The sequence below is a fragment of the Coregonus lavaretus genome (genome assembly GCF_964263955.1).
Source record: "Coregonus lavaretus genome assembly, chromosome: 8".
NCBI lineage: Eukaryota > Metazoa > Chordata > Actinopteri > Salmoniformes > Salmonidae > Coregonus > Coregonus lavaretus.
In genome coordinates, this window is record NC_139995.1 from 44,798,367 (window position 1) to 44,938,000 (window position 139,634).

The 139,634-nt window shown below is 44.3% G+C and overlaps 3 protein-coding genes across 6 annotated transcripts; 2 read left to right on the forward strand and 1 right to left on the reverse strand.

Moving 5' to 3' along the window:
• The first annotated feature begins 50,266 nt into the window (after positions 1 to 50,266).
• On the forward strand, positions 50,267 to 90,016 carry LOC311134244 (protein bicaudal D homolog 2-like). 2 transcript variants are annotated; one of them, XM_084167865.1, is made up of 8 exons: positions 50,267 to 50,736; positions 81,060 to 81,272; positions 82,210 to 82,362; positions 82,852 to 83,310; positions 83,988 to 85,010; positions 85,349 to 85,500; positions 87,062 to 87,311; positions 88,727 to 90,016. In XM_084167865.1, exons 1-8 carry the CDS (start codon positions 50,497 to 50,499, stop codon positions 88,727 to 88,729), a joined length of 2,493 nt encoding a protein of 830 aa, XP_084023991.1. In that variant the 5' UTR covers positions 50,267 to 50,496; the 3' UTR covers positions 88,730 to 90,016. The 2 variants fall into 2 exon arrangements, with proteins under 2 accessions (XP_084023991.1, XP_084023990.1); XM_084167864.1 differs by having other exon boundaries at positions 87,062 to 90,016.
• A 4,728-nt stretch (positions 90,017 to 94,744) lies between these two features.
• On the forward strand, positions 94,745 to 97,392 carry LOC311134255 (caspase recruitment domain-containing protein 19-like). Its single transcript, XM_084167879.1, has 6 exons — positions 94,745 to 94,774; positions 95,648 to 95,787; positions 96,024 to 96,180; positions 96,304 to 96,369; positions 96,500 to 96,565; positions 97,065 to 97,392. Exons 1-6 carry the CDS (start codon positions 94,768 to 94,770, stop codon positions 97,172 to 97,174), a joined length of 546 nt encoding a protein of 181 aa, XP_084024005.1. The 5' UTR covers positions 94,745 to 94,767; the 3' UTR covers positions 97,175 to 97,392.
• On the reverse strand, positions 96,590 to 119,758 carry LOC311134256 (ninjurin-1-like). 3 transcript variants are annotated; one of them, XM_084167882.1, is made up of 4 exons: positions 119,600 to 119,758; positions 110,042 to 110,285; positions 105,601 to 105,784; positions 96,590 to 96,670 (listed from the first exon to the last, which is right to left on the reverse strand). In XM_084167882.1, exons 1-3 carry the CDS (start codon positions 119,654 to 119,656, stop codon positions 105,642 to 105,644), a joined length of 444 nt encoding a protein of 147 aa, XP_084024008.1. In that variant the 5' UTR covers positions 119,657 to 119,758; the 3' UTR covers positions 96,590 to 96,670; positions 105,601 to 105,641. The 3 variants fall into 3 exon arrangements, with proteins under 3 accessions (XP_084024008.1, XP_084024007.1, XP_084024006.1); XM_084167881.1 differs by lacking the exon at positions 96,590 to 96,670 and adding an exon at positions 99,023 to 99,679; XM_084167880.1 differs by lacking the exon at positions 96,590 to 96,670 and adding an exon at positions 99,703 to 102,710.
• Between the last annotated feature and the right edge of the window lie 19,876 nt (positions 119,759 to 139,634).

The following is a 139,634-nucleotide window of genomic DNA, read 5'->3' on the forward strand; positions in this document are numbered from 1 at the left end:
GCTGTAATATTTAATAATTTCTGTCCTCCGAATTCATATTAATTATATAAATAGGCCCTTTTAATTTTGTCTGGCTTGCCGTTCCAAATAAAATTCAATATTCTTTTCTCATATAATTGAAAAAACTGAGATGACCAGGTGTTGGGCAAAGCTGAAAATTGGACTCATCAGAGAAGATTACCTTACTCCAGTCCTCTACGGTCCAATCCTTATGGTCTTTTGCAAACCTCAGCCTGGCTCTTCTTTGCTTCTCATTGATGAAGGGCTTTTTTCTAGCTTTGCACGACTTCACCCCTGCCCCTAGGAGCCTGTTTCGAACCGTCCTCTCCGTGCACTTCACCCCAACTGTCATTTGCCATTCTTTTTGTAGGTCACTTGATGTCATCCTACGGTTGTTGAGTGACATTCGAATGAGTTGGCGGTCATCCCGGTCAGTAGAGAGTCGTTTTTGCCCTCTGCCGGTCTGTAGCTTTGTTGTCCCCAATGTCTGCTGCTTGACCTTGTTCTTATGAATTGCCGTCTTTGAAATTTTAAGGATGGAAGCAACCTGAAGCTCACTGTATCCCTCTGCCAGTAAAGCCAGAATTGAACCCTTCTTTTCCTCACTCAAAACGTTCCTTTTCAACTCTTTTGGCATGGTCAATAGTTATTTTTTGATTAATATTACTTTTGAGGTACTATTAGCACTGTTTTTGCCACCCAGCTTGTCCTATTACAAGAGGATAGTGATGACCACAGAAGTGGTTTTTATACTTTTCCTCCTTAAATAAGATTTGGTTCAGGTGACCTCCCGAGTGGCGCAGTGGTCTAAGGCACTGCATCGCAGTGCCACTAGAGGTCCTGGTTTGAATCCAGGCACTGTCGTAGCCGGCTGCGACTGGGAGACCCATGGGGCGGCGCACAATTGGTCCAGGGTAGGGGAGGGAATGGCCAGCAGGGATGTAGCTCAGTTGGTAGAGCATGGCGTTTGCAACGACAGGGTTGTGGGTTCGATTCCCACGGGGGGCCAGTATGTTTTTTAAATTTAAAAAATAATGTATGCACTCACTAACTGTAAGTCGCTCTGGATAAGAGCGTCTGCTAAATGACTTAAATGTAAATGTAGGTCAGTACCTAATTCAGTAGAATGAGGTGTGCCTGTGTTGGAATTCAACAGACACTGGAATGGAATGGCTCTCATACATGTTGAGATGCTGATTTAAGAACAATTTGCAGTGGTCGCTTAATTTTTTCCACAGCTGTATATATATTTATATATATATATATATATATCATTTAATTCATGGATTATGTTTTAAATGCTCATAAAAGTGCGGTAAATGTGTACATTTTCCTGTGTAAAAAATATATTACAAACAAGCTGTTCAGTTACTTACTACTCTGCCCCTCACCAGCAGCTCCGCCTCCATGGGCGCATAGGCCATGTGAACATTGCTTAGATTGTTTTGCCAGCTATTTGCTACGAGGGGAAATTGCAGCATAAATTATAACAGCACAAAGTAAATGGACTATCCTGGGGCGCTCAAATGTGCGTTCAGTCAGAACTTCTGGGTCTGTTCTGGTCTCCCTCCCCCAATGAGTGTCTCGCGCAAGACAGCTTACTTCCGCATGTGAGACTAGATCTGCTCTATCAGGTACAGATGGCGCAAAAGCAAATTGTAAATAAATAATCAAAACAGTATAGAAGCCTGGGACCTGATAAATCGGACAACTACATCCAACAAGAGTCTAAGGACAGAGGGAGACACTAGCTAGAACCTTCTCCTCGGGAATCTGGAAGGACAACATTTTTGTTTCCCCCCATGTTGTTAATCAGGTTCTACTGGCGACAGGGATTAAAGTGGACTAAAACAGCATAAAATCCTAAAATCGGGTGTATGGATGGACAGGGTGCTGGATGGCATCCCCCGACAAGAGTGTCTGGTATACCTCGACGACATCCTGGCCCATTACAGCTCGTTCCAGTCAGCCCTGGGGGCGCTTCGGCGTGTGCTGGAGAGGGTGGCTGCTGCAGGCCTGAAGCTCCACCCCGAGAAGTGCCACTTCACGAGGAGAGAGGTGTCCTTCTTGGGCCATCAAGTGGGGGAGGAGGGTATCAGCACCATGGAGGACAAAGTGGGGGCTGTCCGAGACTGGCCCATCTCCACCGACCAGCATCAGCTGAAGAGCTTCCTGGGCCTGGCCTCGTACTACAGGAGGTTTGTACGGGGCTTCTCAAGCGTCGCTGCTCCCCTGAACCTCCTGCTGCCGAAGGACAAGGCCTTCATTTGGACAGTGGAGTGCGAGGAGGCCTTCAACACCCTCAAACGTGCACTGATCTAGGCCCCTGTGGTCGCCCCCCCCCCCTGACCTCACCTTGCCCTTTATCCTGGACACAGACGCGAGCAATGTGGGCATGGGTGGGGTGCTGGCCCAGGTGGGGCCAGACGGGGAGAGAGCGGTGGCGTACTTCAGCAAAACATTCAACAAACATGAGCGCCGCTACTGTGTCACCCGGCAGGAGCTCCTCGCTGTTGTGGCTTCCATCAAACACTTCAAGTACTACCTGGGTGGCCTGCCCTTTACTGTAAGGACTGACCACTCTGCTATCCAGTGGCTCATTTCTTTCAAAGAGCCAGAGGTGCAGGTTGCATGCTGGTTGGAGGAGCTTCAGCTGTACGACTTCACAGTGGTGCACAAGGCAGGGGCATGCCACTCCAACGCCGACGCCATGTCCCGTCGGCCCTGTACTGCAGACGGGTGCCGCCACTGTGAGCGGAGAGAGGGCCGTGAGAGAGAGCTGCAGGTCTGTGCCACAGTGTGTTGGGCGAGCGGGCCTGTCTGGTGTGAGCTGCAGACTGTCGACGTGGCTGAATGGGGGCAGCAGCAGGGATGGTATACAGACCTACAGCCAGTGCTCCAGTGGGTAGAGGTGCAGCTGAGGCCACAGTGAGAAGAGGTGGCAGCGCTCTCACTCGCGACCAAAGGGCTGTGGTCAAAGTTTGAGAGAATGCGGCTGGAGCCAACTACGGGAGAGGAGAGGTGCCAGGTGGTGGTTCCAAAAGCACTGCGGGAGGCTGTGCTCCAGAGCACTCATGGGGGGGTGGGGACTGGACACTTTGGGGTCACAAAAACCCTCCACCGCCTCCGTCAGGGCTTTTACTGGGGGCAGCACAAGAGGGATGTGGAGGACTTTTGCCACCGCTGTGACAACTACACAGCGAGAAAGGGCCCTCCAGGCCGTTTTCATGCTCAGCTCCAACAGTACCCAGTTAGGGCTCCCATGGAGAGGGTGGGAGTGGATGTAGTTGGGCCGTTCCCCACCACAGACAGTGGAAACCGCTGGGTGCTCACGGCCATGGACTATTTCACAAAATTGCCCGAGGCCTTTGCGCTGCCTGACCAGGAGGCAGAGACCATCGTCGACGCTCTGACAGGGGGGATGTTCAGCGGGTTTGGAGCTGCAGAGTCCATCCACAGCGACCAAGGCAGAAACTTTGAGTCCCGTGTGTTCGCCACCATGTGTGAGAGGCTGGGTATGCACAAGACCCACACTACTCCTCTCCATCCTCAAAGCGATAGCCTTGTGGAGCGCTTCAACAAAACGCTTGGACAGCAGCTGTCCATCGTCTCTGCCAAACACCAGCATGACTGGGACAAGCACCTGCCCATGGTCCTCATGGCATGCCGCTCCGCTGTCCAAGACTCCACCTCCTGCACGCCTGCCCTCCTCATGCTGGGGAGAGAGATCCGCACCCCTGCAGAGATGGCGTTTGGTCGGCCGCTGGATAGCCCTCATGTTCCCCCGGGGCCGGAGTATGCCCGGAGACTCCAGGACCGCCTGGAGACAGCCCACAGCTTCGCCAGAGAGCAGCTGGTGAATGCAGGTGTGAGGCAGAAGAGGAACTTTGACGTGCCCACCCGGGGAAGGCACTTTGTGGCTGGGGAGCTGGTCTGGGTCTACAGCCCCCTGAGAAAGAAAGGCAGACGCCTCAAGTGGACAGCTACTGGGTGGGGCCCTGCAGCGTCCTGGAGAGGGTAGGGGAGGTTGTGTACCAGGTGCAGCTTTCTCCCAGGGGTAGAAAGGTGGCACTGCACCGGGACAGGTTAGCCCCATACAGAGGGTCTTCTTCTCCCCCTGGGATGTTGTTTGTTCCTTCGGGGACGAGGGACTTAGTGGTGGGGGGGCTGTGTAGCGACCCGCACAGGTTGGTGGGGGTGGGGGGGGGGGGGGGGGGGTTGGCAGGGGAGTGGAGCATCACAAGTTTAAGACTATGCTTAGCCATTGTTCTATCTCTTACGTCTGGTCTTAACAAGAGGTGGTCATGGTTGTTTTATACGGGTATCCTTGATTTATTTGGCGTGGGCTACGGCCAAACAGTAGAGTTTGGTTAATAAACCGGGAATTCGTAAACTCAATCCTCTGTCTGGACATTTGTTCATTTATGATCTAGCCAGGTCAATAAAATATATTCTCAAAGAAACTACCGGTAGTTTGAAAACTATGCTGTGGTGTAAAGTACACTACATTACCAAAAGTATGTGGACAATCTGTTTGTCGTACATCTCATTCCAAAATCATGGGCATTAATATGGAGTTGGTACCCATTTGCTGCTATAACAGCCTCCACTCTTCTGGGAAGGCTTTCGACTAGATGTTGGAACATTGCTGAGGGGACTTGCTTCCATTTGGCCACGAGCATTAGTGAGGTCGGGCACTGATGTTGGGCGATTAGGCTTGGCTTGCAGTCGGCATTCCAAATCATCCCAAAGGTGTTGGATTGGGGTTGAGATCAGGGCTCTGTGCAAACCCAGATTTGTCCGTTGGACTGCCAGATGGTGAAGCGTAATTCATCACTCCAGAGCACGCTTTTCCACTTCCGCATGGTGATCTTAGCCTTGTGTGTGGCTGCTCGGCCATGGAAATCCATTTCATGAAGCTCCCGACGAACAGTTATTGTGCTGACGTTGCTTCCAGAGGCAGTTTGGAACTCGGTAGTGAGTGTTGCAACCGAGGACAGATGATTTGTACGTGCTACACGCTTCAGCATTCCCGGTCACCATCTGTGAGCTTGTGTGGCATACCACTTCACGGTTGAGACGTTTTTGCTCCTAGACGTTTCCACTTCACAATAACAGCACTTACAGTTGACCGGGGCAGCTGTAGCAGGGCAGAGATTTGATGAACTGACTTATTGGAAAGGTAGCATCCTATGACGGTGCCACGTTGAAAGTCACTGAGCTCTTCAGTAAGGCCATTCTACTGCCAATGTTTGTCTATGGAGATTGCATGGCTGTTTGCTCGACTTTATACACCTGTCAGCAATGAGTGTGGCTGAAATAGCTGAATCCACTAATTTGAATGGGTATGTGTGTGTGTATATTTATATATACAGTGGGGAGAACAAGTATTTGATACACTGCCGATTTTGCAGGTTTTCCTACTTACAAAGTATGTAGAAGTCTGTAATTGTTATCATAGGTACACTTCAACTGTGAGAGACGGAATCTAAAACAAAAATCCAGAAAATCAAATTGTATGATTTTTAAGTAATTAATTTGCATTTTATTGCATGACATAAGTATTTGATCACCTACCAACCAGTAAGAATTCCGGCTCTCACAGACCTGTTAGTTTTTCTTTAAGAAGCCCTCCTGTTCTCCACTCATTACCTGTATTAACTGCACCTGTTTGAACTCGTTACCTGTATAAAAGACACCTGTCCACACACTCAATCAAACAGACTCCAACCTCTCCACAATGGCCGAGACCAGAGAGCTGTGTAAGGACATCAGGGATAAAATTGTAGACCTGCAAGGCTGGGATGGGCTACAAGACAATAGGCAAGCAGCTTGGTGAGAAGGCAACAACTGTTGGCGCAATTATTAGAAAATGGAAGAAGTTCAAGATGACGGTCAATCATCCTCGGTCTGGGGCTCCATGCAAGATCTCACCTCGTGGGGCATCAATGATCATGAGGAAGGTGAGGGATCAGCCCAGAACTACACGGCAGGACCTGGTCAATGACCTGAAGAGAGCTGGGACCACAGTCTCAAAGAAACCATTAGTAACACACTACGCCGCCATGGATTAAAATCCTGCAGCGCACGCAATGTCCCCCTGCTCAAGCCAGCGCATGTCCAGGCCCGTCTGAAGTTTGCCAATGACCATCTGGATGATCCAGAGGAGGAATGGGAGAAGGTCATGTGGTCTGATGAGACAAACATTTTAGCTTTTTGGTCTAAACTCCATTCGCCATGTTTGGAGGAAGAAGAAGGATGAGTACAACCCCAAGAACACCATCCCAACCGTGAAGCATGGAGGTGGAAACATCATTCTTTGGGGATGCTTTTCTGCAAAGGGGACAGGATGACTGCACCGTATTGAGGGGAGGATGGATGGGGCCATGTATTGCGAGATCTTGGCCAACCTCCTTCCCTCAGTAAGAGCATTGAAGATGGGTCATGGCTGACAACGACCCGAAACACACAGCCAGGGCAACTAAGGAGTGTCTCCGTAAGAAGCATCTCAAGGTCCTGGAGTGGCCTAGCCAGTCTCCAGACCTGAACCCAATAGAACATCTTTGGAGGGAGCTGAAAGTCCGTATTGCCCAGCGACAGCCCCGAAACCTGAAGGATCTGGAGAAGGTCTGTATGGAGGAGTGGGCCAAAATCCCTGCTGCAGTGTGTGCAAACCTGGTCAAGACCTAGAGCAGGGGTGTCAAACGTACGGCCCGCGGGCCGGATCAGGCCCGCAAACGGGTTTAATCCGGCCCGCGAGATGATTGAAAATAAAATAAATAATAATAATAATAATAATAATTTGTCAAGTATAAAAATGCGCTGCAATTTTTCAATAAAATAAACTGCTGTTCCAATTGCGTCCACTGGATGGCGCAATAGCAATTGTGTTAAGCAAGCAAACAGTTTATACCGGGGCAGAGCAAGTAGGTCAAGCACGCGCAGCCAATGAGCTACTTTGTTTTGCCCGCGATATTTATTACGGCTTCTACTTTTAACATTATGTGCTTTGGCACCCTCATTGCCCCAATATGTCTCTGTCAAAAAAGAGAAAAGTGGACGCAGAGTGCAGAGTGTTACAAGAAAAATTGTCATCCTATTTAATCACGGAATTGAATGGGAAAGCTGTATGTTTGGTGTGTTCAGAGCATGTTGCAGTGCTGAAAGAATATAACCTTCGTCGCCACTATGTGAGTCTTCATGCCGACAAATATGACAACTTTCAAGGACAGCGGAGATGAGAGAAGGTGAATGAACTGTTGGCGGGTCTGAAGAAACAGCAGTCTGTGGGCAGGTGTCTAGGCGCCTTACACTGAGCGCACACCGAGCAGGAGGAGACATAAACCCTCACGTCCCTAGCCAATGTTGGCCACCAGTACTTAACACTAAGGCAGTGCACTGTCCGGCCAATACCTGGATGTCCAGAGGAGGGTGACGTATGAGCCCAATAAATGAGATGATCACGGACCTCGAGCGGCACGTACGTCCGACCCACTGGACACTCTGGGGGAGTAGGGTCGGTGCGTAACGCCCGCTCAATTTCCGCATCGACCTCCCATACCACCGGTGCCACCAGACAAGACTCCGGCAGTATGGGAGTGGGCTCAATGGACCTCTCCTCTGTGTCATACCGCCGGGACAGGGCGTCTGCCTTACCGTTCTGGGACCCTGGGATGTAAGTGATCTTAAAAACGAACCGGGTCAGAAACATGTTCCACCTAGCCTGACGAGGGTTCAATCTCCTAGCTGCCCGGATGTACTCCAGGTTACGATGGTCAGTCAGAATGAGAAAAGGGTGTTGAGCCCCCTCAAGCCAATGCCTCCACACCTTTAGGGCTTGAACCACGGCTAACAGCTCCCTGTCCCCTATGTCATAATTACGTTCCGCCGGGCTGAGCTTTTTAGAATGATTAGGTCAATCAGGTACAACTGAATAATCTCCTCATGACTCCCCTGCGTCTTCATCTTTAGTGGCGCTGTGACCTCCCTAATCAACCCAGATCCCAACGGGCGGCTATCTAGGGCATGGACAGGAAAGGGTGCATCAACGGGCAGGAGGGGAATCCCTAACTTAGTACAACATTTCCGATCAATGAAATTCCCAGCTGCGCCTGAATCGACTAGCGCCTTATGCTGGGAATGAGATGCAACCTGAGGAAATACCACAGGTATACACAAGTGAACAACAGAGAGCTCTGGGTGAGTGGGGCGCCTACTCACCTGAAATGACTCCCCAGTGCGCGACCTGTTGCCCCGATTCCCTGGAGACCCTCCCCAGCACCTAGCCGCAGTGTGTCCTCCACGGCCACAGCTGGTGCAGGGGACAGCCCCCCTCGGGTTCTCTCTCCTTCTCTCTCTAGCGCCAGCAACCCCGAGCTCCATAGGGCTCGGCTCGGAGGTGCTAGGGGATGGAATGGACGGCCCCAACTCGGGACGTCCGCGGGTGGCCAGCAGGGTATCCAGACGGATGGACATGTCCACTAGCTGGTCAAAGGACAGATTGGTGTCCCTGCAGGCCAGCTCTCGACGAACGTCCTCACGCAGGCTACACCGATAGTGGTCGATGAGGGCCCTCTCATTCCACCCCGCATCCGCCGCTAGAGTCCGGAAATCCAGGGCGAACTCCTGTGCGCTCCTCTTCCCCTGTCGGAGGTGGAACAGACGCTCCCCCGCCGCTTTACCCTCAGGAGGGTGATCGAAAACAGCCCTGAAGTGGCGGGAGAACTCCGCGTAGCTGATGGTGGCGGCGTCTATTCCCCTCCATTCGGCGTTGGCCCACTCCAACGCCTTGCCGGAGAGACAGGAGATGAGGGCGGAAACGCTCTCGTATCCTGAGGGCGCCGGGTGTATGGTGGCCAGGTAGAGTTCCACCTGAAGGAGGAACCCCTGACACCCGGCTGCGGTGCCATCATACGCCCTCGGGAGCGAGAGCCGAATCCCACTGGATTCCGGAGCTGGTCTGGTGGGGCTGGCCGATGGTGATGGTAATGTAGGAGGAGGTGTGGGCATGCCTCCCCGTTCCCATCGGCGCAGGGTGTTCATCACCTCCTGCATGGCGGAGCCGAGTTGCTGGATCCTGGCATCCTGGCAGCTGACCCGATCCTCCAGCGACTCGGTCACCGCCGCTGCTCCTGCTGACTCCATGCTATAGGTGTGTGATTCTGTCACAATAGCTGATGTGGATGCGGTGTAAGAGTCAGGCGCAGGACACAGAGGCTCAGTCAAAATGACTTTACTCAGACTGAATAGAGAACAAAATCAAACGGCAAAACGATTACGCAACACAGTGCGTAAAATACTCGTCCCACAATAAGAACGTACAGAGACACCAACGGACAGGCGGACAATCACACACAACTGCAAACAAAACTAAAGGAAACTTATAGGTGACCTAATCAATACATAACATGAAACAGGTGCACTAACAAGACAAGACCAAACAAACATCGAGACATCAAGCGGTAGTAGCTAGTACTCCGGGGACGACGAACGCCGAAGCCTGCCCGAACAAGGAGAAGGAGCAGTCTCGGCGGAATTCGTGACATCAGTCTGCTTTCCACCAGTCGTTGGGAGATTAATTCACCTTTCAACAGGACAATAACCTAAAGTTAAGGCCAAATCTACACTGGAGATGCTTACGAACAAGACTGTGAATGTTCCTGAGTGGCTGAGTAAAACATTTTTTGACTTAAAACTACTTGAAAATCTATGGCAAGACCTGAAAATGGTTGTCTAGTAATGATCAACAATCAATTTGACAGAGCTTGGAGACTTTTGAAAATAATAAAAAAAGGGCAAAATTGCACAATCCAGCTGTGGAAAGCTCTTAGACACTTACCCAGAAAGACTCACAGCTGTAAACGGTGATTATACAAAGTATTGACTCAGGGCTGTGAATACTTATGTAAATAAGATATTTCTGTACTTAATTTGAAATACATTGGCATGTTTTCACTTTGTCATTGTGTGTAAAATAAATCGATATAATCAATTTTGAATTCAGGCTGTAACACAACAAAATGTGGAATAAGTCAAGGGGTTATGAATACTTTCTTAAGGCACTGTAAGTAAAAATACTTTGAAGTACTACTTAATTAGTTTTTGGGGGTTAAATGTACTTTACTTTTTATACATTTACTACTTTTACATTTACTCCACTACATTCCTAAAGATAATATGTACTTTTTACTCCAATACATTTTCCCTGACACTCAAAAGTACTAGTTCCATTTCGAATGGTCAGGCAGGATAGCAATATGGTCCAATTCACGCACCTATCAATATAACACATTGCCAGATCAGAAGCAGTAGGGATGACAGACTCACTAAACACAAATACTGCGTTTATAATTTTTTTTTATTTTTTTATAATATGTTTATTATTTTCCAATAAAAATAAAGTAAAAGAGACAGCAATACAAACAATGACATTCATTGTACTGTTGGATGGGATGGCCAGTTTAGAGGACAAAACAAAAGTTAACTCACACATACACAAAATAAAACAAAATCCTATTAGGTGGTACGTGTATAAGAAGACAGCATATAGTCATTACAAGCAGTGTAGTTCAGCCAAAAATAAATATTGAGTGGAGTACAGCACAGAGTAGCAGCAGATCGTCAGCCCAGTTATGAAGCGGGACTAGACCATTTATCCAGTATCGGCTGCCATATTTTGTAAAACAATGGACTTCTATTGGAGGTGTTGTATCGAATCTTTTCCATATGGATTACATTCCCTAAATCCCGTAACCACATTTCAAAGGTAGGTACAGTCTCCAATTTCCAAAATTGCAATATGAGCCTTTTGGCTAATAGAGTACAAAGAGAGACAGCTTTCCCCTCCTGGTTATTCCCATCAACTGTACCAAACAGAGCGATCAATGGGTCTGGGGCTAGAACTCTATCAAAGGCCTTAGATAAGTAATCAAAAATGAGAGCCCAGTAAGCCTGTAATTTAGGGCATGTCCAGAATAAGTGGGACAACGTCCCCTCCTCCTGCTTGCACCTCTCACACAGTGGTGAGGTGTCCGGGAATATTTTATGCAGTTTTACTTTTGAGTAGTGTAACCTGTGTATCACCTTAAACTGTACAAGGTTGTGTCTGGCATTCACTGAACTGTGGTTTATATTCCTGAGAGCTTCTATCCAGTCCTCATTTGAGATTTCTGAACCAAGTTCTTGTTCCCAAGCCCTTTTAATGGTGTCTGTGGAAACCTCTATGTGGGCCTGTAGCACATCATACAGTCTGGAGACCGACCCTTTTGAATGGGGTTTGACAAGGATCAAGCTATCTAATGTAGGACTATTTGGCTTCATGCCATACTGTGGGATGTGTGTCCTTAAGAAATTCCTGATTTGGAGGTATCTGAAAAAATGTGTTGTTGGCATGTTGAACTTTGCCTGTAGTTGTTGAAATGAAGCTAACTGACCATCTATGTATAGATTACCAATTGTTGTGAGCCCCTTCTCCCTCCACTGTGAAAACACCACATCATCCATTGCAGGGTGGAAAGCATGATTCCGGCTAATCGGGCTGTCTATGTACACAGTGGGTATGTTAAGAAAATCCCTAATCTGTTTCCAGATCCTAAGAGTATGACAAATGACTGGATTGGAGTCATAAGTGGCTTTTTTCACATATGATGGGCTATTAAGAAGTGCAGGGAGTGAGGAACGTTGACAGGAGGCCTGCTCAATCAAAAGCCATGAAGGCATATCCTTCCGTCTCATCTCAGGTAAACTTTCCCTCCAGAAAGACACAATGTTCAGATTAGCAGCCCAATAATACAGTTTGAAGTGAGGAAGGCCAAAGCCCCCCTCTATCTTGTACTTGCATAAATGCTTCTTTGCAATTCTGGCTGCCTTGTTATCCACATAAAAATGGAGTTACTATTGAATCCAGTTTCTTAAAATAGCTTTGTGGTATGAAATTGGGTAGACATTGGAAGAGGTAAAGAAACCTGGGTAGGACAACCATTTTAATAGCGTTTATACGACCAACCAAGGAAATAGGCAGAGTTTTCCAGAAATCTATATTTTGTTTAAGCTGATATATTTTCATGTCCCAATTCACTTTCAATAGCTGGTCAAGGTCTCTTGTCACTACAATGCCAAGGCTTGTGAACTTGTCCCTCACTGTTCTAAGCGGGGTAGATTGCAGAAATTGCATATCCACAGGCCGTGATATTGGCATCATCTCACTTTTTTGCCAGTTTATCTTGTAGCCAGAGAAGGAGCCGAATGTGTTTATCAAGTTAAGTAATGGTGGAATAGACGTTTTAGGCTTGGACAAAAACAAAAGAACATCGTCTGCATATAGGGAAATTTTGTGCTGTGTGTCTTTTATTTTAACAGAAGCTATATCGGCACATGCCCGAATGCGCGTAGCAAGGGGTTCCATGGCTATAGCGAAGAGAGCAGGCGAAATAGGGCACCCCTGTCGGCACCCCTTGAACAGGCGGAATGACTGCGACATTTCCTGATTGGTCACCACGGACGCCATTGGGTGTGCATAAATAATTCTTATCCAATTAATAAATTCCTTTCCAAATCCGAAATGCTCCAGAACCGACATCATATACTTCCACTCAATCTGATCAAACGCCTTCTCTGCATCAAGAGCTATTACCACTGCCTCAACTTTATGATCATGATACATTACGTTGAAAAGGCGTCTCAAATTGTAGTATATATGTCGGCCCGGGATAAAACCTGTCTGGTCAGGGTGTATGATGTCGGAAATATATTTTTTCAATCGGTTTGCCAATATCTTTGTCAACACCTTGTTTTCTATGGGGAGTAACGACACGGGGCGATACGACGACATCTCCATGGAATCTCTATCTTTTTTCAAGATCAGGGCTATTGTAGCCTCATACAGTGTTTGCGGGAGTTTGGTATTTTCTTTGGATTGTTGAAACATTCGCAGCATAAGTGGAGATAGACTAGCGCAGTACTTCTTATAGAATTCTATTACATATCCATCGGGCCCAGGGGCCTTGCTGTTTGGAAATTGTGCTATCGCTGTGTTAATTTCATCTAAGGTTATCCCTGCATCGAGTGCGGCAGCTGCCCCCCTGTCTAGTTTAGGAAGTTCACAATCAGCGAGAAAGCGTTCCATAGTTTGTGGATCAGTAGCATCGCATTTTGATTGGTATAGCTCTGAGTAAAACTGTGCAAAGCATTTATTAATGTCCTGCGGATCTGTTACTATTTTACCCTTCTTGTCTTTTATTTTGTGAATAGCTCTAGATGCTTGTACATGCCTTAGCTGTCTTGCTAATAATTTATGTGGTTTGTCCCCCAGTTCAAAATAACTTTGTTGCGTTCTAGCAAGTAAAGAGCCCACCCGTTTCGAAAGGATGGTATTGTATTCATACTTTAACTTTGTGATCTTCTCAAGGACTGTATACGAGGAATTTGTCCTAAAAACGTTCTCCTGTTCCCCTAACTCTCTTTCAATTTCTCTCAGCCTAGTATTGGCACGTTTCTTCCTCTCTGATGTATAAGAAATAATGTAACCTCTAATCACAGCCTTTAGAGATTCCCAAAGGGTGGAGTCGTCAACATCCCCCGTGTCGTTAGTACTGAGGAAAAAGGCAATCTGCTCCTCCAAATACTGACAGAAAGCCTCATCTTTCAACAGGTATGCGTCTAAGCGCCACGGTCGCCGACCTGTCGACATATTGTCGAGTTTCAGCACCATGGACAGAGGAGAGTGGTCCGTAATTAGAATGGGGTGATAGGTAACCGACTCAGCTGCTGAGATTAGTTTGGAGTCCAACAAAAAATAGTCAATTCTGGAATATGATTTATGAACTGATGAGAAGAAAGAATAATCCCTGTCTGTTGGGTGCGTCAGTCTCCAAATATCGACAATGTTAAGGTTTGTCATCAATGTATTTAGACAGACACTGGCATTTGATTGTTGAAGTGACCTTGATAGCTGTTTATCCAAAAGAGGGTCTAACGTACAGTTAAAGTCACCTCCAACAATAACACTTGTATCCGAGATATTTGGTATGGCCTTAAATACCCTTTGAAAAAATACTGGATCATCGAAGTTGGGTCCATATAAATTGACCAAGGTTATTGGTTTTGAATTCAGTGTACCAGCCACAATAATATACCGACCATTAGGATCTGAAATCGAGGTTGAGTAAACAAAAGGAATGTTTTTCCTTATCAGGATTGCTACCCCTCTCGCTTTTGCATCAAAGTTAGACTGGTATATCTGACCGATCCAGCCGACTCGTAGCTTGGCCTGCGCGGGGCGTTTAATATGAGTTTCTTGAAGAAGCACTATGTCAGCACCCAGTGATTTAAGATGAGAAAAAACCTTAGCTCGTTTCACGACATGCCCTAATCCATTACAGTTCCAGCTGACTATCTTTATTCCACCTGGTCTACTCTGTGCTCGGTCACTATGTGGCATTTCTTATTTTAAAGCAAATTGCTGCTGTCATACAAAACCCAGAAGAAAAACGTCCCGCCGTGCGGGAGCTTGTCATGCCACCTGTACTAATAAACGTGAACATAAAACACAGACCCCAACCCCCCTCCCGTCCCTTTACTGAGTGACTTCCCCAAACGAAGCACTCCTTGGCTAACACACAAACGTTAGGGTGTCTAGACATAAAGCTTGAACTAACTCGTCGTCTATAGATGCTCCGCATATAAACTAATATTAAATAACACTTAACTTAACTCTCATGTTAGGGGGTGAGTGGCGCTAAAACATGACATGCCAAACAATGCTATATTAGCCACAACATCTCACCTATCCTATAAGTCCCAATTTCTGATCTTCTGATCGAAAAGACATAGGCCGGAAATTCAATTCACACACATTCCTGGCCTGTATTTGGCCATTTAGCCTGCTGGCACAGCCGTTCTGTATCCTCAGCCGGGGAGCTTGCTTGTCAAGAACAGATCTGCCTCTTTTGCGTTGTCAAACGTACGTGTTGATCCCTCGACTGTCACCTTAAACCGGGCTGGGAAGAGGAATCCATATCGGATGTTGGCCGCCCTGCATTTGTTGCGTACCTCATCATACTCTTTCCGTTGGTTCCTCACCTCCAAGGTAAGATCTGGGTAGAAAGACACCCTGGCTCCGTTGTAGTTAAGGGGGAACTTTTGACTAGCCAGCTTGAGGATGAGATCCCTGGTGTGGGGATAGTGCAGCCTTACAATGAATGGCCTTGGTGGCCCGCCCTTGGCCGGCTTCGTTGCCTGTGCTCTGTGTGTGCGGTCGATCAGGATGGCCGTTTTGAAGTGTTCACTCCCCAGCAATGCCGGTATCAGCTCCGAGACAAATTCAGTGGGTTTCCCTTTCTCCGTGTCCTCCTGGATCCCACATATTCGGATGTTCTGGCGTCTTGAATGCGACTCGAGCATTTCCAGTCGGGCCTTCAGGGTTTTGTTGCCATTTTTGAGCGTTGCGCACTGTTTCTCTATGTCCTGTAGCCTGGCCTCGTGATCGATTGTCGTCTGCTCAACCTCGTGCACCCTCCCCTTAGTTGCCTTCACAGTTTCGGCCAAAGTCCCAATACTCTTTGAGATATCAGCCAACCTTGTGTCCACCTTCTTGCTTAGTGCGTTTATGGCAGCCAGTATGTCACTTTGAGTAGGATCTGTGGGGAACTCTTGGAAGCTAGCCTCTTCAGCTAGCTCCTCGTGGGTCGGCGACGTTGAAATTGGTTCGTTGTCTATCTCATTCCAATTATCTTGTTTAGCGCCCCCTTTTTTGTTGCCTTTTCCCTTTGTCATATTTGTTTGAAGTTATAGGTTGTGAGAGGTTAAGATAAATATTAATTTGTTTCAAAATTGAGCGGAGCTCTAGCAATGCACGTCTACTCCATAGCACGCTCTCTAGCGCCCCCCGTTTATAAATTATTAATGAGTATGGGAGTGTGCCCCTGTCTGTCCGTAAAAAATTGTGGCGTCTGGTTTGCCTAATATAAGGAATTTGATGTATAGCATTTACTTTTACTTTTTACTTTTACTCAAGTATGACAACTGAATACTTTTTTCCACCACTGTACTTAAGTACATTTAAAACCAGATACTTTTAGACTTTTACTCAAGTAGTATTTTACTGGGTGACTTTCACTTGAGTCCTTCTCTATTAAGGTGTCTTTACTTTTACTCAAGTATGACAATTTAGTACTTTTTCGACCACAGAAATTATGGCATCACACTTTTGTCATGAGCTTTGTTGACAACTCCAACCACCTCGCGCCCCAGGTATTCAGCCAATCAGCGGCCACCGCTGTTACCGACCTGTGTCTGTACCTGTTTGGCAACGATTCTCCCATTTCGGAGAGTATATCGGTGGTTGGTGGACTGTTCTGATAAAGAATGCATTGTTTGCATCGCCGAGCAGTGCCCAGGAAATAATTACATCAATTTGTTACATGCTACCACCCCCTCCAATTTAAAATCAAACATGGATGTCAATCACACTCCATTCTACTTCCAGTCTGCGGCAGCATGGTGTCCATATAGAGCTTGCCAGCTTGTAGTCCTAAGACCCGGAAATGATTACCTCTGATTCTTTCAGCCCTTACTATGGGGAAAATGAATGGGGAAAGAATAGGTTTTTGGAATAAACGCCAAAAAATAAAGTCTGTGGTAAACACAGGCTTAGGAGATCTTATACATGTTATTATATGCGAAAATATCAGTCAGTTAACATCATCTTTATGAATTATGAAGCCTTAATGTGCTTTGTGATTTTTTTAATTATGTAAATGCTTCAAAATTCACAAAAAGTGACATTAGCTGATGAAGATTATCTCATAGAACAAAACGTATAAGATCTCCTAAGCCTGCGTTTACCACAGACCTTATTTTCAGCGTTTATCAAAAATAAATAAAAAAAATACATTCATTTTCCCATAGGCTTTGCATGGCAGAGTTAGTGCCTAAAAAAAGACGCCATTACTATTGCTCTCAATTGCGAGGCTGATTGCAAGGACAAACAGGGGTGTATGTATTCATTAGTCGGATTGCGTTGCAAAGCGTTTGGTCTGTTGCAAAACAATTTGTAACGGAAACAGTTTACTCCAGAGGGATTTAATTACACTGAACAAAAATATAAACGCAACATGCAAAAACGTCAAAGCTTTTACTTAGTTTCAGTTCAAATCAGTCAATTGAAATAAATAAATTAGGCCCTAATCTATGTATTTCATATGACTGGGAATACAGATATGCATCTGTTGGTCACAGATACCTTTAAAAAAAAAGGTAGGAGCATGAAAACCAGTCAGTATCTGGTATGACCTTCATTTGCCTCATGCAGCGCGACACATCTCCTTCGCATAGAGTTGATCAGGCAGGTGACTGTGGCCTGTGGAATATTGTCCCACTTCTCTTCAATGGCGGTGCGAAGTTGCTGGATATTGGCAGGAACTGGAACACGCTGTCGTACACGTTGAGTATGCAGGCCATGGAAGAACTGGGACATTTTCAGCTTCCAGGAATTGTGTACAGATCCTTGCAACATGGGGCTGTGCATTATCATGCTGAACCATGAGGTGATGGGGGCGGATGAATGGCACGACAATGGGTCTCAGGATCTCGTCACGGTATCTCTGTATATTCAAATTGCCATCGATAAAATGTAATTATGCCTACCCATACCATAGCTCCACTGCCACCATGGGGCACACTGTTCACAATGTTGACGTCAGCAAAACGCTCGCCCATACACACTGTCTGCGATCTGCCTGGTACAGTTGAGACCGGGTTTCATCTGTGAAGAACACACTTCTCCAGTGTGCCAGTGGCCATCGAAGGTGAGCATTTACCCACTGAAGTCGGTTACGATGCCGAACTGCTGTCAGGTCAAGTCCCTGGTTGGCACCAAAAGTTTAAAATGTGTTGATAGGGGACAGAATGCGGTCGGACCATCATATAATTGGCATATACAGTGGGGCAAAAAAGTATTTAGTCAGCCACCAATTGTGCAAGTTCTCCCACTTAAAAAGATGAGAGAGGCCTGTAATTTTCATCATAGGTACACGTCAACTATGACAGACAAATTGAGAAAAAAATTCCAGAAAATCACATTGTAGGATTTTTTATGAATTTATTTGCAAATTATGGTGGAAAATAAGTATTTGGTCACCTACAAACAAGCAAGATTTCTGGCTCTCACAGACCTGTAACTTCTTCTTTAAGAGGCTCCTCTGTCCTCCACTCGTTACCTGTATTAATGGCACCTGTTTGAACTTGTTATCAGTATAAAAGACACCTGTCCACAACCTCAAACAGTCACACTCCAAACTCCACTATGGCCAAGACCAAAGAGCTGTCAAAGGACACCAGAAACAAAATTGTAGACCTGCACCAGGCTGGGAAGACTGAATCTGCAATAGGTAAGCAGCTTGGTTTGAAGAAATCCAACTGTGGGAGCAATTATTAGGAAATGGAAGACATACAAGACCACTGATAATCTCCCTCGATCTGGGGCTCCACGCAAGATCTCACCCCGTGGGGTCAAAATGATCACAAGAACGGTGAGCAGAAATCCCAGAACCACACAGGGGGACCTAGTGAATGACCTGCAGAGAGCTGGGACCAAAGTAACAAAGCCTACCATCAGTAACACACTACGCCGGCAGGGACTCAAATCCTGCAGTTCCAGACGTGTCCCCCTGCTTAAGCCAGTACATGTCCAGGCCCGTCTGAAGTTTGCTAGAGTGCATTTGGATGATCCAGAAGAGGATTGGGAGAATGTCATATGGTCAGATGAAACCAAAATATAAATTTTTGGTAAAAACTCAACTCGTCGTGTTTGGAGGACAAAGAATGCTGAGTTGCATCCAAAGAATACCATACCTACTGTGAAGCATGAGGGTGGAAACATCATGCTTTGGGGCTGTTTTTCTGCAAAGGGACCAGGACGACTGATCCGTGTAAAGGAAAGAATGAATGGGGCCATGTATCGTGAGATTTTGAGTGAAAACCTCCTTCCATCAGCAAGGGCATTGAAGATGAAACGTGGCTGGGTCTTTCAGCATGACAATGATCCCAAACACACCGCCCGGGCAACGAAGGAGTGGCTTCGTAAGAAGCATTTCAAGGTCCTGGAGTGGCCTAGCCAGTCTCCAGATCTCAACCCCATAGAAAATCTTTGGAGGGAGTTGAAAGTCTGTGTTGCCCAGCGACAGCCCCAAAACATCACTGCTCTAGAGGAGATCTGCATGGAGGAATGGGCCAAAATACCAGCAACAGTGTGTGAAAACCTTGTGAAGACTTACAGAAAACGTTTGACCTGTGTCATTGCCAACAAAGGGTATATAACAAAGTATTGAGAAACTTTTGTTATTGACCAAATACTTATTTTCCACCATAATTTGTTAATAAATTCATAAAAAATCCTACAATGTGATTTTCTGGATTTTTTTCCCTAAATCTGTCTGTCATAGTTGACGTGTACCTATGATGAAAATTACAGGCCTCTCTCATCTTTTTAAGTGGGAGAACTTGCACAATTGGTGGCTGACTAAATACTTTTTTTCCCCACTGTACATTACTCTTACTGAATTTCCATGTGGGCGAGGATATTGGAAATGTAATCAAAGCCTATTGGATGATAACTTATTTTTAACTCAGACAGAGGAATTTATAACTGATTTTTTCTGACACAACATAGGTACAGCAAATCCCCTTAATGTATGGGACACTTTTAAATGTGCCTTTAGAGGCCATGCAATTCAGTACTCATCTCGAAATCAAAAGCAATTTAGGTCAAAAGAGTCCATACTAACAAAGGAAATAGAAGGTCTAACAGAACAGATAGATAGCAATAAAAACTGTAACAGAGGCTCAGAATAAATTAGAGGAAAAACTAAAAGAAATGGAGAAACTTATTCAAGAAAGATCAAGTGTAATATATTATAAAAAATAAAGCAAACTGGATGGAATATTGGGAAAAATGCACCAAATTATTTTTTCATCTTCAACATACAAATGCTACCAAAAATAATTTACTGAAACTGGTTACAAATGACGGAGTCACCCATGATTCACCAAATGCTATTTTGAAGGAGGAAGCAAAGTACTTTAAGCATATGTTTTCATTTCAGTCGCCTCCATCTACTCTAAGTGAAGCTAATTGTAGAGATGTCTTTTTCTATTGATAATGTAAAATTAACAGCCATACAGAAAGACTCATGTGAAGATGAAATTACAGAGGAGGAACTTCTGGATGCAATTAAAGACTTGAAGTCCGGGAAAACTCCAGGGTTGGATGCATACCAGTCGAGGTATACCAAACCTTTTTTATATATACTCAGAGGACTGTTATTAGCATGTTTTAACCACTCCTATGTAATTGGTAGATTATCAGACACTCAAGAAGAAGGTCTGATTTCATTATTACTGAAACAGGATACAAGTGGAAAATATAAAGATCCAGTCCATTTAAAAAAAATTGGAGGACCCTTACACTTCAGTGTTGTGATGCAAAAATTCTAGCAAAATGTATAGCGCATAGAATTAAAAAGGTATTGTCGGACAGTATTCATTCTAATCAGACAGGTTTTTTACATGGACGATACATTGGAGATAATATAAGGCAAGTACTGGAAACAATAGAACACTATGAAAAATCTGGGAAACCAGGCCTGCTATTCATAGCAGACTTTGAAAAGGCATTTGATAAAGTACGACTGGGGTTTATATATAAATGCCTGGAGCATTTCAATTTTGGAGAATCTCTTATAAAATGAGTTAAAATTATTTATAGTAACCCTAGGTGTAAAATAGTAAATAATGGCTATTTCTCCGAAAGTTTTAAACTGTCAAGAGGAGTGAAACAAGGTTGTCCACTATCGGCATATCTATTTATTATGGCCATCGAAATGTTAGCTATTAAAATCAGATCCAACAATAATATCAAGGGATTAGAGATCCAGGGCTTAAAAACAAAGGTGTCATTGTACACTGATGATTCATGTTTTCTTTTAAATCCACAACTTGAATCCCTCCACAGCCTCATTGTCACGATCGTTGAGAGACGGATCAGACCAAGGTGCAGCGTGGTATGCGAACATGTTTATTAAACTGGATAAACACTGACAAAACAACAAAAGGCAATGAAACGTGACGTCGGAAGGCTATACACAAACAAGCCAAACACACCGAAACACAAACAAGATCCCACAACCCAGGCAGGAAAACTGGCTGCCTAAGTATGATCCCCAATCAGAGACAACGAGCGACAGCTGCCTCTGATTGGGAATCATACCCGGCCGAACATAGACTAGAATCTAAACATAGATATACAACATAGAACTAAACATGCACACCCTGACCAAACTAACTAGAGTTCTATAGGTCAGGGCGTGACAGTACCCCCCCCCCCCCCAAAGGTGCGGACTCCGGCCGCACAAACCTGACTTACAGGGGAGGTTCCGGGTGGGCTTCCAGCCTCGGTGGCGGCTCCGGCTCCGGGCGTGACGTCTTCTTCCTTACTGCCTCCGCGTTGCACCCCTGGACCAGTCTGGACCTCAACGCGGAGCTTCCCCTCTCAGTCCTCCCACGATGCACCGATCCCTGTCTGGACCCTGGTGTGGGAGACCCCGAACCTGGAGAGGGGCTGACGTCTGGACCCGGAGTGGAGCCGCTGACTGGAGCTGAACTGGATCCCGGTGGAGCGGATTGCTCTGGCTCCGTAGTGGAACCGCTGACCGGAGCTGGTCTAGGCACCGGTGGAGCGGACTGCTTTGGCTCTGGAGTGGAACCGCTGACCGGAGCTGGACTGGGCACCGGTGGAGCGGACTGCTCTGGCTCCGGAGTGGAGCCGCTGACCGGAGCTGAACCGGATCCCGGTGGAGCGGACTGCTCTGGCTCCGGAGTGGAGCCGCTGACCGGAGCTGGACTAAGCACCGGTGGAGCAGACTGCTTTGGCTCCGGAGTGGAACCACTGACCAGAGCTGGAATGGGCACCGGTGGAGCGGACTGCTCTGGCTCCGGAGTGGAGCCGCTGACCGGAGCTGAACCGGATCCCGGTGGAGCGGACTGCTCTGGCCCCGGAGTGGAGCCGCTGACCGGAGCTGGACTAGGCACCGGTGGAGCGGACTGCTTTGTCTCCGGAGTGAAACCGCTGACCGGAGCTAGACTGGGCACCGGTGGAGCGGACTGCTCTGGCTCAGGAGTGGAGCCGCTGACCGGAGCTGAACTGGACCCCGGAGTGGAACCGCTGACCGGAGCTGGACTAGGCACCGGTGGAGCGGACTGCTCTGGCTCTGGAGTGGAACCGCTGACCGGAGCTGGACTGTGCACCGGTGGAGCGGACTGCTCTGGCTCCGGAGTGGAGCAACCGACCGGAGCTGGATCAGGCACCGGTTGAGCAGGCCGGGCCAGACTGGGGACAAGCACCACAGGTCTGGTGCGAGGAGCAGGAACGGGCCGGGCCAGACTGGGGACACGCACCACAGGTCTGGTGCGAGGAGCAGGAACGGGCCGGGCCAGACTGGGGACACGCACCACTGGTTTGGAGCGGGGAGCAGGCACAGGCCGTACCGAACTAGGAGCACGCACCACTGGCTTGGTGCGAGGAGCAGGCACGGACCTTACCGAACTAGGAGCACGCACCCCTGGCTTGGTGTGAGAAGCAGGCACGAGGCTAACCGGACTGGGAACCGGCGCTGGAGGTCTACGACTGTACCAGTCCTTTACTCTCCGCGCCCAATCCTCCTCCCATGAGGACTCCTCCGGGAGCCCCCACGAGTTAGGGAACAGAAACTCATCGTCATCCTCCGACTCCTCGATGTAAAACTGTTCCCATTCCTGTTCCCATGGTCGTAGGGACTCAAACTGGAACCCCACCGGGTGCAGTGGTTGGGGCTCTTCTCTCTCGATCCCCGACCACCCCTTTAGCCCCCCCCAAAAAACATTATTGGGGCTGCCTCTCGGGCCTCCTCCTCGGCCGGCGCCGTCGGTGTCGCTGTTGCTCCTCTCTAACCCGGGCTTCCTCTGTCTGTTCCCAAGGACGGCGATCCATCCCAGCCTGGATCTCCTCCCATGTCCAAGATCCCTTACCATCCAGGATCTCCTCCCATGTCCAGGATGTCTGCTCCTGGCCACGCTGCTTGGTCCTCATTTGGTGGGATCTTCTGTCACGATCGTTGAGAGATGGGTCAGACCAAGGTGCAGCGTGGTACGCGAACATGTTTATTAAACTGGATAAACCGTGACGTCGGAAGGCTATACACAAACAAGCCAAACACACCGAAACATAAACAAGATCCCACAACCCAGGCAGGAAAACTGTCTGCTTAAGTATGATCCCCAATCAGAGACAACGAGCGACAGCTGCCTCTGATTGGGAATCATACCCGGCCGAACATAGAAATATAACAACTAGAATCTAAACATAGATATACAACAACATAGAACTAAACATGCACACCCTGACCAAACTAACTATAGTTCTATAGGTCAGGGCGTGACACTCATAGAGGATCTAGATACATTTTCTAACCTCTCTGGATTACAACTAAATTATGATAAATGTACTATATTACGTATTGGATCACTAAAAAATACAATTTTTACATTACCATGTAGCTTACCAATAATATGGTCTGATGGTGATGTGGATATACTCGGAATACATATCCCAAATGAAATAAATGATCTCACTCCAATAAATGTTAATAGAAAGTTAGCAAAAATAGATAAGATCTTGCTACCATGGAAAGGTAAATACCTGTCAATTTGTGGAAAAATCACCCTGATTAACTCTTTAGTACTATCCCAGTTTACCTATTTGCTTATGGTCTTGCCTACGCCTAGCGAACAGTTTTTTTAAATTATATGAGAAAAAAAGATTTAATTTTATTTGGAACGGCAAGCCAGACAAAATTAAACGGGCCTATTTATATAATGGACAGAAATGATTAAATATTAAAACATTAGACCTATCACTAAAAGCTTCAGTCATACAAAAGTTATACTTAAATCCGAACTGGTTCTCAAGCAAATTAGTAAGATTGTCTCACACAATGTTCAAGAATGGCCTTTTTCCCTTTATTCAGATTACAACCTCTCACTTTCAGTTATTTGAAAAGGAAATCATCTCCCAAATATCACTACTTCTAAAACAAGCCATAGAAATTTGGTTGCAATTTCAATTTAATCCTCCAGAAACTACAGAACAAATAATGCAACAAATATTGTGGTTAAACTCAAATATACTAATTGATAAAAAACATTATTTTTTTATTAAAAAAAAAAGGTATAATCTTCGTAAATGATATCATAGGTAGGACTGGTGGAGTTATGTCGCACATGCTAACAAAAACATATGGAAATGTCTGCTCTACCCAAAATTACAATCAAATAATTGCAGCATTACCTCAAAAATGGAAGAGGAAAGTGGAAGGGGAAAAGTAAGGAACTTGTCTGTCGGCCCTGCATTAAAGAACATAATTGGTTAAAGAAAATTGTGATCAATAAAAAAGTATACCAGTTTAATTTAAGGACTAAAGGATTGACAGCCGTCCCATATAGATTGCAAAATAGTTGGGAAGAGACTTTTGACATACTGATTCCATGGGATAGTGTTTATGAACTGATACGCAAAACGACGCTGGATTCAAAACTTAGAATTTTTCTATTTAAATTATTATACAAAGTTCTTGCTACCAATAGAATGTTATTTATATGGGGGATACAATCTTCCCAGCTCTGAAGATTTTGCTGCGAAGAGACAATCATTAGATCATTTGTTTTGGTACTGTCCATTTGTAGCTTGTTTTTGGACACAGGTCCGAAAGGAAGTTCAGGAGTAAAAACAAACAAAATAGAATTATTGTAAAATTGACTGTGTCCATAAAATGTATATAGAATGTATAAGCTGGAAGTAGAGGCCTAAGCATTGTTGTTCACTAGTTTACTCCAATTAGGGAAGGGGTGGTGGGGTTGGAAAGTAATAAAGGGAAATATATATTTTTTAAGGATATGTATATACAGTTGAAGTCGGAAGTTTACATACACTTAGGTTGGAGTCATTAAAACTCATTTTTTCAACCACACATTTCTTATTAACAAACTATAGTTTTGGCAAGTCGGTTAGGACATCTACTTTGTGCATGACACAAGTAATTTTTCCAACAATTGTTTACAGACAGATTATTTCACTTATAATTCACTGTATCACAATTCCAGTGGGTTAGAAGTTTACATACACTAAGTTGACTGTGCCTTTAAACAGCTTGGAAAATTCCAGAAAATGATGTCATGGCTTTAGAAGCTTCTTATAGGCTAATTAACATAATTTGAGTCAATTGGAGGTGTACCTGTGGATGTATTTCAAGGCCTACCTTCAAACTCAGTGCCTCTTTGCTTGACATCATGGGAAAATCAAAAGAAATCAGCCAAGACCTCACCTCAGAAAAATAATTGTAGACCTCCACAAGTCTGGCTCATCCTTGGGAGCAATTTCCAAACGCCTGAAGGTACCACGTTCATCTGTACAAACAATAGTATGCAAGTATAAACACCATGGGACCACGCAGCAGTCATACCGCTCAGGAAGGAAACGCGTTCTGTCTCCTAGAGATGAACGTACTTTGGTGCGAAAAGTGCAAATCAATCCCAGAACAACAGCAAAGGACCTTGTGAAGATGCTGGAGGAAACAGGTACAAAAGTATCTATATCTACATACGAGTCCTATATCGACATAACGTGAAAGGCCACTCAGCAAGGAAGAAGCCACTGCTCCAAAACCGCCATAAAAAAGCCAGACTACGGTTTGCAACTGCACATGGGGACAAAGATTGCACTTTTTGGTCTGATGAAACAAAAATTGAACTGTTTGGCCATAATGACCATCGTTATGTTTGGAGGAAAAATGGGGCAGCTTGCAAGCCGAAGAACACCATCCCAACCGTGAAGCACGGGGGTGGCAGCATCATTCCATTTTCGTCATTTAGCAGACACTCTTATCCAGAGCGACTTACAGTTAGTGAGTGCATTCATGTTTTTTTAAATATTTTTTTTATACTGGCCCCCCGTGGGAATCGAACCCACAACCCTGGCGTTGCAAGCGCCATGCTCTACCAACTAAGCTACACGGGGCTCATTTGCTGTGGGGGTGCTTTGCTGCAGGAGGGACTGGTGCACTTCACAAAATAGATGGCATCATGAGGAAGGAATGACGTAAATGTAAATGTAAATGTAAATGTAAGGAAAATTATGTGTATATATTGAAGCAACATCTCAAGACATCAGTCAGGAAGTTAATGCTTGGTCGCAAATGGGTCTTCCAAATGGACAATGACCCCAAGCATACTTCCAAAGTTGTGGCAAAATGGCTTAAGGACAACAAAGCCACGGTATTGGAGGGGCCATCACAAAGCCTTGACCTCAATCCTATAGAACATTTGTGGGCAGAACTGAAAAAGCGTGTGCGAGCAAGGAGGCCTACAAACCTGACTCAGTTACACCAGCTCTGTCAGGAGGAATGGGCCAAAATTCCCCCAACTTATTGTGGGAAGCTTGTGGAAGGCTACCCAAAACGTTTGACCCAAGTTAAACAATTTAAAGGCAACGCTACCAAATACTAATTGAGTGTATGTAAACTTCTGACCCACTGGGAATGTGATGAAAGAAATAAAAGGTGAAATAAATCATTCTCTCTACAATTATTCTGACATTTCACATTCTTAAAATAAAGTGGTGATCCTAACTGACCTAAGACAGGGAATTTTTACTAGGATTAAATGTCAGGAATTGTGAAAAACTGAGTTTAAATGTATTTGGCTAAGGTGTATGTAAACTTCCGACTTCAACTGTATATGTACAGTGGGGAAAAAAAGTATTTAGTCAGCCAGCAATTGTGCAAGTTCTCCCACTTAAAAAGATGAGAGAGGCCTGTAATTTTCATCATAGGTACACGTCAACTATGACAGACAAAATGAGAAAAAAAAATCCAGAAAATCACATTGTAGGATTTTTAATGAATTTATTTGCAAATTATGGTGGAAAATAAGTATTTGGTCACCTACAAACAAGCAAGATTTCTGGCTCTCACAGACCTGTAACTTCTTCTTTAAGAGGCTCCTCTGTCCTCCACTCGTTACCTGTATTAATGGCACCTGTTTGAACTTGTTATCAGTATAAAAGACACCTGTCCACAACCTCAAACAGTCACACTCCAAACTCCACTATGGCCAAGACCAAAGAGCTGTCAAAGGTCACCAGAAACAAAATTGTAGACCTGCACCGGGCTGGGAAGACTGAATCTGCAATAGGTAAGCAGCTTGGTTTGAAGAAATCAACTGTGGGAGCAATTATTAGGAAATGGAAGACAAACAAGACCACTGATAATCTCCCTCGATCTGGGCCTCCACACAAGATCAAACCCTGTGGGGTCAAAATGATCACAAGAACGGTGAGCAAAAATCCCAGAACCACACAGGGGGACCTAGTGAATGACCTGCAGAGAGCTGGGACCAAAGTAACAAAGCCTACCATCAGTAACACACTACGCCGCCATGGACTCAAATCCTGCAGTGCCAGACGTGTCCCCCTGCTTAAGCCAGTACATGTCCAGGCCCGTCTGAAGTTTGCTAGAGTGCATCCAGAAGAGGATTGGGAGAATGTCATATGGTCAGATGAAACCAAAATATAACTTTTTGGTAAAAACTCAACTCGTCGTGTTTGGAGGACAAAGAATGCTGAGTTGCATCCAAAGAACACCATACCTACTGTGAAGCATGGGGGTGGAAACATCATGCTTTGGGGCTGTTTTTCAGCAAAGGTACCAGGACAACTGATCCGTGTAAAGGAAAGAATGAATGGGGCCATGTATCATGAGATTTTGAGTGAAAACCTCCTTCCATCAGCAAGGGCATTGAAGATGAAACGTGGCTGGGTCTTTCAGCATGACAATGATCCCAAACACACCGCCCTGGCAACGAAGGAGTGGCTTCGTAAGAATCATTTCAAGGTCCTAGAGTGGCCTAGCCAGTCTCCAGATCTCAACCCCATAGAAAATCTTTGGAGGGAGTTGAAAGTCTGTGTTGCCCAGCGACAGCCCCAAAACATCACTGCTCTAGAGGAGATCTGCATGGAGGAATGGGCCAAAATACCAGCAACAGTGTGTGAAAACCTTGTGAAGACTTACAGAAAACGTTTGACCTGTGTCATTGCCAACAAAGGGTATATAACAAAGTATTGAGAAACTTTTGTTATTGACCAAATACTTATTTTCCACCATAATTTGCAAATAAATTCATTAAAAATCCTACAATGTGATTTTCTGGATTTTTTTTCCTCATTTTGTCTGTCATAGTTGACGTGTACCTATGATGAAAATTACAGGACTCTCTCATCTTTTTAAGTGGGAGAACTTGCACAATTGGTGGCTGACTAAATACTTTTTTTCCCCACTGTATGTATATGCATTTATGTGTATGTATGTATATGTGTGTGTGTGTATATATATATATATAATATATATATATATATATATATATATATATATATATATTTATTTATTTATTTGCGAGGGAAAAAAACATATGGGGGATTGGAAGTGATGCAGACAATTACATTGATGGAAGTTACAATCTGTCTGCAATATTAAAGCTGATCTACCCCCTAAAAATAAAAATAAAAGTCCCTGGTGAGGACGACGAGCACACAGATGATCTTCCCTTAGATGGTTTCTGACAGTTTGTGCAGAAATCCAGTTGTGCAAACCCACAGTTTTAGCAGCTGTCCGGATGGCTGGTCTCAGATGATCCCGCAGGTGAAGAAGCTGGATTTGGAGGTCCTGGGCTGGTGTGGTTGCACGTGGTCTGCGGTTTTGAGGCGGGTTGGACGTACTGCCAAATTCTCTAAAACGACGTTTCCGCTTATGATAGAGAAATTAACATTCAATTCTCTGGCAACAGCTCTGGTGGAGATTCCTGCAGTCACCATGCCAATTGCATGCTCCCTCAAAACTTGAGACATCTGTGGCATTGTGTTGTGTGACAAAACTGCACATTTTAGAGTGGCCTTTTATTGTCCCCAGCACAAGGTGCACCTGTGTAATGATCATGCTATTTAATCAGCTTTTTGATATGCCACACCTGTCAGGTGGATGGATTTACTTGGCAAATGAGAAATGCTCCCTAACAGGGATGTAAACAAATTTGTGCACAAAATTTGAGAGAAATACATTTTGTGCATATGGAACATTTCTGGCATCTTTTATTTCAGCCCATGAAATCAACACTTTACATGTTGCGTTTATATTTTTGTTCAGTGTATATATACAATGAGTATACCAAACATTAGGAACACCTTCCTAATATTGAGTTGCACCACCCCTTTGTCCTCAGAACAGCCTCAAGTCGTCGGATGTCCTTTGGTGGTGGTCCATTCTTGATACACACAGGAAATTGTTAAGCGTGAAAAGCCCAGCAGCGTTGCAGTTCTTGACACAAACCGGTGCACCTGGCACCTACTAATATACCCCGTTCAAAGGCACTTAAATCTTCTGTGTTGCCTATTCACCCTCTGAATGGCTCTGAATGGCTCCAAGTCTCAATAGTCTCAAGACTTAAAAATCCTTCTTTAACCTGTCTCCTCCCCTTCATATACACTGATTGATGTGGATTTAATAAGTGACATCAATAAGGGATCATAGCTTTCACCTGGATTCACCTGATTAGTCTATGTCGTGGAAAGAGCAGGTGTTCTTAATGTTTTGTATACTCAGTGTATATATATTTATACTCCGGACTCCGACATTGCTCGTCGTAATATTTCTATATTTCTTAATTCCATTCTTTTACTTTTTAGATGTATTGTTAGATATTGCTGCACTGTTGGAGCTATGAACACAAACATTTCGCTACACCCGCAATAACATCTCGATTTTATACACCTGTCAGCAACGGGTGTGGCTGAAATCGCCAAATCCACTCATTTGAAGGGGTGTCCACATAAAGAGAAAACATGACCTATGGGTGTGGTGCCTGGTCTTGTATACTATTTAGGCTAACTGAAATGATGTAATCCTGAGGTACTATGCCTTCATTTGAAAAACATTCCAAAAAATACATGTTATGATAGATTTTGATCAAAAAATCTTTAAGATTTGAATGTTTATTTCAGATTCTGTAACATCCATAATGGTTGTTTTTCCTCTAAAGTAGTAATGGAAATTACAATATTTTCAAAATTATATTTTTTTGGGTTCGAAATGGCAATCCATGTTTTGACCAAACTCAGACATTTGCTTATATGTTCAGTCTCTCCAAAAAGCTTGTCCATTTCATGTAACATCCATAACGCTTCTTATTTGCTTTATTTCTCCAACATGTCAATATTTACAAGTCCGCTTTTTAGGCTATACACTCCCCCCAAGGGGTACCATAGACATACACATCAAACGTTTCATTTATATTTTGTTTGGCCATTCTGTGAAACATTTAAATTGTGATTTTGCGTGGAAATAATGCTGGAATCGCCCAATAACTACTAAGTTCTAAAAAACATATTATATACAGTTGTGCCATGCTCAGAAGGGTTATTATGAAACATCGCATTTTACACTGGAAAGGTCCTCCTACAAGTGAGAGTACGATTTTGCCCCAAGCAGCACTGTCATGTTTCTCCCTCTGGGTTCATTCTCATCCTCAGTTCTGACAAGTGAAGCATTTACCACAAAAAAGTCAGCAATATGGTTTCTCTCCTGTGTGATGTCTTCGCTGGTGCCATTTTAGATGACTTGCTGATCTGAAGCATTCTACACACATGGGGCACTTATATGGTCTCTCATCTGTGTGAGTCCTCATATGGACTGTCAGGTTTCTCATCCGGCTGAAGCATTTGCCACATTCTTTGCACTGATATGGTTTCTCCCCAGTGTGAGTTCTCATATGCTCAGTCAGGTGTCCCATCCGGCTGAAGCATTTGCCACATACATTGCAGCAATATGGTTTCTCCCCAGTGTGAATTCTCTGATGCGTTTTTAAAATGCTACTTTTCAGAAAGCATTTCCTGCAGACAGGACACCTGTGTGGTCTCTCCCCTGAGTGAGCTGCCCTCAATGGAACTTTCAACTCACTGGCTTCCCTGGTTTTAGAGCTTTGTCCTTTCTTTGTCCATGTTCTCTTTGATTTGTGTGGCTGTAACCCTGACATTAGTCCTCCACTGTCCACCCCATTGTCACTTTCACTGTTCCCAATATGAGCTGCAGAACAGTCTGAATTTACTGGAGAAAGGGGATTTAATTCACTGTTTGGTTCGGATTCTCCATAACCCTCTTCATCCGGTTCCGTTTTGATCTCTTCAGTTGTTTTGGTGGGTAGAGAGTCCCTCTCTCTGTTCTCCCCAGTTTGGGTTTGGGGAAGATGTGAGGGCTGGGGAGGAGAGGGAGGAGAGAATATGACCTCTTTGATATCGAACTCCAGCCCCTGAGGCTGATCTTCCTCATGACTGGTCCCAAACTCTTCCTGTTCCTCTTTAATCTGTGTGGGCTCTGGCTCCTCCTGCCCCAGACTGGGGCTCCACTCCTGCTGACAGTGCTGCTTCTCAGGAGGTACCTCCTCTCCAGGGACAGGGAGAGTGAGCTGCTGGGGGTCTGAGGGGATTGGATAAAAAATTAGTAATCAATAGTTCTCTGTGCCAAGTTCAAATGAATATTAATTTTCATAAAAATCAACAAAAGTTGCTTAATCGGTTGTTTGGCAGGCCTGGATGGTTCAATCACATTGATTGATCTAGCTAGCAGCGGCCATCATTCACTACTAACTATCCATTCATAGACGCTGACTGCTTTAGCGCCTATTGACGATAGTATCTTCTGACCTGACCAGGGGAGTTTTGCTGAGAGCCCCGACGCTTGCTCTAAACATTAACACGCATCGCTTGCGGTACGATTTTGGAAACATTAGGAACGCATCTTTCATATCAGCAAGAAAAAAAAATCGACAAACAAGAAGGTTAAATTACACACCTTTTATCGGGTTAGGGTTCCCACAAGGCCATATGTCCATGTTACAACACTTGTTTATGGAAAACAGACGGAAGACAGAGTTGACTACCTGTGCTATTAGCTGTCTGCGTCTCCGAACACCTGTGTGTAATGGAAGACTGACGCCACAAACATGTTGTCAATGAAAAATACTGTCTGCTGCAACTGTGTTAAAACCGGGTAAAACAGTGTACAGTAAGTGTGTATTTTGATGTGATATTAAAATAGGGGGATTTATGTTTCTAGAACCGTGCCGCAATTGAGAATCGATTCATGTTTAGATGGAGTATTTGGCTGTTTTGGCATCCAGAGCCTTACGGAGTAACGTTGGTCTCCTTTAGTCCATTATCGGGCTAAATACTAACCTGCTCTCTGTAGCTTTATGTCGGGTTGGAAAACCAAATCCAGCAGCCTCCGTAGACGTTCGATCTCCTCCTTTGAACGGGAGATTTCTTCCTGGTACTCTCCAATGGTATTTTCCACGGCCCCAAATATCTCAACAGCCACCGCTGTTAATCGCTCATTTAGATAAACCTGCAATAGCTGCATTTTAGACATTTTAAAGGAAAGGAAAGCTGAGACGTTTAGGCTATTTTGCTGCTAACGCGGTGTTTGTGAAAGCTAGTAAGCAACAACAATTTCCCCTAGGTTCAATAATATACTTTCCCCTTTAATCTTTAGCCTTTTATCAATTAGATTTGTTCACCTCCTGCATCACTACTATTCTGCTAGCAGCACTAACGATGACGTCACTTTACTATGGTAATGAGGAAACCTTCAAAACAAAACATTGCAAGGTGGATAACCAAAAATATATCACATTTGAATAAGTCGATTTTTTTTATTGTGCTTGAAAGCAAATGCAAGAAGAAATGTATAACAAAATAATGAAACATGTTTTTAAACATTATTTTAAGACCACTATTGACAATACAATGTTCAGACTTGTATGTTGACAATATTGGTTTACAGTGAAAAAAATATTATTTGTGCCGATCTAAAAGTGGGGTTGGGAGTACTCAGTAGGGTCTGTAGAATATGTACTGAACAATAATATAAACACAGCATGCAACAATTTCTAAGATTCTACTGAGGTACAGTTCATATAAGGAAATCAGTCTATGGATTTCACATGACTGGGAATACAGATACAGTGGGGAGAACAAGTATTTGATACACTGCCGATTTTGCAGGTTTTCCTACTTACAAAGCATGTAGAGGTCTGTAATTTTTATCATAGGTACATTTCAACTGTGAGAGACGGAATCTAAAACAAAAATCCAGAAAATCACATTGTATAATTTTTAAGTAATTAATTTGCATTTTATTGCATGACATAAGTATTTGATCACCTACCAACCAGTAAGAATTCCGTCTCTCACAGACCTGTTAGTTTTTCTTTAAGAAGCCCTCCTGTTCTCCACTCATTACCTGTATTAACTGCACCTGTTTGAACTCGTTACCTGTATAAAAGACACCTGTCCACACACTCAATCAAACAGACTCCAACTTCTCCACAATGGCCAAGACCAGAGAGCTGTGTAAGGACATCAGGGATAAAATTGTAGACCTGCACAAGGCTGGGATGGGCTACAGGACAATAGGCAAGCAGCTTGGTGAGAAGGCAACAACTGTTGGCCCAATTATTAGAAAATGGAAGAAGTGAAGATGACGGTCAATCACCCTCGGTCTGGGGCTCCATGCAAGATCTCACCTCGTGGGGCATCAATGATCATGAGGAAGGTGAGGGATCAGCCCAGAACTACACGGCAGGACCTGGTCAATGACCTGAAGAGAGCTGGGACCACAGTCTCAAAGAAAACCATTAGTAACACACTACGCCGTCATGGATTAAAATCCTGCAGCGCACGCAAGGTGCCCCTGCTCAAGCCAGCGCATGTCCAGGCCCGTCTGAAGTTTGCCAATGACCATCTGGATGATCCAGAGGAGGAATGGGAGAAGGTCATGTGGTCTGACGAGACAAAAATAGAGCTTTTTGGTCTAAACTCCACTCGCCGTGTTTGGAGGAAGAAGAAGGAGTACAACCCCAAGAACACCATCTGAACCGTGAAGCATGGAGGTGGAAACATCATTATTTGGGGATGCTTTTCTGCAAAGGGGACAGGATGACTGCACCGTATTGAGGGGAGGATGGATGGGGCCATGTATCGCGAGATCTTGGCCAACAACAACCTTCCCTCAGTAAGAGCATTGAAGATGGGTCGTGGCTGGGTCTTCCAGCATGACAACGACCCGAAACACACAGCCAGGGCAACTAAGGAGTGTCTCCGTAAGAAGCATCTCAAGGTCCTGGAGTGGCCTGGCCAGTCTCCAGACCTGAACCCAATAGAAAATCTTTGGAGGGAGCTGAAAGTCCGTATTGCCCAGCGACAGCCCCGAAACCTGAAGGATCTGGAGAAGATCTGTATGGAGGAGTGGGCCAAAATCCCTGCTGCAGTGTGTGCAAACCTGGTCAAGACCTACAGGAAACGTATGATCTCTGTAATTGCAAACAAAGGTTTCTGTACCAAATATTAAGTTCTGCTTTTCTGATGTATCAAATACTTATGTCATGCAATAAAATGCAAATTAATTACTTAAAAATTATACAATGTGATTTTCTGGATTTTTGTTTTAGATTCAGTCTCTCACAGTTGAAGTGTACCTATGATAAAAATTACAGACCTCTACATGCTTTGTAAGTAGGAAAACCTGCAAAATCGGCAGTGTATCAAATACTTGTTCTCCCCACTGTATGTATCTGTTGGTCACAGATACATTAAAAAAAGTTAGGGGTGTGGATCAGAAAACCAGTCAGTATCTGGTGTGACCACTATTTGCCTCATGCAGCGCGACACATCTACTTAGAATAGAGTTGATCAGGCAATTGATTGTGGCCTGTGGAATGTTGTTGGATATTGGCGGGAACTGGAACATGCTGGGTGACATCTGGTGAAAATGCAGGCCATGGAAGAACTGGGACATTTTCAGCTTAGAGGAATTGTGTACAGATCCTTGCGACATGGGGCTGTGCATTATCATGCTTAAACATGATGTGATGGCTGCGGATGAATGGCATGACAATGTCCCGTGTGGCTCAGTTGGTAGAGCATGGCACTTGCACGTGTGGGTTCGATTCCCACGGGGGACCAGCACGAATGAAAATGTATGTACTCACTAAGTCGCTCTAGATAAGAGCATTGCTAAATGACTAAAATGTCAATGTAATGGGCCTCAGGACCTCGTCATGGTATCTCTGTAAAAAAAACGTATCACAAAATGTATTAAAAATAAAAAACATATCACATTTACTCAGTATTATTATTTTTTAAATTGATAGTTACAGTCTTGTCCCATCGCTGCAACTCCCGTACAGACTCGGGAGAGGTGAAGGTCAAGAGCCATGTCTCCTCCGAAACACAACCCTTCCAAGCCGCACTGCTTCTTGATACACTGCTTGCTTAACCTGGAAGCCAGCCGCACCAATGTGTCAGAGGAAACACTGTACAACTAGAGACTGAAGTCAGCATGCAGGCGCCCAGCCCGCCACAAGGAGTCGCTAGAGCTTGATGGGACAAGGAAATCCTGGCCGGCCAAACCCGGACGACGCTGGGCCAATTGTGCGCCGCCTCATGGGTCTCCCGGTCACGGCCGGCTGTGACACAGCCTGGGATTGAACCCGGGGCTGTAGTGACACCTCAAGCACTGCGATGCAGAGCCTTAGACCGCTGCGCCACTCAGGAGGCCCTTACTCAGTACTTTGTACTCAGTCTTCTTGGGTATTACATTTTACATTTTAGTCTTTTAGCAGACGCTCTTATCCAAAGCGACTTACAGTTAGTGAGTGCATACATTTTCATACTGGTATGATGCTACAAGCTTGGCACACCTGTATTTGGGGAGTTTCTCCCATTCTACTCTGCATATCCTCTCAAGCTCTGTCAGGTTGGATGGGGAGCGTCGCTGCACAGCTATTTTCAGGTCTCTCCAGAGATGTTTGATTGGATTCAAGTCCGGGCTCTGGCTGGGCCACTCAAGGACATTCAGAGACTTGTCCCGAAGCCACTCCTGCGTTGCCTTGGCTGTGTGCTTAGGGTCATTGTCCTGTTGGAAGGTGCCCCAGTCTGGGGTCCTGAGCGCTCTGGAGCAGGTTTTCATCAAGGATCTCTCTGTACTTTGCTCCGTTCATATTTCCCTCGATCTTGTCTAGTCTCCCAGTCCCTGTTGCTGAACAACATCCCCACAGCATGATGCTGCCACCACCAAGCTTCTCCGTAGGGATGGTGCCAGGTTTCCTCCAGACGTGACGCTTGGCATTCAGGCCAAAGAGTTCAATCTTGGTTTCATCAGACCAGAGAATCTTGTTTCTCATGGTCTGAGAGTCCTTTAGGTGCCTTTTGGCAAACTCCAAGCGGGCTGTCATGTGCCTTTTACTGAGGAGTGGCTTCCGTCTGGCCACTCTACTGTAAAGACGTGATTGGTGGAGTGCTGCAGAGATGGTTGTTTTTCTGGAAGGTTCTCCCATCTCTACAAAGGAACTCTGGAGCTCTGTCAGAGTGACCATCGGGTTCTTGGTCACCTCCCTGACCAAGGCCCTTCTCCCCGATTGCTCAGTTTGGCCGGGCGGCCAGCTCTAGAAAGAGTCTTGGTGGTTCCAAACTTCTTCCCTTTAAGAATGATGGAGGCCACTGTGTTCTTGGGGACCTATAGACAGGTGCATGCCTTTCCAAATCATGTCTAATCAATTGAATTTACCACAGGTGGACTCCAGTCGAGTTGTAAAAACATCTCAAAGATGATCAATGGAAACAGGATGCACCTGAGCTCAATTTCGAGTCTCATAGCAAAGGGACTGAATACTTATGTAAATAAGGTATTTCTGTTTTAAATTTTTAATACATTTGCAAAAATGTCTTAACCTGTTTTCACTTATTCTTTATGGGGTATTGTGTGTAGATTGATGAGGGAAAAAAAATCAATCCATTTTAGAATAAGGCTGTAACGTAACAAAATGTGGAAAAAGGGAAGGGGTCTGAATACTTTCCGAATGCACTGTATTGTGTCATTTCATGGGGCACTGAATAATGCGGGGTGTTTCTGGCCTTTTCCTACACACCCATTCCATAGGCCACAACGCAAATCACTGTATATGAAATACATGTTGGCTTATAGTGAATTGTAAATAAAATAAAACATTTATTGATTTGTTTTTTCACCCATCTTCACACAATACCCCATAATGACAATGTGAAAACATTTTTGTAGAAAATGTAGCACATTTATTGGAACTGAAATACAGAATTATTTAATTTACTGAACATAAGAATTAATACCCTTTTGCTATGACACGCCAACTTGAGCTCAGGTGCATCCAATTTCCTTTGATAATCCTTGAGATGTCACTCCAATTTGATTGGAGTCCACCTGTGGCCAATTCAATTGTTTGTACATGATTTAGAATTAAACACACCTGTCTATAGAAGGTGCATGTCAGAAGGTACGTAAAAGACTATGAGATTATAAGGGAAAAGATTCTGTGGTCTGATGAGACAAAAATGTTACTCTTTGACATGAATGCAAAGCGCTATGCCTGGAGACCAGGCACAGCTCATAACCCGTCTAACACCATCCCTACCGTGAAGCATGGTGGTGACAGCATCATGCTATGGGGATGCTTTTCAGTGGTAGGTGCTGGGAGACTGGTAAGGATAGAGGGAACAATGAATGGAGCCAAATACAGGCAAATCCTTGATGAGAACCTGCTTCAGCATGCAAACAACCTTAGACTGGGGCGAAGATTTACATTCCAACAGGACAATGACCCCAAGCATACAGCCAAAGCAACGCTGGAATCGCTTCAGAACAAGGATATGAAAGTCCTTGAGTGGCCCAGACAATGCCAAGACTTGAAAAACTTAAAGATTGCTGTTCACTGCTGCTCCCCATCTAACTTAACAGAGTTTGAGAAAATCTGCAAAGAAGAATAGGAGAAAATCCTCAAATCCAAATGTGCAAAGCTAATACAGGCATACCCAAGATGACTCAAAGCTGTAATCACCGCCAAAGCTGCTTCTACAAAGTATTGACTCAGGGGTGTGAATACTTCTGCAACAATTAATATTTCTACACCCATTCCATAGGCCACATTGCAAATAACTGTATATGAAATAAATATTGGCTTATAGTGAAAGCTTTTTTTTTGTGCCGATGTTAAAGTGGGGTTGGGAGTACTCAGTAGGATCTTTATCGTACACCGCTTTGAATGATCTACAGTCGTGGTCAAAGGTTTTGAGAATGACACAAGTATTGGTCTTCACAAAGTTTGCTGCTTCAGTGTTTTTAGATATTTTTGTCCGATGTTACTATGGTATACTGAAGTATAATTACAAGCATTCCATAAGTGTCAAAGGCTTTTATTGACAATTACATTAAGTTTATGCAAAGAGTCAATATTTGCAGTGTTGACCCTTCTTTTTCAAGACCTCTGCAATCCGCCCTGGCATGCTGTCAATTAACTTCTGGGCCACATCCTAACTGATGGCAGCCCATTCTTGCATAATCAATGCTTGGAGTTTGTCAGAATTTGTGGGGTTTTGTTTGTCCACCCGCCTCTTGAGGATTGACCACAAGTTCTCAATGGGATTAAGGTCTGGGGAGTTTCCTGGCCATGGACCCAAAATGTCGATGTTTTGTTCCCCGGGCCACTTAGTTATCACTTTTGCCTTATGGCAAGGTGCTCCATCATGCTGGAAAAGGCATTGTTCGTCACCAAACTGTTCTTGGATGGTTGGGAGAAGTTGCTTCCGGAGGATGTGTTGGTACCATTCTTAATTCATGGCTGTGTTCTTAGGCAAAATTGTGAGTGAGCCCACTCCCTTGGCTGAGAAGCAACCCCACACATGAATGGTCTCAGGATGCTTTACTGTTGGCATGACACAGGACTGATGGTAGCGCTCACCTTGTCTTCTCCGGACAAGCTTTTTTCCGGATGCCCCAAACAATCGGAAAGGGGATTCATCAGAGAAAATGTATTTACCCCAGTCCTCAGCAGTCCAATCCCTGTACCTTTTGCAGAATATCAGTCTGTCCCTGATGTTTTTCCTGGAGATAAGTGGCTTCCTCGCTGCCCTTCTTGCCACCAGGCCATCCTCCAAAAGTCTTCACTCACACCTGCCTGCTGCCATTCCTGATCAAGCTCTGCACTGGTGGTGCCCCGATCCCACAGCTGAATCAACTTTAGGAGACTGTCCTGGCGCTTGCTGGACTTTCTTGGGCGCCCTGAAGCCTTCTTCACAACAATTGAACCTCTCTCCTTGAAGTTCTTGATGATCCGATAAATGGTTGATTTAGGTGCAATCTTACTAGCAGTGATATCCTTCCCTGTGAAGCCCTTTTTGTGCAAAGCAATGATGACGGCACGTGTTTCCTTACAGGTAACCATGGTTAACAGAGGAAGAACAATGATTTCAAGCACCACCCTCCTTTTTAAAGCTTCCAGTCTGTTATCTCCACTAACTAAAGAGAATAATAACATATTAAGCAATGACAACAAGTGGTTTAATGACAGAATAATTAACGGGTACAATGATCTGTTGAAGTTACATCTGAAGCATCAAATTGTGTTAATGTGCCCTACGTCTTTTGCGAGTCAGCAATTACATGTCTGTTTTGTAACAGCAAAGAGGTTATGCCAAATTTGCCTAGAACGGCCCACAACTGGTGTAGTTTTAAGCATGTGATAGTGCCGGTGAACTTAAAGTCACATTGGACAGTAATAGTCATAGATATGCAACATAAAGTTAGTAGTAGTAATTGCATTACTTTAAATCTTAAGATGATGGATTCCTTAAGCCAGTATGAAAGAGAATTAGAGGATACACTACTTCAAATTCAGAAATACCTGGCATGACAGTATCTTACAATGCATGGGGTTGTGGTGGATGTGACAAACTATGAATTTTCTCATCAGTGCCCACATTTTAGAAAACAGTCAGAAGGTAGTAGTTGTGGTGTTTATGTGTGCTTGTTCTCTAAAGCAGTCTTATTAGAGCGCAATGTGAATACGGTTTGTCACAATGGCATGTGAGACTATATTTTACATGAGTTTTCAGAGGGGAAATTACTTAGTTGAAAGAAGTTAAGCTTTTAAGCTTGAAGAATACAGCAGACTGTCTCTTGTAATGCCTTTGCTAACCGTGATAGATAATCATCACAAATAACTTGTAATAATATAGTCTATGTTATTGTTTTTGAAAACTAGTTAATAGGCTTATGCAACACATATAGGCTTATTACTTGTAAATAATTGTCTCCATTGCTGTTCTGAAAGCGTGATTATGTCATGTACTAATAGCCTGGATGATATTAATTACGTTTAACTTGTAAATAAATGACAATTTCATTTTGAAAATAAGTTTGCCTTATGTGTTTGTTTTTTGAGAGTTTAGTGTGTATAGTGCTGCTGGGTATATAGACCTCAGTCCCCCATGAAATGACACCATATATACACTGAGTAAACAAAACATTAAGAACACCTGGTCTTTCCGTGACATAGACTGACCAGGTGAATCTAGGTGAAAGCTATGATCCCTTATTGATGTCACTTGTTAAATCCACTTCAATCAGTGTAAATAAGTATGTTTAACCCTTGAGACAGTTGAGACATGGATTGTGTATGTGGGCCATTCAGAGAGTGAATGGGCAAGACAAAAGATTGAAGTGCCTTTGAACGGGGTATGGTAGGACGTGCCAGGCGCACCAGTTTGTATCAAGAACTGCAACACTGCTGGGTTTTTCACGCTCAACAGTTTCCTGTGTGTATCAAGAACGGTCCACCTCCCAAAGGACATCCAGCCAACATGACACAACTGTGGAAAGCATTGGAGTCAACATGGGCTAGCATTCCTGTGGAATGCTTTCGACATGTTGTAGAGTCCATGCTCGACGAATTGAGGCTGTTCTGAGGGCAAAGGGGGGGTGCAACTCAATGTTTGGTATTCTCAGTGTAGATTCTACAGAACCTACAGATAATCCCAACCCCACTTTTACATCAGCACATAGAGTTGTTTTTTTCTCTATAAGCCAATGTGTTATTCATTTGCGGTGTATTGCATTGCAGTGAATGGAGTGGGTGGAGTAAGGAGTCACCAGCACTGTATTAAACCCGTTGTCCAGCACAATTAAGTTTTCTAGACTCTATTGAGTAATTCCCATTAAATATATATGTATTTGATTAGAAGTGTATATCTTTACATATAGCCAATACAATAGCTTTCAACATACCAGTATTGGTGTAAACTTACTAAAGAAATACTGGAATAAATAGTACAATATTAAAAATAAAAGTACGTCAAATTATCCATACATTGTTTTAAACATAATTGCAATGCTGTGAAAAACAAATGTACTGCACTAGAGTGCAAAAGGTATCGATACTCCCAGTATAGCATGTCTTTGTAGGGGGACTCTTATTTTGAAAAACAAAAACCGCGATCTTGCTGACCGCATAATATCCTGCTGACTGGAGAACGGTAATTACTGTATCTGTGCGCAAAAAACGCGAACGCTTCCTCTCTTTGCGTGCCTGTAAATGAGGGAGCTGTCGCCGCCTGCTGTACTGGAATGCAGAACTCCAGAATTCTATAAAATGGTTAGGCACTGAGACTGGGCTGTAAATATTCCATACAAGCTCTCACAGATTCCGAAATAATATCTACCCAAGGGTCACAGCTTGGGGAAGCATTTTATAGACAATGAGGTTGTGTTTAGATGGAGTACAGCATTTTAGCTAAGCCTAACCCTTTTTCTAACCTTTACCTAATTCTCCTAACCTGCTACTCTAATTCTCCTAACCTGCAACGTTAATTCTCCTAACCTGCAACGTTAATAATTCTCCATCTAGCCACAACTGTAGAAGTCACCAGTTCCCGAGAAACTATCAGTGTCACCACACCCGGACAGTGACACCAGTTTTGTTTATGTAGGGCTACATACGTTTTTGTACACAGTTTGTCTCAATCGACTGAACAATGTAATTATAAAATACGTTTATTGTAGCATGAATGAATATAATTCCCCTTACAAAAAAAGATTGCAGTAACTGCAGTCGACTGTGTTATTTTGGATGCAGTAATTGCAGAATAACTGCAGTGTACTGCAGTTGAACTGCAGTTATACTGCACTCTAACTGCAGTTACACTGCAAAATTACCACAATAAAAAAAACGGTGTTATTTTGGACGCAGTATTTGCTGCATACTAACTGCAGTTATAATGCACTGTACTGCAGTTATACTGCACTCTGACTGCAATCTTTTTTCATAAGGGTAGGCCTAACATAACGAATTATACAGACCCTTATGAAAAAATATTGCAGTCAGAGTGCAGTATAACTGCAGTACACTGCAGTATAACTGCAGTTAGAGTGCAATGTAACTGCAGTATGCTGCAAATACTGCAATCTTTTTTTGTCAGGGTAGATGGCAGTTCTGTCAATTTAAGGGGCCAAGTGATTGTCGGTGTCAGCAAGAGTCTGTTGCTTTGGCCAGGCAAGCCAAGTGAAAGGGGCCTTTAGAAGTAGGCTAAATCTTTTTTTAACATAAACTTGAGAATATGGTACCACCTCATTTGACTGTGGTATAACAGCAATCTTATTTGAAAGTACAACAAGTCCTCCAACCTGACGTGAATTCCTGAATAGATGGGAATGTGATTTATGTCTGTTTGTTTGTGTGTCCAGTTTCTCTTCACTCTACCAGGTAGCCTGGTATGGCAACGTGGTGCAGCCCACAGAGTTCAATGGGAGCTCATTATAGCAGTGAATTTCTTGTTGGGCAATTCCACAATTACCGAATAACGTTGAGACTCAGATTTTTCACTTTAAAATGTATGCTAACAAAAAACATTGATTTAACAAACCATACAACTATATGCTCTACTTTTAACAATGTACACTGAACATTTTATAAAAACACATTTGCTGGAAGAACTGTGCAGATGCAAAGTTTGGTAACAGAATTTCGGTACAATCTACCTCCATTTTTCTATGTGACCAAATTTTCCAAAAACTCTGTTAAATATCTGCGCTGAATTAAGATTCAAAGATGTCTGCAGAAAGAATGGGGTGTCAGCTATGACATGACACCTTGACTTTGAAAAAATCTATTTTGGTTATTGAACTACAGTAAGTGAAGTGGATTTACACCCAGTCACAGAATTACTGTAACGGAATTTCAACATGGGTCCCTTTTTTATTTTATTTTTTATTTAACCTTTATTTAACCAGGTAAGCCAGTTGAGAACAAGTTCTCATTTACAACTGCGACCTGGCCAAGATAAAGCAAAGCAGTGCGATAAAAACAACAACACAGAGTTACATATGGGGTAAAACAAAACATAAAGTCAGAAAATACAACAGAAAATATATATACAGTGTGTGCAAATGTAGCAAGTTATGGAGGTAAGGCAATAAATAGGCTATAGTGCAAAATAATTACAAATTAGTATTAACACTGGAATGCTAGATGTGCAAGAGATTATGTGCAAATAGAGATACTGGGGTGCAAAAGAGCAAAATAAATAACAATATAGGGATGAGGTAGTTGGGTGTGCTAATTTCAGATGGGCTGTGTACAGGTGCAGTGATCGGTAAGGTGCTCTGACAACTGATGCTTAAAGTTAGTGAGGGAGATAAGAGTCTCCAGCTTCAGAGATTTTTGCAATTCGTTCCAGTCATTGGCAGCAGAGAACTGGAAGGAATGGCGGCCAAAGGAGGTGTTGGCTTTGGGGATGACCAGTGAGATATACCTGCTGGAGCGCAGACTACGGGTGGGTGCTGCTATGGTGACCAATGAGCTAAGATAAGGCGGGGATTTGCCTAGCAGTGATTTATAGATGGCCTGGAGCCAGTGGGTTTGACGACGAACATGTAGTGAGGACCAGCCAACAAGAGCGTACAGGTCACAGTGGTGGGTAGTGTATGGGTCTTTGGAGACAAAACGGATGGCACTGTGATAGACTACATCAAATTTGCTGAGTAGAGTGTTGGAGGCTATTTTGTAAATGACATCGCCGAAGTCAAGGATCAGTAGGATAGTCAGTTTTACGAGGGCATGTTTGGCAGTATGAGTGAAGGAGGCTTTGTTGCGAAATAGGAAGCCGATTCTAGATTTAACTTTGGAGTGGAGATTCTTAATGTGAGTCTGGAAGGAGAGTTTACAGTCTAACCAGACACCTAGGTATTTGTAGTTGTCCACTTACTCTAGGTCAGACCCGTCGAGAGTAGTGATTCTAGTCGGGTGGGCGGGTGCCAGCAGCGTTCGATTGAAGAGCATGCATTTAGTTTTACTAGTGTTTAAGAGCAGTTGGAGGCTACTGAAGGAGTGTTGTATGGCATTGAAGCTCGTTTGGAGGTTTGTTAACACAGTGTCCAATGAAGGGCCAGATGTATACAAAATGGTGTCGTCTGCGTAGAGGTGGATCTGAGAGTCACCAGCAGCAAGAGCGACATCATTGATATACACAGAGAAAAGTGTCGGCCCAATAATTGAACCCTGTGGCACCCCCATAGAGACTGCCATAGGTCCAGACAACAGGCCCTCCGATTTGACACATTGAACTCTATCTGAGAAGTAGTTGGTGAACCAGGCGAGGCAGTCATTTGAGAAACCAAGGCTATTTAGTCTGCCAATAAGAATGCGGTGGTTGACAGAGTCGAAAGCCTTGGCCAGGTCGATGAAGACGGCTGCACAGTACTGTCTATTATCGATTGCAGTTATAATATCGTTTAGGACATTGAGCGTGGCTGAAGTGCACCCATGACCAGCTCGGAAACCGGATAGCATAGCGGAGAAGGTACGGTGGGATTCGAAATGGTCGGTGATCTGTTTGTTAACTTGGCTTTCAAATACTTTCGAAAGGCAGGGCAGGATGGATATAGGTCTGTAACAGTTTGGATCTAGAGTGTCACCCCCTTTGAAGAGGGGGATGACCGCGGCAGCTTTCCAATCTCTGGGGATCTCAGACGTTACGAAAGAGAGGTTGAACAGGCTAGTAATAGGGGTTGCGACAATTTTGACGGCTAGTTTTAGAAAGAAAGGGTCCAGATTGTCTAGCCCAGCTGATTTGTAGGGGTCCAGATTTTGCAGCTCTTTCAGAACATCAGCTGTCTGAATTTGTGTGAAGGAGAAGCGGGGGGGCATGGGCAAGTTGCAGCAGAGGGTGTAGAGTTGGTGGCCGAGGGTAGTGGTAGCCAGGTGGAAAGCATGGCCAGCCCTGACCTGTACTATACAGAAATGCATTATTATGGGTATGAATATCATTATCTTCATGGTGATATAGCCTGAATAGGTACACAAAGGTTAAAAAAATGCAATATCGTATTTTGAAAATGTGGGTATTATTCTACACAATGGCTATTATTTTAATGACCTCCGACCCCAAACAAGACCGAACATGCGCCCTCTACGAGAGGGTTATATACATATAAGTGGGGCACGTTTGAGGGTTGGTGTCAGGTTAAAGCAGTTTCTCCTTTTTCAGAGCTCTTTTGAGGACATTTTCATGTTCTTGTAATAGCTTTTTGAGCAGGAACTTTTTTCCACATTGAAGGTTTATACAGTTTAGCATGTCATGTAGGGATTGATGCCTCTACCCCGGGGTCTCATCCTCTGTTGGTGCGGTTCCACATTGATTGAACCATTGGAGTCTGTGGACCTGAAGGTCCTTTCTACAAGACTGCTCTGCTTATGGCTGTAGCGACTCTAAAGTGAGGTTATGTCCTAATGCAGCTTTTGCGCCCAAGGTTATACCTATGTCCTACAGGTCCCTGGATTTCCAGTGGTTCCCTGTCTCACCTCCACTGTCTGCTTTCAGTGAACAACAGAGGTTGCATGGCCTGGGTCCGGTGTGCGCTTTACACATGTATATGGATAGGACCAAGGATATCTGTATTTGGAAGCTGCTTTTTTGACTGTTTTGCTAATCCAGCTCGGGGTAGGGCACTTTCTAAGCAGCGTCTTTCTCATTGAATTGTGGAAGCTATCTCCCTGGCATATGACACACTAGGGGTGTGGCAGCTTCTTGGGCATTGTTTAAGGGCATGATGATTGGTGATATCTGTGCTGCAGCGAGTTGTGGTTCCCCACGTGCCTTTGTGAGGTTTTATCGCTTGGACGAAACTGCTCCAAGTGTGGCTCATGGTGTTCTTACAGCCGGGTCTGGAAGTGGGTGTTAGGCAGCGCACAGGTTGTGCATTTATTCGGGTTACCACAGTTCCCCTGTGGGTTCCTTGTGTGAGTTCTGGCATTCCAAACTCCTCCGGTCTCGGTGTGAGCCTTTTTGGAACCGATAGGGTTCTATGAACTTGGGTCGCCGTGGTCGATGTTAGGTAGGGCTGCCATGTCAGTGCGCAAGTGCACAGTTTCCAGGTTACTACAGATTTCCTGTGGGTTTGAACCTCGGCCTGCCGTGGTTCATCGACTCTGGTTGATACTATGCAGCGCATGTGTGCGCTTTACCAAGTCACGACAGGTGTTCTGTTGTTTTGGACTTGCAGTTCCTTGTACTAGTTCTGACATTTCAGGCTCGCAAGGTAAGTGTTGTTCTTGGAACCGTGGGGTCTAGAGACTTCAAATCAAATATTATTTGCCACATGCGCCGAATACAACAGGTGTAGACATTACAGTGAAATGCTTACTTACAAGCCATTAACCAACAATGCAGTTTTTAAGAAAAAGACAAAAGAGTGTTAAGTAAAAAATTGATAAGTGTCACGGATTCTGCCGAGGCTGCTCCTCCTCCTTGCTCGGGCAGGCTTCGGCGTTCGTCGTCCCCGGAGTACTAGCTACCACCGTTGGATGTTTCGATGTTTGTTTGGTTTGGTCTGTCTGTTGCACCTGTGTCCGTTTGTGTCTAATTATGTGTCCTATAAGTTTTCTGCTTTGTGTATGTGAGTTTGTGTGTTGTTGTCCACCTGTCCGTTGATGTCAGAGTTTTGTACTCATTTAGTTAGTGTTTTACGCACTGCCTGCGTAATCGCTCGCCTCCAGTGTTTGAGGCCCGTTTATTTTTGTATTGTGTATTTGACTAGTAAAGTCTGTTTGACTGAGCTTCTGTGTCCTGCGCCTGACTCCGACACCGTATCCACATCAGCCCTATTGACAATAAGTAAAAAATTAAAAATAGCAAATCATTAAAGAGCAGCAGTAAAATAAAATAACAGTAGGGAGGCTATATACAGGAGGTACCAGTACAGAGTCAATGTGCGGGGGCACCGGTCTGTCGAGGTAATTGAGGTAATATGTACATGTGGTTAGAGTTAAAGTGACTATGCATAAATAAATAATTAAAAAATACAAAATACAAAATAAAAACAGAGTAGCAGCAACGTAAAAGAGGGGGTTGGGGTGGGGGGGGCAATGCAAATAGTCCAGGTAGCCATGATTAGCTGTTCAGGAGTCTTATGGCTTGGGGATAGAAGCTATTAAGAAGCCTTTTGGACCTAGACTTGGCGCTCCGGTAACGCTTGCCGTGCGGTAGCAGAGAGAACAGTCTATGACTAGGGTGGCTGGAGTCTTTGATAATTTTTAGGACCTTCCTCTGACACTGCCTGGTATAGAGGTCCTAGATGGCAGGAAGCTCAGCCCCAGTGATGTACTGGGCCGTACAAACTACCCTCTGTAGTGCCTTGCGGTCGGAGGCCGAGAAGTTGCCATACCAGGTGGTGATGCAATAAGTCAGCATGCTCAATTTGGTGCAGCTGTATAACTTTTTGAGGATCTGAGGACCCATGCCAAATATTTTCAGTCTCCTGAGGGGGAATAGGCTTTGTTGTGCCCTCTTCACGACTGTCTTGGTGTGTTTGGACCATGATAGTTTGTTGGTGATGTGGACACCAAGGAACTTGAAGCTCTCAACCTGTTCCACTACAGCCCCGTCGATGAGAATGGGGGCGTGCTCAGTCCTCTTTTTTTTCCTGTGGTCCACATTCATCTCCTTTGTCTTGATCACGTTGAGGGAGAGTTTGTTATCCTGGCACCACACGGCCAGGTCTCTGACCTTCTCCCTATAGGCTGTCTCATCGTTGTCGGTGATCAGGCCTACCACTGTTGTGTCGTCGGCAAACTTAATGATTGTGTTGGAGTCGTGCCTGGCCATGCAGTCATGGGTGAACAGGGAGTACAGGAGGGGACTGAGCACGCACCCCTGAGGGGCCCCTGTGTTGTGGATCAGCGTGGCAGATGTGTTGTTACCTACCCTTACCACCTGTGGGCGGCCCGTCAGGAAGTCCAGGATCCAGTTGCAGAGGGAGGGTCCTTAGCTTAGTGATGAACTTTGAGGGCACTATGGTGTTGAACGCTGAGCTGTAGTAAATGAATAGCATTCTCATGTAGGTGTTCCTCTTGTCCAGGTGGAACACCTACTTGGTAGTGTGTCAGTGGTGTCAGGTTAAAGGAGCAAACTGATATTAGCCAAGTTGCAGCAGGTTCTGGTTCCCTATATGGGGCTCTGACAGTTCAGGCCCTATGAGGCTCTGACAGTTCAGGCTTCTCTGGCAAGTATAAGGTAAAAAGATGGCTTCTGTAACCCCTTTTTGGAGCCGGTGGAACCTATGTGTGCTTGGGCTGCCGTGGGCCTCCTAGTTTGGTACCCTCTGAGCCGGCTTGGGGTGTGATTGTATGTCCCCACAGTATGTTATACCGAGTGACCAAATGAAAGGGAATGTACAGTTATGAATATAACTACTGTTCCCAGAAGGAGGAAATTAGGTATAACATATTTTGGGCTCGCTGAAGAGTGGTGGTAATGAATGCGAGCCCCGGTATTATAGCCAGGCTTCCGAAGGCAGGCTCTGCATCCACTGGGCCGTTGGGCCTCATTTCAGTTTGCTTCAGGTGAATAGGTTTGGTCATTGACTCCCCATAGTATGTTATACCTTGTTTCCTCCTTTAGGGAACAGTAGTTATATTCATAACTGTACGTTCCCGAGCAACCGCTTCAGGCAGCCTTCAAAAGGAGAGCCCAAGGTCTATTTTTTAAATAATTTATTAATAATTTTTTTTATTTCACTTTTATTTAATCAGGTAAGCCAGTTGAGAACAAGTTCTCATTTACAACTGCGACCTGGCCAAGATAAAGCAAAGCAGTGTGATAAAAACAACAACACAGAGTTACATATGGGGTAAAACAAAACATAAAGTCAAAAATACAACAGAAAATATATATACAGTGTGTTCAAATGTAGCATGTTATGGAGGTAAGGCAATAAATAGGCCATAGTGCAAAATAATTACAATTAGTATTAAATGTCAGTCTTCCTGGAACTCCTGATGGGACACACCCTGGCGCTGGCATGTTTCATTGGCCCTATCTGTCTAGTGCAAGTCTACAGTCGCCTGAACCCCTGTAACCGACCACAACAAAGAACTCGACCATTCTTTTTAATGAGTACATAAATCATCTCTGAAATCATAGGGCGGCAGGTAGCTTAGTGGTTAAGAGCGTAGTGCCAGTAACCGAAAGGTAGCTGGTTCTAAACCCCGAGCCGATGTGCCCTTGAGCAAGGCACTTAACCCTAATTGCTCCTGTAAGTCGCTCTGGATAAGAGCGTCTGCTAAATGACTAAAATATATATATATATAAAAAATATAACAAACAAAATATTTAATATAAAAATCTTAAAATCATCATCTTGCTCTATGGCCTGATTTCAAATGAGGATAGTCATGTGGGAAATGACTCATGCTTACTTCTTTGCTCTGAGCTCTTTAATGCTATGATGTTCTGATGATGATATAACAATGCCGAGAAGTAGTTCTCTAGTAAGTACAGTAGCAGCAGAATAATTTAGTGCGAGTCGTCAGGCAAGCACATATGGGCCTACACACAGATTAACCACATTGCACTTGTAATAACACCATCATAACTGTATTGCAGTATAGTTTTTAAATCCCTAGATAGCATTCTTGTTAAATAATCAGTGTTTCCCATAGACTGTGGGCCAATACGGGTTACCATTGACAGTATGGTTTCCCCTTATGTTTCTTACATAGACCGAGTTTAAGCGATGAGGCGCATCAACTCCCGAAGGACCATGGTAGTTGAAGTCGATTTGCTAAATAGTGGGCGTATTATTTCATCCAATCATAATGGCAGTAAAACTACATCTCCCATGGCGCACAATTGTAGACGTGAAACGCACCGTATTCCAAATCGACGATCTCAGTTTAGTCCGTTTCCTCTAGTGGCATGACGTAGGTGGGGGAGGCAGATAGGGATCGACTATGGAACGAGCTGAAAATACTATCTTATAACGGTACCGGCTGATAGACAGCTGAACTTTTTGTTAACATCAAAAAAAGTGGAGGACACGACGAGACAGACAAAAACACAGCCATGCAGTTCAAATACAGAAGGCACTGATTTATTTTATAGGATTTTTCCTGTGCTCCTTCAAGGGCTGGGTCCGTTATCGCTGTTGTTGGCGGAACCGGCTGGCCAAGATGTCTGTGGAGGAACAAGAATATCCCGAGGCGACTCTGGTGGCAGAGGCCGGGCCGCAGTGGTTTCGGGCGGAATTAGAGCGCCTATCCCGGGAGCTGAGCGAGACGACTCACGAGAAGATCCAGGCGGCAGAATACGGGCTGGCGGTGCTCGAAGAGAAGCAACAGCTCAAACAGCGTTATGACGAGTTGGAGACCGAGTTCGAGACCGTTCGGCAGGAACTCGACCAACTGAAGGAGGTAGAGTGAGGTCACAACATTCCACTGATACAAATGTGTCCATTTTACTGTCAAAGCGCGCGTGTATTGTAACCGTTAACGGATACATTGTTTCTAACAAAGAGAACATTAGGCACGTAGCCTACGTTTCCCATTCGATTCAGGCAGTGCTATGTTGCTTTGTTTCGAACGTTTTTAATTAAATTCAGCTGTGATGTTGTTATAACCTAATCCTAAACGCTTTATAGCCACCCAGAATGATCTCTGAAGGATGCAAGAAGTTTGCTTGTTGACTCAAGCGGTAAACAAACACCACAAAGTTATATTAGAAGTGTGTTAGCCTACTTTGATAACAACATCAAAGTTGGCCTAGTGTGATAAAAGACAACATTCAAAAAGACAGAACACTAACTTTAGGCAAGAGGGCAGATGTTTTCAGATGTATACAAACACATATATGTGAAATGTGTGTTAACATGTTATTTGTGAAAATATGGGTGCTATTTGAATATATTTGTTAAAGTTATCATCTCTGCATGACATTTATCAGCAGTAGCCTACACAAGTCCCAACAGGCTCTTGGTGTGACAGTGGAAATTGTTGTGGTGAAGGCAGTAAGTACTATATTTAAGCTAGTCAGGCCCATGCTGGCTCTGTCTCTGAAAGTTTTCCCTGCCTCTGGCTTCTCAAATGGGAGAGAACAGCAGCCAGGTTGTTTGGCTGTTTTTGATCAGCTCTGCCCTAATGCTTTAGCCTTTTTTCAGAGAGTCTATGGCCTCTATCTTGTGGACATACTCCTATGTGTTACAGCAGAATCCTGTTGCAGTTTCTTCCCTGCTTCATAGGATCTAGTATCCACAGTTAAACAGGGCTGGACTCAATTGCCTCAATAACTAAATTGAGTCATTCTGTCTCCAGTGAGTCCAGAGGCCTAGCTAGGTCCAGCCCATCTCTTTACAACGTTTAAGAGGATTTTAGTCACCCTGAAGCATGTGTATCCCTCTCAATCGCTTGCAGTATACTGAAGTAAACAGTTAGGCTATGTCTTATAGCTAAGAAACAACATTCTCACAGAATTCTAGCAGAATGACAGCATTTATAGCAAGCTCAGCCACACAACACAACTGGCTATCATGCTAATGTCACTAGCATTGTTTACCTGATTATTTCTGTCTCTATCAAGAATAGCTAGTTTCTGTTGTCATTCATTTCAAGCATATTTATGGTAAATCCACTCCACTGTAGCTCAGCCTCACGATTGAACTTCATTGTGTGAGAGACAAAGATGGGAAATGAAAGGACATGAGTTCCCAGGCCAAGCATCAAGCAATACCCCATAATGACAAAGTGAAAATATGTAGTTGAAGACTTTTGCACATTTATTGAAAATTAAATACAGAAATATCTAATTTACATAAGTATTCACACCCGTGAGTCAATACTTGTAGAAGCACCTTTGGCTGCGATTACAGCTGTGGGTCTTCAAGCTCTGTCAACTCTTCAGGTCTTACCATAGATTTTCAAGTAGATTTAAGTCAAAACTTTAACTCAGCAACTCAGGAACATTCACTGTCTTCTTGGTAAGCAACTCCAGTATAGATTTGGCCTTGTGTTTTAGGTTATTGTCCTGCTGAAAGATGAATTAATCTCCCAATGTCTGGTGGAAAGCAGACTGAACCAGGTTTTCCTCTAGGATTTTGTCTGTGCTTAGCGCCATTCCATTTATTTTTTATCCTAAACAATCTCCCCATTTCTTAATGATTACAAGCATGCCCTTAACATGATTCAGCCACCACTATGCTTGAAAATATGGAGTGTGGTACTCAGTAATGTGTTGTATTGGATTTGCCCCAAACATAACACTTTATATTCAGGAAAAAAAGTTACATTGCTTTGACACATTCTTTTGCATTATTACTTTAGTGCCTTGTTGCAAACAGGATGCATGTTTTTGAATATTTTTATTCTGTACAGGCTTCCTTCTTTTCACTCTGTCATTTAGGTTAATATTGTGGAGTGACTACAATGTTGTTGATCCATCCTCAGTTTTCTCCTATCACAGCCATTAAACTCTGTAAATGTTTTAAAGTCACCATTGGCCTCATGGTGAAATCCCTGAGGTTTTTCCTTAATCTCCAGCAACAGAGTTAGGAAGGATGCCTGTAGTGATTAGATGTATTGATACACCATCCAAAGTGTAATTAATAACTTCACATGCTCAAAGTAATATTCAATGTCTGCTTAAAAAATAAATAAAAAAATCTACCAATCGGTGCCATTCTTTGCGAGGCATTTGAAAACCTCCCTGGTCTTTGTGGTTGAATCTGTGTTTGAAATTCACTGCTTGATTGAGGGACCTTACAGATAATTGTATGTGTGGGGTACAGAGATGAGGTAGTCATTCACAAATCATGTTAAACACTATTATTGCACACATTATGCAATTTATTATGTGACTTGTTAAGCACAATTTTACTCCTGAACCTTTTTACGCTTGCCATAACAAAGGGGTTGAATACTTAATTATTGACTCAAGACATTTCAGCTTTTCATTTTTTATTAATTTGTAAACATTTCGAAGAACACAATTCCACTTTGACATTATGGGGTATTGTGTGTAGGTAGGCCAGTGACCAAAAAAATCAAAATTTTATCCATTTTAAATTCAGGCTGTAACACAACAAAATGTGGAAAAAGTCAATGGGTGAGAATACTTTCTGAAGGCACTGTATAGTATTGTACCTGTGTATCCCAATATTCTCACACACACACACGCACACACACACACACACACACACACACACACACTACCTCTATCACTCCAGTATCCCTGCTCGCTGTTAATGTGGTTTTGTAACTGACCCTGTATATAGCTTACTTACTTCTTGTGTTCTTATTTTTATTTATTGTGTGTTTTTGTTCTACCTTATGTTATTTTTAGTACTACATTGATATTCATTACTGTATTGTTGGGTTTATAGCATTCAATAAATGCATTTCACTGTACATGAGCACGTGACATTGAAACTTGAAGAGCCACACACACAGCCACACAACAACAAAGAAATGATCAGTCTATAATTTGAATGGTAGGTTTATTTGAACAGTGAGAGACAGAATAACAACAAAAAAATCCAGAAAAACGCATGTCAAAAATGTTATAAATTGATTTGCATTTTAATGAGGGAAATAAGTATTTGACCCCCTCTCAATCAGAAAGATTTCTGGCTCCCAGGTGTCTTTTATACAGGTAACGAGCTGAGATTAGGAGCACACTCTTAAAGGGAGTGCTCCTAATCTCAGTTTGTTTCCTGTATAAAAGACACCTGTCCACAGAAGCAATCAATCAATCAGATTCCAAACTCTCCACCATGGCCAAGACCAAAGATCTCTCCAAGGATGTCAGGGACAAGATTGTAGACCTACACAAGGCTGGAATGGGCTACAAGACCATCACCAAGCAGCTTGGTGAGAAGGTGACAATAGTTGGTGCGATTATTCGCAAATGGAAGAAACACAAAATAACTGTCAATCTCCCTTGGCCTGGGGCTCCATGCAAGATCTCACCTCGTGGAGTTGCAATGATCATGAGAACGGTAAGGAATCAGCCCAGAACTACACGGGAGGATCTTGTCAATGATCTCAAGGCAGCTGGGACTATAGTCACCAAGAAAACAATTGGTAACACACCACGCCGTGAAGGACTGAAATCCTGCAGCGCCCGCAAGGTCCCCCTGCTCAAGAAAGCACATATACAGGGCCATCTAGTTTGCCAACGAACATCTGAATGATTCAGAGGAGAACTGGGTGAAAGTGTTGTGGTCAGATGAGACCAAAATGGAGCTCTTTGGCATCAACTCAATTCGCCGTGTTTGGAGGAGGAGGAATGCTGCCTATGACCCCAAGAACACCATCGCCACCGTCAAACATGGAGGTGGAAACATTATGCTTTGCGGGTGTTTTTCTGCTAAGGGGACAGGACAACTTCACCGCATCAAAGGGACGATGGATGGGGCCATGTACCGTGAGAACCTCCTTCCCTCAGCCAGGGCATTGAAAATGGGTCGTGGATGGGTATTCCAGCATGACAATGACCCAAAACACACGGCCAAGGCAACAAAGGAGTGGCTCAAGAAGAAGCACATTAAGGTCCTGGAGTGGCCTAGCCTGTATGTTGTTTCTCATAGAGACACTTAATTGTTTGGGTCAGTCATTGTTTGGGTCAGTCATTGTTTGGTTCAGTCATTGTTTGGGTAATCCATTCAACTGTATGCTATTATATTTTGTAAACAGCCCTAAAAAAGCTCTAAATCTCCCACTGGGTTCTAAGAGGATTTATCTGTGTCTTTCTCTGAGGAAGGTTTATGGCCTGGACCTAGGAGTATTGCTGCATTCACGTGCTATCGGAAACTCGGAACCTCAGAGTTAAAAATATGGTGAGTCATTTTTGTAGAGCTCCCTATTGGTTGATTCTGGTACAAGTGGGAAACTCTGAGCTCAACGAGTTTCCTAAGTTTCCTAGTTCCCACTAGCACATGAACGCTGCATATGCTCAGAGCAGGGGGAATAAGACTTGTGGGACTTGTAGTTTCATTGAGAAAGGATATATTTTTCTTCTCAGTAGCTCTACCCACACAAGGACACGCATCAGAGAGTATGGGGTCACCATTAAACTCATACCTCTACTGATTAAACTACATCAGAATGAAAAAATACTTATTTATTCAGATAGCACTACTTTCACTACATACTGCGAGTTGGTGTTTGTAAAAACAGACATAGGAGTTTGAGAAAGAGAGAGAGAGAGAGGCATCAGATGGGATAGGTATAACCAAGCTAGTAGCCTCACCGCACTCCTGTTACACACATTCTCACACTAACACCCTCTTCTTCATGGAATTCCCAGGTCAGCAAAACCTTAGCTTAGTTAACACAGTAATTACATGTTTATATGCAGACCTTTACGTGAACCGCTTGCAGTACATCCGTGTGGGATTGTCTGTTCCTGTGAAGCCGACGTCACACACACGCACACGCATGCACACACACACTGAGAATATGTTATGTACGTGGACATGGGGTCAGACAGAGGCTTAGACACAGGTAGGGGTAGTTAACACTAAGCACCTCATGTCTCAGACGGGTCTCCTGCCTTGCTTCAACTCTACTGCTCCAAACACACTCCAGGAACTATTAGACAGTGCAACAACAGGCCCAGGGTTCGTCCAACCAGGATTTCTGGAAAACCTGGGAGTTTTGGGAAAGTTACTTTTGCAACCCCACCAGAAACTATGGGACAGTGCAACAACAGTCCTCTAATCAATGACAAGCCTTTAATGTTTATATATATTTCCTTTAGGCCTTATTCTTTAATCAATTGTCACATATCTGATCTGGAGTCCATCACATGACATGTCAGAGAGTGTCCAAAGTATAAAGCAACACAGGGGTGACATACTGTAGATCTGTTCTCAAGAGCAGGCGATTGTATGAACATTACTGTCTGTATTTTGTCCACTGAAGGCATATGACCTATAATTATGTGAAAGTCTGCATTGTAATTATGACTTATAGTTCACTACAGTTAAACACCAGTGTGGTCACAGTTCCTCAGGGAGAGGGGGCTGTATACAGTAGCACTGTTTGTTCAGTAAGGCCTCATCTGTTCATCGGTTCATAGTCAACTCAGAAACAATGATCATTGTTCTCCTGGGTCGTACTGTAGTACATTTAGCCTTGTTGGTTGACATGTTGACTAGCTCTGATAGGTCTGTGGTCTGCAGACACTAAATATCAACAGACACTGTAATATACGATATACAGTAATTTGATTTATCCTTCAGGACAATTAGATACAACAAAGCAATAGGCCTATACTGTATTGCTTTATAGGTATTGTGAATGCAGCATTTGGGCATTCCCTGACTGACTGACAGTGTTTTGCATAATCCAGGGTGTGTGTTAGGATGTTCTCAGCCAGGAGTGTCCTGATCTCTCTGTAGGGGCTAGGGAGGGTTCTTTAGGAGCAGTCCCTTTTCTTCCATAGGACATGGAGTTCTAATTCCTAATACTATGGGATTTACTGTATGTTTGGGCTGGGGGCTGTGAACTATGTGACCCATGTTAGCATGTTTGTAATCATGACATCTCTGTTTACATACATGTGCTGAGTATGTACAGTATGTGCATACGCGTCTGTCTGGCTATTACTGAGAGCCCTGGCCGGTTCTCTGTATGTGTACGTTACTAGTGTGCTGTGCATTCTCTACAAAGCATGTATGGATCGATTTCACTGCAATCAGAACTTGTATTTACATTTTATAATTTATCATTTCTATTAGGAAATTGAATTAGAATTTAATATTTTTTATGTTTAATGCACAAATTGAATCATTTAATTTATAAATTGAACTTGTATGTCATAATTTGAAACTGAAATGAATGCACATTGCATTCAGTTTTAAAATAACATTTCAACTTAATTGAATATTCAAATTCAATATTGATATATTCAGTTTCAATATGGTAGATATTGTATTCATTGTCTGTGTATCAAGTTTACAAACATAATTTCAAAATCAAATCAAATAACATTTTATTGGTCACATACACATATTTAGCAGATGTTATTGCAGGTGTAGTGAAATGCATGTGTTCATAGCTCCAACAGTGCAGTAGTATCTAACAATTCACAACAATACACACAAATCTAAATCTAAAAGTAAAATAATGGAATTAAGAAATATATAAATATTAGATCGAGCAATGTCGGAGTGGCATTGACTAAAATACAGTAGAATAGAATACAGTATATAAACTCAGCAAAAAAAGGAACTTCCCTTTTCAAGACCCTGTCTTTCAAAGATAATTCGTAAAAATCCAAATTACTTCACAGATCTTCATTGTAAAGGGTTTAAACACTGTTTCCTATGCTTGTTCAATGAACCATAAACAATTAATGAACATGCACCTGTGGAACAGTCGTTAAGACACTAACAACTTACAGACGGTAGGCAATTAAGGTCACAGTTATGAAAACTTAGGACACTAAAGAGGCCTTTCTACTGACTCTGAAAAACACCAAAAGAAAGATGCCCAGGGTCCCTGCTCATCTGCGTGAACGTTCCTTAGGCATGCTGCAAGGAGGCATGAGGACTGCAGATTTGGCCAGGGCAATAAATTGCAATGTCCGTACTGTGAGACGCCTAAGACAGCGCTACAGGGAGACAGGACGGACAGCTGATTGTCCTTGCAGTGGCAGACCACGTGTAACAACACCTGCACAGGATCGGTTACAGTTAGTGAGTGCATAATTATTATTTTTTCATACTGCCTCCCCGTGGGAATCGAACCCACAACCCTGGCGTTGCAAGCGCCATGCTCTACCAACTGAGCTACACAGGGCCTGAATGTCGCTACACTGGCAACAATGTCGCCTATGGGCACAAACCCACCGTCGCTGGACCAGACAGGACTGGCAAAAAGTGCTCTTCACTGACGAGTCACGGTTTTGTCTCACCAGGGGTGATGGTCGGATTCACGTTTATCGTCGAAGGAATGAGCGTTACACCGAGGCCTGTACTCTGGAGCGGGATCGATTTGGAGGTGGAGGGTCCGTCATGGTCTGTGGCGGTGTGTCACAGCATCATCGGACTGAGCTTGTTGTCATTGCAGGCAATCTCAACGCTGTGCGTTACAGGGAAGACATCCTCCTCCCTCATGTGGTACCCTTCCTGCAGGCTCATCCTGACATGACCCTCCAGCATGACAATGCCACCAGCCATACTGCTCGTTCTGTGCGTGATTTCCTGCAAGACAGGAATGTCAGTGTTCTGCCATGGCCAGCGAAGAGCCCGGATCTCAATCCCATTGAGCACATCTGGGACCTGTTGAATCGGAGGGTGAGGGCTAGGGCCATTCCCCCCAGAAATGTCCGGGAACTTGCAGGTGCCTTGGTGGAAGAGTGGGGTAACATCTCACAGCAAGAACCTGCAAATCTGGTGCAGTCCATGAGGAGGAGATGCACTGCAGTACTTAATGCAGCTGGTGGCCACACCAGATACTGACTGTTACTTTTGATTTTGACCCCCCCCCCCCCCCTTTGTTCAGGGACACATTATTCAATTTCTGTTAGTCACATGTCTGTGGAACTTGTTCAGTTTATGTCTCAGTTGTTGAATCTTGTTATGCTCATACAAATATTTACACATGTTAAGTTTGCTGAAAATAAACACAGTTGACAGTGAGAGGACGTTTCTTTTTTTGCTGATTTTACATATGAAATGAGTAAAGCAGTATGTAAACATAATTAAAGTGACTAGTGTTCCATGATTAAAGTGGCCAGTGATTCCAAGTCTATGAATATAGGGCAGCAGCCTCTAAGGTGCAGGGTTGCGTAACCTGGTGGAAGCCAGCTAGTGATGGCTATTTAACAGTCTGATGGCCTTGAGATAGAAGCTGTTTTTCAGTCTCTCGGTCCCAGCTTTGATGCACCTGTACTGACCTCGCCTTCTGGATGATAGTGGGGTGAACAGGCCGTGGCTCGGGTGGTTGATGTCCTTGAGGATCTTTTTGGCCTTCCTGTGACATCGGGTGCTGTAGGTGTCCTGGAGGGCAGGTAGTTTGATTTCAAGTTAATCAAAGTTTAATATATTCAACTTCTCAGATGCATTCAGATTCAGTTTTCAAATTGAGTTCTCTAAATTAAGATTCAAAACCAAAGAGTATATCCTGGTACTTTTCCAGCCAGGAAAGATATAGGAGAACAGATAGAATCAAACGCTCTCTGTGGTAAACAGAAGCGTTTGGTGGTTTCTGAAGCCTATGTGGCATGTTGAATTTATTTTCTTCCTATGAATTTGGCTCTAGCGTTTTAACCGCTTTGGCTATGAGCAATTATGACCCCATTCCTGAAAGCTAAGATTCTCTAGAATATGGACGTGCCTTCTGTTCCCCTCTATGATGATCACAGGCTGCGTTAGAAGGGATTGACACAAATCGACGCAATTTGGCCCCCATAAGAATATAGTTGAATAGCCCTTCTAAGGATAGCCTTTCCACTCCCTATTTAATCTTGCTCTTGTGACTGACTGGGTTAGCCCACTTAGATAAAGCTAATAGGATTTGTTCAGGAAGCTAACACAAGTCTTCAAGTCTCCAGCAATTTTCATCGAACCACCTCGGTTACATTTCACCCCCCTTTGACCTCATACGCAGAGATCACAGCACCAATATAACTAACTGGGTTCGAAATCAGGCCTACTGGAAAACAACACTTTCTGTGGCAAACAGAAGCAGAAGGATTTGTGCACACCATTTAATGAGAGTGCAACAGAGGTGGTCCATCCATGTGATGAGTAGCCTCGTAATTACTGCGTGTAGCTAACCATTCATGTAAGCTCGCAGGATCAGGCTGCTCACGAGGCTATGTGATGAGCAACCTTGGCTGAGACTTCCTGTGCACCAGACAATGCAACTTTTCAGGTCTCACACAAGTTCAGGTCTCACACGAGCGTGGTCACCGAACCACCAGTGTTACCCCCTTTGACCTCTTCCTTGAAGAGGCCCATCCAAGTCACAGGACCAATGCCTAGGTTTTAGCTCAACAGGCTAACACAGTCTTAACCCAGTCAGTCATATGTTAACCTTATAATGACTACCCTTGCTGGAGACTTTAAACCAGGGGCGGACTCTGACCAAAAATTGGCATTCTTTTCCTTGAGGCCCCCACACCGGCCCATTATTTTCCTCCAGGCCCCCACAATGGCCCATTATTTTCCTTGAGGTCCACATTATTAGCCAGATATTGCTAATCTTATGCAAAAGAAGAAGTTACACAGGCCCACTGGGCTAAAAATGGACCAGCCTATCTGACATTTGCCTGAAATGCTAGATGGCCAGTCTGCCCCTGCTTGAAACTAGACAATGTATAACACAAACAAACACGTCAAACTTTACTGAACAAAAACATAAATGCAACATGTAAAGTGTTGGTCCCATGTTTCATGAACTGAAATAAAAGATTCCAGAAATTGTCCATATGCACAAATAGCTTATTTCTGTCAAATGTTGTGCACAAATTTGTTTACATCCCTGTTAGTGAGCATTTCTCCTTTGCCAAGAAAATCCATCCACCTGACAGGTGTGGCAGATCTCGCCAATATCCAGCAACTTCGCACAGCCATTGAAGAGGAGTGGGACAACATTCCACAGGCCACAATCAACACCAGACAATGCAACTTTTGTGAAGGAGATGCGAAGGAGATGTGTCGCGCTGCATGAGGCAAATGGTGGTCACACCAGATACTGACTGGTTTTCTGATCCACACCCCTACCTTTTGTTAATGTATCTGTGACCAACAGATGCATATCTGTATTCCCAGTCATGTGAAATCCATAGACTAGGGCCTAATACATTTATTTCAATTGACTGATTTCCTTATATGAACTGTAACTCAGTAAAATCGTTGAAATTGTTGCATGTTGGCTTTATATCTTTGTTCAATGTAACACGTCTTCAGGTCAGGCAAGGTTCTCATCACATAAGCATGGTTCACCAAACCACGCAAGTAACCTTGCTGGATCTTGAAGACTTGTATTAGTGTAGCAGATGGGGAGCTGTGAAACTCACTCCTCAGCCTGAAGTGTCGCCCCTTGCGCAATTGAATAAGGCCTTTTTTAACAGCGTGGTGGGTTGGAATAGTTTAGGTCACTTGTGTTTGCAATGCAGAGGTCCTGAGTTCGAGTCTCGGTATGAGCTGAATCTGGGGGAAGCGGTACTCATTAAGCAAGCAGCGTTTCGTCTTTTACATGAACTTCCTGAACTCATACCTATAGGCTTTAGCTAAGTGGGCTAACACAGTCTTGTGACATGCAGGAGACCTGGTTTGAACCCAGTCCGGCACAAGAGCAAGACAGGGAATTTGAACTATATTCTTATGGGGGCCCAATTTTTTTGTGACACTCTCTTCGAACGCAGCCTGTGATCATCATAGAGGGGAACAGAAGGCACATCCATGCTCCAGAGAGTCTTAGCTTTCAGGAATGGGGTCATAATAGCTCATAGCCAAAACGGTTCAAATGCTAGAGCCAAATGAATAGGAAGAAAATAAATTCAACTTGCCACAACTTCTGGCTTCAGAAACCGCCAGAAGTTTCTGTTTACCACAGTGAATGTTTGATTATATCTGTTCTCCTCTACCTTTCCTGGCTGGAAAAGTACCGGGATGTTGTCTGGTTTTGAATCTAAATTTAAAGAACTCAGTTTGAAAACTGAATCTGTGTCACGTATATTCCCTCTCCGGCGTTCGAGGTCACCGGTCCTGGGATTCATCATTACGCGCACCTGCACATCATCATCAGGCACACCTGGACTCAATCACCTTCCTGATTACCTCTCCTATATCTGTCACTCCCTTTGGTTCCTTCCCTAGGCGGTATTGACTCTGTGTTTGTATTTAATGTCTGTACGCTACTAATGTTTCTTGTTTCGTTCCATGTTTCATTTATGATTAAATTCACTCCCTGTACCTGCTTCCCGACTCCCAGCATACACGTTACAATCTGTATGTATTTGAGAAGTTGAATATACAGTGGGGAAAAAAAGTATTTAGTCAGCCACCAATTGTGCAAGTTCTCCCACTTAAAAAGATGAGAGAGGCCTGTAATTTTCATCATAGGTACACGTCAACTATGACAGACAAATTGAGATTTTTTTTCTCCAGAAAATCACATTGTAGGATTTTTAATGAATTTATTTGCAAATTATGGTGGAAAATAAGTATTTGGTCACCTACAAACAATCAAGATTTCTGGCTCTCACAGACCTGTAACTTCTTCTTTAAGAGGCTCCTCTGTCCTCCACTCGTTACCTGTATTAATGGCACCTGTTTGAGCTTGTTATCAGTATAAAAGACACCTGTCCACAACCTCAAACAGTCACACTCCAAACTCCACTATGGCCAAGACCAAAGAGCTGTCAAAGGACACCAGAAACAAAATTGTAGACCTGCACCAGGCTGGGAAGACTGAATCTGCAATAGGTAAGCAGCTTGGTTTGAAGAAATCAACTGTGGGAGCAATTATTAGGAAATGGAAGACATACAAGACCACTGATAATCTCCCTCGATCTGGGGCTCCACGCAAGATCTCACCCCGTGGGGTCAAAATGATCACAAGAACGGTGAGCAAAAATCCCAGAACCACACGGGGGGGCCTAGTGAATGACCTGCAGAGAGCTGGGACCAAAGTAACAAAGCCTACCATCAGTAACACACTACGCCGCCAGGGACTCAAATCCTGCAGTGCCAGACGTGTCCCCCTGCTTAAGCCAGTACATGTCCAGGCCCGTCTGAAGTTTGCTAGAGTGCATTTGGATGATCCAGAAGAGGATTGGGAGAATGTCATATGGTCAGATGAAACCAAAATAGAACTTTTTGGTAAAAACTCAACTCGTCGTGTTTGGAGGACAAAGAATGCTGAGTTGCATCCAAAGAACACCATACCTACTGTGAAGCATGGGGGTGGAAACATCATGCTTTGGGGCTATTTTTCTGCAAAGGGACCAGGACGACTGATCCGTGTAAAGGAAAGAATGAATGGGGCCATGTATCGTGAGATTTTGAGTGAAAACCTCCTTCCATCAGCAAGGGCATTGAAGATGAAACGTGGCTGGGTCTTTCAGCATGACAATGATCCCAAACACACCGCCCAGGCAACGAAGGAGTGGCTTCGTAAGAAGCATTTCAAGGTCCTGGAGTGGCCTAGCCAGTCTCCAGATCTCAACCCCATAGAAAATCTTTGGAGGGAGTTGAAAGTCTGTGTTGCCCAGCGACAGCCCCAAAACATCACTGCTCTAGAGGAGATCTGCATGGAGGAATGGGCCAAAATACCAGCAACAGTGTGTGAAAACCTTGTGAAGACTTACAGAAAACGTTTGACCTGTGTCATTGCCAACGAAGGGTATATAACAAAGTATTGAGAAACTTTTGTTATTGACCAAATACTTATTTTCCACCATAATTTGCAAATAAATTCATTAAAAATCCTACAATGTGATTTTCTGGATTTTTTTTCCCTCATTTTGTCTGTCATAGTTGACGTGTACCTATGATGAAAATTACAGGCCTCTCTCATCTTTTTAAGTGGGAGAACATGCACAATTGGTGGCTGACTAAATACTTTTTTCCCCCACTATATTAAACTTTGGTAACACTTTACTTGTCACCCAGCGTTATAACCATGTCATATGCCATAACAGCTGACATAACCTGTCATAATATGATCATAACACTGTCATGACACATATTTAGACCTGTTGTGACATATAATGCATTATTTTATGGCTGGTTATGACACCTACATAAGAGTGTCAAAACCCACAAAACCTACCACAGTAGTTATTTTATGGCTGGTTATGACACCTACATAAGAGTGTCAAAGCCACAAAACCTACCACACAAGGCAAAACATTTCATTACACCATAGCCTACTTGTCAACAGTATGTTTATGTTATATAAAAATTTCTGAAATTTACCATATTAAATTATAATTGTAATTGCACACAAAATGATGTCAGACATGCAGCTACCCTAATGCTCTGTTGCTCATGACTGGGATGAATGCAGGAGCAGATTTCAGGAGCAGGACAAGAAACCCTCTTTTTGACTGATAACTGACATAAGGGCATGTACAGCTCAGTTGGTAGAGCATGGCGCTTGCAACGCCAGGGTTGTGGGTTCGTTTCCCACGGGGGGGCAGTAAGAAAATGTATGCACTCACTAACTGTAAGTCGTTCTGGATAAGAGCGTCTGCTAAATGACTAAAATGTAAATGTATAGTATGTGATAGGCCTATCTGGTTTATATGATTATGATGGTCATAATGCTTCTTGACAGTGTCATAAAGTGTATTTTCATAGTTCAAGTAAAGTGACACAGGATGGTCATAATGCTTCTTGACAGTGTCATAAAGTGTATTTTCATAGTTCAAGTAAAGTGACACAGGATGGTCATAATAATTCTTGACAGTGTCATAAAGTGTATTTTCATAGTTCAAGTAAAGTGACACAGGATGGTCATAATGCTTCTTGACAGTGTCATAAAGTGTATTTTCATAGTTCAAGTAAAGTGACACAGGATGGTCATAATGCTTCTTGACAGTGTCATAAAGTGTATTTTCATAGTTCAAGTAAAGTGACACAGGATGGTCATAATGCTTCTTGACTGTCATAAAGTGTATTTTCATAGTTCAAGTAAAGTGACACAGGATGGTCATAATGCTTCTTGACAGTGTCATAAAGTGTATTTTCTTAGTTCAAGTAAAGTGACACAGGATGGTCATAATGCTTCTTGACAGTGTCATAAAGTGTATTTTCATAGTTCAAGTAAAGTGACACAGGATGGTCATAATGCTTCTTGACAGTGTCATAAAGTGTATTTTCATAGTTCAAGTAAAGTGACACAGGATGGTCATAATGCTTCTTGACAGTGTCATAAAGTGTATTTTCATAGTTCAAGTAAAGTGACACAGGATGGTCATAATGCTTCTTGACAGTGTCATAAAGTGTATTTTCATAGTTCAAGTACAGTGACACAGGATGGTCATAATGCTTCTTGACAGTGTCATAAAGTGGATTTTCATAGTTCAAGTAAAGTGACACAGGATGGTCATAATGTTTCTTGACAGTGTCATAAAGTGTATTTTCATAGTTCAAGTAAAGTGACACAGGATGGTCATAATGCTTCTTGACAGTGTCATAAAGTGTATTTTCATAGTTCAAGTAAAGTGACACAGGATGGTCATAATGCTTCTTGGCAGTGTCATAAAGTGTATTTTCTTAGTTCAAGTAAAGTGACACAGGATGGTCATAATGCTTCTTGACAGTGTCATAAAGTGTATTTTCTTAGTTCAAGTAAAGTGACACAGGATGGTCATAATGCTTCTTGACAGTGTCATAAAGTGTTTTTTCATAGTTCAAGTAAAGTGACACAGGATGGTCATAATGCTTCTTGACAGTGTCATAAAGTGTATTTTCATAGTTCAAATAAAGTGACACAGGATGGTCATAATGCTTCTTGATAGTGTCATAAAGTGTATTTTCATAGTTCAAGTAAAGTGACACAGGATGGTCATAATGCTTCTTGACAGTGTCATAAAGTGTATTTTCATAGTTCAAGTAAAGTGACACAGGATGGTCATAATGCTTCTTGACAGTGTCATAAAGTGGATTTTCATAGTTCAAGTAAAGTGACACAGGATGGTCATAATGCTTCTTGGCAGTGTCATAAAGTGTATTTTCTTAGTTCAAGTAAAGTTACACAGGATGGTCATAATGCTTCTTGACAGTGTCATAAAGTGTATTTTCTTAGTTCAAGTAAAGTGACACAGGATGGTCATAATGCTTCTTGACAGTGTCATAAAGTGTATTTTCTTAGTTCAAGTAAAGTGACACAGGATGGTCATAATGCTTCTTGACAGTGTCATAAAGTGTTTTTTCATAGTTCAAGTAAAGTGACACAGGATGGTCATAATGCTTCTTGACAGTGTCATAAAGTGTATTTTCATAGTTCAAGTAAAGTGACACAGGATGGTCATAATGCTTCTTGACAGTGTCATAAAGTGTATTTTCATAGTTCAAGTAAAGTGACACAGGATGGTCATAATGCTTCTTGACAGTGTCATAAAGTGTATTTTCATAGTTCAAGTAAAGTGACACAGGATGGTCATAATGCTTCTTGGCAGTTTCATAAACTGTATTTTCTTAGTTCAAGTAAAGTGACACAGGATGGTCATAATGCTTCTTGACAGTGTCATAAAGTGTATTTTCTTAGTTCAAGTAAAGTGACACAGGATGGTCATAATGCTTCTTGACAGTGTCATAAAGTGTTTTTTCATAGTTCAAGTAAAGTGACACAGGATGGTCATAATGCTTCTTGACAGTGTCATAAAGTGTATTTTCATAGTTCAAGTAAAGTGACACAGGATGGTCATAATGCTTCTTGACAGTGTCATAAAGTGTATTTTCATAGTTCAAGTAAAGTGACACAGGATGGTCATAATGCTTCTTGACAGTGTCATAAAGTGTATTTTCATAGTTCAAGTAAAGTGACACAGGATGGTCATAATGCTTCTTGGCAGTGTCATAAAGTGTTTTTTCTTAGTTCAAGTAAAGTGACACAGGATGGTCATAATGCTTCTTGACAGTGTCATAAAGTGTATTTTCTTAGTTCAAGTAAAGTGACACAGGATGGTCATAATGCTTCTTGACAGTGTCATAAAGTGTTTTTTCATAGTTCAAGTAAAGTGACACAGGATGGTCATAATGCTTATTGACAGTGTCATAAAGTGTATTTTCATAGTTCAAGTAAAGTGACACAGGATGGTCATAATGCTTCTTGATAGTGTCATAAAGTGTATTTTCATAGTTCAAGTAAAGTGACACAGGATGGTCATAATGCTTCTTGACAGTGTCATAAAGTGTATTTTCATAGTTCAAGTAAAGTGACACAGGATGGTCATAATGCTTCTTGACAGTGTCATAAAGTGTATTTTCATAGTTCAAGTAAAGTGACACAGGATGGTCATAATGCTTCTTGACAGTGTCATAAAGTGTATTTTCATAGTTCAAGTAAAGTGACACAGGATGGTCATAATGCTTCTTGACAGTGTCATAAAGTGTATTTTCATAGTTCAAGTAAAGTGACACAGGATGGTCATAATGCTTCTTGACAGTGTCATAAAGTGTATTTTCTTAGTTCAAGTAAAGTGACACAGGATGGTCATAATGCTTCTTGATAGTGTCATAAAGTGTATTTTCATAGTTCAAGTAAAGTGACACAGGATGGTCATAATGCTTCTTGACAGTGTCATAAAGTGTATTTTCATAGTTCAAGTAAAGTGACACAGGATGGTCATAATGCTTCTTGACAGTGTCATAAAGTGTATTTTCATAGTTCAAGTAAAGTGACACAGGATGGTCATAATGCTTCTTGACAGTGTCATAAAGTGTATTTTCATAGTTCAAGTAAAGTGACACAGGATGGTCATAATGCTTCTTGACAGTGTCATAAAGTGGATTTTCATAGTTCAAGTAAAGTGACACAGGATGGTCATAATGCTTCTTGGCAGTGTCATAAAGTGTATTTTCTTAGTTCAAGTAAAGTTACACAGGATGGTCATAATGCTTCTTGACAGTGTCATAAAGTGTATTTTCTTAGTTCAAGTAAAGTGACACAGGATGGTCATAATGCTTCTTGACAGTGTCATAAAGTGTATTTTCTTAGTTCAAGTAAAGTGACACAGGATGGTCATAATGCTTCTTGACAGTGTCATAAAGTGTTTTTTCATAGTTCAAGTAAAGTGACACAGGATGGTCATAATGCTTCTTGACAGTGTCATAAAGTGTATTTTCATAGTTCAAGTAAAGTGACACAGGATGGTCATAATGCTTCTTGACAGTGTCATAAAGTGTATTTTCATAGTTCAAGTAAAGTGACACAGGATGGTCATAATGCTTCTTGACAGTGTCATAAAGTGTATTTTCATAGTTCAAGTAAAGTGACACAGGATGGTCATAATGCTTCTTGGCAGTTTCATAAACTGTATTTTCTTAGTTCAAGTAAAGTGACACAGGATGGTCATAATGCTTCTTGACAGTGTCATAAAGTGTATTTTCTTAGTTCAAGTAAAGTGACACAGGATGGTCATAATGCTTCTTGACAGTGTCATAAAGTGTTTTTTCATAGTTCAAGTAAAGTGACACAGGATGGTCATAATGCTTCTTGACAGTGTCATAAAGTGTATTTTCATAGTTCAAGTAAAGTGACACAGGATGGTCATAATGCTTCTTGACAGTGTCATAAAGTGTATTTTCATAGTTCAAGTAAAGTGACACAGGATGGTCATAATGCTTCTTGACAGTGTCATAAAGTGTATTTTCATAGTTCAAGTAAAGTGACACAGGATGGTCATAATGCTTCTTGGCAGTGTCATAAAGTGTTTTTTCTTAGTTCAAGTAAAGTGACACAGGATGGTCATAATGCTTCTTGACAGTGTCATAAAGTGTATTTTCTTAGTTCAAGTAAAGTGACACAGGATGGTCATAATGCTTCTTGACAGTGTCATAAAGTGTTTTTTCATAGTTCAAGTAAAGTGACACAGGATGGTCATAATGCTTATTGACAGTGTCATAAAGTGTATTTTCATAGTTCAAGTAAAGTGACACAGGATGGTCATAATGCTTCTTGATAGTGTCATAAAGTGTATTTTCATAGTTCAAGTAAAGTGACACAGGATGGTCATAATGCTTCTTGACAGTGTCATAAAGTGTATTTTCATAGTTCAAGTAAAGTGACACAGGATGGTCATAATGCTTCTTGACAGTGTCATAAAGTGTATTTTCATAGTTCAAGTAAAGTGACACAGGATGGTCATAATGCTTCTTGACAGTGTCATAAAGTGTATTTTCATAGTTCAAGTAAAGTGACACAGGATGGTCATAATGCTTCTTGACAGTGTCATAAAGTGTATTTTCATAGTTCAAGTAAAGTGACACAGGATGGTCATAATGCTTCTTGACAGTGTCATAAAGTGTATTTTCTTAGTTCAAGTAAAGTGACACAGGATGGTCATAATGCTTCTTTACAGTGTCATAAAGTGTATTTTCATAGTTCAAGTAAAGTGACATAGGATGGTCATAATGCTTCTTGACAGTGTCATAAAGTGTATTTTCATAGTTCAAGTAAAGTGACACAGGATGGTCATAATGCTTCTTGACAGTGTCATAAAGTGTATTTTCTGTTATTTAAAATATGATGGGAAAAAAACATGACCGTAAAGAATTCATTACAACAACAACAACAAAGGACTTAAGAAACCAATTTTCAAACGAAAGGAAACTTCTTGGCAGGGAAAAAACACATTAGATGTGGGTTTTGACACTCTTATGTATGTGTCATAACCAGCCATAAAAGAACACAATATATGTCACAACAGGTGTGAATATATGGGTCATGACAGTGTTATGACCGTGTTATGAAAAGTTATGTCAGCTGTTATGACATATTATGACATGGTTATGATCGTGACATAACGTGTTAAAACAGTCAAAAACAGGAAGCAAATGTGAATCTCTAAATAGATTAAACGTAATGGATATAGCTAAGCATTAAATTATGAAAAATAAGATATACAACTAGTTTAGGAGTTCACCTTTCAATCTATAATTTGCTAACTGAATTAGTTGCAAATTTGAAGTCGTTTTCGAAAACAATTGTGCTAGAATTACTATTTCATCTAGATAGCATTGTCACCTCCAGATTGTGAAGGCAGAGCTTTTGGTGTTAATGGCACGCTATCTATCAAGAAGTTCCAAGATAGCTGTTGTTGGTTGTAAGCACTGCATCCACATAATGGTACAATCAGTGGTGGAAAAAGTATCCAATTGTCATACTTGAGTAAAAGTAAAGATACCTTAATAGAAAATTACTCAAGTAAAAGTGAAAGTCACCCAGTTAAATACTACTTGAGTAAAAGTCCAAAAGTACTTAATTTTAAATATACTTAAGATCAAAAGCAAACCAGACGGCACAATTTCTATTTTATTTTTTATTTACAGATAGCCAGGGGCACAATCCAACACTCAGACATCATTTACAAATGAAGCATTTGTGTTTAGTAAGTCTGCCAGATCAGAGGCAGTGTCACGGTTTCGGCCGAGGCTGCCTCTCTTCCTTGTTCGGGCAGGCTTCGGCGTTCGTTGTCTCCGGAATACTAGCTGCCACCGTTGCATGTTTCTATGTTCGTTTGCTTTTGTCTGTTTGTTGTGACACCTGTTATCGTTTAGTGTAATTAGTGTCCTATAAGTTTCTCGTTGTGTTTGTCTAGTGTTGTGTGTGATTTATTTATTTCTGTCGTGTGTTTGCTTGGAGGAATTACTTATTCGCTCGGTTGAGCTTTACTCCACTGTGTTGGAGCGTTTTACGCACCTGTGTAGTGCGCCTTTTGTTTTGTCGCCTACGTGCGTAGTTTCGCCTTCGGGCAAGTTTGTTCTATTTTTCCTTGTTGGAAATTTCACTAAAGTCTTTTGGACTATACTTCGGTGTCCTGCGCTTGATTCCACCACTACACCCACCTACAGCATTACTGACATAATAACACACCATCAAGAATGGAATCAGCAGGAGCCGCAGCAGCCCAGGCGACGCTGGAGGACAGGGTCCGTGAACAGAGTGACCAGATCCTGCAGATGGGGTCCGCACTGCAGGAGGTGATCACCACCATCCGAGGCTGGGGGACTCCTCCACCGCCATCCTCTCTGCCAGCACCATCGGCAAGTCAGCCCATTCCCGCTCCGGAACCCAGAGGAGTTCGACTCTCGCTCCCGAGGGCCTACGATGGGACCGCGGCCGGGTGTCAGGGATTCCTTCTCCAGGTGGAGCTTTACCTGGCCACCGTGCACCCGGCGCCCTCGGGACATGAGAGCGTGTCCGCCCTGATCTCCTGCCTTTCCGGGAAGGCGTTGGAATGGGCCAACGCAGAGTGGAGGAGGATCGACGCGAACACCATCACCTACGACGAGTTCTCCCGCCGCTTCAGGGCGGTGTTTGACCATCCCCCGGAGGGGAAAGCGGCGGGGGAGCGTCTGGTCTTCCTCCGGCAGGGGAAGAGGAGTGCCCAGGAGTTCGCCTTAGAATTCCGTACTCTAGCGGCGGATGCAGGGTGGAATGAGCGGGCTCTCATCGATCACTACAGATGTAGTCTACGCGAGGACGTCCGTAGGGAGCTGGCCTGTAGGGACACCAGCCTCTCGTTCGACCAGTTGGTCGACATGTCCATCAGGCTGGATAACCTGCTAGCTACCCGCGGACGTTCCGAGGGGGGTCCGTCCATTTCACCCTCCAGCGCCTCCGAGCCGTGCCCCATGGAGCTCGGGGGCGCTGGCGCTAGAGAGAGGAGGGGTCGGCTTACGAGGGGGTCCATCTCCTGCACCAACTGTGGTCGGGGAGGACACACCGCGGCTAGGTGCTGGGGATGGCCTCCTAGGGGAGAGGACGACAGGTCCCGCACTGGGGAGTCCTTCCAGGTGAGTAGGCGCCCCACTCACCCAGAGCTCTCTGTTGCACATTTCTGTATACCTGTGCGTTTTCCACAGGTAGCACCTCATTCCCAGCATAAGGCGCTGGTAGATTCAGGCGCGGCTGGGAATTTTGTTGATAAGAAGTTTTGTTTAGCCTTAGGGATTCCCCTTCTCCCTGTTGATGTCCCTTTCCCCGTTCATGCCCTAGATAGCCGTCCGTTGGGTGCGGGCTTGATCAGGGAGGTCACTGCGCCACTTAGGATGTGTGCGCAGGGGGGTCATCAGGAGATGATTCAGCTATTTCTGATCGACTCACCTGCGTATCCGGTGGTGCTGGGCATGCCCTGGTTGAGTATCCATAACCCATCTATTTCGTGGCAGGAGAGGGCTCTGATGGAGTGGTCTGCCCAGTGTGTGGGTCGATGTTTGGGCGTTTCCGTAGGGGCTACCTCGGTGGAGAGTCCAAACCAGGTGCCCGCATTGCACGTTCCCCCTGAGTATGGGGATTTGGCTATTGCGTTTAGTAAGTCGAGGGCGACGCAGTTGCCGCCCCATAGGCAGGGAGATTGTGCGATAGACCTCCAGGCAGGAGCTGCGCTCCCACGGAGCCATGTGTATCCTCTGTCTCAGAAGGAGAAGAAAGCTATGGAGACTTACATAGACGAATCTCTGAGACAAGGATACATACGGCCTTCCACTTCCCCTGCGTCCTCGAGTTTCTTTTTTGTGAAGAAAAAGGATGGTGGGTTACGCCCGTGCATCGATTACCGTGGTCTCAATCAGATCACGGTGAAGTACAGTTATCCACTCCCGCTGATTGCGACCATGACTGAGTCATTGCATGGGGCGCGTTTCTTCACTAAATTAGATCTCAGGAGCGCGTACAAGTTGGTGCGCATCAGGGAGGGTGATGAATGGAAGACAGCCTTTAGTACCACCTCGGGCCATTACGAGTATCTTGTCATGCCATACGGGTTGATGAACGCTCCGTCAGTTTTCCAATCATTCGTGGATGAGATCTTCAGGGACATGCAGGGGCAGGGGGTGGTTGTGTACATAGATGACATTCTCGTGTACTCGCCTACCCGAGTCGAGCATGTGGCCCTGGTGCGCAGAGTGTTGCGGAGGCTGGTGGAGCACGACCTGTATGTTAAGGCAGAGAAGTGTCTGTTTTTCCAGGAGTCGGTCTCCTTTTTGGGGTATCAGTTGTCTGCGTCAGGGGTGAAGATGGAGGTAGACCGGGTGTCAGCCGTGCGTAATTGGCAAACACCAACCACTGTGAAGGAGGTGCAGCAGTTTTTGGGGTTTGCGAATTACTACCGGAGGTTTATCCGGGGTTTTGGACAGGTGACAGCTCCCATCATGTCTCTTTTGAAGGGGGGTCCGGTGCGTCTGCAGTGGTCTGCCGAGGCGGACAGGGCGTTTGGGAGGCTGAAGGACCTGTTTACCTCGGCCCCGGTGCTGGCGCATCCGGATCCCTCTTTGCCATTTCAGGTAGAGGTGGACGCGTCAGAGGCCGGTATAGGAGCCGTGCTTTCACAACGGTCAGGCGCGCCACCTAAACTCCGCCCCTGTGCTTTTTATTCCAAGAAGCTCAGTCCGGCGGAGCGAAACTATGACGTAGGGGACAGGGAGCTGTTAGCTGTGGTACAGGCCCTAAAGGTGTGGAGGCACTGGCTTGAGGGGGCTCAACACCCTTTCCTCATTTTGACGGACCACCGTAACCTGGAGTACATCCGGGCAGCGAGGAGGCTGAACCCTCGCCAGGCAAGATGGAATATGTTTTTGACCCGGTTTACATTTAAGATCACGTACATCCCTGGGTCACAGAACGGTAAGGCAGATGCGCTGTCTCGGCGGTATGACACGGAGGAGAGGTCCGTGGAGCCCACTCCCATACTGCCGGAGTCGTGTCTGGTGGCACCGGTAGTGTGGGAGGTCGATGCTGAGCTCGAGCGGGCGTTACGCACCGACCCTAGTCCACCGCAATGCCCGGAGGGTCGGAAGTACGTTCCGCTCGAGGTTCGGGATCGATTGATCTACAGTGGGGAAAAAAAGTATTTAGTCAGCCACCAATTGTGCAAGTTCTCCCACTTAAAAAGATGAGAGAGGCCTGTAATTTTCATCATAGGTACACGTCAACTATGACAGACAAAATGAGGGAAAAAAAATCCAGAAAATCACATTGTAGGATTTTTAATGAATTTATTTGCAAATTATGGTGGAAAATAAGTATTTGGTCAATAACAAAAGTTTCTCAATACTTTGTTATATACCCTTTGTTGGCAATGACACAGGTCAAACATTTTCTGTAAGTCTTCACAAGGTTTTCACACACTGTTGCTGGTATTTTGGCCCATTCCTCCATGCAGATCTCCTCTAGAGCAGTGATGTTTTGGGGCTGTCGCTGGGCAACACAGACTTTCAACTCCCTCCAAAGATTTTCTATGGGGTTGAGATCAGGAGACTGGCTAGGCCACTCCAGGACCTTGAAATGCTTCTTACGAAGCCACTCCTTCATTGCCCGGGCGGTGTGCTTGGGATCATTGTCATGCTGAAAGACCCAGCCACGTTTCATCTTCAATGCCCTTGCTGATGGAAGGAGGTTTTCACTCAAAATCTCACGATACATGGCCCCATTCATTCGTTCCTTTACACAGATCAGTCGTCCTGGTCCCTTTGCAGAAAAACAGCCCCAAAGCATGATGTTTACACCCCCATACTTCACAGTAGGTATGGTGTTCTTTGGATGCAACTCAGCATTCTTTGTCCTCCAAACACGACGAGTTGAGTTTTTACCAAAAAGTTCTATTTTGGTTTCATCTGACCATATGACATTCTCCCAATCCTCTTCTGGATCATCCAAATGCACTCTAGCAAACTTCAGACAGGCCTGGACATGTACTGGCTTAAGCAGGCGGACACGTCTTGCACTGCAGGATTTGAGTCCCTGGCGGCGTAGTGTGTTACTGATGGTAGGCTTTGTTACTTTGGTCCCAGCTCTCTGCAGGTCATTCACTAGGTCTCCCCGTGTGGTTCTGGGATTTTTGCTCACCGTTCTTGTGATCATTTTGACCCTACGGGGTGAGATCTTGCGTGGAGCCCCAGATCGAGGGAGATTATCAGTGGTCTTGTATGTCTTCCATTTCCTAATAATTGCTCCCACAGTTGATTTCTTCAAACCAAGCTGCTTACCTATTGCAGATTCAGTCTTCCCAGCCTGTTGCAGGTCTACAATTTTGTTTCTGGTGTCCTTTGTCAGCTCTTTGGTCTTGGCCATAGTGGAGTTTGGAGTGTGACTGTTTGAGGTTGTGGACAGGTGTCTTTTATACTGATAACAAGTTCAAACAGATGCCATTAATACAGGTAACGAGTGGAGGACAGAGGAGCCTCTTAAAGAAGAAGTTACAGGTCTGTGAGAGCCAGAAATCTTGCTTGTTTGTAGGTGACCAAATACTTATTTTCCACCATAATTTGCAAATAAATTCATAAAAAATCCTACAATGTGATTTTCTGGAATTTTTTTTCTCAATTTGTCTTTCATGGTTGACGTGTACCTATGATGAAAATTACAGGCCTCTCTCATCTTTTTAAGTGGGAGACCTTGCACAAATAGTGGCTGACTAAATACTTTTTTTCCCCACTGTATTGGGCTCACACGTCACCCTCCTCTGGACACCCTGGTTTCGGCCGGACAGTGCACTGTCTTAGTGCCAAGTACTGGTGGCCCACGTTGGCAAGGGATGTGAGGGTTTATGTTTCCTCCTGCTCGGTGTGCACCCAGTGTAAGGCGCCTAGACATCTGCCTAGGGGTAAGTAGAGCCTTGGCACCTTGGCAGCAGAGCCAGATCGAGGCTCCTGCGGTGGATGAGTGGGCGCGGCGCTCGGAGGAGACATGGAACGCTGCACACGTCCACCTGCAGCGGGCCCTCCGTCGTCATAAGGCGAGCGTCGATCTCCACCGCAGTGAGGGACCGGTGTACGCACCTGGTGATCGAGTCTGGCTCTCTACCAGAAACCTGCCCCTCCGCCTGCCCTGTCGGAAACTGGGTCGGCGGTTTGTAGGGCCATTTAAAGTCCTGAGAAGGTTGAACGAGGTGTGTTACAAATTACAACTACCTGTTGAATATAAAAGTATTAACCCCTCGTTCCATGTGTCTCTTCTCAGGTCGGTGGTAGCTGGCCCACTCCAAGAAAGTGAGATCAGGGAGACTCCTCCGCCCCCATTGGACATCGAGGGGGCACCGGCGTACTCCGTGAGGTCCATCTTGGATTCGAGACGTCGGATGGGGGGTCTCCAATATCTAGTGGAGTGGGAGGGGTACGGTCCGGAGGAACGGTGCTGGGTGCCGAGGAGAGACATTTTGGACCCGTCTCTCCTGACGGAATTCCATCGTGGGCACCCGACGCACCCTGCTCCGCGTCCTCCTGGTCGTCCCCGAGGCCGGAGTCGGCGCACGTCTGGAGCCGCGCGTCAAGGGGGGGGTACTCAAGGGGGGGGTACTTGTCTCCTGAGTGGCGCAGTGGTCTAAGGCACTGCAGCGCAGTGCTAACTGTGCCACTAGAGATCCTGGTTCGAATCCAGGCTCTGTCGCAGCCGGCCACGACCAGGAGACTCATGGGCGGCGCACAATTGGCCCAGCGTCGTCCAGGGTAGGGGAGGGAATGGCCGGCAGGGATGTAGCACAGTTGATAGAGCATGGCGTTTGCAATGCCAGGGTTGTGGGTTCGATTCCCACGGGGGGCCAGTATAAAAAAAAAAAAAAATGTATTCACTAACTGTAAGTCGCTCTGGATAAGAGCGTCTGCTAAATGACTAAAATGTAAATGTAAAATGTACTGTCACGGTTTCGGCCGAGGCTGCCTCTCTTCCTTGTTCGGGCAGGCTTCGGCGTTCGTTGTCTCCGGAATACTAGCTGCCACCGTTGCATGTTTCTATGTTCGTTTGCTTTTGTCTGTTTGTTGTGACACCTGTTATCGTTTAGTGTAATTAGTGTCCTATAAGTTTCTCGTTGTGTTTGTCTAGTGTTGTGTGTGATTGATTTATTTCTGTCGTGTGTTTGCTTGGAGGAATTACTTATTCGCTCGGTTGAGCTTTACTCCACTGTGTTGGAGCGTTTTACGCACCTGTGTAGTGCGCCTTTTGTTTTGTCGCCTACGTGCGTAGTTTCGCCTTCGGGCAAGTTTGTTCTATTTTTCCTTGTTGGAAATTTCACTAAAGTCTTTTGGACTATACTTCGGTGTCCTGCGCTTGATTCCACCACTACACCCACCTACAGCATTACTGACAGGCAGTAGGGTTGACCAGGGATGTTCTCTTAAGTGTTTGAATTTGACCATTTTCCTGTCCTGCTAAGCATTCAAAATGTAATAAGTACTTTTGGGTGTCAGGGAAAATGTATGGAGTAAAAAGTATATTATTTTCTTTTAGAATGTAAAAAAATATATAAATAGTAAAGTACAGATAACCATAAAATTATTTTTACTTAAGTACTTTACACCACTGGGTACATTTATTGGGTAAGGAGGGATTGCTTTGGTAATGTCTTCCAGTCCAACCCCCTAGACTCTCCTAGCTACCTACTTCAGCCCTGTGAACATTATCGTCAGCTGGCCAGACAGAGAGGGGAGGTATTGCTGTGCTGTACTGTACTGTGTTGCTGCTGGCCAGAGAGCCACTGATATGTGCTATATCAGACCCAGGGTCACTACGGGTGCCGTGGCTAATAAGATGACCCAGATGGGCAGCTGCCAGAAAAGCAAAGCAGCAACTGGACTCTAGTCTCTTGAATCACACCAGTCATTTAGCCCTGCTGCTGCTGTGTACTGTACTGTATGTTAGACAAGTTGGCCACTACAGATTCTGCTCAGCTTATGGAGCAGCTGTCAGGTATCAGTCTTTTGAACAGCCGTGCTCTAAGTGAATCATTCTATAATTATGACTCAGGTTCTGAGTTTGGCTCCTCCTTGTTGGGAATTGAATATGCACACGGAACGGTGATGAAGCAGTGATGTAGTGTAAAAAAAAAACAAATAATACATGTCACTATGTCAGAGAGAGAGAGATCTGGCTGAGTCAGTCGAAAGAGAGCACCCACCAAAATATTTCCCTGCAAGGGGAGAGAGAGAGAGATATTTTGGCGGTTGCTCTCTTGTGACTGACAAGAGAGCAACCACCAAGGCCTCTATTAGTAATGGAACATTTGCCTTGTCAGAATGTAGCAATGGCCAGTGGCCTCCGCAATGCCTCAGTGCTCCAACTAGCAAACTTTTGTAATTGTGTCAGCCACACTGAATGACATGCTGGTTTATTACAGGGTGCAAAGAAATAAAGGTTAGATGGACACAAGCGAGGCAGGAGAAGAACCCTGGCTCTGTTGTAGCTGGGTTTTTGGACCGTTCTGCTCCAGCATCCTGTTACATCATCAGTTGGCACAGAGTTCCCCTGGCTATGTCCCAAATGACACCCCTTTCCCTATATAGTGCACTACTTTTAACCAGAGCCCTATGGGCCCTGGTCAAAAGTAGTGCACTTTATAGGGAATAGGGTGCCATTTGGGATGAAGACCCTGTGATGCGGACTGAATGTTTTATAAGCCCAGCGGTCAACTGTCTGTGGGAATCTCACATTGATCTTTTCAGGCTATTTAAACTGTTGTTTTGTTTACCCTCACTGGCTACTGACATCTGGTTTATCATACTAAATGTCTGTCTTAACCCTACATGTATCCTATTTATTCTTTATTATTATGACTTACAGTTGAAGTCGGAAGTTTACATACACTTAGGTTGGAGTCATTAAAACCTGTTTTTCAACCACTCCACAAATTTCTTGTTAACAAACTATAGTTTTGGCAAGTCGGTTAGGACATATTCTTTGTGCATGACACAAGTAATTACTCCAACAATTGTTTACAGACAGATTATTTCACTTATAATTCACTGTATCACAATTCCAGTGGGTCAGAAGTTTACATACACTAAGTCGACTGTGCCTTTAAACAGCTTGGAAAATTCCAGAAAATGATGTCATGGTTTTAGAAGCTTCTGATAGGCTAATTGACTTCATTTGAGTCAATTGGAGGTGTACCTGTGGATGTATTTCAAGGCCTACCTTCAAACTCAGTGCCTCTTTGCTTGACATCATGGGAAAATCAAAAGAAATCAGCCAAGACCTCAGAGAAAAATGTGTAAACCTCCACAAGTCTGGTTCATCCTTGGGAGCAATTTCCAAACGCCTGAAGGTACCACGTTCATCTGTACAAACAATAGTACGCAAGTATAAACACCATGGGACCACGCAGCCGTCATACCGCTCAGGAAGGAGACACGTTCTGTCTCCTAGAGATGAACGTACTTTGGTGCGAAAAGTGCAAATCAATCCCAGAACAACAGCAAAGGACCTTGTGAAGATGCTGGAAGTCCTATATCGACATAACCTGAAAGGCCGCTCAGCAAGGAAGAAGCCACTGCTCCAAAACCACCATAAAAAATATAGTACTTTTTGGAGAAATGTCCTCTGGTCTGATGAAACAAAAATAGAACTGTTTGGCCATAATGACCATTGTTATGTTTGGAGGAAAAACTGGGTAACTTGCAAGCCGAAGAACACCATCCCAACCGTGAAGCACGGGGGTGGCAGCATCATGCTGTGGGGGTGCTTTGCTGCAGGAGGAGCTGGTGCACTTCACAAAATAGATGGCATCATGAGGAAGGAAAATTATGTGGATATATTGAAGCAACATCTCAAGACATCAGTCAGGAAGTTAAAGCTTGGTCGCAAATGGGTCTTCCAAATGGACAATGACCCCAAGCATTGTCACAAGAATTTCTATCTCTAATTAATCAAACTTAATGCTCTGAATAATTCCCAGAGGGTGTAAATTCTCTGGTTTAATCATGAATTAAACAAAGGTCCCTAACCAGCAAGAATGATCTGTATTTTTAATCATGGAGAGCTCTGCCGCCAAAAAACATACATACAGCATTTATACCCCTTGACACACAAAAGCACCTTTAAACAGTTTCTGTCCCCTTCATCCTGGAATGTTTAGTCTCAGCAGTTTCTAACTCACCCCCTCTGTTAGTGGGTTTATAATGATAATCTTAACACAGTTCACACAGTCATCATCAGTATTGGGGTGAACAATTTTTGTCAAAATCATAATTCCTCCATCAAGCATACTTCCAAAGTTGTGGCAAAATGGCTTAAGGACAACAAAGTCAAGGTATTGGAGTGGCCATCACAAAGCCCTGACCTCAATCCTATAGAAAAGTTGTGGGCAGATCTGAAAAAGCGTGTGTGAGCAAGGAGGCCTACAAATCTGACTCAGTTACACCAGCTCTGTCAGGAGGAATGGGCCAAAATTCACCCAACTTATTGTGGGAAGCTTGTGGAAGGCTACCCAAAATGTTTGACCCAAGTTAAACAATTTAAAGGCAATGGTGCCAAATACTAATTGAGTGTATGTCAACTTCTGACCCATTGGGAATGTGATGAAAGAAATAAAAGCTGAAATAAATCATTCTCTCTACTATTATTCTGACATTTCACATTCTTAAAATAAAGTGGTGATCCTAACTGACCTAAAACAGGGAATTGTTACTAGGATTAAATGTCAGGAATTGTGAAAAACTGAGTTTAAATGTATTTGGCTAAGGTGTATGTAAACTTCTGACTTCAACTGTATATGACTATACTGTCTATTATGGTATTATGTCTCCCGAGTGGCGCAGTGGTCTAAGGCACTGCATCGCAGTGCTAGCTGTGCCACTAGAGATCCTGGTTCGAATCCAGGCTCTGTCGTAGCCGGCCGCGACCGGGAGACCCATGGGGCGGCGCACAATTGGCCCAGCGTTGTCCAGGGTAGGGGAGGGAATGGCCGGCAGGGGATGTAGCTCAGTTGGTAGAGCATGGCGTTTGCAACGCCAGGGTTGTGGGTTCGATAAAATAATGTATGCGCTAACTGTAAGTCGCTCTGGATAAGAGCGTCTGCTAAATGACTAAAATGTAAAAAATGTAAAATGTATTATGACTCTCAACCAGTCATGATGCTCAGAACTGTTCATGCTCACAAGTCCTGCCCTAATTCTGGTCCATGTCCACCCTTCTCTCCAAGTGTTGTACTCATATCACTGTTCAGTCCTGGTACTAATCTATGTCTGTGTATGTTTCTCCTCTCCCCAGGCGTTCAGTCAGGCCTACTCCCCACATAGGAAGGTGTTCAGTCCTGGTACTAATGTATGTGTCTCCCCTCCTCTCCCCAGGCGTTTGGCCAAGCCTACTCCACCCATAGGAAGGTGGCTGCAGATGGGGAGAGCAGGGAGGAGTCACTGATGCTGGAGTCAGCCAGTAAGGAGGCCCACTACCAGCAGATGGTCCTGGAGCTGCAAAACGAGCTGCGGTTGGCCAGGACTGCCCTCACCAGCAACCAATCAGAGAACGAGCGCCTGGCCTCTGTTGCCTTGGAGATGAGAGAGGTGAGCTGGAGGGTGGAGGACCTGCCCAAAACACAAACATGGTCAATGTGGAGAGGTCAAACTTCAATGTGCAAAGACTCGTGTATCTCACCAATCTGATGAAGAGGACCAAACCTCTCAGTCAGTAATGATGAAGTAGAACAGGGACAGTGGGACAGAGAGAGCGAGTCAGCGCTAATGGGATAGTGGGACAGAGAGAGAGCGAGTCAGAGCTAATGGGATAGTGAGAGAGAGAGCGAGTCAGAGTTAATGGGATAGTGAGAGAGAGAGCGAGTCAGAGTTAATGGGATAGAGAGAGAGAGAGAGTCAGAGTTAATGGGATAGTGAGAGAGAGAGCGAGTCAGAGTTAATGGGATAGTGAGACAGAGAGAGAGCGAGTCAGCAAATGGGATAGTGGGACAGAGAGAGAGCCAGTCAGAGTTAATGGGATAGTGGGACTGGGAGAGGTTTAAACTGGTAAGGAGTCTGTAAGGGGGGTTGATTGGTCAGCTGGCACCAGTCACACTGATGATGTAATAGTCCTCAGTGAGTGACACAAAGGATGTCCTCCACTAGTAGGCACTCTCACTCTATGGCCTGGGTTGGTAACTGGATCTTGTTCCTCCCTGATTAAAGTTGCCAAGCTGCCAAGATCTCATCCCAACACAGTTCCACATAAGATGCTGCTTTGACATTACTGTACAACCATTTGGTGCATTCTGGATCAAATCCACACGTCCTTGTATTCCACTCTCTGACATGACGTTTTCCTATTTCACTTCTTCTCTTGTCCTTTTCTTCCACTTTCTCCCCCCTCTCGGCTCCTCGTCTGTTGAAAGTGCCATTTCCATTCAAGACAAACTTGCTCATGAACAAACTTGCTTGACGATATGCACACTTCCTGAAATTGTAGCAGCCTACTCTCTGATATTTTGTCTTCCTCTGTTGTGATGTGTAGAGTTCTGAGCTGGTGGAGCTGCAGCGCACCCAACTGCGTGATGACATCAGAGAGTATAAGGTGCGAGAGGCACGTCTGCTGCAGGACTACAGTGAGCTGGAGGACGAGAACATCTCCCTGCAGAAACAGGTGTCCCTGCTCCGACAGAGCCAGGTGAGAGGAGGGGGAACGACCAGGGCTGGGGCTGGAGAGGGGAAGGGGGAGGGAGGGGGAGGATGGTCCACTGGGGCAGGAGAGGGGAAGGGGGAGGGAGGGGGAGGATGGTCCACTGGGGCAGGAGAGGGGAAGGGGGAGGGAGGGGGAGGATGGTCCACTGGGGCAGGAGAGGGGAAGGGGGAGGGAGGGGGAGGATGGTCCACTGGGGCTGGAGAAGAAATGGGCACTGTTGGGTATGGCGATGAGGGGAGGATGAGTGCTTATTATGGGTAATGGGTAGAGGTAAAGGTTGTAGAGTGGCCAATACACTTTGGGTGGAAAAGTGACAGGACTCTATATTTGAAAGCCAGGGCCAACGAATTAAGCCGTTGATACAAGAACCAACTGAAGGGGATGAGACAAAACAATGCTTTTGTAATGAGGAGTGTAAGGGATTCTCCCTATTTAGTTAGTGATTCCTCTGATGTGCTGTGGACTCTCTCTTAGGTGGAGTTTGAGGGTCTGAAGCATGAGATCTGTCGTCTGGAGGAGGACTCCCAGTGCCTCCACAGCCAGTTGGAGGAGGCCATGCGCCTGCGGGAGATCGCTGAGCGCCAGCTGACCGAGGCTCTGGAGACCATTAAGACTGAGCGCGAGCAGAAGGCCGCCCTGCGTAAAGAACTGTCCCACTACATGACCATCGGGGACAACCTGTTACCGTACCACCACAGCCCACTGCACATCTCCCTGGACGGCCTCAAGTTCAGCGAGGATCCCACTGCTGCCACCAACGAACCCAACAATGATGACTCGTTCCGTGGCTATGAGAACGGCCTGGCTAAGATGACTGCCGACTGCAACGATGATAACAGAGCCATGGTCCGGCCCGCCCCCAGCCTAGTGGATGACCTGCTGAGTGAACTCAACATCTCAGAGATCCAAAAACTCAAGCAGCAGCTCATGCAGGTATGGAGAACTCTGTTTACAGATGACACATTTCAGATGACAACATAGTAGCAGCAGGCAAGGACTTTAAAACTGGTTAGCCTGTTTGCTTTATTCACAGTCAACTGTCAAGGTGTCAACTTCCTCGGTAAATAAATAAAGTAATTCTTAGCATTATCGAGCTTATCAAGCTTTGTGTGTGTTGCCTGAAAAATAGATAGGCTTACATCCCTCCAGCTGTGAACAGTCCTTTGTCTTATGGTTGGAAAGTCCATTAAGCTTTGTGGAACACAGTGGTCATCAATTTAGGGACATTGATTAGTTATACTGACCTTAGCGGCCTAGTCAAAGACACATCAATGGGCTACATGGACTGATTAGGATACTTCTCTTATACACGTGCTGTTGACTTCCTGGTGAATAAATACAGTGTGAAATTCTTGAGTGACAGTGTCGCACACTACAGTGTGAAAATCTAAATTCATATAGCATTTTGGGTTACACTTCATTCTAGAGCCAGCTATTTATCTGGTATTTATATAGAAATTGTATAGTAAAATGGTAAATACACAGTAATTGCCTAATCATTTCTCAATCAATACTAATAAACACAAAGCTGAAATAGGACTGTAACATAAAGTGTTACAGATATTTCTCAGTGCTGTTGTTTGACTGTGTCCCATGTCTGTGTTCTCCAGGTTGAGCGGGAGAAGGTAGCGCTCCTCTCCTCTCTGCAGGAGGCCCAGAAGCAGCTGGAGGTGGCCCATGGGACTCTGTCTGAGCAGCAGGAGATGGTAGGACGCCTCACCGAGAATCTCAGCGCCATGAGGAAACTCCAGGCCAGCAAGGAGCGCCACTCGGCCCTGGACAGCGAGAAGGAGCGTGACAGCCGTGACGATGGCGACGGGGACTACTACGAGCTGGACATCAACGGGCCTGAGATCCTGCAGTGTAAGTACACCGTGGCTGTGTCCGAGGCCGGGGAGCTCAGACAGGAGCTGAAGACTCTTAAAGCAGAGTACCAGTCGTGCCGAAGCCAGTACGAGGAGGAGCGAGCCCGCCTGGAGAGCGATGTGGCGGGGCTGAGCGAGAAGCTGGCTTCCCTGGAGAAGAGCAGCCGGGTGGAGCGTGAGGAGATCGAGCACCTAGAGAAGGAGCTGCGGCGGGTGAGCGAGGCGGCGGGCGAGTCGCAGGGCAGTCTGAACGTGGCGCAGGACGAACTGGTGGTGTTCAGTGAGGAGCTGGCCAACCTCTATAACCACGTGTGCATGTGCAACAATGAAACCCCCAACCGGGTCATGCTCGACTACTACAAGGAGGGCAAGGCCAGTGTAGGGGGTGGGGGCAGCCGGGAGGGGAAGGGGCGACGTCTGTCCCATGTACTACTCTCCAACGGGCTGGTCCCTGAAACTGACCCCGGTAAACTTGAAGCCAGTGACCCAGCAGTCCCAGCCCCAGTCCCAGCCCCAGAGTCCCGTCCAGAGCCTATGAACATCTATAACCTGGTGGCCATCATCAGGGACCAGATCCGTCACCTGCAGCAGGCGGTGGACCGCACCACAGAGCTGTCCCGTCAGAGGATGGCCTCCATGGAGCTGGGCACCGTGGCTGATAAGGACAGCGAGGCCTGCATGGGGGAGATCCTCAAACTCAAGTCCCTCCTCAGCACCAAGAGGGAGCAGATCGCCACCCTGAGGACCGTACTCAAAGCCAACAAACAGGTGAGCAGGAGTGTGTGAGTGTGTGCATCCGTGGGTGTGTGTTGGTGTGTGCATGAGCAGTTGATACTGTTTAAAAGTGAAGGTGATGCTGTATGAAGTTCACGGTAGTTGAGAGTATTTACTTTTTGTGTAGGAGTTCAGACAGAGTTAATATTAGCAAAAGGTCAAGATAACCCTGTGACCTGTGACCCCAGCCCTCCATTCTAATAAAATTGAAAATAAAGTATTTATTATATTCTACTCTACTCTACTCTACTCTACTCTACTCTACTCTACTCTACTCTACTCTACTCTACTCTACTCTACTCTACTCTACTCTACTCTACTCTATTCTGTAGACGGCTGAGGTGGCGCTGGCCAACCTGAAGAGTAAATACGACAACGAGAAGACCATGGTGAGGGATACCATGTTGAAACTCCGCAACGAGCTGAAGGCTCTGAAAGAAGACGCTGCCACCTTCTCCTCACTACGGGCCATGTTCGCTACAAGGTAAGGCTTAGTCGAGCAGTTATCAGTAGGCCTAACCAGTCTGCTCTTAATACACCAAGAAATTAGGCACTTTTGGCACCTTAACTCTTAGAAAAAAAGGTGCCATCTAGAACCTAAAGGGGTTCTTCAGCTGTCCCCATAAGAGAATCCTTTAAATAACCCTTTTTGGTTCTAGGTAGGAAGGACCCTTTTGAGTTCCATATAGAACCCTTTACACAGAGGGTTCCACATGAAACCCAAAAGAGTTATCCTATGGGGACAGCCGAAGAACCCTTTTTGAACCCATTTTTCTAAGAGGGTAAATGTTGTCCATACTCATTATATCCAAACAAGGGGTAGGTCTACAAAGGTGTATTGGAATTCAGTACATAGAAATCGTTTTAATATGAATTGTTCATGTTATACCAAGGTTAAAATCATTAAAACACTAATTAAACCCTATATTATATTTTTATATATCTATTATAGTGGGCTGTTTTTCCATATGATCAATTTCCTGCCTCTTGAACTATTTAGAAAACGTAAGGGAATAAGAACAGAACAGATTGGTCCTTTTAGCTAGATGTGAGAGCCGCACCAGTGAGCTTTTAGGTTGTGGAGGAGCTGTTTTTCTGCCAGAGGCTGCATATGTGTGTGTAGGAGAAACAGGGCATTGTGGGAGTTTTCTGATGTAATACTGAAGTGATTCAGAGTCCGCTGGCAGGCTCCTCCTGACAGCATCTGGAAAATGCAGCTCTGTGAGTCTAAATGGAGAAAACATGACTGGCAGCATCTGGAAAATAAGATTTGTGCCATCTGGTGGAGAAAGTTATACATTGATATTTTGTGTTATTGAGTATGTTTACATGCACACTAATAATTTTATATTAAACTGATTATGGCAGTAGGCAGATTATGCAATAGTCATGTAAACACCTTACTCTGCTTATCTTAATCGGCATAAGGTCGATTAAAATACTTGGTTTTCTGAGCAATCTTTCGAATTATTAGGACATGTGAATGCCTTAATCGTTCAAGCGGTGTAGTTGATCTGCGCATGTGCTAGCACCAGCCGAGCAAGCCTCCCTCTTTAGCGCAAGTGAAGTGTGTTCGAAACAACTGAATGTATGCGACTTAGAAGTAGTTTTCACATACAAACTTTATATGTCCGAACTCGGAATCAAATATGATTCCCAAAATAATGTTAGCTGTGGTAGAACGTTTATTTTAATTGCCGATTTTCTGTGTTTATCAGTGTGCCATCAGGTAGCCTGATTTCAGATGTGTTCATGTAAACAGGATTAATAGGAAAAATCATTTTTTCTTGCAAAGCATGTAAACGGTTTAATCTAACTATTATATTAATCTGACTATCCACAATAATCACATTATTGTGTGCATCTAACCACACTCAATGTTGGACTCATAATGCTACTCTCTCTTTTATCTCTTTCTTTCTCCCTCCCTTTCTCTCTCTCCCCCCTCTCTCCATCTTCCCCCTCTCTCTCTCTCTCTCCCTCTGTCCCCCCTCCCTGTCTCTTCCCTTCCCCCTCTCTCTCCCCCCTCTCTCTCCGTCTCTCAGGTGTGATGAGTACGTAACTCAGCTGGATGAGATGCAGAGACAGCTGGTTGCGGCGGAGGACGAGAAGAAGACCCTGAACTCCCTGCTCCGCATGGCCATCCAGCAGAAGCTGGCCTTGACCCAACGTCTGGAGGACCTGGAGTTCGATCATGAGCAGGCGCGCCGTGGCGGGGTTACAAGAGTAGTGACGGGCAGTCGGAGCAAGTCCTCCTCGTCGGCGCGGGGCAAAGGGGCCTCGGCCAATCATCACGTAAGTCAGAGATGCTCCTGCAGGGTCCTCCCCGAGCCCCACGGCATCCTGGGAGGCCCTGTGGTCCTCTGCAATGAGGAGTACAAGATCTACTGTGACCTTTGAACTCTATAACCTCCATCATAACTTCTAACCTCTCATCACGCTTTGCACTGCAGCGCTTCACCGCATGGTTCTGTCAAGGCTGTTGCTGTAACCATGACAATGGTGGCTAACAGTGTAGCATGTATGTATTATTACATTACTTTAGAGCAGGAGTGTACATAGCATAATCTGTATGACTATGTTATGTCATGATTATGACAGTGTTATGTAGCTCTTATGACGAGAGGGTTTGAGTAAAGTGTAAGAGAGTATAACCGTCAGTCAGACAGGCGGCAGCGCCGGCTGCAGACAGGCAGACAGACTTATGGCCCTTTCACTGCCAGAGGCTTCTACCCTGCTGCTTCTGTCTGGTCCAACACCATTCAGGGATAACTAAAGCAGTGCACTTACATGTACTGTAGCTGCTAAATAAAAATGGATTGTGAGTTTAGGCACTTTAGTGTTTTGCTTTGATATTATTATTTATTATTATTATTATTATTATATCATAAAGTGATAATGTGTGATGTGGTTTGTTTTCATGGCACTTTATGTAATGGAGATTGTCGAACAAGATTTGTTCTGAAGAGAAATACGAGGGCATTGCTCATTAGGCTTAGTTAAAGTTAGGAAAAAGCATTTAAACATGGGTCCGGTTTTGTATAAATTAAACCGAGAAATGGTTATCAGCGTAGGTTGATTGTGAAATGTTTAGTGAGGGTTTTCAGGATAACGTTACTGAGGACTATATACTCTACTCTACTGAGGACTATATACTCTACTGAGGACTATATACTCTACTCTAATGAGGACTATATACTCTACTTTACTGAGGACTATATACTCTATATACTCTACTGAGGACTGTATACTCTACTGAGGACTATATACTCTAATGAGGACTATATACTCTACTCTACTGAGGACTATATTCTCTATATACTGAAGACTGTATAATATACCTCCTGCTGTTCTCTTATAACCCTATCACCCAATCCTCATCATCTGCTCTAACCTGTCATCAGAAAACTCTATGCTGGTTTAACTAACATCATCTCCTAAATCATTATCAATCCTCTAACCCAGGGTTTCCCAAACTCGAGTTTGGGAAACCCTGCTCTAACCTGCATGTGAATACTATACCTGTGAGTCCTCTGCTTCCTGCAGCCAGCAGGACTGCACTGTGCACCCGCCTCCTAACCCCATTGACTCCCCACTGCCACTAACATAGGTCACGGTTTTATCAAACGAGATTTATCAAATGAAGACTGACCAGATGATTATCAAACCCTCAGATTTTAATGTAATTTTCTTATCTCTCCATTTTACAGTAATTTAATCAAGCCCAGTGTCCTTCAAAGGTTGACAGTCACCTTGCCGATGATTACTTCAGTGTCCCCTCGTGGCCTGAGACCCATGTCAGAGACATACACTGCTGTAGTGTGAGGACTTTGTTTCTGTGCGCACACACACACACACACACACACACCCTTGACCTTTACAGACACGTGAAATCCCCAGGGGTTTGGTCTCTTGGTGTGGCTGCAGGAAACAACAAAGACTCATGGGTATGACGACCATAGATATCTAGGTCTATTTCTGTGGGTATGACCATAGAGATATCTAGGTCTATTTCTGTGGGTATGATCATAGAGATATCTAGCTCTATTTATGTGGGTATGATCATAGAGATATCTAGGTCTATTTCTGTGGGTTTGATCATAGAGATATCTAGCTCTATTTATGTGGGTATGACCCCCATTGTGATTTAGTCACTCATCCCACATTGTCCACCACTATACTGTTATTACTCTGTCTGTTTCCCCCGATGACTGCGCACTTTTAATGTATTTTTTATTTCTCTTTTTTTGCTTGTTGTAATTCACACCTCAGTGAATGTGTGAGGCGTTCATAAGCTTTTTGTTACATGTTTGATCATTGGAGCATTAATTAGTCATTTTAATATTTTTGCTTTTGTCATTATATAACTGGCAGATTCATAACAGAATTTCCATGGAGAGTAAACCTGTGTTGATTTATATTTATATGTAGGGAAAGATCAGAGGCAACAAAGTCAAAGGAACTAACTTGCTCCAGTTTTCTCTGGGGTCAATATTCAGTGGGACTCACAAGCTAACAGACGTTCTCTGTAAGCACATAGATGAACATCTTAAATTGGAATTAGTATTTTCTCTCTTGGTTCAAACATTTTGATAATGTGTTTAAAAAAAAGTTTACCAGAGAGAGCAGGATGTTCCAGCAGGACATTCAACCAGTGTGTGCCCAGTGCGTACCTTCTGGCCTTAGTATAGACCAGTAGTTTGTTCTGTCCACAAAAGAGAAGCTTGATTTAGTTTAGACTAGTAGTGCCTTTCTGTCCACAAAAGAGAAGCTAGATTTCGTTTTGACTAGTAGTTTGTTCTGTCCACAAAAGAGAAGCTAGGTTTAGATTTGAATGTTTTCTATGTCTTTGAGAAGGAATTGTTGTGAGAGGTTATACAGTGAGGGAAAAAAGTATTTGATCCCCTGCTGATTTTGTACGTTTGCCCACTGACAAAGAAATTATCAGTCTATCATTTTAATGGGAGGTTTATTTGAACAGTGAGAGACAGAATAACAACAACAAAATCCAGAAAAACGCATGTAAAAAATGTTATAAATTGATTTGCATTTTAATGAGGGAAATAAGTATTTGACCCCCTCTCAATCAGGAAGATTTCTGGCTCCCATGTGTCTTTTATACAGGTAACAAGCTGAGATTAGGAGCACACTCTTAAAGGGAGTGCTCCTAAACTCAGCTTGTTACCTGTATAAAAGACACCTGTCCACAGAAGAAATCAATCAATCAGATTCCAAACTCTCCACCATGGCCAAGACCAAAGAGCTCTCCAAGGATGTCAGGGACAAGATTGTAGACCTACACAAGGCTGGAATGGGCTACAAGACCATCGCCAAGCAGCTTGGTGAGAAGGTGACAACAGTTGGTGTGATTATTCGCAAATGGAAGAAACACAAAAGAACTGTCAATCTCCCTCGGCCTGGGGCTCCATGCAAGATCTCACCTCGTGGAGTTGCAATGATCATGAGAACGGTGAGGAATCAGCCCAGAACTACATGGGAGGATCTTGTCAATGATCTCAAGGGAGCTGGGACCATAGTCACCAAGAAAACAATTGGTAACACACTACGCCGTGAAGGACTGAAATCCTGCAGTGCCCGTAAGGTCCCCCTGCTCAAGAAAGCACATATACAGGGCCATCTAAAGTTTGCCAATGAACATCTGAATGATTCAGAGGAGAACTGGGTGAAAGTGTTGTGGTCAGATGAGACCAAAATCGAGGTCTTTGGCATCAACTCAACTCGCCGTCTTTGGAGGAGGAGGAATGCTGCCTATGACCCCAAGAACATCATCCCCGCCGTCAAACATGAAGGTGGAAACATTATGCTTTGGGGGTGTTTTTCTGCTAAGGGGACAGGACAACTTCACTGCATCAAAGGGATGATGGACAGGGCCATGTACCGTCAAATCTTGGGTGAGAACCTCCTTCCCTCAGCCAGGGCATTGAAAATGGGTCGTGGATGGGTATTCCAGCATGACAATGACCCAAAACACACGGCCAAGGCAACAAAGGAGTGGCTCAAGAAGAAGCACATTAAGGTCCTGGAGTGGCCTAGCCAGTCCCCAGACCTTAATCCCATAGAAAATCTGTGGAGGGAGCTGAAGGTTCGAGTTGCCAAACGTCAGCCTCGAAACCTTAATGACTTGGAGAAGATCTGCAAAGAGGAGTGGGACAAAATCCCTCCTGAGATGTGTGCAAACCTGATGGCCAACTACAAGAAACGTCTGACCTCTGTGATTGCCAACAAGGGTTTTGCCACCAAGATGAACGGAGCAAAGGTCATGTTTTGCAGAGGGGTCAAATACTTATTTCCCTCATTAAAATGCAAATCAATTTATAACATTTTTTACATGCGTTTTTCTGGATTTTTTTGTCTCTCACTTTTCAAATAAACCTACCATTAAAATTATAGACTGATCATGTCTTTGTCAGTGGGCAAACGTACAAAATCAGCAGGGGATCAAATACTTTTTTCCCTCACTGTAACCCTAGTCAATAACAGATTAAAGAAAATAATAGGAACTGTGGTGAATTCTGTGAAGTGATTCTGTGATCCTGCAAGCATGCAGAATTGCAAATTCAGGGGCTATTATTATGATTATATTGATATATACGTAAACCTTATTTTAAAAGTAATGATACCACAACTGTTAACTTTGGCTGCCTAGTTAATAGTGGTTCAGAGCGTTTTCGATGATGGCTGAGGGAGAGATTACTAATGCAAATACTTATTTATACTCTACCTTTGTATGGCAAAGGTCAGGCGACTATGGTGGAGAGTTTATGTATTGTCTGTTTTAATGCAATTTTATGAACCCTTTTTACATCCTCTAAAAGCGTTGTTGTGATTTCAGCAAACAGAAGTTAAGTCATCAACACATCTGCAGTGCCATTTAATTAACAGGTTTGTTGACGCAATACAAGTTACATTTGAGACTCTCTTTTATTACAAGTGCAATTTGAATGCAGTATCCGTATAGAAACACAGTATAAACATTCTCTGTCTGTTTGTCTCTGCTGATGCTATTGTTACATTTTACTACTACTTCTTACTCACAATCTTGATCCTATTTGAGTTGTATATCTTTGTACTAAATAACTTCACTTGTTTGTATTTATTTTAAACAATGTCATGTATGTTGGTGTTGTCGATAATGTGGATTATGATTGATGGCATATTGATACCATATCGATGCCTTTTTTCATGTCATCTTCAAGAGACCTTTGGGTGGAGATGGTAGGTGAGATGTGTGCTCAATAGAAGCCAATAGCCTACCTGTGTGATGATGATGATGATGATGATGATGTTGCACTGCCAAGGTGCATGCATCATAGTTACTGTTATTCTGCCTAAAGGTATGCCAAATAAACGTAACTTTAGTCTTAATTTGGTGTTGGGGTTATATTTGATATATATATATATATATATATATATATATATATACAGTGCATTCAGAAAGTATTATTCTAAAATTTATAAAATTGTTTTTTTTCCCCTCATCAATCTACACACAATACCCCATAATGACAGCAAAAACAGGTTTGTAGATTTTTTTGCTAATTTATAAAAAAAAAAAAAAACTGAAATATTACATTTACATAAGTATTCAGACCCTTTACTCAGTACTTTGTTGAAGCACCTTTGGCAGCGATTACAGCCTCGCGTCTTCTTGGGTATGACGCTACAAGCTTGGCACTCCTGTATCTGAGGAGTTTCTCCCATTCTTCTCTGCAGATCCTCTCAAGCTCTGTCAGGTTGGATGGGGAGCGTTGCTGCACAGCTATTTTCAGGTCTCTCCAGCAATGTTCGGTCAGGTTTAAGTCCGGGCTCTGGCTGGGCCACTCAAGGACATTCAGAGACTTGTCCCGAAGCCACTCCTGCATTGTCTTGGATGTATGCTTAGGGTCGTTGTCCTGTTGGAAGGTGAACCTTCGCCCTAGTCTGAGGTCCTGAGAGCTCTGGAGCAGGTTTTCATCAAGGATCTCTCTGTACTTTGCTCCGTTCATCTTTGCCTTGATCCTGACTAGTCTCCCAGTCCCTGCCGCTGAAAAACATCCCCACAGCATGATTCTGCCACCACCATGCTTCACCGTAGGGATGGTGCCAGGTTTCCTCCAGACGTGACGCTTGGCATTCAGGCCAAAGAGTTCAATCTTGGTTTCATCAGACCAGATAATCTTGTTTCTCATGGTCTGAGAGTCTTTAGGTGCCTTTTGGCAAACTCCAAGCGGGCTGTCATGTGCCTTTTACTGAGGAGTGGCTTCCGTCTGGCCACACTACCATAAAGGCCTGATTGGTGGAGTGCTGCAGAGATGGTTGTCCTTCTGGAAGGTTCTCCCATCTCCACCGAGGAACTCTAGAGCTCTGTCAGAGTGACCATCGGGTTCTTGGTCACCTTCCTGACCAAGGCCCTTCTCAGAGTGATGGAGGCCACTGTGTTCTTGGGGACCTTCAATGCTGCAGACATTTTTGGTACCCTTCCCCAGATCTGTGCCTCGACACAATCCTGTCTCGGAGCTCTACGGACAATTCCTTCGACCTCATGGCTTGGTTTTTGCTCTGACATGCAATATCAACACTATCACTCATCATTATTCACAATTTATTCAGGATTATCCGTAATCATGGTATCATCCACATTAATGTAGAAGTGTTTAGAAACATATTTTATTCTTATTTACAATAAAAGTGACGCCAAAATTACTCTACATTATTTTCCATTCATTTCTATTGGTCACAAAATGATCTGAAACACAACCAAAACAAACAGCAAATGCATCCAACAGAGTCGCAAGCTTGATGTAGTCATTGTGTGCTATGAATATGGGACCAAATACTTAACTTTTTACTACTTTAATACACACATAAGTGAATTTGTCCCAATACTTTGGGTCCCCTTAAAGGGGGGGACTATGTACAGAAAGTGCTGTAATTTCTAAATGGTTCACCTGATATGGGTGAAAATTCCCTTAAATTAAAGCACTTTAAAGCACTTTAACCTCATAGTCATTGTATATTTTCAAATCCAAAGTGCTGGAGTAGAGAGCCAAAACAACAACAAATAATGTGTGTGTGTGTGTGTGTGTGTGTGTATTTATTGATCTACATTATTTTCACTATCTAACCCTATTCCTGCTTCAGTCATTCAATGTGTCCCTCTAAAATGGTCTGTGTATTCATTTAGGAATTAGTCAATAAAAATATAGCCATAATAGCATAATCCTAAAATGTGTGAAATTGAGCCTTACTGTAAATCAACCGAGATCAAATGATAACACATTTTCACAGCATTTACATAGCCCTCATTATGGATGTTAATTCAATTCAATTTTCACTGAAATAACCGAAAATGAGGCTACTTTATATTCAATGTATCCCTGTGGCTAAAATAAGATAAATTTAGTCATGGATACATTGTATCGGGCATTTCCGGGGAAAGTTATAGTCACGCCCTGCAGTGATGTCGGGTTGATGTGTTATCACTAGTTACCACAGCCACAAAATCAAAAAAGGCTATGTCGGCTCTCGTAAAATGTATGAAAACAAAAATTCGCCCTCATTTAAGGTTAGGTTTGGACATAATGTTAGCAGTGTGGTTAAGTTTAGCGTTAAGGTTATGTTAGAAATCAGATTTTAAGAAGATAATTTGTAGAAATAGGCGGGTTTAGCCATAATTATGACTTTGTGGCTGTGGTAACCGGGTTGATGATCTCGAGGGAGGGTCCAAACAAAGAACAGAAGGGACTCCACAATGGGAGGTTTGTTGGCGACTTCTTATAATATAGTACTACTGTAATTTCTGTTTTCATGCCATGGATATGTTTTTTTAAAAATAATGCACACTTACCCACATGATATTGCGCATGAACATAAAGTAGGGCGGGAGAGCATGGTTGTCAACAAGTGGACAGCTTCTTTGAACGGCAATGGCATGGCACTTCCAACTTCTAATGTTTGCTATCGTGCTAACACTTGGTAGCCTAACCTTTTGCAAAGTGTAGTGTTCCCGGCAGCTACGTCTATTTTTACCAACATTGTTTCCGATGTAGGCTACACCTCGCGCCTGCCTTTGACCTAATGTAACATGATATCACAAGTTGCTGTACCCTACCCGTTTCCACATTCTAACACATCCATATAAACCAATGACACTGACGGCTAGAGAGGTTTTGGTGAGATACTGTACACACAGACTGAGCTGAATTCAACACATTTTCTGAAGAGGCAAGTATAGGCTACCGAAGAAAATCATGTGCCAGTGAGCAGCCAGCGAAGCATAGGGCATTTACGTTTCACCCTAGAGTCACTACGTGTACTTGTCTGGACATGGCTTGTCCTAAAATAGCAAAGCAATGTCGGCCTGTCATAGCCTACCTATTCTGTCAAAAAGTTCAAATTCTGAAAAATTAAATTAGATTTAAATTCTGTTGTAAATTCCTCTTCAAACTTTGACTCTTGAGCATATTTTGAGATTTCACTGTCCTAGTTTGTTTCTACTGTCCCATATCCTCATTATTAGCGAGTCAATCATTCCTTATCCTGGCCCTAATATGAACTGTGTGTGATCCTCAAGTTTTCCCATTTTATTATTATAATTTTCATTTCGTGATTCATTCCCATGTGACTGTCAGACAGCTTCCATGACCAGCTGCTGGAGGACAGTCGGTTCCTCCGGGCAGACCATCGCCTGGACACAGAACTAGTGGATAAGCTCATCCTGCAGCTCAACAGGATCTACCCACAGATCCTCACAGACAAGGAGGCCACCAAAGTGAGTTTTGCTCCCAAGTAAAATAATTTTGTCCCAGGGTAGTGGTAACTTCCACTGGTAGTAAGTCCTGTCCCACAGAAATGTAGAGAATGACTACTTGTTTCATTGTCAGACTCTATTGAACAGACCAGCGCTAGACAGACTGTAACACAATGTTAAAATTGAGTAATGGGCTAGCGTGCACAGGAAATGTGTTTCTGAATTCCTGGAATTCTGAAAATGACATGATGGTCCAGTTTAGGGATCTTGATGTGCCCACCTGCGTCCGACTGGCCGAGCTCCTGGCTCACCTGCAGGGGAAAGGTGAAGAGGCCTGCCGGGAGTTCTACCGGGCGCTTCACCTGCATGTGGAAGAGGTGTACTTCAGCCTACCCACGCGTCTTCGCCTCAGAGGTTAGTCTCCGACTGTCAGTCAGTCACTGGAGATCTGAGATTTGCTCTCATTATTAATCACATCAAAATACCTCATTGAGTGAGGTTGACAATATCGCTGACATTTTGCAATCCCTTTCCCAGATTCTATAGACCCGTTCACGATTGCAGCCTCACCCACTCAGCAGAGATATGTGCTAAACGACAGAGGTAAGCTGTACACACAGAAAGTGCACACTCTGTCACACATACAAACACATGTACTGTAAACACATATGCCCTTTACGGTACAAACCTCTCTTTCTCACATACTGTCTTCTGCTCTCTCTTCTCTCTCCAGGTCATATGTTCTTCCTGAGTTGTTTCAGTGTTGCAGTTGGGGTGGCTCTACTGCATTACTATGGCGGTGAGTACCATTTTCCCCCCTCAAATTTTCTTTCCCACAGAAAACAGACCAGTAGGAACACCAGAAATCATACATTTTTTACAGCTCGTCTGTACTCCAGTAGACCTAAAAAAAAAGAAAAAAATCAAGCATAACATTGCATCTTCATGTTATGACACATCAAATCAAACTTGATTTAAAGTGCAATCGCATCACACTTTACAGTGAAACAAAGAAGGAAGAAGCAGTGAAAGGAATGAGTAAAATAACATAAAACACAAAGGATGTCTAAAACAATAAAATCTCTGATTTAAAAGCTAAAAAAGAAAAGAAAAGTGATTTAAGAAACTCTAGTGTCTGACAGGGCAAGCTGTTTCATTGTTGTGGGGCTTGTGTAGAGAACGCACAAGCAGGATCATTTACACCTATTCACTTTTCATTAGGTTGAAGTTATCAGTGCTATCATGATTATTTGTTGGGGAATCTAACAAAGTTGAAACGCCCATGTGTTGTCCTGCAGAGTCCAAAGTAACAGGGGGCAGCAGGGCTCTTGGCATGGCTGCTCTTGGATTGGGCCGACGAGCCCGAGAGGTTCTCATATGGTACACTGAAGACCCCATCAGGAAGTAGTGGGTGTGTCTCCAACACCACCAGCACATCAGAACACACACTCCAAAGGTGCTTCCGGACATCTACACAATACACTACACTACACCCTTTTCACACTACCGTGCCAACCTGAACCAAACTGTGCGAGTTACAGCAACTACGGTTGATGCGTAACCAGGCCAGTTTAGTACAGCTTGGTTGGGCTCTATTCGATTCGTCTCAGTAGTGTGAAAAGCCCTTAAGTCATTATTTTTTTTTACAACTCTGTAAATACTATACATATATATATATATATATATATATATATATATATATATATATATATATATATATATATATATATATATATATATATATAGATAGATAGATAGATAGATAGATAGATAGATAGATAGATAGATAGATAGATAGATATATATCTTTTGGGTTTAGGGATCTGACTTTCTCTTACAATTTTTCATACAGCGCTGGTTTTTATGGACTTTCATTGTCCTAATAATGGTTAATAATAATAATAGACATGCCTCTTCTCTGGTGAAAAATACTATTATTACACTAAACTAAAGCCTCTGTTACTGAATAGCATCAGAGATCCTGTCTGCATTCAGCTTCATTTGTGTGGTGTGGACACAGTAGACATGTAGGGGCTTGTACAGAATACCCAGAGACCAGGCTCACTTTAAATACTGAACCTTTTCCACAGAGTGTGTTGTACTGCTTACAGTATACTCAGGAGATTGACATTAGAAAACATCAATTTTATTTGGGGTATTTATAAGATGAGATGTTTAATTAGCTTATTGAAGAAAAAAACAACCAAGCACTACATTTATTGCAATTTGTTTTGTGATAACGTCTCTGTTGTCAGGGAGAGTCTATAAGCGAAACAATGTAATAACAATGTTATAACATGTTGTGCATCCAGTGTGAAGTCTTGGGTTAAATGTCTACCACATAATGCCTTTACATTAGATGAATCCAGGTCCACTATGGTTGTATACCTAGGCAAGGTTTAATGAATGTGTGACCTAGCTATATCCGAGACATTGCAATATGTTCACTAGAACTATCACGTTATAGTGGTTGACTTATCTCCTGATGTTTAAAGCTGGAATCCTTAATGGTGAAACTGCTACGTCCGTTTGCGATATTACAACAACAACGAAGTTACTGCAAACAACAAACACAGTTTTTTCCCCCTCTGATATCATTTCACGCGCGATAGAACAGCAGAATATGTTCAGCATTTTTTTTGTGTGAGGCTCCTCAACTCCGCTTCGTCAACAAAACAATAACAATGGCGGTGTGGCGGACAGTGGTGCTGTTTCCCCTACTGTGGATTCCATCTTTAAATCTTTATTTTGAGTGAAAATAGTACTTAGTCACTGTTTTTGAAAGTGTACTTTTTTTAGGTTATGCCCACTAAAAAGCCAATGCAAACAAACACATTTCAGGTCTCAACCGTGTTGTTTCACCTCAGAATCTATTTTTCTCTCACTTTTCTCAAATGTTAAGCATTTCCAAAGCTTTCTCTAACCAACACGTGTCTTATGTTTTCTCTTACACATGCATGAAGCATTTGTTCATTTACTTGCCTTAATCTATGTTTTGTTTGTGAAGGGAAATATTGTTAATGGGGGAAGTAGATTATAACGGTTATACTGTTTTATAGTAGGGGACATCATGTAACCTACCAGATATAATCAATGTGTAGACATATTACTGTTGTGTCACAGCTCTATCTACTCTTTTTTTTATGTAAAAAAGTGGAAGTTAGGATTTGCCCCACAGATTGCCTTAGTCTCTCAAGTGCCACCATTATGATTTTCTTTCAAGCCTTTCCATGCATGTACAATAAAAAAAACTATATCTGAACAAATTGTTGCATTTTATTTACTAACTTCATTTCAGAATAGTAAAGTGTTCTATTGCATACAGTGCATAAAACAACAAAGTACATTAAAAGTGGGGTTAAATGATTTGGTCCTTAATTTACAAAAATAGAAAAGGCCTAAGAGAATCTAAACAAACGATTATACTGTCAAGGCGTAGGGTCTAAACGAGGCATGACATAAATACGTCCAACACAAATATATACACTAAGTGTACAAAACATTATGAACACCTGCTCTTTCCATGACATAGACTGACCAGGTGAAAGCTATGATCCCTTATTGATGTCACTTCAATTTACTTCAATCAGTGAAGGTGAGGAGACAGGTTAAAGAATGATTTTTAATCATTGAGACATGTATGTGTATCATTCAGAGGGTGAATGGACAAGACAAATTATTGAAGTGCCTTTGAACAGGTATGGTAGTAGGTGCCAGGTGTTTGTGTCAAGAACTGCAATGCTGCTGGGTTTTTCACACTTAACAGTTTCCCGTGTATATCAAGAATGGTCCACCACCCAAAGGACATCCAGCCAACTTGACACAACTGTAGAAAGCATTGGAGTCAACATGGGCCAGCATCCTGTGGAACGCTTTTGACACTTTGTAAAGTCCATGCCCCGACGATTTGAGGCTGTTCTGAGGGCAAGAGGGGGGGGGCAACTCAATATTAGGAAGGTGTCCTTTAATGTTTTGTACACTCAGTGTACAGTATATGACAGGAGGTTGGTGGCACCTTCCTTAATTGGGGAGGACGGGCTCGTGGTAATGGCTGGAGCAGAATAAGTGGAATGGTATGCCATTCCATTCGCTCTTTTCCGGCCATTATTATGAGCCGTCCTCCCTTCAGCCAGCAGCTTCCTGTGGTGTATATACATATACATTTAAATTATAACTACATACAGTTATAGATCTGAGATTACATATATAAGGCAGCATGCACAGTCCCCTCTGATAAAACTGTACTCCTGAGTGGCGCAGTGGTCTAAGGCACTGCATCGCAGTGCTAACTGTGCCACTAGAGATCCTGGTTCGAATCCAGGCTCTGTCGCCGCCGGCCGCGACCAGGAGACTCATGGGCGGCGCACAATTGGCCCAGCGTCGTCCAGGGTAGGGGAGGGAATGGCCGGCAGGGATGTAGCTCAGTTGATAGAGCATGGCGTTTGCAACGCCAGGGTTGTGGGTTCGATTCCCACGGGGGGCCAGTATAAAAAAAATATGTATTCACTAACTGTAAGTCGCTCTGGATAAGAGCGTCTGCTAAATGACTAAAATGTAAATGTAAATGTAATAAAAAGTTGAGGTTTGTTGACTGTCGGGTTGCAAAATTCTGGTAACTTAAACCTGGTTATTTTGGGAAAGTTACTGGAATTTTTCAACCTTAATCGATTGTAAACTGTACACCTGCTGACCACTGCAGTTCTGCCTGAATATACGATATGTAGGCCCAGGCTCATACAGGACTCAGATTATATCCGCTCCTCTCTGCTGTACAATGATGTACACATGTTTAGCATGGGGCTGTGGGCAAAGCATTTAAACAGTGGTGGAAAAAGTACACAATTGTCATACTTGAGTAAAAGTAAAGATACTTAATAGAAAATGACTGAAGTAGAAGTGAACATCACCCAGCAAAATACTACTTGAGTGAAAGTCTAAAGTATTTGGTTTTAAATATACTTAAGTATCAAAAGTAAATGTAATTGCTAAAATATATTTAAGTATCAAAAGTAAAAGTATGAATAATTTAAAATTCCTTATTAAGAAAACCAGAAGGCACAACTTGTTTTTTAAATTTACGGATAGCCAGGGGCACACTCCAACACTCAGACATAATTTACAAATGAAGCATTTGTGTTTAGTGAGTCCGCCAGATCAGAGGCAGTAGGGATGATGTGAATTGGATCCTTTTCTGTCCTGCTAAGCATTCAAAATGTAACGGGTAATTTTGGATGTCAGGGAAATTGTATGGAGTAAAAAGTACATTATTTTCATTAGGAATGTAGTGAAGTAAAAGTTGTCAACAATATAAATAGTAAAGTACAGATACCCAAAAAAACTACTTAACCTCTACGGGATCGGTGTCCCGTTTACGGGACGGTTGAGCTAACGTGCGCTAATGCGATTAGCATGACTGTTGTAAGTAACAGCAAACTTTCCAGGACATAGACATGTCTTATATGGGCAGAAAGCTTACATTTTTGTTAATCTAACTGCACTGTCCAATTTACAGTAGCTATTACATTGAAAAAATAGCATGCTATTGTTTCAGGAGAGTGCACAACAACAACAAAACTTATCACGGAAACTGGTTTGATACATTCACCTCTGAAGGTAAATAATGTACTTACATTCAGTAATCTTGCTCTGATTTGTCATCCTAAGGGTCCCAGAGATAAAATGTAGCATAGTTTTTTGTAGCATCCATTTTTATATTCAAATGTGGTAACTGGGTTCTACAGTTTGAACCCCTGCTGTCTCTGTCTACACACCCACCCTGACCGGCCATCTAGACGTGTGAAAGTTAGTGTATAAGCTAATGATCCATCATGTATGACATTCCTGTGTAAACTTACATTTTGTATTACCATATCTTTTTTGTATGTTCTCTATAGTTATGTAGTTGAAAATGTATCAATTGACCAATTCGGCACATTTGGGCAGACTTGATACAAAATATTCACTGGATCAATCTGAAACTTTGCACACACACTGCAATATTATATTGTGTTGCATTTCAAAGATGATGGAACAAAAATAATAATAGAAAACACATGTTTTTTTGTATGTATTATCTTTTACCAGATCTAATGTGTTATATTCTCCTACATTAATTTAACATTTCCACAAACTTCAAAGTGTTTCCTTTCAAATGGTATCAAGAATATGCATATCCATGCTTCAGGTCCTGAGCTATAGGCAGTTAGATTTGGGTATGTAATTTTAGGTGAAAATTGAGAAAAAAAGGGTCAGATCCTTAAGAGGTTAAGTAGTACTTTAAAGTAATTTTACTTAAGTACTTTTCACCACTGCATTTACAACACACACCCAGATAAGCTGAAGTCCAAAAACATCTGCGAACCTCTACTGCATTAACGATAGCAGTTAAGACAGCTGTGCTTTGGGCTTTAGCTTGGGAGGTAAAAATATAAAATAAGTGTTTTTGTACAGAGCTGAAAGCAGACCAAAGAGACTTGAGCGCGCGCACACACACACACACACACACACACACAGCAGCTGGGTCTGTACAACTCAAGTACAGTCACCACGACAGCAGCTCTGAGATATGTATAAAATAACCCTGTAGATCATATTTGAAAAGGCAATAAATTAACGCCATTGGTCATTTGAACAATTAGTAATAGCAACTGATGAAGTGTGTGACGTAACAACATGAAGTAGGGTAAATGACCAGGGGAAGACAGAGTCGACAAACTCTAAGCTTGATAATGCAACTGAGAATGAGATCCTGAGAAATGAACATAGAAAGCCAAAGCCAAAGATGGTGAACTCTGAGTTTGTAATGGCCTCTGAAATGTTGACTGGCCGTGGATATGAAAGGCTAGTGTGAGTCCTATACAGTTGATCTATCCATTGTCTTTGACGTAACAGAGAACCTGATGGCTTGAGGCCTATGGAAGACTGGATCTCTGAACGTCTCTGGCCTGTAAAGTAGCGGTAATTGGGTTAGTACAGCTTTGCAGCTATGGTATTCCCATATAACAGTTACTATAAGATTCACCTAAAGTGCCTTGCAAAAGTATTCATCCCCCTTGATGTTTTTCCTATTTTGTTGCATTACAACCTGTAATTTAAATTGATTTTTATTTGGATGTAATGTAATGGACATACACAAAATAGCCCAAATTGGTGAAGTGAAATGAAAAAGATGACTTGTTTCAAAAAATTATACAAAATAAATAACGGAAAAGTGGTGCGTGCATAAGTATTCACCCACTTTGCTATGAAGCCCTTAAATAAGATCTGGTGTAACCAATTACCTTCAGAAGTCACATAATTAGTTTAATAAAGTCCACCTGTGTGCAATCTAAGTGTCACATGATCTCAGTATATATACACCTGTTCTGAAAGGCCCCAGAGTCTGCAACACCACTAAGCAAGGGGCACCACGAAGCAAGCGGCACCATGAAGACCAAGGAGCTCTCCAAACAGGTCAGGGCAAAAGTTGTGGAGAAGTACAGATCAGAGTTGGGTTATAAAAAAATATCCGAAACTTTGAACATCCCATGGAGCACCATTAAATCCATTATTAAAAAATTGAAAGAATATGGCACCACAACAAACCTGCCAAGAGAGGGCCGCCCACCAAAACTCACAGACCAGGCAAGGAGGACTTTCATCAGAGAGGCAACAAAGAGACCAAAGATAACCCTGAAGGAGCTGCAAAGCTCCACAGCGGATATTGGAGTATCTGTCCATAAGACCACTTTAAGCCATACATACTCCACAGAGCTGGGCTTTACGGAAGAGTGGCCAGAAAAAAGCCATTGCTTAAAGAAAAAAATAAGCAAACACGTTTGGTGTTCGCCAAAAGGCATGTGGGAGACTGTTACAGGAGGGGGTCGCAGTTCCGGAGCGACCCACTGGTAGCATCCTCCGACAACCTTAGGCACCTCCTCACTCACAGTCGGGACTAATCATCTTCCTATTGGTGTCACCTGTGTCTATCTGATTCACCTGTGTATTTATGCCCTCAATTCCCTGTGTTCCCTTGCTCAGTTTTCTCTGCTAGTTTCACTATGCCAAGCAGTACTAATCAGTGTCTGATCGCGGGACGTATGGACAGGTACGTGAGAAGTGTTCTCCCTGTTTATTTATTATTTCAGTCATAGTTAGTATTCCGTATTTGTGGCTGTCTGCCTGTTTTTTGGAGTCTTATTTGCTCCGCCTTTCTTTTTAGTGTAAAGTCCGTTATTTTGTATCCTGGCTTCGGGACCATCAGTAAAGTTCCTTGTTTCACCATCTCTGCCTACTGCAGAGATGGTGTGAATAGTTATGCATGCACAAGCTTATTTCTTGTTTGTTTCACAATAAAAAATATTTTGCATCTTCAAAATGGTAGGCATGTTGTGTAAATCAAATGATACAACCCCCCCCCCAAAACATTTTTAATTCCTGGTTGTAAGGCAACAAAATAGGAAAAATGCCAAGGGGGGTGAATACTTTCGCAAGCCGCTGTATGTGTATTCTAACAGTAGGCCTATCTACATATACACTATATATACAAAAGTATGTGGACACCCCTTCAAATTAGTGCATTCAGCTATTTCAGCCACACCCGTTGCTGACAGGTGTATAATGTCGAGCACACAGTCATGCAATCTCCATAGACAAACATTGGCAATAGAATGGCCTTACTGAAGAGCTCAGTGACGTGGCACCTTCGTACGATGCCACCTTTCCAACAAGTCAGTTCGTGAAATTTCTGCCCTGCTACAGCTGCCCCGGTCAACTGTAAGTGTTGTTATTGTGAAGTGGAAACGTCTAGGAGCAACTACGGCTCAGCCTCGAAGTGGTAGGCCACTTACGCGTAGAGGGTAAAAATCGTCTGTCCTCGGTTGCAACACTCACTACCGAGTTCCAAACTGCCTCTGGTAGCAACGTCAGCACAATAACTGCTCGTCAGGAGCTTCATGAAATGGGTTTCCATGGCCGAGCAGCCGCACACAAGCCTAAGATCACCATGCGCAATGCCAAGCATCGGCTGGAGTGGTGTAAAGCTCGCCGCCATTGGACTCTGGAGCAGTGGAAACGCGTTCTCTGGAGTGATGAATGCCCATCTGGCAGTCCGACGGACGAGTCTGGGTTTGGCGCATAACAGGAGAACGCTACCTGCCCCAATGCATAGTGCCAACAGTAAAGTTTGGTGGAGGAGGAATAATGGTCTGGGGCTGTTTTTCATGGTTCGGGCTAGGCCTCTTAGTTCCAATGAGGGGAAATGTTAATGCTACAGCATAAAATGACATTCTAGACAATTCTGTGCTTCCAACTTTGTGGCAACAGTTTGAGGAAGCCCCTTTCCTGTTTCAGCATGACAATGCCCCAGTGCACAAAGCAAGGTCCATACAGAAATGGTTTGTTGAGATCTGTGTGGAAGAACTTAACTGGCCTGCACAGAGCCCTGACCTCAACCCCATTGAACACCTTTGGGATGAATTGGAACACCAACTGCAAGCCAGGCCAAATTGCCCAACATCAGTGCCCGACCTCACGAATGCTCTTGTGGCTGAATGGAAGCAAGTCCCCGCAGCAATGTTCCAACATCTAGTGGACTGCCTTCCCAGAAGAGTGGAGGCTGTTATAGCAGCAAAGGGGGGACCAACTCCATATTAATGCCCATGATTTTGGAATAGATGATTGACGAGCAGGTGTCCACAAACCTTTGGTCATGTGGTGTATTTATAAAGCTCATGTAACCTGACAATTTGACATACAACTCTCATACATGTATGATTACCAAACACTACCAAAGAAAAGTATACATTGGCATGGTGTGTGCGTATTGTGCATATAACACTAGTATAATACCTTTACCTGTGTACTAGCTGATGACCATGGGTAAGGAGTGAGGGCAGTTAGGAGTTTAGATTGGGCTTCTGGACGCCAAATGCTGTGATGAAGACATTGACTACAACAATGATGAAGACGAGTGCTGTGGCGACATTCTCCATAATGTTCAGCTTGAAGTGCATGCTCTCATCGTTCAGGTTCCACTTTACTGCAGAACAATAGAGACACACCAAAATATGTTGAGGATTAATTTACTGGCTCCAAGCATGTCTTCAGTCCAACCAACAGAGAGAGCTATTTCACAGTTTTTAAGTGTAGCTTCTAAGACTGGGGCCCTATTTGAATTCCTTAAAAGTACATCCTTCCCCTCTCCCTTCCTTTACGTAATCATTGAGTGAGTAGACAAGATTGGACAAGTGGACACAAGGGCTGTACCACATTGTGTTCACTAGTCCAGTCATCTCTAATCCTCCCTACCTAGGAAGGATGAACTTTTAAATAATCAGGCCGAGGCCTGGCTTTTGAACCATCATTTATTCAGTGTTGTCATATTTAATTAATCATTATTGAACCATGTGATATGAAGATACAGCCTTTGACATTTCCTACCCTCAGGTGAATTATTATCTAGGACATTCATTATACAGTGCATTCGGAAAGTATTCAGACCCCTTGACCTTTTCCACATTGTGTTACTTTACAGCCTTATTCTAAAATTCATTCAAAAAAAAAATCCTCATTAATCTACACACAATACCCCATAATGACAAAGCGAAAACAGGTTTTTCGAAATGTTTGCAAATTTATAAAAATTAAAAACACAACTACCTAATTTACATAAGTATTCAGACCCTTTGCTATGAGACTCAAAATTGAGCTCAGGTGCATCCTGTTTCCATTGATCATCCTTGAGATGTTTCTACAACTTGATTGGAGTCCACCTGTGGACATGATTTGGAAAGGCACACACCTGTCTATATAAGGTCCCACAGTTGACTGTGCATGTCAGAGCAAAAACCAAGCCATGAGGTCAAAGGAATTCCGAGACATGATTGTGTCGAGGCACAGATATGGGGAAGGGTACCAAAACAATTATGCAGAATTGAAGGTCCCCAAGAACACAGTGGCCTCCATCATTCTTAAATGGAAGAAGTTTGGAACCACCAAGACTCTGCCTAGAGCTGGCCGCCCGGCCAAACTGAGCAATCAGGGGAGAAGGGCCTTGGTTATGCTCCAGAGTTCCTCTGTGGAGATGGGAGAACCTTCCAGAAGGACAACCATCTCTGCAGCACTCCACCAATCAGGCCAGACTGAAGCCCCTCCTCAGTAAAAGGCACATGACAGCCTGCTTGGAGTTTGCGAAAAGGCACCTAAAGGACTTGCGGACCATAAGAAACAAGATTCTCTGGTCTGATGAAACCAAGGTTGAACTCTTTGGCCTGAATGCTAAGCATCACGTCTGGAGGAAACCTGGCACCATCCCTACGGTGAAGCATGGTGGTGGCAGCATCATTCTGTGGGGATGTTTTTCAGTGGCAGGGACTGAGAGACTAGTCAGGATCGAGGGAAAGATGAACAGAGCAAAGTACAGAGAGATCCTTGATGAAAACCTGCTCCAGAGCGCTCAGGACCTCAGACTGGGGCGACGGTTCACCTTCCAACAGGACAACGACCCTAAGCACACAGCCAAGATAACTCAGGAGTGGCTTCGGGACAAGTCTCTGAATGTCCTTGAGTGGCCCAGCCAGAGCCCGGACTTGAACCCGTTCGAACATCTCTGGAGAGACCTGAAAATAGCTGTGCAGAGATGCTCCCCATTCATCCTGACAGAGCTTGAGAAGATCTGCGGAGAAGAATGGGAGAAACTCCCCAAATACAGGTGTGCCAAGCTTGTGGCATCATACCCAATAAGACTCAAGGCTGTAATCGCTGCCAAAGGTGCTTCAACAAAGTACTGAGTAAAGGGTCTGAATACTTATGTAAATGTCATATTTCAGTAAAAAAAAAAAAACCTCTTTGTAAAATTTTCCAAAAACCTGTTTTTGCTTTGTCATTATTGGGTATTGTGTGTAGATTGATGAGGGGATAAAACAATTTAATCAATTTTAGAATAAGGCTGTAACGTAACAAAATGTGGAAAAAGTCAAGGGGTCTGAATACTTTCTGAATGCACTGTATGCCTCACTGGAGATGAAGGCTAATATGTTGTGGAGGTTGTGGTGAGAGTTAGTTGGGGCCCAGTTTAGTTTAGCATTTTTCAAATGCTGTCTCAGTTCAGAGACACAACTCCTGTAACGTTAGCAATTCCCCCTCAGGACATTAAGCTGAGTATTCCTAATTTGAACCAGCTCAGAGGAGAAATACAATGGTCTCATTTTTGAACTCTCCCACCCACACAATGGGAGCTCCTGGCAGGGGAACATAAGGATATTATGGCCAGGGGTGTGATGGACAAGGCTTCTCTCAGTACATAGATAATATTGTTTTAGCTGAGAGAGCCATTCTCTGGCCTACAGACACACATAGGGCTCTATTTTCGGCTGGTGTTGAGGCACAAGTGTCAAAAGCATGTTAGTTTGCAATTTCGTCATGTAAAAACTCACACACTGGCATTTTCCAGCCCTAACGGCAGGTTTGGCAATTTACCTGTCTAACATCAGCCCGTTTGCGCTGAAGTAGGAGGGGTGGCAATATTTGAGTTGTGTCCTTAAAAACAAGGGGCAAAAGTTACAATTTCATGCAGTGCTAATGGGAAGTTTAAGACCCACAAAAAGCAGGTCTTAATGGTAACGCAGTTGATAATGGCATGGATTTTGAGAGTGGAAGCGCAGCCTATCCAGCCATGACGCACAGTGCCCATGGAAGAGAGATGTGCCTTTTGTGCTGGTGAATCTCATATTTAGAAACATTAAAAAAGTATTTGTTTCCCCTATTTCATTTAATTTGATTAAAAACCAAGCATAGCCTACCCTCCCCTTAATCCAGGCTCGTTTAGCAGCATCGCATAGATGCGTCTTTTTATCCTTGCCATTAGCCAAGTAGCCTATGAAGAGGGCTTTTAAATGGTCTACTGAGAATGCTTTGAAATATTTTGGAGGTTTTTCATTATTCACAATTCACATACCTGCATACTTCATTTCGCTTGTTCAAGTAGGCTATCCTTCCCCATTTTCAAAGACCGCCTCATGTCCGATTAACCTCCATAGGCTACCCTTACCCTAAGCTACTACGGCTGTTTTCAACAGCAATGGCAAAGCCCTCGTCACACCTATAACTTCCTTATTCATCAAAAATTTGCCCTTTCGCGCCACCGCCAGCTATTGCGCTCATAATTTCGGCTGTGAAAATAGCTAAAATATTTCTGACAAAAAAATTAAATATATATTTCTGACACACCGCCCGACATACAGCGCTACCGCCAGCTCTTAGATCTACCATTGCGTTAAGTTTGTTAAAATAGAGCTCATAATGTTTGTTGGTATTCAATCATAAAGTAGGGTCAGGGAGTTTGTCTATTCCTGGAGCTGAGGAGAAACAATAGTACCATAAATCAAGTGTTCATGTCTCATCAATAATGTTAGGAGTTTTCCCTGACCATGTCATATGGGGGTCAGGTCACATAGTCAGGATAAACTCCTGGCCACAGAAATAAAATGAATAGAACGGGCCTCCCCATTCAAGTCAATGATGGCATAATGGGTGGACTGGCAGCCATTTTGAGTGTACCAGTAGGAGCAAAGCAGGTACCCATCAATTAGTGCATTGATTTGTTGAATCAACTCAACTGACATTACAAAAAAATAAATTCCATTGCATGAGCCACATCAGTTAGCATAATTTACATTTACATCATTTAGCAGACCCTCTTATCCAGAGCGAATTACAAATTGGTGCATTCAACTTATGATAGACAGTGGGACAACCACTTGATTTTATTATTTTTTATGGGGGGTGGGGGAAGAAGGATAACTTTATACTATTCCAGGTATTCCTTAATTTGAATTAACATTCTAGATTACCATGGAAATTATTGCATCACAATACCAGGCAGCCATTGTGAGTGTACCCAGGAGTTTACCAGTAAAATTGTCAGGGTAAGAGGTTCCAAGCCTGTTCTATTCATTATATTTCTACGCTCCTGGCCCATGCCTCATCAATTTGTGGCTATGTCCCAATTATCTCTCCTTCATCCCAAAGTGTTCACTTCCCTTCACTGATTTGAAATAAAAAATGGAATGATTGGGATAAGAAATATGGTGGAAACTCCTATCCCATGCCTCCACCAATCCAATGCTTTTAGATTTGTGGGAAGTATTGAATGACTTCACTCTTCAGGAGAAAGGAGATATTATTGGGAAGCAACCAGTTGCTGGTTAGCGCCAGAGTCAGACAGAGTGTCTATGACTTTCTTAACTTACCACTGGGGGGGATTAATAAAGTTGATGAGAATAGAACTGAGACCCACCGATGAAGATGAGCAGGATGCCCACAGTGACCTGCAGGATAAGGGAGATGGAGATGAGGGTGATGAGAGGGGTGTAGAAGGTGAACCCTGGGCCCTGCTCCAGGACAGCCTTCAGCTGGGACGCATTGGCCATGAGTAATGCCACATCCAGCATGCTTTCTGCTGCACTCTTCTTATTGGCGTAGTGGTTCATGTTCAGAGCACCCCCCGTCTCCCTCTGTCTCCAGCGACTAGGGTGTGGAACCTAACATGAATACAGAGAGACTAACATTAGTACAACATAGACTAGACAAAGACAGCAATGATGTTCAGTATAAACATATACAGTGGGGGAAAAAAGTATTTAGTCAGCCACCAATTGTGCAAGTTCTCCCACTTAAAAAGATGAGAGAGGCCTGTAATTTTCATCATAGGTACACGTCAACTATGACAGACAAAATGAGAAAAAAAATCCAGAAAATCACATTGTAGGATTTTTTATGAATTTATTTGCAAATGATGGTGGAAAATAAGTATTTGGTCAATAACAAAAGTTTCTCAATACTTTGTTATATACCCTTTGTTGGCAATGACACAGGTCAAACGTTTTCTGTAAGTCTTCACAAGGTTTTCACACACTGTTGCTGGTATTTTGGCCCATTCCTCCATGCAGATCTCCTCTAGAGTAGTGATGTTTTGGGGCTGTCGCTGGGCAACACGGACTTTCAACTCCCTCCAAAGATTTTCTATGGGGTTGAGATCTGGAGACTGGCTAGGCCACTCCAGGACCTTGAAATGCTTCTTACGAAGCCACTCCTTCGTTGCCCGGGCGGTGTGTTTGGGATCATTGTCATGCTGAAAGACCCAGCCACGTTTCATCTTCAATGCCCTTGCTGATGGAAGGAGGTTTTCACTCAAAATCTCACGATACATGGCCCCATTCATTCTTTCCTTTACAGGGATCAGTCGTCCTGGTCCCTTTGCAGAAAAACAGCCCCAAAGCATGATGTTTCCATCCCCATGCTTCACAGTAGGTATGGTGTTCTTTGGATGCAACTCAGCATTCTTTGTCCTCCAAACACGACGAGTTGAGTTTTTACCAAAAAGTTCTATTTTGGTTTCATCTGACCATATGACATTCTCCCAATCCTCTTCTGGATCATCCAAATGCACTCTAGCAAACTTCAGACGGGCCTGGACATGTACTGGCTTAAGCAGGGGGACACATCTGGCACTGCAGGATTTGAGTCCCTGGCGGCGTAGTGTGTTACTGATGGTAGGCTTTGTTACTTTGGTCCCAGCTCTCTGCAGGTCATTCACTAGGTCCCCCCGTGTGGTTCTGGGATTTTTGCTCACCGTTCTTGTGATCATTTTGACCCCATGGGGTGAGATCTTGCGTGGAGCCCCAGATCGAGGGAGATTATCAGTGGTCTTGTATGTCTTCCATTTCCTAATAATTGCTCCCACAGTTGATTTCTTCAAACCAAGCTGCTTACCTATTGCAGATTCAGTCTTCCCAGCCTGGTGCAGGTCTACAATTTTGTTTCTGGTGTCCTTTGACAGCTCTTTGGTCTTGGCCATAGTGGAGGTTGGAGTGTAACTGTTTGAGGTTGTGGACAGGTGTCTTTTATACTGATAACAAGTTCAAACAGGTGCCATTAATACAGGTAACGAGTGGAGGACAGAGGAGCCTCTTAAAGAAGAAGTTACAGGTCTGTGAGAGCCAGAAATCTTGCTTGTTTGTAGGTGACCAAATACTTATTTTCCACCATAAATTGCAAATAAATTCATAAAAAATCCTACAATGTGATTTTCTGGAAAACATTTTCTCAATTTGTCTGTCATAGTTGACGTGTACCTATGATGAAAATTACAGGCCTCTCTCATCTTTTTAAGTGGGAGAACTTGCACAATTGGTGGCTGACTAAATACTTTCCCCCCCCACTGTAATGTATATCCATCCATATGTCTATGGACTTAAACAATAGCTGGAACGACCGAGCGAACAGACGCGAACTGGCTGAGTCAATTCAGTGGCTAGCTTTGCACTTGGCTAGCTAACAGTAGCTGCTAGGGGTAAGTCATAACCTACATTTGTGTTTTTTTTTCTTCTACATATTGATAGCCCGAGTCGTTCAAGGAATTCAGGACATGGGTGACTAGTTAACGTTAGTTTGGCTCTCGCTGTGTGTTCGTGCCGTGAAAGGAGGGGTTCTTCTTTGTCTGAAAGCAATGGCTAGCTAGTTTGCTAACTATTCTAGCTAACTAACTGGCTGAATAAGTTGACGACGGACTCGCTCAAGCTGTCGGGACTAACCCACAACGTTAGACACGGACACGAACGATCTGCTTGCGTGTTGATACACTGGTGGTTTGTTGTGGCCGAGTATTGGCGCTAAACCGTGTTGTTGGAGTCCGGCATGCTAGCTGGCTGTGGCGTCTTATGACGAGGTGCCCGGACGATTTTCACGGAATAATACTGCACCTAGTTAGCTAGCTGAATAAACTAAGTTAGTCTATTCCTAGAGAACATTGAACCGCTGTAGTTTACAACAATTATAGTTTCTGAGGTGGAAGTTGGGAGAGTTATATTTGGGAGTTGTGGTGAGGGAGGCCCCGCTCTCTCCTTTCCCAGATGTTTAGTTCATTTCATTCCGATCTCCTCTGCATTATTGTAGCCATCTGCTGCAGCCTGTCAACTATGCCTCTGCCTATCCCTGTTCTCTCCTCTCCGCACAGGCTACACAAACGCCTCACACCACGTGGCTGCTGCCTCTCTAACCTGGTGGTCCCTGCACGCACCTCCCACGTGGGGTTCCAGGTCTCAGGCAGCCTCTGGAACTGCCGTTCTGCTGCCAACAAGGCAGAGTTGATCTCGGCCTATGCTACCCTCCAGTCCCTCGACTTCTTGGCGCTGACGGAAACATGGATTACCACTGAAAACACTGCTACTCCTGCTGCTCTCTCCTCGTCTGACCATGTGTTCTCGCATACCCCGAGAGCATCTGGTCAGCGGGGTGGTGGCACAGGAATCCTCATCTCTCCCAAGTGGACATTCTCAATTTTTCCCCTGACCCATCTGTCTATCTCCTCATTTGAATTCCATGCTGTCACAGTCACTAGCCCATTTAAGCTTATTATCCTTGTCATCTATCGCCCTCCAGGTTCCCTTGGAGAGTTCATCAATGAGCTTGACGCCTTGATAAGTTCCTTTCCTGAGGATGGCTCACCCCTCACAGTTCTGGGGGATTTCACCCTCCCTACATCTACATTTTACTCATTTCTCTCTGCCTCCTTCTTTCCACTCCTCTCCTCTTTTGACCTCACCCTCTCACCGTCCCCCCCTACTCACAAGGCAGGCAATACGCTTGACCTCATCTTTACTAGATGCTGTTGTTCTACTAATCTCACTGCAACTCCCCTCCAAGTCTCCGACCACTACTTTGTATCCTTTTCTCTCTCCCTCTCCTCCAACACTACTCACTCTGCCCCTACACAGATGGTAATGCACCGTCGCAACCTTCGCTCTCTCTCTCCCGCTACTCTCTCCTCTTTCATCCTATCATCTCTTCCCTCTGCTCAATCCTTCTCCCTCCAATCTCCTGATTCTGCCTCCTCAACCCTCCTCTCCTCCCTTTCTGCATCCTTTGACTCTCTATGTCCCCTATCCTCCCGGCCGGCTCGGTCCTCCACTCCAGCTCCGTGGCTTGATGACTCATTGCGAGCTCACAGAACAGAGCTCCGGGCAGCTGAGCGGAAATGGAAGAAAACTAGACTCCCTGCGGACCTGGCATCTTTTCACTCCCTCCTCTCTACATTTTCTTCATCTGTTTCTGCTGCTAAGGCCACTTTCTACCACTCTAAATTCCAAGCATCTGCCTCTAACCCTAGGAAGCTCTTTGCCACATTCTCCTCCCTGCTGAATCCCCCCCCCCCCCCCCCCCCCCCCCCCCCCCCCCCTCCTCCCTCTCTGTGGATGACTTCGTCAACCATTTTGAAAAGAAGGTTGACGACATCCGATCCTCGTTTGTTAAGTCAAACAACACCGCTGGTCCTGCTCACACTGCCCTACCCTATGCTTTGACTTCTTTCTCCCCTCTCTCTCCAGATAAAATATTGCGACTTGTGACGGCAGGCCGCCCAACAACCTGCCCGCTTGACCCTATCCCCTCCTCTCTTCTCCAGACCATCTCCAGTGACCTTCTCCCTTACCTCACCTCGCTGATCAACTCATCCTTGACCGCTGGCTATGTCCCTTCCGTCTTCAAGAGAGCGAGAGTTGCACCCCTTCTCAAAAAACCAACACTCGATCCCTCTGATGTCAACAACTACAGACCAGTATCCCTTCTTTCTTTTCTCTCCAAAACTATTGAGCGTGCCGTCTTTAGCCAACTCTCTTGCTATCTGTCTCAGAATTACCTTCTTGATCCAAACCAGTCAGGTTTCAAGACTGGTCATTCAACTGAGACTGCTCTTCTCTGTGTCACGGAGGCTCTCCGCACTGCTAAAGCTAACTCTCTCTCCTCTGCTCTTGTCCTTCTAGACCTGTCTGCTGCCTTTGATACTGTGAACCATCATATCCTCCTCTCCACCCTCTCCGAGCTGGGCATCTCCGGCGCGGCTCACTCTTGGATTGCGTCCTACCTGACCGGTCGCTCCTACCAAGTGGCGTGGCGAGAAGCTGTCTCCGCACCACGTGCTCTCACCACTGGTGTCCCCCAGGGCTCAGTTCTAGGCCCTCTCCTATTCCCGCTATACACCAAGTCACTTGGCTCTGTCATATCCTCACATGGCCTCTCCTATCATTGCTACGCTGACAACACACAACTAATCTTCTTCTAATCTTCTGATAACCAGGTGGCGAATCACATCTCTGCATGTCTGGCAGACATATCAGTATGGATGACGGATCACCACCTCAAGCTGAACCTTGGCAAGACGGAGCTGCTCTTCCTCCCGGGGAAGGACTGCCTGTTCCATGATCTCGCCATCACGGTTGACAACTCCGTTGTGTCCTCCTCCCAGAGTGCGAAGAGCCTTGGCGTGACCCTGGACAACACCCTGTCGTTCTCCGCTAACATCAAGGCGGTGACCCGATTATGTAGGTTCATGCTCTACAACATTCGAAGAGTACGACCCTGCCTTACACAGGAAGCGGCACAGGTCCTAATCCAGGCACTTGTCATCTCCCGTCTGGATTACTGCAACTCGCTTTTGGCTGGGCTCCCTGCCTGTGCCATTAAACCCCTACAACTCATCCAGAATGCCGCAGCCCGTCTGGTGTTCAACCTTCCCAAGTTCTCTCACGTCACCCCGCTCCTCCGCACACTCCACTGGCTTCCAGTTGAAGCTCACATCTGCTACAAGACCATGGTGATTGCCTACGGAGCTGTGAGGGGAACGGCACCTCCGTACCTTCAGGCTCTGATCAGTCCCTACACCCAAACGAGGGCATTGTGTTCATCCACCTCTGGCCTGCTGGCTCCCCTACCTCTGCGGAAGCATAGTTCCCGCTCAGCCCAGTCAAAACTGTTCGCTGCTCTGGCACCCCAATGGTGGAACAAGCTCCCTGACGACGCCAGGACAGCGGAGTCACTCACCACCTTCCGGAGACATTTGAAACCCCACCTCTTTAAGGAATACCTGGGATAGGATAAAGTAATCCTTCTACCCCCCCTTACCCCAACCCCCCCCCCCCCCCAAAAAATAAAAATAAAAATAATAAATAAAATCATTGTAAAGTGGTTATCCCACTGGCTATAAGGTGAATGCACCTATTTGTAAGTCGCTCTGGATAAGAGCGTCTGCTAAATGACGTAAATGTAATGTAAATGTTAACCCAGGTACATCACTGTCAGGATACAGTTGTAAGTGAACCTGGAGGGAAGCACACTGTTAATTATATTATTATTATTATTATATAAGAGGCTGGTCCTATACTACATTATATGAACACTATGATGAGTTAATGTCTTCACTGAACTTTTTACTATGTCATATTGACCTTCAGCGTAATTAGGAGGAAAAAGTTGTAATGGAAGTATGGGGACATTCTGGGGATTGCTACAGTGACACTACTGTGGATTTGTGGGAAATGAAAGTGTTGTGGGACTATTTTAGCAGGAAGTGTGACCATGCCGTCGGTACATGGTGACTTGCCCTCGGTGCACAGAGAACTGATAGAAAGGAAGGGAGGTCAAGAGATCATGTGCTATGACTTCTCTTCAGTTTCTTGTCACCCAGGGTGTAGATACTGAAGCTGAAAACCAAGAGAAAGCTGTTCACCCTGTGGAGGAAGGTCTCTTCTCTACCTTACCACCCTGCAGTAGAGCGGGTCGGAAAATATGATGTTAAATTGTTACATCATTGGAAAAGTGGGATTCCTAAACCAAACATTACCCAGGTGTCTTTGTGGGTTGAGGACAGAGTGTTTATTTTGGGTGGAACAGTCCAAAAACCAACAAAGAGAGCCTTGTGCCCAGGTTGGCAGTGTAAAACAGAGTAACCCATATCCACATGCCTCTCACCACCTCTAAAAACACTCACAGCCCACAGAGGAAAAAGTTGTCTTTGTGACCGAGGCTAGCAATGTTTGGACAGTTATCTCTTAGAAGCAGCCTGCTTTCCTTCACTGACTTATAACCCTCAAATTCCTGCACTGATCTTTCTTTGTCTTTCATTCATTCCATTCTCTGACTCTCACTCCCTTTCTCTGGTCCAGTTTTTTGTGTGCCATTTTTCTCACTCGATCTTGTTGTCCATGTCTTTGTCCTTCAAATGGGCTAGATTCCTATACTGCTGTATTCATAACTTAACAATGTTCTAGAAATACTTAATGAAGGAACTTTCTGATGGCCTTGTCCTCAGTGTCTGGTTATCTGTCCCTCTTCCTCTCTCTGGCCAAGGAGGGACTTGCCTCTGCTGCTGATGTCCAGAGTGTTATAACAGGATGAGATACAGTACATGTACTGTATTACGTATTCTGGTGATTCCAGACACCTTTCTTAAGCATGATTGTTGAGTAACAAACAGATCATTGTGGGACAAACACTGCTGACCAAACAATGTTGTTGCTCATGTAGAGATGGGAGTCCCTCTCAGCTCTCTTTTTTCCTACCCACCCTCTGCCCTCCTGGTTCATACACTGGTAGTACATCAACTGAACAACTGTTGTTGTTTGACTGTGAGGTTCACATGTGGGCTCTTCATGTTGCTTCTATCTGAACAACTAGACTCAACAATCAGTATAAGCTGCAGGTTTAAGATCAACACTGATGGGTAAAAACAACAAACTCTAACAGAGCTCGATGTTCGCACAGTTGTTTTCCATTGAGTTTGATCAGGACTTTTCTGAGTCATCATTACCTAAATGTCAATAATTTCCAGAATCCCAGGCCATTATGTCCCTTTGCTCACAGAGCAGAGCGGGCTCAGACTGGACACCTCCTTTATGTTGCTCAATGCTATGTGATTCACTTGGGATGTTGGACTTTCAAAATATGTTCTCCGAAGAGGGTATTCCTTTTTTAAAGAATTGCAGTGTTTTCTACAAGACGCACAACAGACAACCTTGAAAACACCACTGAGGAGAATGACAGAGTTGCGGACATTCTATTTCATTCTATTTCATTCATTGATTTTTTTAAATTATAGCACCTGATAGTTGGATATGCTTTTCTACCTTCTTCATTAATTCCCAGGCTTGAGCCCAACTCTCATCTATCTAATATCTCTGCCAGCCAAACAGATAATTGTACCATTAAGCATTGTGTGACTGTGAGAGATGGGGATGAATGGTATCTAAGGCTAAGTAAACATTTCGTTTTCGGAAGACCCCCAACAAGACAAATCAATACTGAGTGATGATTTGAAAGCGTCCTGCATAATTATGTAAACACTGAATGGGTCCGAAATGGCACCCTACTTCCTATATAGTGCACTACTTTTGACCAGGTCTCTGGTAGCTAGAGAATAGGCCAGGGTGCCATTTTGGACACAGACACTGAGTAGGCCTAAACTTTGTTGTAGTTTTTTGTAAACTCTTGCTTGGTGGGAAGGGTGTTTACCTTTGCCCATAGGAATGTTTGTTTTCTTTGCCATATTACACCAAATATTAACAACCACATAGCACTTAACACTCTACCTACATCAATGGGGACTTGTGGGGAATTCTACATGCTTTCCTTTGGCCTTTGACATGGTTATGACCTCTTGTCGTGGTGTAACAGGTGTTTACTCTGGGTTAGTAACTTTACAATTATGTGGCTTCCCCCTTAGTATATGTCACCTATTCACAAACAAGGCCCCTGGATAACCTGCTCTGACTTTGACACATCAGTGGGAAATCACCACTTCCCCCCACTTTCTCATTGTGTAATGTATTTTTAGTGTGTGTGTATCTTCAGTATCTTCTTTCATATCCTGTTCAGACCTCTCCAGTATAGTGATATAATTATCTATTAAGCTGACTAATGTCATAAATAAGTACCTTTAACTGTGATTTGGTTATAACTGTGTTATAATGCAACATAATTTGGTTGATTATAAACAATTGACAACAACATTCTTGCCATCTTCTTGCTACCCAACATTGTTGGATCAATTCCTTGGTAGATCAAGTTCTCTGATACTTTTCATGATTTGGGTTTTCAAACACATCAACATAATATTTGAAGGATAGTCAACAGGCTACATAAAATCATGCGTTGTTCAAGTTGCATGTAGCAACATCATGCTGCAGGTAGCTTAGTGGGTAAGAGCGTTGTGCCAGTAACCGAAAGGTCGCTGGTTCTAATCCCTGAGCCGACTAGGTTTAAGCAAGGCACTTAACCCTAATTGCTCCTGTAAATCAGAGCGTCTGCTAAATGACTAAAATGTCAATGTAAATAAGGGATTCCCCTGGTGTAGGTAGCATAAATCCGGAGCATGGCTATGATCTCACACCTAATCCTCAACAGGTGGGTTTTGGACTAGAATGAATGACTTCATTAGCTGTAATAGAAACCCTGATCTAGTTCCAAGGTTCGCGTGACAATGGTCTTTGAAATAGGCTGCTGAGGCCACCAACAGGCCCACTGGCTATGCTCCCAATCTCATAAAATATCCACTGTTCAGGAGCATAATCCCCATGACAACAGGCACGTGTCAGTCATTGTATTTCTGCGGATTTTACTTTTCACGAGCATAGCGCGTAGTCACTACCCGTAAAACTACAAGCAAAAACCATTATAGGCTACGAGTAAATCTATTGCATTGGGTTTGCAATCTTTCAGACAAGACTGGTGCTTAATTTAGATTAGTCCTGTTGAAGCCCCACAAAGAAAAGTTACAGCACAGAATGTGAGATGTAAATAAATGAACTACCGATAAACTTCCTGCATAGCGAGAAATGGTTACATTTTAGCATATATGATCGGCTATAATGGTTAGGTTACAATGTAACCAAGATGCAGTAGGCTGCGGCATAGATTATGGACGTTTTTCTATGAAAAAACAAACACTTTTCATAGGTTAGGGCTGGCCTCTGTTGCAGACTGCAGACTGCAGACTCGCAGCTTCTTGCATCGACGCCTATCTTACCTCTCCTCCGTTCTCTCGGTCGGCCTCTCCGTTCATTGCCATGTTTTCAGTCGCCATATTTGCCTCTTAACTATTGAATTTAAACTAAAGCGGGTTAAATTCCTAAATGTGTTGTGGGAGTCTGTGTCGTTGTGTCTCTGCCAGTGCTCGCCGGGTCGGTCGCTGTGTGAAATAGGTCTAAAATGGGAAGATGTGGAGGAATGACTACCGCCCTTCACTAGGGGGCGTCTCTAAACTGGGGTCAAGAGAAACTGAAAGTAGCCCCTGAATTGTCATGTTTTGATAATTAAGGAATTACCCTTTCATTTGGGCGAAAAACAAGGGATTCCACAGAGTTTCACAAAATCAAAAATACAATATAGGGTTTTCATGAAATTATGTAAATTACCGTTGATCTGACCAATTACAGTCCACTGATTCTAACTTTGGGCAAAACCTGATATTTTTTATTTTTATTTAACTAGGCAAGTCAGTTAAGAACAAATTCTTATTTACAATGACGGCCTACACGGGCCAAACCCGGACGACGCTGGGCCAATTGTGCCTCGCCCTATGGGACTCCCAATCATGGCCGGTTGTGATACAGCCTGGAATCGAACCAGGGGGTCTGTAGTGACGCCTCAAGCACTGAGATGCAGTGCCGTAGACCGCTGCGCCACTCAAGAGCCCATATGTATAGCCTTTGGTGAAAAATCTTCCCAAACACCATTTCAGCATCAATTGAATAACCTAACTGTTGCAGAATGAGTCAGAATAATATTCCAATTTCCAATGCTGAAGGTGCCATCTTGTGTACATCTTCAATATATATTTTCAGAGGCAGAACACTTGACTAGCGGCAATTTTGCATTCGGAAAGTATTCAGACCGCTTCACTTTTTCCACATTTTGGTTTTCATTAAGGATCTCTCTGTACTTTGCTCCGTTCATCTTTCCCTCGATGCTGACTAGTCTACCAGTCCCTGCCGCTAAAAACGTCCCCACAGCATGATGTTGCCACCCCCATGCTTCACCGTAGGGATGGTGCTAGGTTTCCTTCAGACGTGACGCTTGTCATTCAGGCCAAAGAGTTCAATCTTGCTGCAGAGATGGTAGTCCTTCTGGAAGGTTCTCCACAGAGGAACGCTGGAGCTCTGTCAGAGTGACCATCGGGTTCTTGGTCACCTCTCTGACCAAGGTCGTTCTGCCCCGATTGCTCAGTTTCCTCAGCTCTAGGAAGAGTCTTGGTGGTTCCAAACTTCTTCCATTTAAGAATGATGGAGGCCACTGTGTTCTTGGGGACATTCAATGCTGCAGGAATGTTTTGGTACCCTTCCCCAGATCTGTGCCTCGACACAATCCTGTCTCGGAGCTCTACGGACAATTCCTTTGACCTCATGGCTTGGTTTTCGCTCTGACATGCACTGTCAACTGTGGGACCTTATATAGACAGGTGTGTGCCTTTTCAAATCATGTCCAATTAATTGAATTTACCACAGGTGGACTCCAATCAAGTTGTAGAAACATCTCATGGATGATCAATGGAAACAGGATGCACCTGAGCTAAATTTCGAGTCTCATAGCAAAGGGTCTGAATACTTATGTAAATAAGGTATTTCTGTTTTGCAAATATTTCTAAAAACCTATTTTCTCTTTGTCATTATGGGGTATTGTGTGTAGATTCATGAGATTAAAAAAAGAAAGAATAGAATAAGGCTGTAAGGTAACAAAATGTGGAAAAAGTGAAGGGGTCTGAATACTTTCCGAATGCACTGTTTTATTTTATTTATTTATTTCACCTTTATTTAACCAGGTAAGCCAGTTGAGAACAAGTTCTCATTTACAACTGCGACCTGGCCAAGATAAAGCAAAGCAGTGCGATAAAAACAACATCACAGAGTTACATATGAGGTAAAACAAAACATAAAGTCAAAAATACAACAGAAAATATATATATTCAGTGTGTTCAAATGTAGCAAGTTATGGAGGTAAGGCAATAAATTGGCCATAGTGCAAAATAATTACAATTAGTATTAACACTGGAATGATAGATGTGCAAGAGCTAATGTGCAAATAGAGATACTGGGGTGCAAATTAGTAAAATAAATAACAATATGGGTATGAGGTAGTTGGGTGGGCTAATTTCAGTGATCGGTAAGGTGCTCTGGCAACTGATGCTTAAAGTTAGTGAGGGAGATAAGAGTCTCCAGCTTCAGAGATTTTTGCAATTCGTTCCAGTCATTGGCAGCAGAGAACTGGAAGGAATGGCGGCCAAAGGAGGTGTTGGCTTTGGGGATGACCAGTGAGATATACCTGCTGGAGCGCATACTACGGGTGGGTGTTGCTATGGTGACCAATGAGCTAAAATAAGGTGGGGATTTGCCTAGAAGTGATTTATAGATGATCTGGAGCCAGTGGGTTTGGCGACGAATATGTAGTGAGGACCAGCCAACAAGGGCGTACAGGTCACAGTGGTGGGTTGTATATGGGGCTTTGGTGACAAAACGGATGGCACTGTGATAGACAACATCCAATTAGCTGAGTAGAGTGTTGGAGGCTATTTTGTAAATGATATCGCCGAAGTCAAGGATCCGTAGGATAGTCAGTTTTACGAGGGCATGTTTGGCAGCATGAGTGAAGGAGGCTTTGTTGCGAAATAGGAAGCCGATTCTAGATTTAACTTTGGATTGGAGATGCTTAATGTGAGTCTGGAAGGAGAGTTTACAGTCTAACCAGACACCTAGGTATTTGTAGTTGTCCACATACTTTAGGTCAGACGAGAGTATTGATTCTAGTCGGGTGGGCGGATGCCAGCAGCATTCGATTGAAGAGCATGCATTTAGTTTTACTAGTGTTTAAGAGCAGTTGGAGGCTACTGAAGGAGTGTTGTATGGCATTGAAGCTCGTTTGGAGGTTTGTTAACACAGTGTCCAATGAAGGGCCAGATGTATACAAAATGGTGTCGTCTGCGTAGAGGTGGATCTGAGAGTCACCAGCAGCAAGAGCGACATCGTTGATATACACAGAGAAAAGAGTCGGCCCAAGAATTGAACCCTGTGGCACCCCCATAGAGACTGCCATAGGTCCAGACAACAGGCCCTCCGATTTGACACATTGAACTCTATCTGAGAAGTAGTTGGTGAACCAGGCGAGGCAGTCATTTGAGAAACCAAGGCTATTTAGTCTGCCAATAAGAATGCGGTGGTTGACAGAGTCGAAAGCCTTGGCCAACTCTCCATACAGGTGAAAACTCTGTATGGGCAAAAATAGCACTCATCATGTTCAAGTTTCAATCCAACAGTTTGGCGCTAATAAGAAATAAGAACGGAATAACTGTAGAACTGAACTGAACTGAATAAAATATATATTATAGCCCATCAAGAACAAACATCCCTCTGGGCACAGAAGTAATCTCAACGTCTATTCCACGTTGGTTCAATTTAATTTCAGTGTGTGCCCAGTGGGAATTTGTCATCGCTGATCACTTTAAGGCTATCATTTGCAGACTATTCTATTCTATTACATTCCAATCTATTCTATTTTGTTATATTCTATTCTATTTTATTCTACTGAACTTAACTCAAATGAATAGAATATATATTTTATTCCATCAAGAACAAGCAATTACTAATCAGTGATCATTTGCATGCTGTCCAATTCTATTCTATTTTAGTTTAGTTAAATTCAGTAGAATAGAATAGGCAATTATCCTATAGTGATCACATATTGGCTATAATTTGCAGGTTTCTGCCGCACAGGTGAGCGTCCACCCCCTATTGGCTACCGTAGCGTCATGCAGAGGATGGGAGGACACAGCGAGTGGTGTGGTCGGTCCATAACAACCCCTGTCACGGAGGCTGAAGGTACCGCCTAAAAACGTGCGCATTTATTGGATATGTGTTGTTGCTAGGGGCGTGGATCTGTGTCTTTAAAATGGACTTGTCTCCTTGCCATGGAAAGTGTAAATTGAGAAAGACAGCGCACAAATATAGTCCGAACGAACGGTGAGATGCTCTGAGCACATCATCCACACTGGGAGAATACTCTGCCGCAGTGAGCAAACAATCTGACCAGCGCTTCTACTCTGCTCCCGGACACCGCTCAACAGAGGAACTTCCCCCCAGCGGAGGCGAATAGTTAACGGAGTGATGCGATGGGGGCGATGCATTGATGTGGTGGTCACACGTCCCTGACTTCATTCTGCTTTTAAATCAAGAAATAACTGTAATGAATACTCAATAACCAGCTACGGGATCGACTAGCCTAGGATTATAGCGGTCACAGCTGCGCACCTGACATTTGCATGTGATGGTTATTTTGAGGGATTAGAGAGAGACAGGGAACTATCCTGGCACGACAACTGTCCATGAGTGTTTATTGTAGCAGTTCTACCTACCACGAGTTCTGCTTCTACACTGTAACAAATTTTATCAGTTGAAAAAGCAATGTTGCAATAATCAAAGGCTTTAGAGAAACTGCATAAAATAGGAATGAATTACATTGTAATTTATTAATGCAACATTTCAATTGGCTGGCTGGCTGGATTTGTGATAAGCTGAGCCGCATTAAGTCAAGCAGTGGCACCATTGCACCTGTTATAAGAGTTTGTCATCATCAACTGGCATTTTATAAATATGCCAGATATCTCAAGTGAGATTATTCTTTTAGGGATAGTATAGCTGCCTAACTGCGTCAGTTCAGGCGAACGTTGAAGGTATGCACTCCCTCACCGCTGGGGAAGGACCATAATAGCAGTCGCCTCTGAATGTCACCGGTAAGTGTCTAAACATTTCCCGGGGATGGATTCCGGGGACGACTCGGGCTCGGACCCGCCACTTGGATCCACATTCTCCTCGGTGCCCAATTTAGACTCTGATACCAATGCCCGGAGGCCTATCTATGAGAATGGTGGAGAGCGGAATGTCAACATTGAAACTGCAGCGCTGCGTGGGGCAAGCGACCCGAGCGCGTTTCCCTTATCGGATTACCGGGGACTCGTCCGCCAGAGGTTCATTCGCAGAAGTTTGTGGTTTTCGGACGTGGACGACCAAGCGTTGGACGCGCCAGAATGCGCTAACAGTACTCCAGTGCTCAGCTTCCACCTGCGCACCATCGTGGACCGAACCCGCGCGCTCGGACCACGCGTGGCTTTCCAGGCCCAGGAGAGCTCGAGCACCGAGAGCCAAGTGGGGCAGAAGGACAGCGCGACTGAGAGCGTGAGCGCGGAAGAGGAGAAGGAGAGGAGCGAGGCCGAGCCAAAACCAGATGATGCAGCAGCACGGTCGCCCGATACCACTGGGAAAGCGGGGAGTGATGAGAACGAGGATGAGAACGAGATGAAAGCCGTGTCCACCTCACCCGGGGGCCGGTTTCTCAAGTTCGATACTGAGCTCGGGAGAGGGTCCTTCAAGACTGTCTACAAAGGTCTGGACACAGACACCTGGGTAGAAGTCGCTTGGTGTGAACTTCAGGTAATATAACCTTGTTTTACAGTTTTAATCAAATGTCATTAGCCTATCATTGTTATGTGTTTGGCATAAATCAAAATCCACAAATAAATTGTTAACTGACCACAAAATCAACATTTCTCAATGGCCATCTCAGTCTCCGGACTTGAACCCTATTGAAAACCTATGGTTTGAATTGAAGAGGGCAGTTCATAAGCGCAGACCTAGGATATCAAGGATCTGGACATATTCTGTATGGAGGAATGGTTTAAGATTCCCCCCGATGTGTTCTCCAATCTCATAAAACATTTTATTGGACCCCACTGCAAATCCAGATGATAACTTCATCCGCAACATGTAGAACACTATAGCTATTTTATAAAGAGGTAATAAGATCTTATTTTATGGCTGACAACTTTTTGCACTACATTTGGTGTTTATTAATACTTGTCAGTGCACAAGGATGTGTTGAGTTCCTGCCACACTTTGGTTATTGGTCATATCACAGTTAAATGAAGCCATAGACTTAACTTAATTCCACATATTAACAAAGCAAAAACAGGTTTTTAGACATTTTGCTAATTTGTAAAAAAACAACAACAACTGAAATATAACATTTACATAAGTATTCAGACCCTTTACTCAGTAATTTCTTGAAGCACCTTTGTCAGTGATTACAGCCTTGAGTCTTCTTGGGCATGACACTACAAGCTTGGCACACCTGTATTTGGGGTGTTTCTCCCATTCTTCTCTGCAGATCCTCTCAAGCTCTGTCAGGTTGGATGGGGAGCATCGCTGCACAGCTATTTTCAGGTCTCTCCAGAGATGGTTGAACTGGTTCAAGTCCGAGCTTTGGCTGGGCCACTCAAGGACATTCAGAAACTTGTCCCGAAGCCACTCAAGCGTTGTCTTGGCTGTGTACTTAGGGTCATTGTCCTGTTGGAAGGTGAACCTTCGCCCCAGTCTGAGGTCCTGAGCGCTCTGGAGCAGGTTTTAATTAAGCATCTCGCTGTACTTTGCTCTGTTCATCTTCCCCTCGATCCTGACTAGTCTCCCAGCCACTGCCGCTGAAAAACATCCCCACAGCATGATGCTGCCACCACCATGCTTCACCTTAGGGATGGTGCGAGGTTTCTTCCAGACGTGACGCTTGGCATTCAGGCCAAAGAGTTCAATCTTGGTTTCATCAGACCAGATAATCTTTTTTCTCATGGTCTGAGAGTCCTTTAGGTGCCTTTTGGCAAACTCCAAGCGGGCTGTCATGTGCCTTTTACTGAGGAGTGACTTCTGTCTGGCCACTCTACCATAAAGGCCTGATTGGTTGAGTGCTGCAGAGATGGTTGTCCTTCTGGAAGGTTCTCCCATCTCTACAGAGGAACACGAAACTGACCAAACTCTTTGGTCCTTTAACAACTTGCTGAACGTAAAATATTTTGTACTATAGCTTGGACAATAAATAAATGTGACTGGATGACAACATAATTATGCTTGTTTCCAACATTAGGGCTTTAAAAAAAATCTGGTTGCCATGGTACTAACAAGTATCGCAATACTGGTATCGTCCCGGCCCTAGAGGGAAGCAGAGTCTTTTTTTACTTCAGCAAATCTGAGAGTACAGCCATGGAGCAGCCGGACCCCAAGAAGATGCCAGCACGATGAATCCAGCAAGGATCTCGACCACAGTACTTCAGAAATATAGCTTCTTTGCATCAAAGATTGTTTCTGGGATCACTGTCCAACCAGAGGGTCAACCTGGCAGGGCATTAAGTGTCCTGTGTGAGCTGCAGAAATACCTGGAAGAGGTAAAGGGGGGCATGTGTCACCTCTTTAGTTCTGGCAGGCAACGATGGCTGTTTATCCAAAGCTGTGCCCTGAGGCTCGGGATCTGGTTTCTGCCCCTGCATTCCAAGCGTCCGTGGAGAGAATATTCTCGGTCTGTGGACAACTGTCATCAGGCTTAAGAAACCGACCAACCACCACAACACAGAGTCTTGAAGATAAACCAGAAAATGTTGTTTGGTTGAACAGAAACACACACACACTGGCTGTGAACAAGTGTTGTATTGCTTATGTTTTTGCAGCTGTATTTATTAACCCTATTTACATTTACGTCATTTAGCAGACACTCTTATCCAGAGCGACTTACAGTTAGTGAATACATATATATTTTTTTTATACTGGCCCCCCGTGGGAATCGAACCCACAACCCTGGCGTTGCAAACACCATGCTCTATCAACTGAGCTACATCCCTGCCTGATATTCCCTCCCCTACCCTGGACGACGCTGGGCCAATTGTGTGCCGCCCATGAGTCTCCCGGTCGCGGCCGGCTGCGACAGAGCCTGGATTCGAACCAGGATCTCTAGTGGCACAGTTAGCACTGCGATGCAGTGCCTTAGACCACTGCGCCACTCAGGAGTCAAATATTAAACAGTGATACATGTTTAATATTACATAAGCATAACATATCAAACGTGCCATGACTTCATTTGCCGTTTTCTTCCTCTCTCTTCGTGTCAGATAAAGGTAAAGGTACATCTAATACTAAAGTAAAATAAAGCATTGGATTGGAATAAACTTGGACAAGAGAGTTTCATTACACCATATTTCTTGCACCAGTCTAGGCACTTATCCTTTAAATCCAAGTCACATTAGGATTGATTTATAATTTAAACCTAACCAAACCTATGTCCTGGCTATGGAGTTGTATGGGGTCCTCTAGTGGCAAAAAGCCTTTGTTAGCATGGGCAGCGGCATTGAGGACTTTCACCATTTTTATTTAGTCAGCTGGGCAGGACTTCCAACTTCATTGGCTGATCCCTCCTGATGACCCGGTTGGAGTCATGACCGCTGGGTCATCAGGAGGGGTCAGTCAATGAATTGTACTTGTGAAGAAGAAAATTGACTATTTCAAGATGGAGATGGCCTCATTTTTTTCTCAACCATCTACACACAATAGAAATGTTTGCAAATAAATATCTAATTTACATAAGTATTCACACCCCTAAGTCAATACATGTTAGAATCACTTTTGGCAGTGATTACAGCTGTGAGTCGTTCTGAGTAAGTCTCTAAGAGCTTTGCACACCTGGATTGTACACTATTTTATTTTTAATTTTTTTTATTCTTCAAGCTCTGTCAAGTTGGTTGTTGATCATTGATAGAAAGCCATTTTCAAGTCTTGCCATAGATTTTCAAGCTGATTTAAGTCAAAACTGTAACCAGGCCACTCAGGAACATTCAATGTTGTCTTGGTAAGCAACTGTATATTTGGCCTTGTGTTTTAGGTTATTGTCCTGCTGAAAAGGTGAATTTGTCTCCCAGTGTCTGTTGGAAAGCAGACTGAACCAGGTTTTCCTCTAGGATTTTGCCTGCGCTTAGCTCTATTCCGTTTATTTTTATCCCCCCAAAAAACTCCCTAGTTCTTGCCGATGACAAGCATACCCATAATATGATGCAGCCACCACCATGATTGAAAATATGGAGAGTGGTACTCAGTGATGTGTTGTGTTGGATTTACCCCAAACATAACGCTCCGTATTCAGCACATAAAGTTCATTTTTTGCCATTTATTTTTTTGCAGTTTTACGTAAGTGCCTTCATGCAAGCAGGATGCATGTTTTGGAATATTTGTATTCTGTACAGGCTTCCTTCTTTTCACTCTGTCATTTATGTTAGTATTGTGGAGTAACTACAATGTTGTTGATGCATCCTCAGTTTTTCCCTATCACAGCCATTAAACTCTGTAACTGTTTTAAAGTCACTGTTGGCCTTATTGTGAAATTCCTGAGCGGTTTCCTTCCTCTCCGGCAACTGAGTTAGGAAGGACTCCTGTATCTTTGTAGTGACTGCGTGTATTGATACGCTATCCAAAGTGTTACTAATAACTTCACCATGCTCAAAGAGATATTCAGTGTCTGCTTTATTTTTATTTTTACCCTTCTACCAATAGGTGCCCTTCTTTGCGAGGCATTGGAAAACCTCCCTGGTCTTTTTGGTTTAATCTGTGTTTGAAATTCACTGCTCGACTGAGGGACCTTACATATAATTGTAGGTGTGGGGTACAGAGATGAGGTAGTCATTCAAAAATCATGTTAAATACTATTATTGCACAGAGAGTGAGTCCATGCAACTTATTATGTGACTTGTTAAGCACATTTTTACTCCAGAACTGTTTTAGGCTTGCCATAACAAAGGGGCTGAATACTTATTGACTCAAGACATTTCAGCTTCATTTTTTATTAATTTGTAAAACTTTCTAAAAACATAATTCCACTTTGACATTATGGGGTATTGTCTGTAGGCCAGTGACACAAAATCTCAATTTAATCCATTTTAAATTCAGGCTGTAACACAAGAAAATGTGGAAAAAGGTGTGTGAATACTTTCTGAAGGCACTGTAAATGGTTCCTAGCCTCCCACGCATAGGCTACTTTCTGTCCCTGAAACTAAAACTAAAACTACTATAAATAATAGAAAAACTAAATAAATGTTTTTATCAAACTGAAAGCTTTAGCAAGTCTGAAAGCTAAATGAAACTAAACTGAATTTCAAATAAAAACAAAAAAACTAATAGAAATAAAAACTAATATGAAATCACAAAACTATAATAGCCTTGCACTGAACAGTCAGTATGCCAGCCTGCCAGGACTAATTGAGGTCTGTCCTTGCAGAATATGTGGTCACAAACCAATACGGTTCCATTGTTTTGATGCAATTCCTTTAGAGTATCTTGGGTGACATGTATGTCAAATTCTTTCTAGGTGTCATCCTCTGACAACCTTAGGCACCTCCTCACTCACAGTCTGGACTAATCATTATCTTATTGGTATCACCTGTGTCTACCTGTTCACCTGTGTATTTATGCCCTCACTTCCCTGTGTTCCCTTGCTCAGTTTTCTCTGCTAGTTTCTCTATGTCCAGCAGTACTACGCAGTGTCTGATCGGAGACCTATGAACAGGTACTTGAGAAGTGTTCTCCCTCTTTCGTTATTTGTTTCAGTCTTAGGTAGTATTTCGATTTAGGCTGTCAGTGTCACGGAATCAGCCGAGGCTGCTCCTCCTCCCTGCTCGGGCAGGCTTCGGCGTTCGTCGTCCCCGGAGTACTAGCTGCCACTGATCTATGTTTCGGTGTTTGACTTGTTGTGTCCTGTTTGTGTACACCTGTTCCCCATTATATGTTGTATTGTATTCCCTATTTAACCCTCTGTCGTGCATTGTGTGTTGTGTGTTATTGTTTGCGTCATCGGCAGTGTTCGTGTGCGGGTTGTTTGTTTCCTCCGATGTTGGAGATTGTTTTTGCACTGGTTACTTTCGATTAAAATACGGTTTCCAGTAAGCTCTGTGTCCTGCTTGTGACTTCGCCTACCGCATTTCACTGTCGCCTTCTGACAGAATAACACACCACCATGGAGTCAGCAGGATCGGTTGTGCCAAGGGGATCACTGGAGGAGCGCGTAATCCACCAAGAGGCCAGGATCCAGCACCTGGGCACCACCATGCAAGAGGTGATGGACACTTTGAGGCGATGGGAGAGTGGAGGTTTGCCCACACCTCCTCCTACGATACCACCACCATCAGCCATACCCTTCGGTCCATCTCCGGAGTCCAGTGGGATTCGGCTCTCGCTCCTGAGGGCTTATGATGGCACCGCGGCCGGGTGTCAGGGTTTCCTACTCCAGGTTGAACTCTACCTAGCAACCATTCACCCGGCGCCCTCGGGATACGAGAGCGTGTCCGCCCTCATCTCCTGTCTGTCCGGCAAGGCGCTGGAGTGGGGTGGGATAGACGCCGCTACGGTCAGCTATGCGGAGTTCACCCGCCGCTTCCGGGCAGTATTTGATCATCCCCCAGAGGGGAAAGCGGCGGGTGAGCGTCTTCTATTCCACCTTAGACAGGGGAGGAGGAGCGCGCAGGAGTTCGCGCTGGACTTCCGGACGCTAGCCGCCAACACGGGATGGAATGAGAGGGCCCTCATCGACCACTACAGATGCAGCCTGAGGGAGGACGTGCATCGGGAGTTAGCCTGCAGGGACACCAACCTCAGCTTTGACCAACTGGTGGACATGTCGATTCGCCTGGATACCCTGTTGGCTACCCGCGGACGTCCGGATTCGGGGCCGTCCATTCCATCCCCCAGCACTTCCGAGCCGACCCCTATGGAGCTCGGGGGTGCTGGTGCTAGGGAGACCAGGAGGGAGACCAGGAGGGAGGCCGTCCCCTGTACCAACTGTGGCCGCAGAGGACACACTGCTGGTCGGTGCTGGGGAGGGTCTCCTAGGAATCGAGGCAGTGGGCGACGCACTGATGAGTCATTCCAGGTGAGTAGTTACCCAACTCACCCAGAGCTCTCTGCTGATCATATGTGTATTAAAGTGGTGTTTCCCGAGGTTTCTCCTCACTCCCAGCATAAGGCGCTAGTATCAATCAATCAATTTTATTTTATATAGCCCTTCGTACATCAGCTAATATCTCGAAGTGCTGTACAGAAACCCAGCCTAAAACCCCAAACAGCTAGTAATGCAGGTGTAGAAGCACGGTGGCTAGGAAAAACTCCCTAGAAAGGCCAAAACCTAGGAAGAAACCTAGAGAGGAACCAGGCTATGAGGGGTGGCCAGTCCTCTTCTGGCTGTGCCGGGTGGAGATTATAACAGAACCATGCCAAGATGTTCAAAAATGTTCATAAGTGACAAGCATGGTCAAATAATAATCAGGAATAAATCTCAGTTGGCTTTTCATAGCCGATCATTAAGAGTTGAAAACAGCAGGTCTGGGACAGGTAGGGGTTCCATAACCGCAGGCAGAACAGTTGAAACTGGAATAGCAGCAAGGCCAGGCGGACTGGGGACAGCAAGGAGTCACCACGGCCGGTAGTCCCGACGTATGGTCCTAGGGCTCAGGTCTCTCAGTTGGCTTTTCATAGCCGATCATTAAGAGTTGAAAACAGCAGGTCTGGGACAGGTAGGGGTTTCGTAACCGCAGGCAGAACAGTTGAAACTGGAATAGCAGCAAGGCCAGGCGGACTGGGGACAGCAAGGTGTCAGCATGCCCGGTAGTCCTGACGTATGGTCCTAGGGCTCAGGTTCTCAGAGAGAAAGAGAGAACGAAAGAATTAGAGAGAGCATACTTAAATTCACACAGGACACTGGATAAGACAGGAGAAGTACTCCAGGTATAACCAACTAACCCCAGCCCCCCGACACATAAACTACTGCAGCATAAATACTGGAGGCTGAGACAGGAGCGGTCCGGAGACACTGTGGCCCCATCCGAAGAAACCCCCGGACAGGGCCAAACAGGAAGGATATAACCCCACCCACTCTGCCAAAGCACAGCCCCCGCACCACTAGAGGGATATCCTCAACCACCAACTTACAATCCTGAGACAAGGCCGAGTATAGCCCACAGAGGTCTCCACCACAGCACAAACCAAGGGGGGGCGCCAACCCAGACAGGAAGATCACGTCAGTAACTCAACCCACTCAAGTGACGCACCCCTCCTAGGGACGGCATGAAAGAGCACCAGCAAGCCAGTGACTCAGCCCCTGTAACAGGGTTAGAGGCAGAGAACCCCAGTGGAGAGAGGGGAACCGGCCTGGCAGAGACAGCAAGGGCTGTTCGTTGCTCCAGAGCCTTTCCGTTCACCTTCACACTCCTGGGCCAGACTACACTCAATCATATGACCTACTGAAGAGATAAGTCTTCAGTAAAGACTTAAAGGTTGAGACCGAGTCTGCGTCTCTCACATGGGTAGGCAGACTGTTCCATAAAAATGGAGATCTATAGGAGAAAGCCCTGCCTCCCGCTGTTTGCTTAGAAATTCTAGGGACAATTAGGAGGCCTGCGTCTTGTGACCGTAGCGTACGTATTGGTATGTACGGCAGGACCAACTCGGAAAGATAGGTAGGAGCAAGCCCATGTAACGCTTTATAGGTTAACAGTAAAACCTTGAAATCAGCCCTTGCCTTAACAGGAAGCCAGTGTAGGGAAGCTAGCACTGGAGTAATATGATCAAATTTCTTGGTTCTAGTCAGGATTCTAGCAGCCGTATTTAGCACTAACTGAAGTTTATTTAGTGCTTTATCCGGGTAGCCGGAAAGTAGAGCATTGCAGTAGTCTAACCTAGAAGTAACAAATGCATGGATTAATTTTTCTGCATCATTTTTGGACAGAAAATTTCTGATTTTTGCAATGTTACGTAGATGGAAAAAAGCTGTCCTTGAAACAGTCTTGATATGTTCGTCAAAAGAGAGATCAGGGTCAAGAGTAACGCCGAGGTCCTTCACAGTTTTATTTGAGACGACTTTACAACCATCAAGATGAATTGTCAGATTTAACAGAAGATCTCTTTGTTTCTTGGGACCTAGAACAAGCATCTCTGTTTTGTCCGAGTTTAAAAGTAGAAAGTTTTCAGCCATCCACTTCCTTATGTCTGAAACACAGGCTTCTAGCGAGGGCAATTTTGGGGCTTCACCATGTTTCATTGAAATGTACAGCTGTGTGTCATCCGCATAGCAGTGATTCAGGCGCAGCTGGGAATTTCATTGATCGCCAGTTCACCTATAAGTTAGGGATTCCTATCGTGCCTGTTGATGTGCCCTTCCCCATTCATGCCCTAGATAGCCGCCCGTTGGGGTCTGGGTTGATTAGGGAGGTCACGGCACCTCTCCGGATGAAAACGCAGGAGGGTCATGAGGAGATAGTACGTTTGTATTTGATTGATTCTCCTGCGTTTCCCGTGGTGTTGGGGCTTCCCTGGTTAACAGCTCATGACCCCAACATTTCATGGCAGCAGAGAGCTCTCCAGGGATGGTCTGATCAGTGTACTGGGCGGTGTGTAGGCGTTTCCTTAGGGGCAACGACGGTGGAAAGTCTGAACCAAGTTCCCACCTTGCATATTCCACCTGAGTATGCCGATTTGGCTCTCGCCTTCAGTAAGTAGAAGGCGACTCAATTATCACCTCATCGACAGGGGGATTGTGCGATAGACCTCCAGGTAGGCGCTGCGCTTCCACGTAGTCACGTGTATCCTCTATCTCAGGAGGAGACGGCCGCTATGGAGACCTACGTCACCGAATCTTTGAGACAGGGTTACATACGGCCGTCTACTTCCCCTGCTTCCTCGAGTTTCTTTTTTGTGAAGAAGAAGGATGGGGGTTTACGCCCGTGTATTGATTACCGTGGTCTAAATCAGATCACCATCAAATACAGCTATCCTCTCCCTCTGATTGCTAGTATGACGGAGTCATTACACGGGGCGCGATTCTTCACAAAATTAGATCTCAGGAGCGCGTACAACCTGGTGCGCATTAGGGAGGGAGATGAGTGGAAGACAGCATTCAGTACCACCTCGGGTCACTATGAGTACCTCGTCATGCCATACGGGTTAATGAATGCTCCTTCAGTCTTCCAATCATTTGTGGACGAGATTTTTCGGGACTTGCATGGACAGGGTGTTGTGGTATATATTGATGACATCCTAATATATTCTGCTACACGAGCCGAGCATGTGTCCCTGGTGCGTTGAGTGCTTGGTAGACTGTTAGAGCATGACCTGTATGCGAAGGCGGAGAAATGTCTGTTCTTCCAGGAGTCCATCTCCTTCCTGGGACATCGGTTGTCCGCGTCAGGGGTAGAGATGGAGATTGACCGCGTTTCTGCCGGGCATAATTGGCAGACTCCGACCACGGTAAAGGAGGTGCAGCACTTCTTGGGTTTTGCCAATTACTACCGGAGGTTTATCCGGGGCTTTGGACAGGTAGCAGCTCCCATTACCTCTCTGCTAAAGCGGGGTCCAGTGCGCCTGCAGTGGTCAGCTGAGGCGGACAGGGCTTTTAAACGCCTGAAGGACCTGTTTACCTCGGCTCCGGTGCTGGCGCATCCGGATCCCTCTTTGGTATTCCAGGTGGAGGTGGACGCTTCCGAGGCTGGGATCGGCGCTGTGCTGTCTCAGCGCTCGGGTACGCCACCTAAACTCCGCCCCTGTGCTTTCTATTCTAAGAAGCTCAGTCCGGCGGAGCGCAATTATGACGTGGGGGATAGGGAGCTGCTGGGTGTGGTTCAAGCCCTGAAGGTGTGGAGACATTGGCTTGAGGGGGCTAAACACCCTTTTCTCATTCTGACTGACCATCGTAACCTGGAGTACATCCGGGCAGCGAGGAGGCTGAATCCTCGCCAGGCAAGGTGGTCAATGTTTCTTTCCCGCTTTGTATTTAAGCTCACCTATATACCAGGGTCCCAGAATGCTAAGGCAGACGCCCTGTCCCGACTATATGACACAGAGGACAGGTCCATTGAGCCCACTCCCATACTCCCGGAGTCTTGTTTAGTGGCACCGGTGGTGTGGGAGGTGGATGCGGAAATTGAGCGGGCATTACGTTCCGACCCTACTCCTCCACAGTGTCCAGAGGGTCGGAGGTACGTGCCGCTCGAGGTTCGCGACCGGTTGATATACTGGGCTCACACGTCACCCTCCTCTGGTCATCCGGGTATTGGTCGGACAGTGCAATGCCTTAGTGAGAAGTACTGGTGGCCAACCTTAGCCAAGGACGTGAGGGTTTATGTTTCCTCCTGCTCGGTGTGCGCCCAGTGTATGGCACCTAGACACCTGCCCAGGGGGAAGTTACAACCCCTACCCGTTCCACAACGGCCGTGGTCTCACCTATCGGTGGATTTTGTTACGGACCTTCCCCCCTCCCAGGGGAACACTACTATATTGGTCGTTGTGGATCGGTTTTCTAAAGCCTGCCGTCTCATTCCCCTGCCAGGTCTCCCTACTGCCCTACAAACTGCTGAGGCCCTGTTTACACACGTCTTCCGGCACTATGGGGTGCCTGAGGATATAGTGTCTGATCGGGGTCCCCAGTTCACCTCTAGAGTTTGGAGGGCATTTATGGAACGTCTGGGGGTCTCGATTAGCCTTACCTCAGGTTTTCACCCCGAAAGTAGGGTGGAGGTGGAGAGAGTTAACCAGGATGTGGGTAGGTTTCTGAGGTCATATTGCCAGGACCGGCAAGGGGAGTGGTCGGGATATATTCCCTGGGCAGAGATAGCCCAAAACTCCCTCTGCCATTCGTCCACTAACCTGACGCCTTTCCAGTGTGTGTTAGGTTACCAGCCGGTTCTGGCACCTTGGCATCAGAGCCAGATCGAAGCCTCTGCGGTGGACGAGTGGTTTCGGCGCTCGGAGGAGACTTGGAATGCTGCGCATGTCCATCTACAGCGTGCCATCAGGCGGCAAAAGACGAGCGCCGATCGCCACCGCAGTGAGGCTCCGGTGTATGCACCCGGAGACCGGGTCTGGCTCTCGACCCGAAACCTGCCCCTTCGCCTGCCCTGCCGGAAGCTGGGTCGGCGGTTTGTGGGGCCCTTTAAAGTCCTGAGGAGATTGAACGAGGTATGTTATAGGTTACAACTGCCCAGGTATTATCGCATTAACCCCTCGTTCCATGTGTCTCTCCTCAGGCCGGTGGTGGCTGGTCCACTCCAGGAGAATGAGATACGAGAGGCTCCTCCGCCCCCGTTGGACATCGAGGGGGCTCCGGCGTACTCAGTCCGGTCCATCTTAGATTCGAGGCGTCGGACGGGGGGCCTGCAATATCTCATGGAGTGGGAGGGGTACGGTCCGGAGGAACGGTGCTGGGTCCCCAGGAGGGACATTCTAGATCCCTCCATGTTGAGGGACTTCCACTGGAGTCATCCGACTCGCCCTGCTCCGCGTCCTCCTGGCCGTCCCCGAGGCTGGGGTCGGCGCACGGCTGGAGCCGCGCGTCAAGGGGGGGGTACTGTCACGGAATCAGCCGAGGCTGCTCCTCCTCCCTGCTCGGGCAGGCTTCGGTGTTCGTCGTCCCCGGAGTACTAGCTGCCACCGATCTATGTTTCGGTGTTTGACTTGTTGTGTCCTGATTGTGTACACCTGTTCCCCATTATGTTGTATTGTATTCCCTATTCAACCCTCTGTCATGCATTGTGTGTTGTGTGTTATTGTTTGCGTCATCGGCAGTGTTCGTGTGCGGGTTGTTTGTTTCCTCCGATGTTGGAAATTGTTTTTGCACTGGTTACTTTCGATTAAAATACGGTTTCCAGTAAGCTCTGTGTCCTGCGTGTGACTTCGCCTACCGCATTTCACTGTCGCCTTCTGACAGTCAGACGGTTTTTGGAGACTTATTTGCGCCGCCTTTCTTTTGTCGTGATAAGTCCATTATTTTGTATTCTGGCTTCGGGACCACCAGTAAAGATCCTTGTTTCACCATCTCTGCCTACTGCCTACTGTATATCCTACACCGCACCTGGGTGACACCTCACACCAACCCTTACAACTGGGTGACTCTGGGTATAGTTGGGTATAGCTACAGTTACTTTCACAGCCCAACTGTGTTTTAACAAAAACTCAGCTCTTAGCTATTCAGCCCCCTTAACGCAAATCGAAGCCATGCATTAATGATAGTGCCATTGTGTCTATTGATGTGTCTTTGGCACCATTGTGTTTAATACAACTCTATTCTGTACGTTTTCACCGGACTGAAAAATGACCCCCACGTTTCTGCAGATCAGATCTGGATTTGGTCCATTTGCGGTCAATTTTCTGTACTGCTGCATAGAGCGTTTTAGGGTGTCACCAAAGGAGCTGAGAGAGGGGTTTAGTGTCAGAGCAGAGACAGGTGAGAGAGAAAGAGACTAGCCTAGTTCACTGGCATTGGTTTAGAACAGCATCTGATACATTTCACTAATCTGTGTATGGATGGATGTGATAATGTAACAATTCATGCAGTGTATATGCACCCTGAGGCTATGCCCATAAATACACTGTTTCAGTGCACAGGCAGATGAGTCAGAATACAGTGGGGAAAAAAAGTATTTAGTCAGCCACCAATTGTGCAAGTTCTCCCACTTAAAAAGATGAGAGAGGCCTGTAATTTTAATCATAGGTACACGTCAACTATGACAGACAAATTGAGAAAAGAAATTCCAGAAAATCACATTGTAGGATTTTTAATGAATATATTTGCAAATTATGGTGGAAAATAAGTATTTGGTCACCTACAAACAATCAAGATTTCTGGCTCTCACAGACCTGTAACTTCTTCTTTAAGAGGCTCCTCTGTCCTCCACTCGTTACCTGTATTAATGGCACCTGTTTGAACTTGTTATCAGTATAAAAGACACCTGTCCACAACCTCAAACAGTCACACTCCAAACTCCACTATGGCCAAGACCAAAGAGCTGTCAAAGGACAGCAGAAACAAAATTGTAGACCTGCACCAGGCTGGGAAGACTGAATCTGCAATAGGTAAGCAGCTTGGTTTGAAGAAATCAACTGTGGGAGCAATTATTAGGAAATGGAAGACATACAAGACCACTGATAATCTCCCTCGATCTGGGGCTCCACGCAAGATCTCACCCCGTGGGGTCAAAATGATCACAAGAACGGTGAGCAAAAATCCCAGAACCACACGGGGGGACCTAGTGAATGACCTGCAGAGAGCTGGGACCAAAGTAACAAAGCCTACCATCAGTAACACACTACGCCGCCAGGGACTCAAATCCTGCAGTGCCAGACGTGTCCCCCTGCTTAAGCCAGTACATGTCCAGGCCCGTCTGAAGTTTGCTAGAGTGCATTTGGATGATCCAGAAGAGGATTGGGAGAATGTCATATGGTCAGATTAAACCAAAATAGAACTTTTTGGTAAAAACTCAACTCGTCGTGTTTGGAGGACAAAGAATGCTGAGTTGCATCCAAAGAACACCATACCTACTGTGAAGCATGGGGGTGGAAACATCATGCTTTGGGGCTGTTTTTCTGCAAAGGGACCAGGACGACTGATCTGTGTAAAGGAAAGAATGAATGGGGCCATGTATCGTGAGATTTCGAGTGAAAACCTCCTTCCATCAGCAAGGGCATTGAAGATGAAACGTGGCTGGGTCTTTCAGCATGACAATGATCCCAAACACATCGCCCGGGCAACGAAGGAGTGGCTTCGTAAGAAGCATTTCATGGTCCTGGAGTGGCCTAGCCAGTGCTCTTGCTGAGAGAGGAGAGAGAGGAGTGATGAGAGATGATAGGAGAGGAGAGGAGATGAGAGAGTGGAGGAGAGAGAGGAGAGCAGAGGGAGGAGAGATGAGAGGAGAGGAGTGATGCGAAGAGAGATGGGAGAGAAATGAGAGGAGAGATGAGAGAAGAGGGGAGAGAGATGAGATGAGAGATGAGAGGAGAGATGAGAGATGAGAGGAGAGGTGAGAGGAGAGATGAGATGATAGGGGAGAGATGAGAGGAGAGGAGAGGAGAGATGAGAGGAGAGATGAGAGGAGAGATGAGAGATGAGATGAGAGGAGAGGAGTGATGCGAAGAGAGATGGGAGAGAAAGGAGAGAAGAGGGGAGAGAGGAGAGATGAGAGGAGAGATGAGAGAGGAGAGGAGAGACACACACACACACACATAGTGATGATTCAGCGATTATACTCTCCATGGAGATAATACCTCGCCCTTCAGTGCTCCTGTGCCACAGTGATACAGGGCCTCAGGACATCAAAAGTGTGTATGTGTGTGTGTTTGTGTGTGAGTGAGAGAGAAATAATTAAAAAAATATGTAAAGAAATATTAGGGAAATGAAAG

Coding starts and splice junctions, on each gene's coding strand:
- LOC311134244 (XM_084167864.1), top strand. CDS start 50,497: ATGTCTGTGGAGGAACAAGAATATCCCGAGGCGACTCTGGTGGCAGAG. Junction 81,273..82,209: donor TTGCCTTGGAGATGAGAGAG/GTGAGCTGGAGG, acceptor TGTGATGTGTAG/AGTTCTGAGCTGGTGGAGCT. Junction 82,363..82,851: donor CCCTGCTCCGACAGAGCCAG/GTGAGAGGAGGG, acceptor ACTCTCTCTTAG/GTGGAGTTTGAGGGTCTGAA.
- LOC311134255 (XM_084167879.1), top strand. Junction 95,788..96,023: donor CAGACAAGGAGGCCACCAAA/GTGAGTTTTGCT, acceptor ATGATGGTCCAG/TTTAGGGATCTTGATGTGCC. Junction 96,370..96,499: donor ATATGTGCTAAACGACAGAG/GTAAGCTGTACA, acceptor TTCTCTCTCCAG/GTCATATGTTCTTCCTGAGT.
- LOC311134256 (XM_084167882.1), bottom strand. CDS start 119,656: ATGGCGACTGAAAACATGGCAATGAACGGAGAGGCCGACCGAGAGAAC. Junction 110,286..119,599: donor ACCGAGAGAACGGAGGAGAG/GTAAGATAGGCG, acceptor TATTCATGTTAG/GTTCCACACCCTAGTCGCTG. Junction 105,785..110,041: donor CATCCTGCTCATCTTCATCG/GTGGGTCTCAGT, acceptor ATTGTTCTGCAG/TAAAGTGGAACCTGAACGAT.